A 143,013-nucleotide genomic window follows, 5' to 3' on the forward strand; every position below is an offset into this window, starting at 1 on the left:
TGGACAAAGACTCAAATTGATACCTCTTTTAGTACAGAGGGCTTCCCTGCTGGCTCAGACAGTAAAGAATTTGCCTGCATTGCAAAAGACCTGGGTTCAATCCCTGGGTCAGGAAGATTCCCCTGGAGAAGGAAATGGCAACCCACTCCAGTATTCTTGCCTGGAGAATTCCATGGACAGAGGAGACTGGTGGGCTACAGTCCATGGGTTCGCAAAGAGTTGGACATGACTGAGTGACAAACATCTTTAGTAGAGATCATTTGTGAATTCCTTAAAACAAATAATGAAAGTCCATCCAATGTGAATCCAGCTGCAGGTTCTCCCTCAGAGGGCAACTGCTTACCCTAATGAGGTAATAAAAGATCATTCATATTTTAACTTCTGTCTCCTTCTAATATGAATCAACCTAAAATTTTCCTCTTAAAATGTTCTCTGCAAGACCTAAGAAGCTGGTAATTATAACACTTTCTGGGGAAGAGAAGGAAAGAAGAGTTAATCTTCGATCTGTTTTGCATGTATTGCTTTTCACTTAATAACTAAAATTTGGGGGGCCATGCTTCAAAGCTTGCAGGATCTTTGTTTCCCAACCAGGGACTGAACCCCGGGCCCCACCAGTGACAGTAATGAATTCTAACCACTGGACCACCAGGGAATTCCCAATAAGTTATTTTCAATTTAAATGACCACACCAATAAAACAAATTTAAAAATGTGTTCTCTCTCTTAAGCACATCATCCCTATATTCCATTAGGGTGAGCATTTGGAAAATAAGGCACAAATCCTTTCCTCCTGCCAGTCTTGCCCAGCACCTACTGCTCAGACTAGACTTGAAAGCACATTTTAAATCTTGTGAACATTTTTCACGTCTAAAAAAAAAAAATCAGACTCAAACAAATTGTGTATTCTTCAGTCTGTGGGGTTGCAAAGAGTTGGACATGACTGAGCAACTTCACTTTCCATTGCTTTACTGTAAGAGCTGCTTACTTTGAGGCATCAGTGAAAATACATTTCACTTTCCTTGAAATTTGTTAAAGGGATGGCACAGAAGGAAACCAGTTGGTCTGCTTCAGTGACATCTGTTGGTCAACTGATCACAATGAATTGGAGGCTGACCTTGGGTTTTGACATTTCAGAGAGAAACTCTTTCCAGGTCAGCCCAGGATTCTTGGGTAATGGCAAGCAGATTCCATTGATCAAGAGAAGTCCATTTATTGCTCTTACTTAATCTTCAAATTTCACCTCCTCCAAGAGGCCCTCCTATCTGACCCACCAAGGAGGCAGACCTTCACAAATTTAGTAGCAAGACCAGGCTGTTATTCTTGTTCCATCCTTTATGAGCTGGGTGACCTTGAGCAAGCTAAATAACCTCTATGACAAAATCCATCATACTGATGTTTCCAATTGAAATCAAGACTAGAGGGCTTTTATTTAACTATATTGACTACACATATGTATTTTGTTTCTCCCACACCATACAGCTTGGTTCTCAATAACTTCAACATAATTTATTATTTGCTTTGTTCCAAAATACATTTAGCATAGTGCTAAGTCTAAGAATAACAATACCAATACTACCATCAAATACATCGTTATTTTTTTTAATTCTGATTTTTTTAGCTGCACACCTTCATCTAATACTTCTGTTTTTAGCGTGTTACCTCACCTCCATCGTTTTCTCTGACTGTGATCTCTGAACCTAGAGCTATCATGTTTCAAATTCTCCAAAGAATAATCTTTGCAGGGATAGGAACAAGGAGTCACAAGAGGGAATCTGGGGTTAACAGCTCCTATTACATATGTACAATTAATGACCTACTTTCAGGGGAATTGCCTGGTTGTCCAGTGGTTAGGACTCTGCACTTTCTCTGCCAAGGGCCTCATCTTACTTCTCGCTGGCTTTCTCCTCCATAAGATCTAGGGTTTCTCCACTCAGCTAAATCACCATCCACTTTCTATCTTCCAGAAAGGATTTGACATCTCTCATGAGCAATCATCTTCTCTCCTGTTGTCTGTGGGCTCACACTCTGGATTCCTTTCCTATCATTTTAGTAGTGTTTCAGGAGACAGCAGAGATATTTGCATGGGTTTCGTTTGCCACGCTTCTACATGTTTTCTATAAACATTTTCCATATCAGGCATAGAGAGGTAGTATAGTGAAATGATTAGACGCACGCATTCTGAAGCCACAATCTTTAGGTTCAAATCCTTAGTTTTGCCAGCTTCTGTGTAACTCAGTCATACTTTCTGTGCTTAGATTCCTCATGTATAAAATGGAGAGATAGTGGTGAAGTGAAAGTTGCTCAGTCGTGTCTGACTCTTTGCAACCGTGTGGGCTATACAGTCCATGGAATTCTCCAGGCCAGAATACTGGAGTGGGTAGCCTTTCCCTTCTCCAGGGGATCTTCCCAACCCAAGGATCGAACCCAGGTGTCCCACACTGTGGGCAGATTCTTTACCAGCTGAGCCACAAGGGAAGCCAAGAATACTGGAGTGGGTAGCCTATCCCTTCTCCAGGGGATCTTCCCAACTCAGGGATTGAATTGGGGTCTCCTGCAAGGAGGCGGAGTCGTTACCAACCGAGTTATCAGGGAAGCCCAGAGATAGTGGTACCTACGGCAAAACTGTGTGTGAGGGATGGCGCTGGGAACTTATTAAACACTCCAAAGGCTTTAAATGTTATTAAAGAAAGGCTACAGGGTTTCATAATCAGAAAGGGCAAAATGATATTGATTAATTCTGCCTTAAACTAAAGGAGAAAAAATTGATTCTCTCGTAATCCTGCCTGGAAGTTGACAGTATTTTCCTCAGGATTTAGCAGTTCTGAATCTTGCAGTTTCACTTTTTCCCTGCAGGTGGCAGCCTTCATCACCAAAACTTTGTTCCTCGCATAGAGCTGACCCTGAGGGGAAAACCAACCCTCTACCTTTAGTGTTTCATTGGATCTATCATTCAATCAACAAATATTTTATTGAGCACTTACCATGTGCCAGGAACCAGGGAAAAAGCAGTGGTCAGGTACACACTATTGTTGCCTTTTCAAAACTTGCTGTTTGCAACTGCTATAGAACTTAATTTCGAAGAAGCTGAGAGGACATCCTAAGAAAACTTTCCATATAAATGTACTTCTACTATAGATACAACCCTAACTCTGAGACAGAGTGCTTTGTTGAACAAAATGACGCTGTAAAGGACATTACTTAACACCAATTATTTTTCAGGCCTACTTGCCATAAAAAGGAGAATTTCAGGGACTTCCCTGGTGGTCCCATGGCTAAGACTCTGAGCTCCTAACGCAGGGGGCCCAGCTTTCATCCCTGGTTGTGGAACTAGATCCCACACACTGAAACTAAAAAGGTCCCACTGCGGCAACTAAGATCCAGTGCAGCCAAGTAAATAAATATTTTAAAAGGAGGTTTTCATAAACTCCACTATCAAAGAAATGAGTTGGGAGGCTAACGGGCATTAAGATCAGTCATCAGTGCACAAAGAGGATTATTGGGGTGTTCAAGTGGGTGGATGGAAAAACTTAGGAATTACAGGCCAGAGATGACAACTCTCCTATGTCCCTCAATTTTTAAGCCAAACATCTTTTCTTAAAGAAAAATTAGCCATAATTTGCAAATAAGACCAAGATAGGGCAGTGTAGTTCTTGCCATGTCATGGAGGATGTTGTTTAACAAGCTTGCCCCAGGATTAATTCTCTAGCAGGAGCTGGCAAACTTTTTCTGTAAAGGTCCAAGATAGTAAATATTCTAGGCTTTGGGGCTCTATGCTCTCTATCAACGACTCAGCTCTGTTATCGTAGTACTGCAAAAGCAGCCTTACATAGTCAGTTCAGTTCAGTCGCTCAGTTGTGTCTGACTCTTTGAGACCCCATGGACTGCAGCACGCCAGGCTTCCCTGTCCATCACCAACTCCCAGAGCTTACTCAAACTCATGTCCGTTGAACCAGTGATGCCGTCCAGCCATCTCATCCTCTGTTGTTCCCTTCTTGTCCTGCCTTCAATCTTTCCCAGCATCAGGGTCTTTTCAAATGAGTCAGTTCTTTGCATCAGGTGGCAAAAATATTGGAGTTTCAGCTTCAGCATCAGTCCTTCCAATGAATGCTCAGGATTGATCTCCTTTAGGGTGGACTGTTTGGATCTCCTTGCAGTCCAAGGGATCTTCAAGAGTCTTCTCCAACACCACAGTTCAAAAGCATCAGTTTTTCGGTGCTCAATTTTCTTTATAGTCCAACTCTCACATCCATACATGACTACTGGAAAAACCATAGCGTTGACTAGACAGACATTTGTTGGCAAAGTAATGTCTCTGCTTTTTAATATGAGGTCTAGGTTGGTCATAGCTTTTCTTCCAAGGAGCAAGCCTTACACAATAGGTAAGCAAATGAACGTGGTTGTGGTCCAATCAAACTTATTACAAATGCAAGCAACAGAGTCAGATTTGGCCCACTGGCCATATATGCAAACCAAGGAATGTATCGTTGTTTTCTTAGCTATTTACTTTTTATTAAAGACTCAGATTTTTGTCTGTTTTAAATTCCAAAGTATTTCTTTCCAGTATGAAAAAGAACCAAATGTTACCCTGCAGAGATGAATCAGTTTAGTATGTAACGCTCCTCCTTCCTCAAATATCTACTTCCTCAAAATGCTCTCTGAACCAGCTTTACCATCTTACTGTTTCCTCTTTAACAAGTTGAATACATTTTTGACATGTGATTGCCCTCTGTCTGAATGAGTCATGTTTCAACGTTGTTGTTTGTTGTACGTTTGTTGTTCCGTAGTAATTAGCAATAAAACTGTTACCTAAGAGCACTGTGTTACCACCGAGAGTAGCAAAGAAAGAAAGAATTTAGGAACTGCGTCTCATCTTGTTGACAAACTCAGAAGACAGAAAAGGGAAACCCCTTACAAATGGGAACAGAGTTTTTGAGCCTTTAATGCTTGTATGATCAGTCGCTCAGTCATGTCCGACTCTTCTCGACCTTATGGACGGTAACCTGCCAGGCTCCTCTGTCCATGGGATTATTTCAGGCAAAAACACTGGAGTGGGTTGCCATTTTCCTCCTCCAGGGAAATCTTCTCGACCCAGGGATTGAACCTGTGCCTCTATGAGTTTCTTGCATTGCAGGCGAATTCTTTACCTGAGGATCTAGCAGGGAAGCCCTTTTGAGCCTTTGGCAAAGAATAAAAAGCCAAGATAACTTCCTCCCAAATTCCTCTCCCCTCAGCCCAAATAAAGCTTAATTCTTCATACTTCCAAAAATGGACTATGGGAGGAATCCTTCTATCTTATCCACTCAGAGCTAATCTCTAGGATTTCACCTCCATATATCAGTACCAAAGTCCTGGCCTTCTCAAATCGACATTTTTATTTTCTGTTTTTGTCCCTGAACCTTGAGGGAATCTTAATTCCCTGACCAGTGATCAGTCCTATGTCCCCTGAAAAGGAAGCACACAGTCCTACCTTTTGGACTGCCAGGGAATTCCCTCAAATTGACTTTTTAAAACAAGCCCCACACTGAGGTGTTATGGACTGAATGCTTGTGTCCCTCCAAATGTGTGTGTTGCAGATGAACCTATTTGCCAAGCAGAAACAGAGACGCAGACATAGAGAACAAATGTATGGACACCAAGGTGGGAAAAGAGGGATAGGATGAGTTGTGAGCTTGGGACTGATGATCAAGATTGGGATTGATTGTTGTTTAGTCACCCAGTCGTGTCCGACTCTTTGCAACCCCATGGACTGTAGACCGCCAGGCTCCTCGGTCCATGGGATTTCCCAGGCAAGAATACTGGAGTGAGTTGCTGTTTCCTTCTCCAGGGGATCTTCCCGACTCAGCGATCGAACCCACACCTCCTGCATTTGCAGGAGGATTTTAAAAAATAGATAACTAATGAGAGCCTACCGTATAGCACAGGGAGCTCTACTAAATGCTCTGCGGTGACAAAGAGGGGATATATGTATACACATAGCTGATTCACTTTGCTGTAGAGCAGATCCTAACACAACATTGTAAAGCAACTAAACACCAATAAAATAAAAGAAATTCATATATTTAAGTCCTCACCCCCAGTGTGATTGTAATCAGTGGTAAGGCTTTGGGAATGTCATTGAAATTAAACGAAGTCATAATGATGTGGCTCTAATCCGACAGGGCTGTGTGCCTTATAAGAGGAGGGCTATGTGCCAGGTGAAGACACAGCAAGCGAGAAGGTAGCCAGCTGTCTGCAAGTCAGTGAGAGAGCTCTCATCAGAACCCAAGCATACTGGCACCCCGTTCTCAGACATTTTTCTTCCAGAATTGAGAAAATAATTTGTTGTTTAAGCCACACAGTCTATGGTATTTTGTTATGGCAGCCTGGGCTAAAGTGAAGTTGCTCAGTCGTGTCTGACTCTTTGCAACCCCATGGACTGTAGTCTACCAGGCTCCTCTCCATGGGATTTTCCAGGCAAGAATACTGGAGTGGGTTGCCATTTCCTTCTCCAGGAGATCTTCCCAACCCAGGGATTGAACCCCAGTCTCCCACACTGTAAGCAGATGCTTTACCGTCTGAGCCACCAGCCTGGGCTAAGACATCTCCAAACTTATTCCAGCCCAGGACATTTGCATTTGCTCTGCCCTCTGCCTGGAATGGCCTTCCTGATGGCTCAGATGGTAAAAAATCTGCCTGCCATACAGGAGACCCAGGTTCGATCCCTGGGTCAGGAAGATCCCCTGGAGAAGGCAACGGCAACCCACTCCAGTATTCTTGCCAGGAGAATCCCATGGACAGAGGAGCCTGGCTGGCTACAGTCCACAGGGTCGCATACAGTCCAAAGAGTCAGACACGACTGAGCAACTAACACACACACCTGCCTGAATGCCTTTCCTCCAGAACTTTACATGGCTTTCTGTTCTTCTCAAATTTTCACTTAGGTCTCTTTCCTGCATTGGAAAGCAAAGTCTTAACCACTGAATCACTAGTGAAGTCTCTTTAAGTATTTTTTTATAGTATCTTTTGCTATGCAGAAGCTCTAATCATTGCTTAAAAATGTTAATTGTGGTAAAATATGCATGACATAAAATTTAAGACAGCATTTTAAAAGTGTACGGTTCAGTGGCATTAAGTACTTTCATACTGTTGTGCAACCATTACAATCATCCATCTCCAGAACTGTTTTCATCTTGCAAAACTGAAACTCTGTACACATTAAACAAGTACTCTCTATTACCTCTGCCCTCCAGCTTCAGGTAAGCACCATTCTACTTTCTGTCTCTATAATTCTGACTCCTCTAGTTAGCTGCCTCATAAAAGCACAATCATATAGCATTTGTCTTTTTTTGGTTCTGGCTTATTTCACTTACCATAATGCCCTCAAAATTCATCCATGTTATAACATGGGTCAGGATTTCCTTCCTTCTTAAAAAAAATAATATTCCACCATACGGATTATCAAATTTTGTTTATCAGTTCATCCATCAGGGGAAGCTTGGGTTGCTTCCACCTTTTGAATATTGTGAATTATGTTGTTACAAATATAGGTATATAAATATCTGCTTGAATCCCAGCTTTCTTTCAGGTATATATATATACAAAAGTGGAGTTGCTATATCACATGGTAATTCTGCTTCAACTGAGGAACTGGCATACTGATTTCCACAGTCTGAACCATTTTACATTCCCACCAACAGTACACAGGAGTTCCAGTTTTCCCACAGCCTTGATAACATTTGTTGTTTTCTGGGGTTTCTCTGTTTGCTCATTTGTTTTTTAAAATAGTAGCCATGATAATGGAGAAGACTCTTGAGAGTCCCTTGTACTGCAAGGTTATCAAACCAGTCCATCCTAAAGGAAATCAATCCTGAACATTCATTGGAAGGACTGATGCTGAAGCTGAAGCTCTAATACTTTGACCACCTGATGCGAAGAGTTAACTCATTAGAAAAGACCCTGATGTTGGGAAAGATTGAAGGCAGGATGAGAAGAGGACGAAAGAGGATGAGACGGTTGGATGGCATCACTGACTCAGTGAACATGAAGGGAGACGGTGAAGGACAGGGAAGCCTGGTGTGCACAGCACATGGGGTCGAAAAGAATCGGACACCACTGAGCAACTGAACCACAACAATCCATCTTAATGGGTGAGAGGTGATATCTCTTTGTGATTTTGATTTGCATTTCCCTGACAGTGATGTCAAGCATCTTTTTCCTATGTTTGTTGGCCATTTGTATATATTCTTTGAAGAAATGTCTATTCAAGTCCTTTCTCTGTTTTTAAATCTTTTTTATTGTTCTTGAGTTATCGAAACAGCAAGAGATTTCCAGAAAAACATCTACTTCTGCTTTATTGACTGTGCTAAAGCCTTTGACTGTGTGGACCACAACAAACTCTGGAAAATTCTTAAAGAGACAGGAATACCAGACCACCTGACCTGCCTCCTGAGAAATCTGTATGCAGGGTCAGGAAGCAACAGTTAGTACTGGACATGGACCAACAGACTGGTTCCAAACAGGGAAAGGAGCATGTCAAGGCTGTATATTATCACTCTGCTTATTTAACTTACATGCAGAGTACATCATGAGAAACGCTGGGCTGGAGGAAGCACAAGCTGGAATCAAGGTTGCTGGGAGAAATATCAATAACCTCAGATATGCAGATGACACCACCCTTATGGCAGAAAGCAAGGAAGAACTAAAGAGCCTCTTGATGAGAGTGAAAGAGGAGAGTGAAAAAGTTGGCTTAAAACTCAACATTCAGAAAAACTAAGATCATGGCATCTGGTCCCAGCACTTCATGGCAAATAGATAGGGAAACAGTGGAAACACTGAGAGACTTTACTTTTCTGGGCTCCAAAATCACTGCAGATGGTGACAGTGGCCATGAAATTAAAAGACGCTTACTCCTTGGAAGAAAAGTTATGACCAACCTAGACAGCATATTAACAGCAGAGACATTACTTTGCCAACAAAGGTCCATCTAGTCAAAGCTATGGTTTTTCCAGTAGTCATGTATGGATGTGAGAGTTGGACTATAAAGAAAATTGAGCACTGAAGAATTGATGCCTTTGAACTGTGGTGTTGGAGAAGACTCTTGAGAGTCCCTTGTACTGCAAGGAGATCCAAAAAGTCCATCCTACAGGAAATCACTTCTGAATATTCATTGGAAGGACTGATGCTGAAGCTGAAACTCCAATATTTTGGCCACCTGATGCAAAGAACTGACTCGTTTGAAAAGACCCTGATGCTGGGAAAGATTGAAGGTGGGAGGAGAAGGGGACAACAGAGGATGAGATGGTTGGACGGCATCACTGGTTCAACGGACATGAGTTTGAGTAAGCTCTGGGAGTTGGCGATGGACAGGGAAGCCTGGCGTGCTGCAGTCCATGGGGTCACAAAGAGTCAGACGACACTAAGCAACTGAACTGAACTGAACTGAGTTGTAGGAATTCTTTATATATTCTGGATGCATGTGTGCTGAGTCATAGCCAACTGTTTGCGACCCCATAGAATTTACCAGGCAAGAATACTGGAGCAGGTTACCATTTCCTCCTTCAGGGGATCTTCCTGACCCAGGGATCAAACTCTTGTCTCCTGCCTCTCTTGCATTGGCCGGCAGATTCTTTTACCACTAGCGCCAACAGGAAAGCCTATAAATCCTGGATGTATGCCCCTTATCAGATATATCATTTATGTATATTTCTTCCCATTCCATGGGCTGCCTTTTCAGCCTGTTGATAGCGTTCTTTGATGAACAGAAGTTTTAAATGTTGATGTAGTCTAGTATATCTATGTTTTTCTTTTGTTGCCTGTCCTTTTAGTATTCTATATAGGAAGTCAAATCCAATAAAATGAAGCTTTCACCTATGTTTTCTTCTAGGAGTCTTAAAGTTCTAACTCTCACGTTTAGGTCTTAGATCCATTGTGAGAGAGTTTCAACTTTTAATGTAGTCAAATCCATTAAAATTTTCCCTAATAGCTTGTGCCATCATTTCTTACAAAAATATTCTATATTTTCTTCTAAAAGTTTTAAATACGTGCTCTTGCTTTTGGCTTCTAGAATTTACTCTTGTATATCGTGTGAGAAGGAGCCAATTTAATTTTTTTCCCAGAGGGATTATCAATGTCCTTCCACCATTTAAAAATAATTTCTTCCCACAAATCTGTAATATTACCTCCATTCTGTCTCAAGATGGCACATAGGCATGAATCTATTCACCCTCTCAATTTCTAATTAGATGAGCCTTCAAAATATCATTTCCTATGAATACCCTGGTGATCTAATGGTTAGGACTCCACGGTTCCACTGCTGGGGACCCAAGTTCGGTCCTTGGTCAGGGAGTTGAGGAAATAAGATCCTGAAAGCTGCAAGGCACAGCCAAAGTAGAGCGGGGAGAGTGAAAATTCTTTTAAAACTCATTTCCCTTTCATATCTGTCTGGTCTGTCTACTAAGATCATAGTCTTAGCTTTTATAAATCTCTTCTCTTTGGGGAGAGTAATCAGGGTGAAGATGGGAGCAAGGTGGAAGGGAAGACAGCTGAGCCCACAGAGAAAAGATCCCACGGGGCACAGGAAACCTGGGTGAAGTCAATTATTCCAGCATTGAAAGAAAATTCCCAGCAAAACAAGCAGTTTAAGGAGGGCAAACATTCCCCCCCCCCGCCCAATTCTTCTTCTGGGACCAAGGATTTCATGGTCTAGAGTGAGCAGCAGACGGGAGAAGACACAACCTGCCATTACTTCTGCCTGTCTCACTTCCACATCTATGTGTCTGTTTCTCTTTAGTGTGATTAAAAATCCTGTTTTTTTTTTTTTTTTTAAATCCCTGCCTTCCTCAATTTAGTCAGCCGGTCTTCCTTTACTCGTCTTCTACTCTTCTGCTAGTTCTGTTCTGGTAACACAACCTAAGGTTTTTTTTATTTTTTAATTTATTTTAATTTATTTTTTTAGAAGTTTTTTATAAAAAGTGATATATTGGGGATTTCCCTGGTGGTCCAGTGGCTAGGACTCCATGCTCCCAAAGCAAGGAGCCCGGGTTCAAACTGGTCGGGGAACTGGATCCTGAGTATTACAACTAAGACCTGGTGCAGTCAAATAAATAAATTTTTAAAAATTGGTATATTGGAGGTATATCTGACATATTAATTTCAAAATAATTTGCTATTTGTATATATTGCAAAATGATCACTACAATAAGTCTAGTTAACACCCAGCATCACACATGCTTACCGAAAAAAAGCTTCTTGTGATGAGGGGTTTTAAGGTCCACTGTCAGCAACTGTCAAATATGTATGATGGAATCATATTTTTGAAAACGACTTCATTCTTCCTTGATTCCCTGAGCAAACCTGTTTCCCAGAGACAAAGTCTTCTAGGCACGAGCTTCTTGAGCTGCCTTCTTAGCTTTTGAATTTTCATTCGTTTTCTCTACCTCAACCCACAAAGAAGCATATCTCCTGTATAAGGGTGCTGTTCTATTCATTTGTTTTCTCTAATAACATGCACCCCCATTCTGCAGGGCAACTCAGCCTGGGCTCCCCAATCCAAAGCCATGATCAAGGCTTATGCAATAGACAAATCAGAACAAACGTGGGCTCCCAGGAGTGAGGTGAACCTTACCAGCATGTACCAAATGGAGTCAAGAGATGAGTCCCTTCACCCCTTCACAGGTTCTGCTCATGACCCTGAATGAAGTTCAAAATGACCTACAGAAGAACCGATTCACAGATTCCACCTACTCCCTGGGGTCATGCTGTAAAAAGGCTACAGTCTCACCAACAAGAACTCCCTTGACTCTGTAGAATTTCATCGCATTTGCTATTTAAAATCCAGCCCGAAGCTTTGCCGCAAGACATAACGCAAGACGCAAAAGTCATCTACCCAACAGAGCAAAGCTAAAGCTCTGGCCTCTTTAAAGTAAGCCTTCGCTGGAACAGACAGGCTTTTTTCCCAATAACGTAATCCCTGTCCCCGCCACCCACTGAGGTCAAAGCTATACTCACAGGGTTAGGTCAAGGCCTGCCCCAGAGGCTCTAGTATTCAGGTCCCCACTACAACCGTAACTGCCCAGGTCGAGAATCCACTTGACCTACAATTACCTTTCAGCCTAAAGCCCTGACTACACCAGAAACCTGATCTTCGTGTGCTATTTTAGCCCCCACACGTCAGCTTTCCTGCCCGCCTCTGAAGTTTTCTGATGAGAAAATAACATGTTGGGGGGTTGTGAGGTGAAAATTAATTGCCCCCTTCTTGGCCCTTCCAAATTCTAAACCCACTGAGACGTCATTGCATGAATCAGGCAGCCAGAGGTACAAGGTATCAGCTTTATTGAGGAGACTGATTGGAGTACACCGTTTCATTGTGCCCACAATTCCCATCTAAATTACACTGGTTTACTTGGTCACAGACTGCAGGCCTCCTTCAGAGGAACAAGCACCCCATGGCAGAGAAGGAAACATGAGGAGGAACACCAAAGAAAAAGCGGGATGAAACCGGGCAGGACTCTGGGGGGCCTTTCTGGGTACAAGTCCCTCAGTGTTCCCCACTTCCTGTTTGATCTTCCCCAAGTTCCAAAGAGCAAACTCTGGCAGTTAATGATTAGAACAGTAGGGTCTCAGGATTCTGAGTTCTTCCTGAAGGGATATAGACAATAATCTGACATATATCTGACTGTTCTGCAGAAATTAAGACTCCCCACTGCACCCCCCACCACCCACCACCCTGCCTTGCACCCAGGTGGAGAAAGTGACAACATTCTGACCAAAAACACATAGACCCCAGACTGGCTGGAACCAGAAGGCTAATGAAGATTTACGAAACATCACCCTGTTACCTCATCCCCAACCAATCAGAAAAATGTTCACGACCTGATCATGCACCCTGCAACTCTCACCCTCAATGTTGCCTTTAAAAACCTTGGCCTGAAAGCCATCAGGAAATTTTTTATTCTTTTGAGTACTAGCTGTCTGTTCTCCTTGCTTGGTGCCCTGTACTTTTCTTTACCACAACCTGGTGTCAGTAGACTGACTTTGCTGAGCATCAGGCAAGGGGAGTTGAGTTCAGTAACATCAGTATCTTATTCTCAACCCACTAGTCAGACCCAATTCTCCTGTCATGGAAGTAGTAAAGAAAGAAATCAGATGTTTTATTTCAGTAATTTTTCTACTGAGGCATGGCAGTTCCCTCTCCTCTATGTATGTAAACTGGCAGAGGAGAAGTTCCCTTCTAAAAACTGCCTTTGGTTGGGTAACTTATTCCTGATTCAATAACAGTAGCCATGGTATCAGGATCACATGATCTGTCAGGATTCACTTCATTGCAAGTCAAACTCAAAGTGGCTTAAGCAAAAGAGGGAATTAATATGACTTCAGGGACTGATGACTGATGACTTCAGGCAAAGCTGGATTCAGGGATTTAATCGATATCACAAATTCTCTTGTTGCTCACCATCTCTAGGCTCTGCTTCTCTCTAAATTCCCTCCATTCTCAGGCTGGCTCTTCCTAAGCAGTGGCAAAAATGGCCATCAGCAGTTCTAAGCTTGCATCTTTATGGGTTTAGAAAATGCTACTGAGAATATCTCCTTAATGCTTTCAGCAAAATCCCATAGTGGAGTTTCATTGGCCTAGCTTGGGTCATGTGCCTTCCTACTGGACCAATCACTGTGACCAAGAGAATGCAATGCACTGATTAGTCAAACCTGGATCATGTGCCCTCCTGAAATTTAGTTCCTCCCAAACCACATAAAGGAATCAAAGTACTGTTATCAGAGACTGGAAGGCAATGGATTCTAGATGGGAGAAAATATGACCATAACACACAATGCAAAGTTCAGTGGAAAGAGCAGCTGTGGCTAGTGCCTTCAAAAAGGCTTTGCAGGGCGGACCAAGACTCTCCTGGAGAGCTCACCAGTTAACCTAGCTCCACCCATTAAATTCCTATGGGAGGAACCTGTTACTTACCCTTCCCTTTTCTCAATTGTAAAACAAGTTGCTTGCTCTGTATGACCTCTAAGTTTCTCTTAATCAACAGCATTCGCTTCTTAGGTATTTATTTGTTACCTATTGTATGCTAGGGAGTGTTCCAGACACGTGAGATAAAGGATAAAATACACAAAATCCCCTACTCTTATGGAACTTACATTTTAGCCAGGGCGGAGACAAAGAGTAAACAGAATAAATGAGTCCCACGTGAAACATAGACAGGACTGTTGGGTGTTTTCAAGCTTAAATAGGTGGTCAGTCCTGGTCATGCAGGTAAATGCACATGGGAAGTTCTTAATCCATGGTATCTGTTGCTCTCATTCTTGCTTTATTATCTTATTATAATTATAATATTATTTATTGTTATTTTATTATTATTGGCATATTTAGAGCATTTAGTGACCCCCCCTTGTTGTCTCCAGCATTAAGCACCCTCAGCTTAGCATACAAAACCCTCTGCTGTAAGTCCTAAACTATATTTTTTTAATGGAGATACTCACATACCATAACATTCACTCTTTTAAAGTGTACAGTTAATTGTTTTTTAGTACATATAAAAGGTGATGCAACCATTACTACTAATTCCAGAACATTTTCATTACCCCAAAAAGGAACCCCAAACCCATTAGCAATCATTCCCTTTCCCGTTCCTCCCAGTCTCTGCCAACTACTAATCTGGGTTCTGTCTCTATGGGTTTTTCTGTTCTGGACATTTCCTAGAAATAGCATCATACAATGTGTGATCTTTGGGGACTGGTGTCTTTAACTTAGTATAATGTTTTCAAGTTTCCTCTATGTTGAAGCGTATGTCAGTACTTCATTCCTTTTTATTTTTTTCATTCCTTTTTATGCAAAATAGTTTCTAAACTCTTTTCCTAGCTCCATTTCTCATTATTCCTCATGCAAACCCTAAGGTTGAGCTGTACTGGACTACTTGCTCTTCTTCATTCACACTCTGAGTTTGCTGATTTCCCATTTCTTTCTCTTGGAATGATTATATCTCCTCCTCAGACCTCTGTCCATGCTCTTGCTCTTGCTTGTGCTCAGTTGCTAAGTCATGTCTGACTCTTTGCAACCCCATGGATTGAAACCCACCAGGCTCCTCTGTTCATGGGATTTTCCAAGCAAGAATACTGGAGTGGATTGCCATTTCCTCCTCCAGGGGATCTTCCTGACCCAGGAATTGAACCTGTGTCTCCTGCGTCTCCTGCATTGGCAGGCAGATTCTTTATCACTGAGCCACCAGGGAAGTCCCTGGCCATGCTGGCCTCTCACAAATGTTACTTCTCCATAAAGTGCCCTGACTATTCTTCCATCTTAATGGCTCCTCTTTCTCCTCCTTACATGCTTTATTTCAACTGATGGTGCTTATTTTCTCTATAATTTACTTAATTTTAACCCTCTTTGTCAATACTATAACTGCTATGAAGGCATCAGTCTTTTTTAATTCTTAACACAGAGCCTCAGACTTAACAAGTGCTTCCCAAATATTTGTTCACTTGTAAGGCATTGGTATAACTCAGTGGTTCTGAACTAGAGGCAATTTTGCCCCCTAGGGGCATTTGCCAATGTCTGGAGACATTTTTGGTTGCCCCAGCTAGGGGTGAGTGTGCTATTAGCATCTAGTAGTTTCAGATCAGGGATGCTGCTAAACACCCTGCATTGTGTAAGACAGCCCCCTCCCACAAAGAATTATGTGGCCCCCAAATGTCAATAGTACCAAGGTTGAGAAACCTTGCCATAAACTAATTAATTCTCTTTTTGAATAGGTTAGCAAAAAGAAATCAGAGATCAGTGTACCAGTCTGGCAAAAAATCTCATTAGGGAATTCATGCCTTTTTTTTTTTCCCCTTTCTATTTTTAGGAGCTGGGGGTGACTCTAGTGCAAAGCTCTTTCCTAATGTCATAGAGGTGCCCTGGGAACACAGATGGTATTTTCACCACTTGCTCGCTTCTGAGAGTGACAACTGACCTCCCAGGAATCCTTGAAGTGCTAGGAATGTAACTCTGTTAAGGAAGAAAACTCTTAGGGCTTTTAAAGTCTAGCAAAATGTCACAAGTGAATTGTGCTCCCAGGGAGGGCAGGGGAAAGTGTGGTGTTTTTTTTTTTTTTCAAAGTACCCTTTCCTGGCTTCCCCACTATAGTGAGACTTTTCAGAACTGGCTCTGGAATAAATGATTCAAGGGAACCTGAGGCCCTGTCTCTTCTTCTTTCCAAAAAGAGCAAAGGAGCTTTGAGAAAGGATTCTGTTCACATTGGGCTCCAAAGAGCAACTCATTTGCAGAAAACTCATTTGCAGGAAACTCAAGGCACTGGTATCATTTAACTGTGAAAACAGTAGCCCCAACAGAGCAGAGGTTACCTGGCATCAGAGTTACATCTTATGCTCCTGCTTATCTCATCCAACTGGTTCCTGTGAGTGTCATGGAAATGAGGTAATATATGTCCTGAAAATGAAAAGGTAGTAGTAGCCTGAGGGAGTTTGACAAGGCAAGGAATAAGGGTTGACATGCTATTTTAAAAAGTTTGTCCTTGGGGTAGAATTACCTGACATCCTGGCTGGGATTTGGTAGTGGTATGTGCTTAAAAGAACAACCTTTAGTATGGCTGGCACAGACATAAATGCCAAGCTGAGGATCCGCAAGTTTCCACCCCCTTCTTCTGGGCACTCTTTAATTCTTGTGGGCCATAAAAAAATAGCAAGGTGTGACTGCATGCCTATCTTTTATCCGGTAAATGAATCTTTTTTTTGTCTACACATTTGACAAAAGACCACTCATTGTGTGAAGTGGTTTGTTCAGTCCAGTTTTGATGAAAACCCTTAAGGACAGAAACATATAGAGTACTTAGCACACCGTGAACCACAGAAGTATTTAATGATGACAGTAATTGGGATAACGGAATGTGCTTTGAGTGGATGGTTGGCAGGTCTTTAGATATACTTAAAAAGGTGTAAAAGAGATTCATTCATAGAATGAGACAGGAATCCCCAGAGGAACCATAGTTCTGTCAAAAAGCTGGAAAAGGACCAATGCTTCTGGGTGATAGCAAAACTATTTCAGATTAGATCATTTGCATCAAATCTATTTTCTTTTATTTCTGAATCCATTCATTTAATCATTCCCTTATTTGACAAATGCTATATTTTATTATTAATATTTATGGTTCCTATTCAATTATCACTTCTTTTATTCACTATTTATATAAATTGTATCAGTTGTAATAATATACTGGCAAATGATCCTTGCCTTTAGGGTGCTTAGGATCTAGCGAAATATGTATTCATTCATATATTTAAGTGTTTATCATGTGCCCATATGTTCTGGGAATACACTAAGAAAGAGCACAGGACACTCAAGAAATGGAATTAGATTCAAGTGGATGGAAGGGGACTTCCCATGGTGGTCCAGTGGTTAAGACTCCATGCTTCCACTGCAGGGGGGTATGGGTTCAATCCCCGGTGGAGGAGCTAAGGTCCTATTCACTGTTAAGTGCAGCCAAAAAATATATATATATAATAAAAATAAACACATGGTGGGTGGAAGGAAGAGCAAAAGCAAAGGCCTTGAGGCACCTGTGAACATGGCTACAGTCCAGTTAGTGAAGGGGGCACAGCACCAAGTACAGTGGAAAGGTATGCAAGGACTAAATTATGTACAATCCCACCAATATGGTATGTAATTTGAATCTACATTCACATACACATACAAACCTATTACACATATTTGGTGAGCTAATCTTTCCATTAGATTACAAATTCCCCATGAAATGTACTTTTCAACCTAAATTTCAGAAGGTTACTTAGTCAAAATCTGGAGAAGGCTACTGTGATGTTTGTTAGGGGTAGGCTGAAAGCTTAAAAAGAAGTAGGGGAGCTGCCTGTCTGGCCAAGGGTTGTCCTTTCCATGAGAAGAGGTGGCAGCTGTGGGAGGAGAGAGGCAGGGCCGTCATTTTTGCAAGTCTTTGGCGCCTAAGTCAGAGGTGGGGAGAAGACCTGCTTACCCGGGTAGATCTTCAAGAAAATTCAGATTTGAGGCAAAGAAATTTGGGGCCTAGAATTTTTTTGTTCCTCACTTGGCAGGATCATCTGAAAGTCTGAAACACTTCTGTATGACTTCTGTATGTCTGCAGTGGTTGTGCCTGAATCTCCATCATTATTCTCGAATTTTTCTAAACATTATGCAAAACGGTTCTTCTTTCCAAACAGATTACGGTCCCTAAACCCTTCCAATATACAAATGTTGGAGGTGTCACTAGATTTGTGTACTTCCGTTTAATATATGTGTTATAGAAAAATCATACGTGACCCGATTAATTTTTTCCAGGTTTTTTTTTTTTTTTAAGGAATAGTGGCGTTTTCTCTTCACTGAAAGCAGGGGAGAAAACTTTCAAACAACCCACTCGTAATTCTCCGTGTTTTAACTTCGGTCTCGCGTCTGGGAACTCCTTCTCGGTCCTTGAAGCTAGGCAGTGAATTAAAAGAAGCGACTACAACCTTCGGACTACAATTCCTAGGAGACATTGTGACCACATCCTCTGCGCAAGCTCGACCTCTGCGACTGCATAGGGCACCGAGCCGAGGAGGCGGGGCTTGGGCCTAAGCCGCGGGCCATGGGCGGGGCTAGAGGCGTGGTCATAAGGGGGCGGTGCTGCCGGCGAGGCCCGGAACACGCTAGTGGAGCGGAAGATGGCGGCGGCAGCGGTGGCTGCAGCCGGGACCCTAGTCGGGCTGAGGCGGAGGAGCCGCCGGTTCTGACCTCGCTCTGGCTCCAGTGCGCGCGGCGGAGCGTGTGCGAGGCCCCGCGCGTCGGGCAAGGGCGGCGGCGGTAACTGCGCGCCGCCTTGAGGAGCGTCCCGGCGGCGGCTCGGCTGCGGCTGAGGAGAGAGCCGGCTCCGGGCCTCCGCGTCCTCCTGTTCCCCGGGCCCCCCGCCTCCTCGGGGGGGCGGCGGCGGCGATGTTCTCGGTCCTCTCGTACGGGCGACTGGTGGCCCGCGCCGTGCTCGGCGGCCTCTCGCAGACCGACCCCAGGGCCGGAGGCGGCGGCGGCGGCGGCGGCGGTGACTACGGGCTGGTGACGGCCGGCTGCGGCTTCGGCAAGGACTTCCGTAAGGGCCTCCTCAAGAAGGGCGCTTGCTATGGGGACGACGCGTGCTTCGTAGCCCGGCACCGCTCGGCAGACGTGCTCGGTGAGTGCCCGGTCGGGTCCCCCCTCCCAAGCCCCGGATCCGCCTCCTGGGGACTCCCCTGCTCGGGGCTTTTCCAGCTCCTGCAGGCGGTAAGAGGAGCCAGTGAGCCAGTAGTAGTAGCTCATTTGTACGGAGCGCTTACTAGGTGCCAGGCGCCGTGCCAAGCGCTTGAAGGTGCGTTTTTCCACTTGATCAACCCCCATTTTAGAGTTGAGGAAACTGAGGCGCTGAGCGGTGGAGCCACATGCTCAAGGTCACACACCCTGAGAATGTGACCAGTTTGTCCGAGTCCGGAACCGCACTGTTAGTCACTTGGCAGGGCCAGCCCCGGACGACCTCGTCCCCTCCCCCGGCGACACCTGCAGGCTCCGAACCTCGCTCTCATTCTCTCGCTCCCTTCCTCCTCCCTCTGCGTGCCCTGCGGATCCCTGCTTCTTCGAGCTCCTGACGCCTCGGCCCGGCTGTGGGTTGCGGGCTCCCGAGCAGACTGGCTGTCGTAAGCCCCACACAGCTCAGCCGCATTCTTTCGTCGTCTCGATCCAAGACCAGATCTCCATCCTTGTCTGAGTCTCGCAGCAGAGGCCGCTGGCCTGGTAAAAAAATCACTCGCAGTGCAATCTTCCAAACTGATCTTGACCACTTGAGGTCACTTAGGGTGGAAGAGAGTCTCCTTGACCCAAAATAGAATGGTCAAACCCTCTTCTTCACTGCGGCCAAGAAAGCCTTGAGAATTGGTTAAAGCCATTTCAGGCCACAGGTGCTTTGGAGGGCCTAGTCCAGTTACATCTTAGGGTTGGGAGTCTAGAGTTAGAGCTTGCAGAAATGGCTAAATAGAATTCAGAAGCAATCAGAAACTTTACCATCGTGCATGTCTTTGGAGACAGTGCATATGCCATAGACTCCTATGCCATTTAAATCTCTCTTAATAAGTAGAGCACTTCCTGTGAAATTGAAGGACACGTTGTCATTGAACTCAAGTTCAAATGTCTCTTTGTTTTCACTTCTCAGGTGAGATTGAGTATTTTGACTAGTTTAAATTGCATATACTGAGCCAAAGCTTGGCATTGGAACACAGGGTCCTGTAATTTTATGATAAGAATTACTTTTTAATTTAGTCTCAGAATAAAGTCTATTATCTTTGCTTTTACTCATGTACTGTGTATGAAGATAGCACTAGAAAAGTTGCTTTCAGTTTAATTTATGAAAGACTAAGGTAGGTTGAAAAAATCGTTTAGTGTTTAGGCAAAGACTCCTTAGAAGGGAACTTGCAAGTTAAAAAAAATTTTTTATTGGATTTTATAGTTGATTTACAATGTTGTGTTAGCTTCTGCTGTACAAAAGTGAATCAGATATACATATACATATATCCACTTGTTTTTAGATTCTTTTCCCATATAGGTCATTACAGAGTACTGAGTAGAGTTCCCTGGGGGAACTTGAAAATTGAAGTTGTACAAATGCACTCTAAAGTCAGCTCGACCCTGACTAAAGGTTTATTTGTTTATTTAATTTATTTTGGACTGTGCTGGGTCTTCTTGCTGCACGCAGGCTTTCTCTAGTTGCCGCAGGCAGGGGTTTCTCTTGTTGAGCATGTACTCTAGGCATACTGGCTTCAGTAGTTGAGGTGCATGGGCTCAGTAGTTGTGATGCAGAGGCTTACTTAGTTGCTCGGTGGCATGTGGGATCTTCCTGAACGAAGGACTGAACCCATGTCTTCTGCATTGGCAGGCAGATTCTTAACCACTGGACCACCAAGGAAGCCCCTGATATCTTTTTTTTTCCTTAAAGGTCTGTCAGTGGTTCTTTTTTCATTACAATTGAGGCACTTTGCAGTTAAAGGCTTGTGACCTATACTGCTTTTTCAAGTTGCTGTTATAGTGCAATAGGATAGAGGATATTGAGCCACTAAGGTTCCCCCTTAAAAACCTGCTATGTGCTGGCTTATGTGAAAGATCTGTGATTTGATTAATTATTCAGGGGATAGTTTAATATGTCGGATGCCTATGCTGAAATTTGGAGTTTTTTGAAGGCTACCTTCTTAATGGAGTGGGGTATTTATAAGGATATGTGAAACTTTGGTCAAACCCATTTTGAAAAATGTATAACCATACCATCCTGACCGAAACCCAGCCTGGTTAGGTGCTCAGCTTTACCACTCTGTGATCTGTGGTTTTGGGCAAGAACCTCTCAGCTCATTTTCCTCCTCTAGACTAGAGGATGAGGGAAGTGGACTACCTGATCCTCAAAAACTTCTGACCAGCATATATTTTCTTTTTGTTTTGAAAAGATAGCACTCTTTGTTATTTTTCGTCTCAAATAGTGGACATTACTTCCCTTTCTATTCACATGGCCACCTTCAGTAGATAAGTTGTTTTATATCTGGCGCTGAAACCAGTGGTTCTTAACTTTGCTTGATTCACAGCCTCTTGGTTCACTGTCCACAGGCTGTCTCCCTCCAGAAATGTGCATAGAGACAAAATTTTGCATAGGCCTTTGGAGACTTCGGGTTTCCCTTGTAGCTCAGTTGGTAAAGAATCTGCCTGCTGTGCAGGAGACCCAGGTTCGATCTCTGAGTTGGGAAGATCCCCTGGAGAAGGAAATGGCAACCCACTGCAGTATTCTTGCCTGGAAAATCTCATGGACAGAGGAGCCTGGTGGGCTGCAGTCCATGGGGTCGCAAAGAGTCGGGCACGACTGAGCGACTAACACTAACATTTGGAGACTTCAGAGACCCCATGAAGTACATGGAATCCACTTATGGGCCACCTAGAGGTCCATCTAGAGGTCCTTGGGTGGTACCAGATTAAGAACTTTTGTACCCCTCTTGAAAGGAATGTTCCTAGACATAACCAGACAGATGATGGCTTATGTGAACTAGGGATGGTCTTTGGCCATATTTGACAAAGAGCTGTTTTGAGAGAGAATTGTATGCAAATCCAGGAATACAGGTTCTCTAGGACTGTCTTGTGTTGGAGGAGTTCTTCCAGAAAGCCATCTTGAGAGCCACCTAATACAACTTGTGAGTTGGCCTCATTTGATCTTTGGTTTCCACAAACCAATTCATATGATGGTGACTTCTTTTAGTGAGTGGCACCATCCCATTATAGGCAGATCTGGTTATCTCTTGCTGTGGAAGAGGTAATGTGTCTCAGTGAGTTTTTAATACTGCTTTTTACTCTGGAAGTTGGAGTTGTAAACTGAATTGCATTAAAGACTATGTTGAGGGAGTTCCCTGGTGGCCTCGTGGTTCGGACTCAGTGCTTTCACTGCCGAGGCCCAGGTTTGATGGTGGCTTAGTCAGTAAAGAATCTGGCTGCAGTGTGGGAGACATGGGTTTGATCCCTGGATTGGGAAGATCCCCTGGAGAAGAACATGGCAACCCACTCCAGTATTCTTGTCTGGAGAATCCCATGGACAGAGGAGCCTGGAGGGCTACAGTCTGTGGGGTCCCAAAGAGTCGGACACGACTGAGCGACCAAGCACCGGGAAGGGAATTGAGATCCCACACGCCGCATGGAGCAGCCAAAAAAAAGAGGCTGTGTTGAATAATGTCATGTTGAACCTCAGTGCTTTGAACTTTCTAGTTCTATAGATAATTAGTTTTCTTTGGGTTGACGCTATTTGTTGCTAAGTTATCTGTGCAACTCACTGTGGTCATCTAGGACTCTTTGGAATGAAAGCTGTTTATTTCTTTTTGTATTAGAGAAAGCTGTTTTATTTCTTTAATTTAGAATTGATCTGTCCTGTTAGTCATGCAGTGACTAAAAGTACTTGCTGCTTTACAACATTTTTGTAGAGTCCCACTGGATTTCTTTTAGGAAAAACCAACTGTGGTGGGTGTGGTGAGACATAGGAACCACTCCTATCCCCTGGAAAATTGGCAAAGGTACTTTCTCTTTATTAGGTCCAACAGGAGTAAACCAGTACCAGCAGGAGCTGTGTGCACTTTTCTTTTTCCTCCTTCCCTGTGACTAATACTGGGTTCTCTTGTTACTCTATACGGCGTGGTTGCCTAAGTACATAAAAATATGGTAGCTGCCTAGTGTATAATTGCTGGGCCTCTTACAGCCCTAAGCTACTTAACAATAGAATCAAAAACTGTTGAGGATTGTAATATTCAGAAACCTTGGAATCCAGTTCTTTCATTTTAGTGAAGAGAAGACAAGTCTGCAGAGGGTCAAATGACTTTACCAAGGTTACTCCACTAGGAGTAACCCCACAAGGTTCTTTGCCAATGTTAGTGGTAGAATTAGGACTAGCACCAAGATTCCCTGTTCCATCCAGTCCTCTTTCTTTTACACCACTGGTTAAGTGTTCTTGACAAGATAAGTGAGTTCAGAACTGGTCTGTCTTCTGGCACCGTTAAATCATTCTGGTAATGCTTTTTCACTTAAGGGTGTGTATGTGTATATGTACTTATTTATTCATTCTATGACTCATAATTAAAATGCAGCAAAAACTCCTCTGCATACTAAACCACAGTTTATTGAAGAAAAGATAGCATGGTGTATGCCATCTAAGTTCTGGCTTTGAGTTGTATTGAGTTGTAAAGTAATTCTTGTAAAACTGGACGATGTTTATTTAAGCTTGATTAACTTGAAACCTTAAACAGAAATAAAAGTCTATTCTCTACATAAAATTTTGATTGTGGCCAGGAATTTGAAATATTTCTGTGAGTTATGCCAGTCTTAAAAAGTAGTTTGTCTTGGAACTTCCTGGCAGTCCAGTGGTTAGGACTCCACACTTCCATTGCACAGGGCACAGAGTTTGATACCTGGTCAGGGAACTAGGATCCCGTAAATTACTCAGCATGACCAAAAAAAAAAAAAAAATTTTTTTTTTTTTTAATATAAGAAGTAGTTATCTCAAAGTATGAGGATTACATGAACAATATAAAGATCAAAATTTTATTTAGGAAGTGAATTGGTTAGGTACAATTTGATGTTTTCCAACAGTCATAGTAATTTTTATATACTTGATCAAAAAGCTCTATATCTGAAAGTGAGTTGCCCTTTTAACAAAGTACTAGTCACTTTGGAGGACTGTGTATGTGTGCTAATTTCAGCCTTTCAAGAAGCCCTCTTTTGAATTTCCCTTATCTAGATTTCAAGCTGTGTCAGGAAACCTGTCTCATCATTTATGTAGTTGTAATTTTCTGAAAATCAGAATTCAACCTGATCTACCTGTCAGCATTCAGCCGACATGACCCTGACTGAAATTTTTTTTTTTAAATATACAATTCACCTGCCATGACATTTACCATTTAAAGTGAAAAGTTCAGTAACACAACATTCATAAGGTTGTGCAACCACTGCCACTAACTAGTTCCAGAACATATTCATCACTCTGCAAGAAAACCCCTAACGGTTAGTCACTTCCCATCTCCCCTCCCTCAGCCCCCGGCAGCCGAAAGTAGATTCTGACACTACAGATGTGTCTATTTTGGGCATTTCAGGTAAATGAAATCATGTAGTATGTGGTCTTTGGTGTCTGACTTTTTTCACTCAGCATAAGATTTTTAAGATTTACCCATATTAGAACTTCCTGGCAGTCCAGTGCTTAGGACTTCGCCTTCCAATGCAGAAGATGCCAGTTTAGGCCCTGGTCGGGGAGCCAAGATCCCACATGCCTTACGGCCCCAAAAAACCAAAATATAAAACAGAAGCGGTACTATAAGATTTATTTACACTGTAGTGTATATTCCTTTTTATGGCTGAATACTATTCTGATATGGGTATGCCACATTTTAAAAAATCTGTTAATGGACACTGTTGTTTCCACTTTGGGGCTGTTGTGAATAGAGCTGCTATGACACATTTATGTATAGGTTTTTTGTAAACATATTTTCTATTCTCTTGGGTATATACCAAGAAATGAAATTGCTAGTCATATTATAACTCTAACTGTGAGCAATATAGTTGTCTTTATTTTATATCATTCTAATATAATTATTACTAGAGGGGGAATATTTTTTAAATGTCAGCAATCAGATATTTAAGTTCTGAGATCAGTCAGTACTTTAAATATGCTGGATTTCATAGTAATCTATTTGCTTTCGAGAGAAAATTGTGGAATGTTTAAGGAAGTATGAGAGTTGTTGGCTCAGTAAAAGAGCCTTCCAGGACTCGTAGAAACAGCAGGGTTTAAGAAGCTGCTGACGAAAAAATAGCCACTGACTAGTTGCTCTTCAACTCTTGATGGTATTCTCTCATTCTCTAATAGATAGATTACAGGGTTAACGGATAGAGGAGTTTTGCTGTTTCTTAAATCCTGTTCACTGATATTTTTCTTATTTTGCTACATAGGTGTATTGTACTTTTCATAAGGTATAAGGCATATTATTTTTAAAGTCATTTTCTCATTTGTTATACTGTCAGAGAGAGCTACTTTTCTTTTAGTCAGTCTTTAATCTAGGAATTCTCGAGCTTAGGTTTTAAATTTTCCTAACTTCCAGCTTCTCTCTCAGTTTGTTAATAATCTCCTTAAAGGAATCTGGATGAATTTTTTTTTTAATAGAGCAAGTAATTGCATTTTAGATGCATGACTGTTAATGCTTTTTAGAAAATATACTTTTGTTAAAAGGTTTTAAATTGTAGCAGAAGGTAAGAGGTAGATATTAGCTGGTTGTGCTGTGAGTGTTTTCTGGGGGGAGAGGAGTTGAGGGAACTTGGATTAGAGGAGGCCTTTCCTGAACTTCAGCCCTGCTTTCTGAAACTGGCCAATACATGACCTGAATGGTTGCAACAGTGTCCAAACGGAGTTTGTACTCCTGTGACTCAAGAACCACTACACCAGGTCAGAGTATTTAAGCTACAACCACGTCCTTTGAATAAACGCTTATGTCAAGTTCAAACTAAATGTCAAATTCATTTTATAAAGGTCCCTGTGCCTTTTAGAGAGGCCTTAACTGGGACTTTTAAGTCAGAATTTTCAGGAAAATGCTTTGGAAAAGTAAGTTGACAGTTTGTTCTGTCTAAAGAAGTTTTACTTTTCTTTCAGTTGAAGAATGGTGTGCTTTCTAAGTTTGCCTTTCAAAGCTAGTGTTAACTTTTGGTCTCATTTTAATAACTGGTTACCTATATCCTAATTTTTTGTCATTTGTATTAAATTCAGTGATCTGTCTTGTTTGAGAGTTGTCAAATATTTTAAAAATCTGATAGTTTTCTATCTCTCTGAGATCTAAAAGCTTTTGTTTCCTGTTATTAAACAGTTCACACAGTTCACAGAATTGCATCATAAATCAAAACATTTTTTTGCAAAAACTGACACACTGCAGAAGGCATTGGGCTGATAACACACACTTACTGATTTAAATTTGAGTTGACAAGTGGCACCGATCTTCTAGTTTAAAATTTTAAAGAAGATGCTAAATACTTTTGAATGGGATCCCAAACTGGATTTTAGGGGAATGCTGTGGTGGGGCAGGGGTGGGGTGGAGGGGTGGTGGAGGAGCAGAAACTTTTCTTTAAAGAGTAAAGATTCTTCATTCTGTTTTCTCCTAAGCCTTTGTTCAATATCTGACACAAAATATGGTTCAACTTACCAGTGCTTTATTCAGTGCTTTAGATTTTACAGTGTATTTTTATGTTTTACCTTATTTAATCTTTTTACTATGAGATAGTTGCTCTTAGCTCTGCTTAATCTGTATCTGTTTCCTCGTCTATAAAGTTGACTCATCAGTAAGGTTAGTACAGCTAGTATCAGAGCTGGGACTTGAACCTAAGTTTTCTCTTTCGAATCTAGTGATTTTAAATAAATGATTTTGTTTTGTGCTTATAAAAAGTAACACATGTTCACAAAAGCACAGTATGAAATACTTGTAACTTATAACTCAGTTACAGTCAGTGTGGTTTCCTCTAACTTTTGTGTATATACAATTGTATGTGTACAAATTAACAAGTAAGATCAGGTTACTATATATTCTGCTCAGTAATGTTATTAATAAGTAATGTAATGAGCATATTTCCATGCTAATAATCGTAGGTATCATATTTTACTGCATATATAGCCCATGAAGTCCTCTTTTTAGTTATTTAGATTATTTCCAATTTTCTGTTACAAGTAACACTAGAGTGTATATCTCTACATTTGAATATTTCCTTAGGATAAATTCCTTGAAGAGGAGTTCCTGAGTCTAAGGCTGTGAACTTTTGAAAGGCTTCTGATTTAAATAGTAGTGTAGGTCACTCCAAAAAAGTTATACAAATTCATACCTTTCCATTTGTTGTGAAATTACTCTCATCAGTAAGCTTATTGTTGGAAGCTCCCTGGTGGTACAGTGGATGGGAATTTGTCTGCCAGTACAAGTGACACAGGTTCGATCCCTGGTCCAGGAAGATACCATGTGGTGCGGAGCAGCTAAGTCTCGGTGCCACAGCCACCGAGCTCGAGAGCCCTCAAACTACAGTTACTGAGCCCCCGTGTCAAAACTACTGAAGCCCGAATGCCTAGAGCCGGTGCTCTGCAACATGAGAAGTCTGCGCACGGCAACTAGAGAAAACCCGTGCAAAGCAACACAGACCCAGAGCAACACAAATGAATAAGTAAAAATTTTAAAATATATATATATATAAGCTTATTGTTGATCTTGAGTCTGTCACATTTAACAATTTATGAATTTACTAGGTTCTTAAACAGTTGTTTTTGAGGTGAATAAGTTTGTAGCCGGTGAATAGTTCTAGAATTGATTGAATTGTTGGTATGAATCCCACGGACTACAAAATGACTGCAAAAACTTTGCCAGAGACTACAAAAGTGACTTACTACAAAGAGTGCTTTCTATTTAGCGACTGAGTACTATTTTGACTCAAGCCAGTTCCAACACATTTTTGCACTGATTTTTCTTTTTACTCATTTCTTTTTGCTCATTCCCTCATGATGAGGTAACTTCTCTCTTTTTGTACGACTGTGACTGTACATTTTGAGCTTTCAAGGATGCTGTCTCCAGTAGGTTTTTGACTTATCAGAGTAGTCTGTGCTGTCATTTGAGGTAGATGCAAAAGGTTAGCTATGCTGAATGAAGCAAACAAAGAGTGCTTCTGTTTTTACATCAGTGTTTGGGCAGCAGTTTTGGATTAGAAAATAGATTTGAGCTATTTACACAAGAAAACTGTTCATGGCCTCTAGGTTGAATGCTAATTGGCAATATGGTCATCAGTGTTGCTATGAACTGAGAAAGTATAAACAGAGATGTTTTATGCATGTATTGTTTTTAAAAATCCACTTAATTCTTGAGAAGCCACATTCATCTTAGTTTTCTTGTTCATGTACACTGAATTCACTGAACAATTAATGGTCTTTGGTGTGTTTCATGAATGAATTCTACACATATATATTAAATCATTTATAGATCATCTGAATTCAGTGAAGCCAGTTAATCTATAGCTATCTTTTATCAGAATTTCAAATTGAAAAATGGTTGGCCTTCCTTTTTGTCAGTGTAGGAGAAAAAAACTTCCCCAAGATTCTAGTCAGGTGGTTAAAACTGAAGTAAAAGGACATGGGACATTGTTTTTACTCTCTAAATCATTATTGAAATTCTTTGAAAACATACATGAGGTCTTAGACTAATGGGAAAGGATAAATTGAGAAGCGTGCAATGGAATGTTTGCTTCTAAACTAGTTCATACAGTAAATGTAATATTCTTTCCAGATGGCGCTAGTGGTAAAGAACCTACCTGCCATTTCAGGAGACATAAGAGATATGAGTTCGATCCCTGGGTTGGGAAGATCCCCTGGAGGACATGGCAACCCACTCCGGTATTCTTGCCTGGAGAATCCTGTGGACAGAGGAGCCTGGCGGGCTACCATCCATAGGGTTGCAAAGAGTTGGACATGGCTAAAGTGATTTAGTATGTGCCTGTTAACTTTTATTTTATAGAGTTTGTAAAACAGGCTCCCTTGTCTTGCATTGTGACTTAGAATCTTAGAAAAAGGAACTCTGCAGAGAATTTGTCCTCCTGCTCTTTATTTCACAGATGAGAAAACTAAAGTTTAGAGAAGTTATTTGGTCAGTGTCCTACAGCCAGTTAGTGGCAAAGAATGCTGGGAGCTGTGTCATTTCCAAGACTCCTTTTCAAGTGTCTTTCCATTCAGGCTTAGTTTAACATTCTGTGAGAGGAGGGCACAACGCCTTGTGCAACTCTAGGATGAGGTAGGTAATGGGCTCATTTCCTCTCTCTCTCTCTCTCTCTCTTTTTTGTAATTTTCCTTGGAATAAAGTTGATTTACAATGTCCTTTTAGGTGTACAGCAAAGTGTATCAGTTATATATATATATATCCACTCTTTCTTTAGATTCTTTTCTCATGTAGGCCATTACAGAGTATTGAGTAGAGTTCCCTGTGCTTTACAGTAAGTTCTTACTAGTTCTCTATTTTAGTAGTGTATATGTCAATCCCAGTCTCCCAATCTATCCCTCTCCCCCACCCCCAAAGGATTAATTCTCTTTTTGAAGTGCTCAGGTGAAAGTTGGTGTACTAGAATGTTGGTATTCTAACTTACCAGTACAGTCAACTGAATTCATTGTTTATGGTTGTTTCCTGTTAGTCCCTGGTAGATGCAGTGGAGAAGACCCAAGAACAAAACAGATTTCAGCTCTGAAGTTTCATAGTCCCATGGAGAAGTTCACATATGCACAGGAACAGTATAAAAGAATGCATACACGTTAGGAGATGTGGAAACATGGAGTTGGGCTTCCAGAGATCGATTTTTCAATAAACTGAGCGAAGTGAGGGGATTGGTAAGGCTCTCCAGATTGAGTGATCAGCAGAGGCACAGACGACTTCCCAAATACAGCTGTTCTGAGGCTAGAGAGTAGTCTGGGCCGGCAAGGTGGAGATGGAAGGATGACTGAGAATTGATGTTAAGAAGCAGATTAAGACCAAGTTGTCAAAGGTCACAGTTGCCATGCTGGGTGTCATTTTGTTTTTCGGTTTTGGAAGAAAGCGATAGAAGATGTTTTTGCTTTTGTTGTTTTGGGTTTAGTTTGATTGTTTTTGAAGAAACAGCATATTTGGATGGTACAAAATGCAGAAGGTATTGAAAATTCGGAAGTATGCAATACAGTAAAGTTTCCCTCTCACCCTTCCTTGTCTCCTAGCTGCAGGAGTTTCTCTCCCAGAAGAAACCAGTGATATCAGTTTCTTATATATTCTTCTAGAGAATGTCTAAATAAGTGTATATACATGGAAGGTATTTGACATGAAATATAATATGGACATAGCAATCTTGTTTAAAAAGAAAAAGGTGTAGAGGATATAATGAGAGATTAGAAGGCAAAAGACCAATTAGGAAGCTCCTGAAATGGTCTGAGCTAGAATGGGGTTTAACTAGGGACACTGGGAAGTAGCTGGGCTTCAGGCACAATGCAGACATAGAATCAACAGGACTTAATGATAATTGGACAAAGAGGGTGAAGGAGAAAGAGAAATTGGAGTTGATTTTGAGGTTTTACTTTTAGAAGCTTCTTTAAGGTTTCAAGCCTGGAAGTGTGACTGGGTTTGGCTGCCTGTAATTGGGTTAGGAAATGCAAGAGAAAAGTCAGCTTTGGAAATTGAAAACGGAATTGATTGGTAGAAGAGGCATTTCAGAGGCACAGTCATTTGGCTTGGGCATGCATGTGTCCGTCTGGTCTTTATGGAGTCCTTAGTGTGCTAGTGTGCGGAAGAAGCTAAGTCTTGTTAGAATCTTCTGTGTAGTTTGGATTTTTATACTTTGTTACAAGGCCCAGGCTTACCATGGGTCTTCTGGCTCCATAGGTGGGGTTTGGGTTCCACAGGTCATCTCAGGGTGCAGCAGGAATTCAGAACTGTTATGCCAGGAACCCCGCTAGCACTCGGGGATGAAGATGTTATCAGTATGAGAAAGTCTCAGCCCTGAAGGGGGTCACAATAAGGACAAGAAAATTATGATATAGGTGTTGCTGTTACCATAGTAAGCTCAGCAGATCATTAGGTCCACTAACATCTATGTGTTAGTAGTTGTTATTAGATTCCCCATTTAAAATGATAAATTTCAAAGTGTGAACCTTGGCACATTGTAGGCAGCAGGCGCTTAAGAGATATTTGTTAAATAAGGTTACTTCAGAGTCATTTCTGGAAAAAGAAAGCTAGTTTATTTCCTCAAGATGCAGGTGAATCTTTTTTTCTTTGTGTATTTTTTGGAGACAAATATAGATTTGTTCCTTGGTGCTTGAAAATGTTGCTGTTAAATGTTTAATGTAATATTGAATGGTGGTGGATGTGTGAGTGGGAAAGCTGAGTGGACCACTCATCTTTTAGATATTATTCATGAATGGGAATTGTCTTTTGATTGAAACCATAGTCCAGTGTTTGTCAAGCTTGCAGCCAACACTGACCAAATAACTTTTTTTTTTCTGATCGTTGCCGAGTCTATATACACAGTCTCTAACTTGGCCTTTTTAAGAGAGGCATAACACTTATTGCGTGTTGACCATGAGTTGAGCATTGTAATGAGGCAATCTTTACACCATTATCCCTGTTCCCTCACACCAGGACTTGATGTTCATGAGTTGATTCCCATTTACTGGTGACGATAATGAGGCTCAAAGTGCTACCCAGGGTGCCCTTAGTACACCTCATCCGAGTCCTGGAGCTGGAGTTTGAACCCAGATCTGACTCCAAAGCCTGCGCCCTTGCCCAGTATGTTTATAATGACTTTGAAGCCAAAAATGATCACTTAAAACTGTTTAAGGGATTCCCTGGTGGCTCAGGTGGTAAAGCATCTGCCTGCAATGTGGGAGACCCAGGTTCAATCCCTGGATCGGGGAGGATCCCCTGTAGAAGGAAATGGCAACCCACTCCAGCTCTTGCCTGGAAGATTCCATGGACAGAGGAGCCTGGTAGGCTACAGTCCATGGGGTTGCAGAGTTGGACCCATGTTTTACTGAGATAATCTTTGCTGGGTCTAAGTACTATTTTTTTTTTTGAAAGTCCCTCAGTCGTGTCTGACTCCCTGTGATCCCATGAACTGTACAGTCCGTGGAATTCTCCAGGCCAGAATACCCAGTGGGTAGCCTTTCCCTTCTGCAGGGGCTCTTCCCAACCCAGGGATCAAACCCAGGTCTCCCACATTGCAGGCAGATTCTTTACCAGCTGAGCCACAAGGGAAGCCCTTTATTGTTAAGTTGCTCAGTCATGTACAACTCTCTGTGACCCCATGGACTGCAGCACGCCAGGCTTCCCTGACTTTCACCATCTCCCAGAGTTTGCTTAAACTCAAATCCATTGAGTGGATGATGCCATCCATCCATCTCATCTCCTGTCACCCCCTTCTCCTGCTCTCAATCTTTCCCAGCATCTGAGTCTTTTCCAGTGAGTTGGCTCTTCGTATCAGGTGGCCAAAGTATTGGAGCTTCAGCTTCAGTCTCCAGTGAATGTTCAAGTTTGATTTCCTTTAAAATTGACTTGTTTGATCTTCCTGCTGTCCAAGGGACTCTCAAAAGTCTTCTCCAGCACCACAGTTCGAAATCATCAGTTAGTTATAACTATTCCTAGGCTAATAATTGAGCAAAGCCCCCTGATTAAAACAGAGAAAGACCTCAGTGAGCCTTGATGAACTGTCTGTAGGCCTCTGCAACTTTGGTGGCCTCAGGCCAGCCCTTTGCTTCTGAGGGACCTCCCAGAAGCCTTAACTCCTACAGTGCATTGTTTGGTTAATTGCTGGTTCGAGTTTTGTGGTAGGGGGATGATAGGTGTTTACCTGAAGGTGAGATTTCTCTGCTCTTAGAGCTGTAACCTCACCTTTATTCCTTGTACTTTATCCATATTAGTAAAAATCACAGGGAACTGTCTGAAATGCCTCTCTCCTCAGCCTCCTCTTGTACAACTTGTATTTTCATCTTTCTAGGCTCAAATCAGACACCTCTCCATGAATACTTTTCTGATTTCTTCAGCCAGATGTAATCTAATCTTTCTTAGTTTTGGTTTTAGTGGTGCATATTTTGTTTTATTACAGCCGTTTATCTTAAGCCTCTCAACCCTACTCCCCCCATCACAGCACTTGATGTTAAGTTCCTCTGGGCAGGAAATCTTCTACTATATGTAAATCCCTTTGGCTCCCTTTCACCACAATTTTTTACACATAGGAAATAATCAATAAAATGTTGAATAGCTTTAATATTTAATGTAAGTGTAAAATGCAGTTCTCATTGAATTTGCATAGTTTATCATTTCTCCCTTGAAGGTAACGTGTACTCAATTACTGAAAAAAATGGGAAAGTATGGAAAATAAAAAGAAGAAAAAAATTACTTGTTTTGCCACCTGAAGGTCATTACTTAATTGAACAATATATTGTTTTAACAATATATTGAAAACATAACTAGTATTCAGAAATTAAGGGTCAGTTCCTCATTTGGCAGCCATAATCAAAAGAATTGTTTTCACTTGTTAATTAAAAAAAAAATCATTTGTTGCCAGGGTTGCATCTGACTTGATCTCTCCCAGAGGGTGGTATTTTGGTAAAAAACAGCTGTTATTTGTATAGAGGGGTGAAGAAAGTAGGGGGTAAAATAGTATCCTCTTTGGGTGTTGTTGTTTAGTTCCTAAGTCATTCTGATTCTTTGCAACCCCGTGGACTGTAGCCCACAGGCTTCTCTGTCCATGGGATTATCCAGGCAAAAGCAGTGGAGTGGGTTGCCACTTCCTTCTCCAGGGAATCTTCCTAACCCAGGGATTGAACCCCGTCTCCTGCATTGGCAGACACATTCTTTACCACTGAGCCACCGGAGAAGCCCTATGGCTTAATTGTTATGAATATTAGGTTAACCTTTAAGACCAAAATTCTAGATCTAATCTTATAAATAGAAGGAAAGTTTTTCTGTTAACTTAAAGGGCCAGTACAGGCACACATCAGATGGCTGGACTTTCATCGCTGTTACTTTCTTATTTAAACGTTAAATTATTAGGCATTGTGTAACATTTCCTAATATCTAGAAATGGAAAATCCTCAGCTTTAATAGAAGCCGCTGATTCTATGACACACTAAGGGCCCTGTGTCTCCTGTTCAAAACTGAAAATCAGTGTGGACCCCCCCCCCCACCCAGATGGTTCGTCTGTGGCTTCCTCCTGTGACCCCCCCCACACATACCCAGATGGTTCGTCTGTGGCTTCCTCCTGTCCAAAAAGCATTGCCGACAGCATTTAGCGTTTGATTAAGATACTACTGCGGCTCAGAAAAGAGTGAAGTGACCTTTATCTGTGACTTCACCCTCAGCCACAATTAAGTCCAAACACATCATTCCACATTAAATATTTGGTATTTAAACAGAAGAGGTAAAGGAAGTTAGAGGAAAGAACATTTTTTTTCTTTTAAAAAGGTGGATTTTGAGTTTCTTTGCCTTCACACTGTCATTTCCTAATCATCATCTGGAGTTTACAATCTCTAACTAATGAATTATTCTGGACAACAGGTGTAAATGTATATATGTATGTGTGTGCATTTTAATTTGATTAATTATTGAGTAATTTCATGTTTACTGAGCTAGAAAGGAATAGCTATTTTCTTTAGAATTCTAAAACATAAAATAGATCATTTATTCCTCCTTTGAGTCAATTTTTGAACTTTGTTAACTCTTCTAGACTGTACTATTTCTTTAGCACAATTTGAGTTTTGCTGACAGGTTCCCTTTTCACACATTTTATCACAGGGTTTGAACCATTCTTTCTTCCATCCTTTCAGCTTTATTGCCTCAGCTTTGAGTTAGCTGTTTTACTTAGAGATCTTGAGTTCTTGACGTAGACTTGGTATCTGGAGAATTTGAAGATGCATGTTTCATCGTGACTAATGCATAGTGGTTACTTTGGGAAAACCTTGCAAAGGGAATATATCACTTGCTTGTTAAAGCAGGAAGGAGGTCATAATCTATATAATTTCACCTCTAGAGAACTGAAAGGAGTTTTAGTAAAAGCAAATTGTACTTTATGAATAAATCAACTCTTAAATACATTTTTCCAGTAATCCTTCTTTTTGTTCCCTTCGGGATAATTATTTGTAGATACATTTCACAGTCCTGAATCACAGGGGAGTGTTTTTAATGCCCAAATAGTTGAGGCTTCAGGATTGTTGATACAAGTGTGATCTGTTCCATTTGCTAGAAAGTGAGTTTATACTCTGTTCTCATTTTTTTCTAGTTACACTGCTTCAGGTTGTGGTGTCTTTCCACAAATAATGTTGGCTCTGAGAACACTAGATTTCGTATTTGAAGAAGACGCTCAGCATCTGAAAAGAAGCCAGCTGTAGCCCTGCAATAGATACTGCCTAACCAGTTCCTCATTAGATGAGCGCTCACTGCAGAAAGAGTAAAAGCAGATATCCTTATCCGTTGGGTACAGAGGGTCTCCTGCTGCTTTTATTATTCAACTCTTGTGATCCAGCCAGATGCTTACTCAGTTTCTCCTCTTGAGTTTCAGTTCACTATCAAGTACCCATTCTAGTAGATAGGAGGTGTGTTTCACTGATGGAGAAACAATCCCTGTAGAAGGAAACCATCCCTGTAGAAGCGTCTTGCTTCACTAGAGAGTATGAGGTTCAATGTAAAAGGCCTCAAGATCATCAAAGATGCAAGGAATAAAACTCTATTACCTTTGGGTACTACCTAGTATTTGAAATTCTGTCAGAGCTATTGTTGGATAAAAACAAATGACCAATTTTTCTTCACTGATTTTTATATTAAAATTGAAACTTAGTATTTATTTTGGGGGCATTACTTTTCTTCTAGAAAGTGTCTTATAACTAATCGCATGTCGATCTGAAGATGAACATAGTAGGAAGAGTTTAAGAAGAATGGCAGCCTTGTGCTGATTGCTGATAATGGATAATGATGGAGAAACTTGGGCTGGTGGTGGTCACTTAGTTCAAAATCTTGTTCAAGGTGAGCCTTTTACAACTACACAGTTAGGTGGCTGTATGCAGTTGGAAAGAGGATTTTTAAGCTTCCACAGTTTTAGCTTACTTACCAAATATTTTTTTCCCTTGAACTTGTGGCTGGCTTAGAATAAAGGTAAAATTTTGAGTTAATGAAAAGCTAAGTGATTTTTTTTCAAGTACAGCAAAGTTTTGTTTTTATGTGGTTATAACCATAGGCAAAGACAAAAATGTGTTCAGTTTAAAAAGCGAAAATTGTCTGTTACTTTAAGAGTTTTCTTCCTGTAAAAAGATGCATTTAAATAATGGGAGGTATACCAGGGAGGTATATCTCCTTTCTCTTAAGCCTACTATAGAAAAGCAGTCTATGGAAAACTTAGCAAATATTTTATAAAAATCATAAATATAAATATTCTCTAGTTGCCTATTTACCACTTTATAAAACTTGACATTTCCCATTGTAAGTGGTGCAGCTAAAGGAATGTTCTGTGCCCTGTCATTGTTTCCTCTCAGCCTTTTGCTCAGCTCTTTCAAATACGTAACCATTATCTTAATCTAATCATGGTTTTAATTGGCTCTTAGGTTAAAGCAAACACTTCAACTAGACATGGGCTGACAGAATGTTATTAATGGAGACATAAGATGATTACAGTGAGTTAAAGGAAATAGCTTCTGTATTCTGTTCACATTCTTTATCTTGGCATTCAAAGCCTTTCCGTCCACCTTTTCAGCTTCACTAAAGAAATTATTGGTATATCATTCTGACAAATTGGGTTACTTAGCTGTTCCTTAAACTTAATCAGTTATATCTGATTTTGTAATTTGATGCCTAGAATAAGAATGCAATTTACAAATAAGCTATTTGGAGAGGAATTCTTATTCCTAGGGCTTCCCTGGAGGCTCAGATGGTAAAAAAAAAAAAATCTGCTTGCAATGTGGGAGACCTGGATTCGATCCTTGGGTTTGGAAAGATGCCCTGGAGAAGGGAATGGCTATCCACTCCAGTATTCTTGCCTGGAGAAATCCATGACAGTGGGCAAAGAGTCTGACATGACTGAGTGACTAACATTTCATTTCATTTCTTATTACTAAGATAAAATTCCCCTTAACTCCTTAAACTTTTTGCTCTGTTCTCCCTGAGCATCCATGGGGTCAGTCCTAGACCTTTGTCAAAGATCTGGCCCTGATTGCCTTCCTAGTTGCAGAATCTAAGGTCCCAACTTCATACAGAACATGTCCACAAAAATACCCCACTGGTGCCTGAAAATCAGCATTCTTGAGACAGAAGTCAGTATCTTCTAAAGACATTTTTACCCCCTCCTAACTGGGGAATCGTCTCATCAATGCTCATCCCTGAAATCCAGAAATCAACACTCATACCAATTGATACAAAACATACAATTGATACAAAAATTGATGCAGAGCCCTGTTGTCTTTATGTTCTTTGTATTTCCAGTGATTGTCTGTTCTACGTTTCCCATAACCTTTAACCTAAAACCTCACGGCTGATGCCTGACTTCTTACCTCTCTTAACCTGTTCTCTGCACTGCTCTCAAGATTACTTTTCTAAAATATAGGTTGGATTTTACACTTCTGCCCCAAAACTTTTGATATTTTCTATTATCGAGAGCAGCGTTCTTCAGTAGAAATACACTGTAAACTATATATGTAATCTTAAAATTTCTAGTAGCCACATTTTAAAAAGTAAAATGAAATGGATGATGTTAATTTCAGTTACTATGTTTTATTTAACCCAGCATATCTGAAATATATGTTCAGCATGAAACTAAGACATTTTACAGTGTTGGGGGTACTAGGTTTTTGGAATCCAGAATGTATTTTACATTTAACAGCTCGTCTCAATCCAAACTAGCTACATTTCAAACTAAATGACCACATATGGATGGTGGCACCCATATTGGACAGCACAGGTCTATAGCATAAAGCTTAAAGTTCTTGGACTGCAATTTTGGGCCCACCACAACTTTAGCTCCTGTCCTGCATACTTCAACTTCTCTGCCACTCACCCAGGCCCCAGTAGCACCTAATTTGCTGTTGTTTTCCTTTAATTACCCTTCCCTGCCTATGGGAATCTGACTTACCTTCCAGGGCCAGATCTGAATGCCACTTCCTAGTAAAAGCTTGCTCCACTGTCAGTGCCCCATAAGCATCAACCACTTGCTTTTGATTCTTCAGTAGCAGCATTTGTGGGAGCCGTTTGTCTAGTTCTGTGAGTGAGTGGTCTAGCTGCCCACTAGAAGGTGAGCTTCCCAGAGGCAGGGTGCACCTCCCTCAACCTCTGTTTCCTACCGTTCACTGTAGCTGTTTGCTCCTAGGGATATTCTTCTCCTTTGTTGCTTGGTATCTTCGAGATTAAAGCAGTCTCTCTTTTAACAGTTGTTTGCTTCAATGAAATTTCCTTTTATATATGGATCAGTTCCACTATTTAGTTGGAAGTGTTCTCTCTGTGGATTGAAGCTTTTGCTTATGCAAGAGAGGAAATACTCGTTTTCTTGTAGAAATAACTGCCTAATATGAATAAACTAGGTTTCAAATGTAGGTTACTCTGTTTTTAGCCTGGTTGTAATCCCAAATGCAACTCTTTCTGTTATATAAGTTGTTCTGTGTAAGTAAACTTTGTATGTGTACTAAGACTTTTCCCCCAAAGATTTATTGAAAAGTTTACATGCTTTTTGAATCCCCTTTTCCCCTAACAAGATTTGCAAATTGAGTTTTGCCTGGGTTCTTTTTCCCATATAAAAGCAAACAGGTGCCTGAAAGGTTATGCTCTATTCTGGGAGAAATCTGATTAATGTTGAGGGGCTGTGCCAGGTCAGACTCTGTAACCTGTTGACAGATTGTTTAGTGAGTGCCAGGATCAACTCTCAACATTATCTCAGGTTTTAATGGTTTTCTTCTGAAGGGCATTTGTAGATGAAACCAGTTTGTATTTAAAGTTAATTGTGGCTCTCAGATCAGAGACTGGTTAGAAAGAAATTCTTCCTCGAGCAAACAGTGGTTTGAAAAGAATGAATGATTCATCAGATGGAATTGCAAGGATTATAATTGCATTCTATGTTTTAACACAAATTATTGCATTTAAATTGTGGTAAAAATCTTACCCTTGGTGAAGTAAGAATTCCTCAAAAGAAGCTCCCACTAAACTTTTGTAAGAATTTCTAGATAGCCTTACAACTGCCTGAAAAAAATAGCGATACTTCTCACTGGGAGGGTAGACGTCGCCCATCCCTGAAGCTTCTCTTTCCGCCTTCCGCACCCCGTAAGTCTACCTGTGAGTCCTTTTGTTTCACTGGATCCCAAATCCCTGCACTCTGACCGCACTGCCACTGTTTCCTAACTGAGCCACTGAGACTGTCTCCGGACTCATCCCTTTACTGCTTTTGCTCTCCATGTGGCAGGCAGAAGGATCTTTTTTCTTATCATTATTACTGTTTAAATTTTATATAATGGAAAATTTCAAGTATATATCAAAGTAAAAATTTCAAGTATATATCAAAGTAGAAGGATGCGTGTATCTCTCATTCAACTTCAGTTATCGGTTCATGGCCAGCCTTATTTCATCTACTCTACACGTGTGCACGCACGCACGCTAACACACACACACACCCACACACACACCCACACCCCACACACACACACCCCAATAATTTGAAACAAATCACAGACATATCTAATCAACTAATTTGTATTTGCCCTAATTCCCTGGCAGCTAGTGGTTAAGGCTTCGTGCTTCCACTGCAGGGGGCATGCGTTCAATCCCTGGTTGGGATTGAAATTTACCACAAAGCATGGCCAAAGGGGGAGGAAAAAAACATGAAATTTGCCTGTTGGTTGGTCGTAAGAGATGGGAAGGTTTCTGCCGCAAAGTGATAAGTTATTTGTCAACCTCTTTACTGTCTTCCAGCTCTTCTTCCTCTTATTTTTTCAGGATGTGTTCCACTTATGTTTATTAAGTGCCATTACCAGAGAAACAGTTTAATGTGTTCATTTTATGTTAAGTCAGTTTTTCAGAGATGCATATATAAGCACCTTGCTACTTTTGTACCAGATATGTTCTTTGAAGTGTGTAAGTTGAACGTACAAAAAATATGCATATAGGCCATTTACGCTTCAGAAACAAGCTCATAGAAAAAGAAATCAGGTTTGTGGTTACCAGAGGCAGAAATGGGTGAGGGGTAATTGAATGAGGGCAATCAGAAGGTACAAACTTCCAGTTATATTAAATAGTAGGAATGTAGTGTACAATTTAAATTATATGATAAATGTAATTAACACTGCTGTATGTTATATATGAAAGGTGTTAAAAGAGCAAATCTTAAGAGTTTTCATCACAAGGGAAAAAACATTTTTTTCAATTTTGTATATATATGAGATAATGGGCTTCCCAGATGGCTCAGTGGGTAAGAAATCTGCCTGCAGTTCAGGAGACACAGGAGATGTGGGTTCAGTCCCTGGGTCGGGAAGATCCCCTGGAGAAGGGAATAACTACCCACTCCAGTATTCTTGCCTGGAGAGTCCCATGGACCTAGGAGCCTTGCTGGTTACAGTCTGTGGGGTTGCAAAGAGTCGGACATGACTGAGCACAAGGCACCCTGGCACATGAGCTGATGGATGCTCACTAAACTTACTGTGAAGTCACTTCATGTTGTATGAAAGTCAGATCATTGTGCTGTACACCTTAAACTTTTATAGTACTATAGGACAATAATATCCCAATAAAACTGGAAGAAAAAATTAAATGTGTATATAAGGAGGGTGTTTCATGCTCAGAAAGCCTTAACAATTATAAATTCCCTAATATTTTTTGTTAATAAAATCAATACATGCTCATTATAAAAATAAAATTTAAATAATACAGAATAGTGTGAGGTAAAAAGCTTAACTTTCCCATTTGTTCACAGTTCACTTTCAGTCTTTTTTATTTCAAAAACAACTATAGATCATTATAATGATATAGAATGATCATTATAGATCATTCCAGAAAAGTTCATTTATTTATGTTCACTTAAAACCTTAATAATATATATATATATCTGACTTTCAGTTTGAATAGCAAACAATTTCAGTTTGTTTGAAATTAGATAGAAATTGATTTTAATGTTGAACAACTAGCTTGATGTTGCAAGGGACTGAGTAGGAGATGGTATGTTGACTTTTATATCTGATTTTTCTTGAGCACTAGTTTCCTCATGATAAAGGAGTCTTAGGCAGACTGAAATCATCAAGAGCTCTGTGGACCCATGAAAACCTCTATACCAGTGCTGTCCAATAGAAATATAATGTGAGCCACATGTGTCATTTAAAATTTCCTAGTGTTTACATTAATTAAAAATTTTAAAAAAGCTTTAAATTTGACATTAATTTTCATAATGTATTGTTTAGCACATTATATCCAAAATATTATTTCAACATTAATAATATAAAAATTAATGAGGTATTTTACTCCTCTTTTCATGCTAATACGTTTTCAAAAAGTCCAGTGTGTGTTTTATACTTAGAGCATTTCTCAGTTTGCATCAATCAATCCCATTTCTAGTGCTTACTAGCCACGCACGGTAGTGGCAGTTATTGCTGGGCAGTGTGGCCATGTACAGGATAGTGGTTGTCTCTGAGGGAGGAGCAAAGAGGGTAGGATATATTCTTAATTTTGTTCTCTCTTTCATAATTATTGACCAATATTTGAAGTTAAAAGTTTGCTGCCTTTGGTATTTTTCATGATGGCCAACTGTGGCTCAGTTGTATTCTCACTAGCATCAGCACTTTTTAAGAAAATTGGTTTTCATTCTTATAAAATAAAACAAAGGTTAATAACACAACTACTTATGTACAAAGATGAAAATCCAGCTGAAAACAACCTTTTGGCTGGGAGGCAATGCCACCCTGTGGTGGCTCACATGTTTATTCATCAATGTGTGAAAGATCAGATTCTAAGTAGAGAATGTGTCTTAGGAGTATTAGTGCATAATACATTAAACCTGACTGCTTTTTATTCCGAATTTCACGGTAAATTTATGTGCTGCTGCTGCTGCTAAGTCGCTTCAGTCGTGTCTGAGGCTGTGCAACCCCATAGACGGCAGCCCACCAGGCTCCCCCGTCCGTGGGATTCTCCAGGCAAGAACACTGGAGTGGGTGCCATTGCCTTCTCCAAAATTTATGTACTAGTATGTAATAAAATTAGTAATAGGAAGATGGGGTAAGAATTCCTGAGACGCTGATTAGGACTATTTTTTGAATGTAAAACAAATTTTTTTTTTTTTAAGGGGTTGCAGATGGTGTAGGAGGATGGAGAGACTATGGTGTTGATCCTTCTCAGTTCTCAGGGACTTTAATGCGAACATGTGAACGGTTAGTAAAAGAAGGACGGTTTGTCCCAAGTAATCCCATTGGAATCCTCACCACAAGCTACTGTGAGTTGCTGCAAAATAAAGTACCTTTACTTGGTAAGTACATATCCCGTGTGTTTTCCTCTCTAAAGAACGCCCCCCCCCTCCCCCCCTGGGTGGTTCAGACAGTAAAGAAATCTGCCTGCAATGCTGGAGACCCAGATTTGATCCCTGGGTTGGGAAGATCCTCTGGAGAAGGCAATGGCTGTCCACTCCAGTATTCTTGACAGAGAATCCCATGGACACAGGAGCCTGGTGGGCTTGCAAAGAGTCAGACACAACCGAGCAACTAACATTTAAAGAAACCCAGGAGATGGTTAACAACAAAACCAAGAAAATCACTTACCGGCCCAGCTGTTTGTCCGAGGCTCTTCCTGTTAAACAGTTTGATGGAGAAGCTGTAGGCTACATCAGAATACTTAATACTTCTTGAGATAAATACAGCCACTTTGGAAAACAGTTTAGAATTAAAGAATAAAGTTAAACATGAATAAATAATATGCCCCAAAAGTTCAACTTCTGGGTCTTTACCTTGAACTAGAGAAGCTCTTGCACATCAAGAGATGGGTACAAGAATGTTCATAGTAACCTCATTTATAATAGCAGAAAACTGGGAACAACTTGAAAGTCATTTATTGGAGTAAAATGCATTTTGAAACAGAATGAGTTAAGGTTGCATGCAGTAGTTAGGAACTTGTTGAGAAAGACGACTTTACAGAATACCACCCACCAGTCTGAGTCCATAAATTTCAAATTCAGAAACATAAAACCGTATCGTTTAGGGGTTCTAAAATATAAAAGAAGAAAGAAAAGCAAGTGATTGTATAATTGGGTTAGTGATTCTCTCCCAGGGAGGAAGAAAGGGGATTGAGGTCCCACATGTAAAGCTCAGTTGATTACTTGTGGGGAGTTCAGGTTGCAGATAGACTGCCCAGTTGCTCACAGTTAGCAGTTACATTTGTCTGTATAGACCCCCGTTACTCTTGTATTGGAAAATACACAAATACGTAGTGTTTGTTTATATGGCATGCCAATGAAGCATCCTTTGGCCAAGCTTCTCCATTTGTTTGTTAAATGGTTTCTTGAGCACTTACCCAGCCTTCTAAGCAGGCTTTCAGAAAGGGTTTTATTAAGTTTCTGCTAATTGCCAGCATCTTTCTGGTTACTAGAAGGCCCCCTCCCAGTCACCAGATACATTTAAAATCAGCCTTCTCTTTTCAGTGTTAATGGAGATCTCCATTTTTGTAGAATTTTACCTTCAATTTGAAACATTTGTAAGAAGGGGTTGTTTCCATCATGCTTCTGTCTTCTCTGTGCTGTGATTAACCTGCTTGTTCTCCTTCTAACTGAAGAGAAATCTTGTCTTGAGGTTTCAATATACTACTTTATCTTAATCTGCTATTTTGGACTTGCAATCTTGAACTTCCCTGATATCTTGAAACATCCTAGATTCTATTTCTAGCACCTCTCTGTCAACTTGCCGTATGACTTCAGGCAAACCCCCTAACCTCTGACCCCCTTATTTCATGTTAACTAGATAAATCTTTTTTTTGTGAAAAGCAGTGATTTAAAGCTTCTTACAGTACTCAGAAACGTCTTAAAGGAAAATAAGACACATTGCAGGGTACCACCTAACAGAGAGTCTGTAGACACAATACCAGGGGCCTGACTCCTATACATTCCTGTCAGTCTTCTGCCAGTACCACTCCAGCCCCAACCCTGCAGTGCATGTACTAAATTATTGTGACTTGGAATAAACTGTTACAACCTGTAACAATTATCCTCATTTTGTGCTTTGAAAGCTTTGTTTTTTGCTGAGTTTCTTCCTTATAATTGCTTTTTCCCCTATTCACCTTCATGTAACTGGAGATCTTAGTAGAATAAGTTTAAGGATATAAAAGAGGTTTTTTTTACATTGAATGTTATAATTAGCCACTTTCTCCTAAAAGACACTTTGAAATATTCCTTTGTTACTATGTTTGACAACATACATAATTCTCTCTTACCTTATCTACATATCTCTAAGCTGTTTGTAACTAAAACCAAAGCATATTTTGGCAAAGGCGGGCTGCTGAGTTTTACTGAACCTCAGCTGTAATTATAAATAATAACTTTATAAGATTAGGTAATCTTTTAAAAAAAATCTTACAACTTTGAAAAAGCATAATTCCGGTATAAAGGGCGAGCTGATAGCTGTAACCACTAATTTCTTGAGAATTTCTAGCTGCTTTCAGATCTGGATTGGCATCACAGGCTTATTGTTGACATATATTATTTCCTCAGAAACCCTTAAGTGGATTTAGGTCTTATGAAACCAAGAAATCTTTATCTTAAGAAATTGAGGGGTTAATCCTTGTAAGGTTATCCCTGTCTTCCTTTGCTGCCCCAAATGCTTAACTGTAGTTTACAGAGTAAGGGCCATTTTATCATGAGGGATATGCTTGGGGACCTGTCTGGATTGCTCATCTGAATATTCAGCATGGTTCTTAGCACTCTTTTTTCTTCTTTGCCTGTTTGTTCTTCATCAAACATGTAAGGATGAACTCTTCCCCATGTTAGACTGTCAGGGTCTGAGCCGCTGTAGTCTTCAGTAATTTGAAGAGGCCCAGATGATTGTGTAAGGCTGTGCTTTGGCACTGCTTTGCATGTTAAAGCTCTGTCTGTCACTCATTTTGATTCTAACCATTTTGATTCTCACACAGCAGGTGACTGCCACAAGGGTAGCAAAATGATAGCCTAGGTTTGTCAGTGAGTAATAATGAGTCAACATGAGTCCTTCCTGCAGCATCATCTTCAGGACTGCTTCTCATCTGTCATTTTTTGGTTCTCAGTTGAATTAATCCCATCAGCTTTCAGAAGATCTTTTGTGTGGTGGTTCTGTTAATGATGTAAATGATTGGATTTTTTGTGCATTGGGTTAGGAAGGAAGAGTAATTGGTGACTTTAGCACTAATGTAAGCTATAGAACAGGTTCTCAGACAGCATGACCAGTTAGTTACAATACTTCTGTTTTTCTTTTCTTTGACATTTGTAGGGATTGGATAATTTAGCATGATTGTGTCAGATTTACACCCGTGCATATACTGTAGATAACAAGGAAGCAGAATTTCTGAACATTACAGTGACACAAATGCTTATATTAAGTGTTTTAAGTTGTTACACTTAATTTTCATTAAGGAAACAGTAACAATTTAAATTACTTATAATCCATTAAGAAACTGTTAATTTTTTTACTGATTATGCTTTCTGACCTTTTTTCTTTTAATTGAATCTACTGTGTGCTCATAGTAGCCCCAATGAGGTAGATTTGTAGGTACTTTTATTCCCCATTTTGTTAGGAAGAAACTGAGGGCTAGAGAGAATAAGTGGTTTGCCCATGGCCACATCACATGGCTAGAAAATGATAGAGCACTGGGATTTAACACAGCTGGTTCCACAGCCTGTTTATTTTCTTCTTTTTGCCCTTTGTCATTTTAGCAGGTTAGCTTTTGCCTACATATTGTGCTTTTTAAAAAAAGATTACAGTAAATATCAGTTTCTGATGTACATTTTGTTACATTTGGTATCACTTTTTAAAGGTATCTTTAATACGAGCTTATAATCTACTTGTTTCACTTATCTTTCATTTTCAAATATATTTCTCTCACACAATGTTAGTTGCTGTCAAATAGCCAGCTAACACTTATTATTTGTTGTAAGTCTTTGACATGATTTAACTCATTTTATCTTACAACTCTCTGAGGTAGTTACTGTTATCCCTGTTTTTATAGATGAGGAAACTAAGGCACAGACAGGTTACATAATTTGTCCCAAGTCACACAGCTAGTAAGTGGCAGGGCTAGCGTTAAGATGTAGGCAGGCTGTCTCTAGAGTCTGTATTCCTAAGTATTATGTGATAGTGCATAGCCTTCCATTGTATGGATGAGCTGTAATTTATATAACCAACCCCTTAATTTTAGATGTTGAGGTTGTTTCCAGTTCTTTGTGATCTTATACAGTGTTTTGTACTTAAGTCTCGTTTGCATCTCTATTTTCTTATCATAAATCTTCACAAATGGAATTGCTAGGTCAAAGGATATGTACATTTTTCAGGGCAGTATTGCCCTTTAGAAAGATTTATTTAAGTTTTACTCTCATCACCACGGAATGAGAGTGACCATGTTCCCTATACTAGTGAAGTGATCATTAAAAAAAATATATATTTACAGACCATTTACATGGTTGTTGAACTTCTTATTTTTTCAGTTTTGCCATTTTCTGTAGGTATAGGTTGAAATTTTAGCATTTGAAAGCAACCTCACTAACTGTATTACCAACTTCAGGCTGAGAAAGGTCCTATGAGCTTTGTGCTACAAAGGTACACAGAAGCTTTTGCTTGGAATGTTCCCTCTAAGTGTTAGTAGTTTCTGTAAAGTGAACAGGTTGATTCCCCACCCATGAAACTTGGTCTTGTTACTCCATAGTGAGTCTGCAATAAAAGTTTTTCATAACCTAAACAGATGGAAATCCCGTTAAAAATTGAAGTTATGTGCCCTGTCTTAAATGTTAGTGAATTTCACAGGGAAGGCTTTCTGCCAGTGACTAATGAAAAATGTCATGGAAACGTGACATTCTCATTTTGGCATTTAAGTATTAAAACTTAATATCTCGACAACATCCTTTTGAAAACTTGGCATAGATTATATGGCACTACTGAAATGAAATAATGTGGTTAAATACCAGCCATTTTTATTATTTCTTATCTCCACAAGTGGAAGAAACCAGATCATCCGCGGCCCACTTTGTATGTCTAGTATAAATCCCCTTTTCTCTCCCCATCGTGTTGATCATGATCAGGTTACTACTGACATGGGTATGGAGCTGTAACTAAGAAAGGACCTGTTTAGGCAAAGGAGGTTCACATTATGGTATGTTGCTCCTCAGGATGATACGATAAAAATGTGTATGCAGAGATAGTCTGGGAAGAGAAAATAAATGGACATTGTTTTTGTTTCTAGGTAGCAGTACTGCCTGCATTGTGGTGCTGGACAGAACTAGCCACCGCTTACACACAGCAAACCTGGGTGACTCAGGCTTTCTGGTTGTCAGGGGTGGGGAAGTTGTGCACCGATCAGATGAGCAGCAGCATTACTTCAACACTCCATTCCAGCTATCAATCGCGCCCCCCGAAGCCGAGGGAGTTGTCTTGAGTGACAGGTAATCTCTCCTCTCTCACCAACAGGTTCCCTCCCATTCCCCTTAACTAAGCTGTTGAAGATGGGCATTTTTCATTCTCACATGAGAAGAGAAGACACATTGGAGACCTTTTAGTCTGACATTGAAAGATATTCTGCTTGAACTTGATTTCCAGCCAAGTTGAACTCTGATAAACACCTAGTATTTTGACCTGACTGTGAAAATATATTTCAAGCTTATAGAATATCAGTTTCATACCAAGACCACATGGCACATACAGTTGTATTTGTTAAGCAGTGCTGGAGAAGTGAGTCATTGTTCATGTGTGCCGTCCCATATGCAAGATTTTGCATATGTTATTAGGGAAGAATGCAAATAGACATCTGCTTTATTTATCAGAATAACTTCCTGATTCTCAGAGCTGCCTATAATGTGCATCAAATGGAACTTGCAGTGCTTACAGAACTTGTCAGGCAAAGTTAACTTGCAGGAAATGGACTTAAAGGTGGTCTTAGGAATGTTCTGTGATGGTGCTCTTGAGATGTGTGCTTTTTTTTCTTCCAACACCTTCTCAGTTCATTTTAAACTGTCAAGACCTTTCTAGGACAATCAGTACTTTTTTGAATCAACTTTTTAGTTTATCTTTTCTCAGCTCAGAGTACAGAGTAATACTAACACAGTCTCAGATTTCACTGCCTTTAACAACCTTATAGGGTTTGACACAAACATTGTTGGCAATTCATAAACGTGGTAAAATGGGTAATGAACCTGTTTTAAAAGTAGAAGCATCCTAGCAAGTACAGATTATCTCTACTTAATAGTTCTTATTAAGCCAAATCTTAGGTCCAAACTAAGGTAAAAGGATGATTACTGCCATCTTTTAACTAGAATGAGCATATTATATAAGTGCTCCATATTACCCATCTAAAGTCTATTGCTGACTCCTACAGAGAGGGAAGCATTTTTTTTTACTTTCAGAGTAAGGCAGATTACCATAATTGGAAGAAAATTTGCTTATAGGCCCTTCTTCAGTTGGCTGTAATAGCACATCGATATTAGTCACATTGGAGTGAGGCAAACTTAGAACCCCAAGACCTTGGTAAATGTCAAGTTCAGCTAACAGTTTTTGGAGAAACAGTGTTTTTAATTTTCCTTTATTTGATCCTTGTTGTTTTGGCTTCCCAGTGCTAGAGCGGCCCTGAGGTACCTCAGACACTATCTTTGGGGCAGTTTGGTCAGGGCAGGACTTGGCCTGTCCTGCCAGTGAGGTGGAGGTTGCTTCCCCTGGAGCCCAGAGACAGTTTGCTAGCATGTGATTGCAGCTCGTGTTTCAGTGCAGTCAAAAGTTTCCAGCAGCACAGTATGTTCAATCAAAATGGGCAAAACTGCAGCTGGCGGAACACCAAGCTCATGGGTGGGAGTGTTGGGAGAAGAGGACGAACTGTCCAATGGCAGCGAGTCTCTCACAGGCAGCATAGCAAAAGACACTCCTGGGGAAAGAAAAACCTCAGCATAAAATAGAGCTTCAGTGCCAACCTGGTCATTAATCTAAACTTCTAGAGCCTGATTCGTTTCCAAAGACTGAGCAAATGTGAAATGTCTTGTATTGTTTCTCTTTATTCCATGGAAGAAATCGACCTGGTTTCTACCAATTTACAATCTGTTTTAGTGTGTCTTTTTTTTTTTCTCTTGGCTGCTTGTTATCTCCTTTGTTATCAGTCTCTCTTATCTATAAAATACTATTTTAACCTTAACTTACAAATTTCCTTTAATAGCTGTTTTGACAACAGCTATTGTTGTTGTCAAAACAGCTATGTTATTGTATAAATGTATAAGTGAAAGCTAGTTTGTTCCTTTTCAGAAGCCCCTTACAGAACTTTTAGGTGTGGTACTGCTTTCCTCAGTCAACATTAGACAAACTAGAAATTTTCTTAGTGTAAATCCCCAGCAGGCATGGGTAGGCTGTTGGTTTTTATGTTTTCCCTTTACAAATTTTATAACATGTCACTTAAACAGTTTAGGTGGTTTTTTTTTTTGGTTCTGGCCCCTCTGTTCTGGGTCAGTGTATGACTTTGTTCCTGGCTCTTGTTCCCTAATTACACGCGAAGGCAGATTATCAGATAGCTCACCTTTCCCTCACCTTGGAGGCCTGGAAGTGGTAGAGCTGGCCTTTCAAAATGGCTGAGAACCAGTCTCTAGGGGGGCCATGAACTCTTTGATTTCATATTATCTTCTCTTTTCCTCCCCACCGGGGCTTCTGTTTTCTTCAGGTAAGTCTCCCCTCTGTCTTTTTAAAAAAGTTTTACACAGATGTAATGAAAAATCTACCACCTGTCCTCAGAGGCAGCCAGTTATGTTTCTTTGAATCCTTCCAGATTTATTCTCTGCATGTAGAAGCACCTATATATATATAGATCTTTCTTTCTCACACACACAGTACCTTGTTCTTTTCATTAACAATATTGAGTCTTTACCCAAATTGGAGAGCTAGTTACTGTGATTCTTCATTCATTAACTATTTCTTGAAGATGTATTATGTGCCAGGAACCCTTATAAATAAGTAACCTGTGCATGATGAGAACTTTGTAAGCCCTGAGAGACACAGTCTTTACTCTGCCAGAGTAAGGGTGATTTATTAATACTGATTTGGTGTTACTAGTAATATACCAGTAATTACTAGTATTATAGTAAGAAATACCATTGTAGATATTTCACATGAATTAATTCTTATGGGACTTGCATGTGCTCCTCCATAGTGCTCAGTTATTCCACTAGAACACAGCCTCCAAATTCAAGCCTGCAGGGAAACTGATGAGTGGAAAGTGAATAAGAGAGGATGGAATTTGGCACTAATGAATTAGGAAACAAAGACTCATTTCCACTAGGATTCTAGAGGCATTTTAGTGTCTGACTCAGAAAAGAACCCTTCTGCCTTTTAAAGCACATGTGACTAATCATCAAACTCAGTTTTACTGATAGTTTTTGTTCAGCTTTTGAAAGATTTATATCAGAGTTTTCAGTTAATTTTTTTCAAGGTTAGGAATTTCAGAATAGTGGTTTTTATTATAGACTGCTGCTATAAATTAGTTTTCCTTAAAGCCTCATTATATTGTAGCATCGTCCCCATTGGAAACTTATAACAGTATCTCTAAAGGGCTCTGCTAACTTTGCCCCTACCTGTCCTTGTCACAGCCCAGACGCCGCTGATAGCACATCTTTTGATGTCCAGTTAGGGGACATTATCCTGACAGCGACAGATGGACTCTTTGACAACATGCCTGACTATATGATACTTCAGGAGCTAAAGAAGTTAAAGGTAATTAACTCCAAGGTGGGCCTTTAGAAAACAGCGACCCTCCCTGGGCAGCCAAGCTTTTTATTAATACAATTGCATAAGCTCTTTTTGTAGTTTTGGAAAGGACTATTTTGTGAATTTAGGAAAATGAAAATGGTTCTGATCTTGTTCTAAACAATTGCAGACAGAAATATTCACAATTGGAAAACTTGAGGAAAAAAGAGGCTTCTCATCCAAGCCTCTCTTTAGTAGGGTGGTAAAGGTAGGAAAAACCCCGATGGGAGATTTCTTGTTTGTGTTTTTAATTGTGTTTTAATGGTATTTAATGGTGTTGGTTGGTGGTTATCTTTTTCATTTTTTAGTCTCATAACAAACCCAGCAGGTGTTGAGGCTGGGAAAGATAGGAAATCATCATACCAGAGCCAGCCAAGGCAGCAGCCGAGGGTAGCAGGCAGCTAGGGGCCTTGATGTGATCTGAGCTGTCACCAGTAACGAAACAGTTCAGACTTGGCCCATACAGTGAGTGGAAGGAAGTGAAAGCCAGTCTGCATATTCTCCTGGCTTTGTAAAGTACTGACTTGGGGGGGGGGACACTGATCTTTTCTCATGTGACCAGTATGACCTTAAGTTTGCTAAACTTTCTTAGCAGTGTTTTTCTCACCTGTAAAATAGGGGTGGGATGGTTCAAAGACCCTGTTTTTAGGGCTGTGGTGAGAATGAACCAAGACCATGCACTAGAAATCTTTAACAGCATGCTTTGTCTGTGGAGCTTAGGAAAGGTCGGGTGCCAACACCTGCGGGCACTGTGCCACGTATGTAACAGAGTGAGAGGCAGACATGACACATTCCCTGACCTGGGGCTTACATTCTAGTGGAGGAAGACAGAGAATACAGAGAAAGAAAGAATAGAAATAGTGTTGTTGCTAAATAAAAAGAAGAAAAATAAAGCATGGAGAAGAAATAGAGAATAAAGAGGGCTTTTCAGTGGGGCAACTGGCAGCATTTACTTGGAGAGCAAGCACTCTGCGCTTGGCCAGGGGTGCGTTCCCAAGCAGGGAGACTTGAGGTCATCCTAAAATGCTATCAAAATCTGCCCCTTCAGTCTCATCCCATTTTAGCAAGAATGCCTTAAGAATTTCAAATGGCAGAGGGGGAGAGATAACGAAAATTCAGACTTCAGGACGCAAGGCCATCCTCACAAAGAACTTTCTCATTGACGTCCTATGCAGGCAGCACTGGTGATCTCGTTCCTTTTAGTCGAGGTATTATGTTCCAGTGTCTTCTCTTAACTGGAATAAAAACATAAATGGTGGAAACTATGATTAGATAAATATTACTGTCTTACAAAATGATGTTTTAAAAAAAAGTGTTTAGAAATCATGGAGGCATTTTGGTAAAAATATCTCCCTCATTATTTTCGTATTAGAATTCAAATTATGAGAGTATACAACAGACAGCAAGAAGCATTGCTGAGCAAGCTCATGAGCTGGCCTATGACCCAAATTATATGTCACCTTTTGCACAGTTTGCATGTGACAACGGATTGAATGTGAGAGGTAAGCATTCTTTGGGAAGTTCATAAGGACTAATAGGGGAATAGGGGATGGGAGCATTGTGGGCTGTGTGTGAGGCCAGCTGCTGCACTGGGGTGAGACTGCTGAGGGGTCCTCTCCCAGCTGTGAGCCTGTGGCTTTGAACAAGGTCAGCAGGCACGGACACTAGAGAACAGCAAGTGCATGTTCCCTACAGAGGTGCCCTTCAGAATTGCACTTCATTGGCTGCAGAGGCAGGTGGAACCTGAAGCCCTTTATCGCCGCCAATGCTCTGCTTGGACCCAAGCCCAGAAAACCTCCGAGCTCTGCCTGGAGGGCCTGGACATTCCTAATGGTTTAAACATTCTGCCCTTCCCAGGTCTGACATTTCACTTCTCCCTTCCTCTGGCTTTGTGGGACTCATTCACAGTATTTGCCTATTAAATTGCTACAGCAAGTTTTTTAAATTAATTTTTATTAATTCTAATTAATTGCTTTAATTGTGTTAGTTTCTGTCGTACAGCAAAGTGAATCAGCCATATGTCCCCTTTTTTGGATTTCCTTCCTATTTAGGTCACCACAGCGCTGAGTAGAGTTCCCCAGTGCTGTGCAGTAGGTTCTCATTAGTTATCTGTTTTATGCATAGCAGTGTGTATACGTCAATCCCAGTCTCCCAGTTCATCCCACCTGCCTCTGTAGGATGTTTTGAAAAGGGAAGACTCTCCTTGCCTAGAGTCTTCCTATCTACTGAGCAATGTGTAATTTTGGGAGCAGGCCAGTAGCTCAGCTTTGAGCTTGGATAACATGTTGGTGCTGGCATATCAGCACTTATAGAGTTGGTCAGTTTCTTGCAGGTATATTATTATGACACGTAAAACATTTCTTCGCTGTCCGGGAAATACTAAATAGAAAAAAAGCACATGCCATAGCAGTTTGCCAGATTAGACTACAAGACTATCAGCTAGTTTCAAAACATTGGGTATGTTTGTCCAAATTAGGATTATGGGGGTGGAACATAGAATTTTCTTGTCAGGCAGAATAAATCTTAGCAACATTTTGTCTTTATTGTGATTGCTATACACAGAGGATGTGGTGGTGGCCATTTTAACAAAGCTCCTATTATAAAGGAGCAGAGAGGATTTTTTTTTTAAGCTTCAATTAAATTAGATGTAATTTCTTGGTGTTTTTAAACTATTTATTGATTTTTTCCCCCCTTTTTTTCTACTGGAGTATATTGACAAACCTGTTTGTCTCCTAGTACTTACTTATTTAGGCTTACATTTTTTTCTTTTTTCCTTTTAAAATGTATGAATACATTTTCATTTTCATTGTAGGTGGAAAGCCAGATGACATCACCGTCCTTCTCTCCATAGTGGCTGAGTATACAGACTGACTCGCCTAGGTGTCGACTCCTGCCTCCCCTTTCATCATCCCAAATTCTCCCTTGCCGTGTGTGCTGATCCTGCTGGCAGGACCACGTTTCTTTGCCACTGATCTCAATGGCCAGTGATGTAAACCTTTTGCCTGTCTTTTTGAGATCCTTGTTGAGAACCACTACTGTCATTCTACTGCTCGTATCTGCCAGCAACATTTGAAGAAAATCAGATCTGAAGATTGGCCTTCACATTGTCCTTTCCATGATGGGATGGATGTTTTCAAAGCCAAAATGACTATTACTTTTTGAAAACGGTTGAAGTATTGAAAATGAGTAATATTGGTAAAGTGAATTCAAAATTACAGTGTGTAAAAGGGATTTTAAAAGTCTGACACAAATTGTATGTTATGATACATCTACTAGAAACATACTCATCAAATGATGCATTACACGTGTACTATACAGTCTGTTATGATCGAGTGTGGCTTTATGTTTTCATTATAAACTCCTGTTTTTCAGGGGGTTATAATTTTGCTCTAAAACATTGCTCTGGATTATAAAATCTTGATCCTGGGAGCTTTTTTTTTTTTTTTGCAGGTTGAAAGAAAAATTCAGTTTAGTTCTATGGATGCAAATGTTTCATGGTTTTTTAAAAGATGCTTAATTGTGCTCCTGTGATGGAAGTTTCAGCATTTTATTGCATATCACAGGCTGGTGGCTTATTTGCAGGAGGGGTTGGGGAGACTCCTTACCAGAATTTTTTAATGGAATATTATTCAAGGTTATAAAATTCCTCAAGGCCTATGTATGTAATGTTGCAGCTGAAATTCCTCCCAGCTGTCTGGTATGATGCCCCCATGTGAGAGCTCTAGGCCCACAGGCCTGAAGGGTTGAGAATGGACAGCTCTAGCTTTGAATTTTGTTGGCCTATCAGGTCATGCTACCCCTCATGTCTTAGACCTGTCGTTAGTAGCCCTGCTTTGTGTAGAGCGTGTACCAGATTCAGGGAGTCCACGTGAAGGAGCACCATGGGCAGTGGCACAGGAGTCCCCGAGGAAGAGGTCTAGTGATGATCTGACATTTGCATCTGCCCTCCACAGAAATTTAGGGGTTTCCAAATCAAGCTTAATGTTTACAGTTTCCAAATAGCCATCTTGCAGTGTATAGTTTCCCTATAAAATTATCCCGTATTCAGTTTTTCCATTATCTGCAAGCTCAAAGTTATTTTTAAGGTTTGTGTACAAGTCAACTGCTGTAAAGATATATATTTTGGGGTCAGTTTTTTTCCTTCATTAACTTGGTGGTAGAAAAATATATATACTTAGAAATCCTTAAATTAAAGCCATGTTTTATATATAAGTCAGGTAACATTGGTGTATAGATAAGAATGCAATTAAACCTGATGAGAATCTACTTGAGGAGAACATAGAAAGTCTCTTTCTCTAAAGGAGATACTTACTCCCTGGTTTATTGCATTAAAACTTATGTTTGAGGTTACCTCAACTTGTTTTAAAAAGATTTTGTTTTGTGAATTTGTACTGTATATTTGAGTAACTGTCAAGCTTGTTTTATTTAAAATTGTTTAACATGTACCATGTACATGTCATTACTATATTCAATGCATCATGCTTGTAACAGGCATTTCATTTATAATAAGAATGAGTTATTCATTTGTAAGCCGTTCAGTAATTTATCTACTATTCCTAAATTGGCATAATGTTTAGATACCTATTTTGAATCACCTTTAATTACTTGTCAGAATGCCTTAACTACCCTAACTTGACAAAACAGAATTCTTTGGTAAAGGAGATCGGGGGGTGGGGTAGGGAGTGGAGAGAGACTGTTCAAATAATGAGAACCCATCATGCTGTGATAATACACAGACAGGTGAGTGGCAAGTGGCAGGGTATTTATTTTGCACAAACTATTTGCAGTCTTTCTGTATTTAAAAAGTAAAGAAAGTTGCATCCAGAAAGGTTTTGTTGGAAGGAATACATTTACACTTGGACTGACAACTTCAGTTCTTTTGTTGGGTTTTTATTTCTGGTCAGAAGCATGGAGCCTTATGATCCAGGTATATGTTGTATTAATTTTCCATTGCATACATTTAATTCCTGGTAAGAGCATTGCTGGTCAAGTCACTGGCTTTTCTCTGCACTCATCTAAACTCATCAAACACCGTCTTCATAAAGGTAGATTGATGGCATTTTACACAACTCATTTAATCAACTTAGTATTTTTTGAGAAATGATTGTTAGAAATTGACGATGTGTTTCAGTGATGTTGAAAACAGTGGGGCAAGAATTGAGTTTCACAGGGGAACTGACTTTGGACCTGGCCTGTAGATTAGGGACGCAAAATCTTTTGTTTTTCCCCCCTGCCGTTTTTGTGTTATGCACTTAATTTTATGACTTTGGGGGTCTGTTGGAGTGCTGTTTAACAACTCCCCTACTCTCAATGGTCAGAGGCTGTGTAGGTACCCATACTGGAATTTTCCAGGCCACAGGACCAAAGTCTTTGTGGGGTGTGCCTGACATATACCACTTGGTGGGTCTGATTCTAAACTTGATGTGTTAATTGTACTTTAAATCAAACAGTATAAACACACACATTTGCCTCGTGTAGTGGACTTTTATAACAAAAGAGAATTTGGATTTCTAATTTACAAATGGCAAATTATTTATCCCTCTCTGGATGCACCAAAGACCAGTAAAGTTTATAGCTTTTCCATCTATATTTATAAAGCAATACTGTATTATAAAAATCAATATTTTTATCACATGCTTGAAATTTTTATTTTGTTCTGTTTTAAAGTGTGCACTCTAAACATATCAGAACCTTGTTTCTTCCTGTGAACTTAGGCTGCCTGCGCACAAAAAAAAAAAAAAAAAATTACCGAATGGATATGCAGTAGAGTCCATAGGCTCTTAAAACTGAAAGAAGAAATGAGGTTGAGAGAACAAGTTCTTTGTCCTGAATTACTGTACTGGCTTGACATGGTTGATGGGTACTAAATCACAAAAGAATCCATTCCAGTTGTGCATGTCTGGGGGTTGGACTGTGACTAGATTTAGAAAATAGACTTCCAGCTTTGCATGGTGGGCAGGTATCTTATATGCCATCAGTTGCATTTGTTCTGGGTAGAACGGTAGCCTTCAGTACCACCTTCAGTACCACCAGTGTACCACATCAAGTAACAAGGCAGGAATTGTGGGAATTCACTGAGGCAGTTTTGAGCATTTTGGAGATCGTAGACGAGACTGGCTAGAGCTGTAAATGTTTGTACTTTTGATTAAGTCCATGGTTCCTTGTCACCTTATACCAGCTATCTTTGGTAGAAGCTACAGCATCCAGTGTTCCCGGAAACTATCACATTTGTGCATTTAACAAATTTTGCAATAGCAAAAAAACCAAAATCTGCTTATAAAACATTTGGAACACAAAACATCTGGATTCTACTTGTTTAAAAAAAAATTTGCAAAATTGGGCTTCTTAGTTAAAAAGCAGCAGTTGTCCATGTCAAAATTTTAACTGTAAGCAGGTAGTTTGTGGCAAAGATGGCTAAACAATGAAGCAAGTCTGAATTTGTGTATACTAATGAGCTGCTCTTTTCTGTTGAGACTATCATTATTTGTCTTATTACCCAAGAGGCAATGACCTGAATTGGATGTCTGAAGTATAACTTATGCAGGAATAGTTCTGTAAATACATTTAAATAAACTGTAAAGATATTTAATAAATAATAGTATTTATACTAATCTGTGTACTCCATTTAATTTGAGTAGTAACAAGACACTGGCCCTTGACATTGAGTTTGTTGGTCTCTATCAGGTCCTCATTTCCAAGCCTCTCAGTGTAGCAGTGACTCCATAACTTTGTGGCTATCGTTTCTGTCTTTCCCTAGTTTATCCCTAAGGCTCTTTTTCACCAGCTGATTTACTATATCACTTTAGCTTCCTCAAAAATGAATCAAATTGGATTTAATCATTGAATGTGACATATAGCTGTTCTCTCAGCTGGGAAAACTTTTGCATCTTTCTTTTAAATGGTATGTGAAGTCACACACAAATCTGGTGTCATTTAAATTTAGCATTCTGTATCCAGTTCTAAAATCCAAATTATATACAACTTGACAGCGTATCTATCTTTTATAGATCAGTGCTGAATCTAGGTGATCACTGATGATGGTGGCTTCACAGACTCAACCACCTTGACCCATTTCAGTGAGCCAGAAACTTCATCCTCAGCGAGGAGACCTACACTTAATCTTGGATATAATATCCTCTGGGTAGTCATCCGCATTTGTTAGGAATATCTGTAATTCATTATTAATCATCAGTGTAAACAAAAGATACATAAATATTTAGCCTACAATGTGGAATTATGTGGGCATTGCCAGTTTCCACAAAAAGCTTGGTGAAAACCCATTTTCATTCACTGAGGAACATTTCGGGATAAACGAGTTTTTAGTAGGTTATTGTGGGTAGTTCTGACTCATCACCAAGCTATATGAGCCAGACTCATTCTGGTTTTAGTTAGAACTCTGTTCACAGTTCTAAAGTTTACTAATCCACTTAGCCACCTTTGTTTTGTTAATCCTCACAAAATCTAAAGCACAATTGCTTGCCAGTTAATATTTCCTTGTGATTTGACGGTTTCACAGACTTAACAATAAGGTGTTACAGAAGTCTAGTTTGTCAGGTTATAACTGACTATAAACAGGTTTAGGGGAGGGAGAGGCATACATCATAAGATGTTACATAACAATGTTATTGTGTCAGATTGTTTAGCTTGTACTGGTAAGAAGCTAATTCTTAAAGAGGCAAAGAACAGACATTAATCTTCCCCCTCATTCCACTCCAGACCCAGGCTTTCTGGCAGTGGAGGCTGCTGTTCTATGTCAGCTAATAAGAAATAATTTTTTGCATCTTTTCTGCATCACATTGCAATTTTTTTTAATCACATTATTTAAATTCTTAACAAAATATAAGCAATGGAGAAAAAGTTGGGTTTTTTGCCTTTTTTTTTTTTTTGCAATGTTGGGTTGGTTTCTGCCATATGACAATGTGAATCAGCCATAATCATACATCCCCTCCTTCTGGGCCTCCCCTCACCCCATCCCTCCAGGCCATCACAGAGCACAAGACTGGGCTCCCTGTGCTATACGGCAACGTCTCATCAGCTATCCATCTTAAACCTGACGGTGCATATATGTTGATGCTGCTTTCTCCATTCATCTCACTCTCTTCTTCCCCTGCTGTGTAAAAGTTACGATCTTACATAAGAAAAGATTGCAGAACGTTTTAATCTGTCAGCATTAAAGCTCAAACACTTGAAATCAAAATACAAAAGATACCTGAACTTTACAAGCCATTCTGATGCACTTGAAATGGCTGCTACTGAAAGTTTAATAACTATAAAACTGGCAAAATGCTAAAAACTCTTGTAAAGAAACACTACACTGAAGAATTCTTTTTTTTTTGGCCACACCATGCAGCTTGTTGAACCTTAGGTCCCAGAGATCAAATCCTTGCCCCCTGAACGGAACCTCAGAGTCCTAACCACTGGACTGCCAGGGAATTCCCTGAACTGAAGAAAATTCCAATGAGCTTTTTCCCGACACAAAAAACTTTTCTGCCTCCCACGTAGTATAATCGATTTAAAGCAAGTTACATTTATTGACAATATACTGCTAGATATGGTGGTTGTACAAGATGATGATTAGATAACCAGTAGCCCATTTCTCCAGGAAGCCCAAGACAGTATCTTCATAGATTTAAATGTGAAAATGTGTTTTCAGTACAAGTGAACTAGTAAATGGGCAGGGGGGTGAGCTCAGCCATCGCTGTTAGAATGTGGAGGAGAAACTGCCATTATTCATGTCCTTTCCACTGTCACTTGCTGTTGCCAGACTCTGAAAAGGGAGGCTGAAGGGTTCCTGTTGGTCAGAAGAAACTGCTCCAAAGAACAAGCAAGAGAACTGGAGGAGAGGGGAGGGAAGTAACTGTTGTTCATTCAAAGAAAGTTAGTGCTTATCAAATGCTCCTCTTCAGAAACTCAGCCACTGTGGCCTCACATTAGCTGATGGTTCATGAGACACTCAGAACCTTCATGAGTGGCCCAAAACATCCTAAAGTAAAACCCTTCCCTGGACTCCAGGGGCACACAGTTAGGGATCAGTGATCTGTTTCTGACTACCCTGCCCGAGCCATTGAAACCAACACCAGGGCTGTGGGAGACAGATGAACTGAGACTGCTGGCTATCTTCCTCCACTTGATCCCTCCTGCTGTGACAAAAGCTACTCCTGACCAGAGTCAGTCCTTCCCTCCCTGTCTGACTCCCAGCCCCTCCCATGCCTCTCCTCTACTGGATAGGAATACCCGCATTTAAAAATAATCAGATGTCTCATTAAAATATATAGCCTCATCCACATCCTCCCTCCAACTTAATCTCTGCTGTAGAACTGTCTACACTGGCTTTCTCTATTTTTTCATTCTCCTACTCTTAGGTCCTATCTAAAAAAGCTCCTGACCCGCATATAGGAACTGTCCTTATAATGGTCACCAAAAATTGCCAGACGCCCTAAACTAATGGCCATTCTCAGTCCCCAGCCCACTAGATCCTCACGCTGACACTTCCTTCTCAGACCTTCCTCATGCTATGTTCTTCTGGTTGCTCTTTTCAGTTGGCTTGCCTTCTTATTATTATTAAATTTATTTATCTTTAAGTGAAACAAATGAATGTTTGCCCTCTTCTACCCACACTTTGAATCAGGCTTTCTCAACCTTAGCACTGCTGACGTTGGAGGATTACGTTTCTTTGCTGTGGGGGCTGTCCTGCTCCTGGGAGGATGCTGAGCAGCGCCCCGGCCTCTACCCGCCAGATGCCAGGAGCAGCCCCCTTTCCTGAACTGTGACATCCGTAAGTGTCTGCAGACACTGATGGCTTTGTCCCCTGGCTGTGGTTAAGAGCCATGCCTCTAAATGGTGACAGTCTTCTCTGCCACACCCTCTCTCGAGGAACTCGCATTCACACTGCTGGCAGAAATTACTGTGTACATGCCAGGGAGTCTCACGGTTAGAATCTGAGCTTCCTATATCCTACTACCTACTTGATTTCTGCAACTTATATCCAAAATAGAATTCATGATCTTAGCACTGAACCTGTTTCTCCAACCTTGATACCTCCCCTTCCCTTAAGCTCCATGACTGATCCATCACAAAGTCCTGCTGTTTTATTTCCTCAATTAGCTGTTTACTTTGGCCACTTCTCTCCATTTTCTACTGAATCACCATCAGACACCACAACTGAGTTTCCAGTCTTGCTTCACTGCACTGTGGGCAGCCTTCCCTGTTAAAACCCTTCAAATACTTTCACTGCCACAGTACCTGATATGGCCATTTACATCCGACATGAGTTGGAACTCACTCACTGCTCCAGTTTCATTCACCCTGTGCCACTGTTTCCCCTGTCTATCTGCCCTCTGGCCACACTGGTCTTCCTCCAGGTCCTTAAAACTACCACACTCCCTCTATGACAGGGGCCTTTGCACATGCCACATCCACTCAGCTTCCCCCTACTATCTTATTCTTTCCAGCTCAGCTCCAAACACCAGTTTCAAAGACTTTCTGACCTGGATTAGGTCAGCTCACACTTTAAATCTCAAGGCACCTTGAACTCTTCCTTTATTAAAGTTACCACAGGTTAGTTTTTTTTTTTAAATTATCATACATTTAGTCATATGATTATTTGTTTAATGTCTACCTCCCCCACCCCCATACCCAGTCTATAATTAAGTGTAGGAAACTTTCTTATTTATTTTGCACACCATTGTATACCCCACGTCTAAGACGCAAGGCCCTCAACAAATACTGGTGGGAGTTGCATAGTAGGTATCAAGCATGAATAAACAAACGATCCCTATTCTTGGTTCATCCTTACAAATCAGAAACTGAAGATGCCCTCTGCATGGGGCACTTCAGACAGCAGTTGTTGAACCTTGGCTCCAGATGAAACACCCCAAATTAGCTGTGATTTTGGCAGAATGATGGTCTACCTTCACCCCCCAAAGATGTTCACATCTTAATCCCAGGACCCTGTGAATATATCACAAGGCAAAAGGGAATTAAAAGAGCAAGTGAAATAAGGTTGCTATCCAGGTAGGCCCAGTGGGAAATCACAATGATCCTTAAATGTGGAAATCAGCATCAGAGTGAGGAAATGCGAAATGGGCTCCACCAGCCATTGCTGGTTTAAAGCTGAAGGGTAACCATGATTAAAGAATGCAGATGATCTCAAGAAGAAAGGAAAAGAAAGAAAGCAGATTCTTCCCTAGTCTTCACAAAGGAACACGGCCTTGCCAATGCTTTGCTTTTAGCTCAGTGAGACCCATTTTGGACTTCTGAACTGAAAGATAATTTGTGTTGTCTTAAGCCACTAAGCTTGTGGTAATTTGCTATAGCAGCAATAAGAAACTAATACACTGGTAAGCTGAAAATCTTAGTTTACTATGGCCTTTGAGCACTGCCCTGAATTTGCCATTCACTTAAGGTCAAATGTCATTTGCTACCCCCTCTTGTCCCCACCTACTCTTCAGTCTCTAAATTGTTCATGGCTGGATGATCAAGCCCTTCCCTAGTGTCTAACAGTCTTCTAATGCAGAAAGTCTGAATAGCTATGTAACTTGGAATGACTCCAAGTTCTACACGAACTGAGTAAGAAGGTGCATTGTTATAAAAAATTTTTTAACAGTATACATGTTTTCTTAAAAATAGAACTGCCATACAATCCAGCAATTCCACTCCTGCTATTTTTCTGAAAAAAATAAAAATAAAAACACGAATGCAAAAAAGTATCTGCACCCCTATATTCTTTGCAGCATTATTTATAATAGCCAAGATATAGAAGCGACCTGTGTCCATCAATAGATGAATGGGTAAAGAAGATGCAGTGCATATATACAAAAGAATATTACTCAGCCACAAAAAAGAATAAAGCCTTGCCATTTATAACAAAACCAATGAACCTACAAGGTATTATACTAAGGGAAATAAGTCATAGAAAGACAAACACTATAAGATTTCACTTATGTATGGAATCTAAAAAGCAAAAACAAATGAACAAAAATAATGAAACAGAAACAGACTCATAGATACAGAGAACAAACAGGTGGTTGCCAGAGTGGACAGGTGTGGGGGGGTGAGTGAACTAGGTGAGGGAGATTAAGAGGTACAAATTCCAGTTACAGCATAAATGAGTCATGTGGATGAAATGTACAGCATGAAGAAACAGTCAACAATATTATCATAACTTTTATGGGGCTTTGGTCTTTAAAAACCGCTCTAAATTTCTATCATTGTGATCATTTTGTAATGTGTGGAAATACTGAATCATTATGTTATGCATATAGAACTTACAAAGTGTTGTAGGTCAATCATACTTCAGTAAAAAAAGATAACAATACTAGATATTTTTCCTCATTTTGGTGTCCCTGAGAGCTGTGTATAACTTCTTGATTAAACTTATTGAACATCCACAACAGAAAAAATGTTGGTCATTATTGAGAATATAGCAATATTTCTCTGTGCTGTGCTTAGTCACTCAGTCATGTTTGACTCTTTGCAACCCCATGGACTGTAGCCCGCCAGGCTCCGCTGTCCATGGAATTCTCCAGGCAAGAATACTGGAATTGGTTGCCATGCCCTCCTCCAAAGGATCTTCCCAACCCAGGGATCAAACCAGGGTCTCCTGCATTGCAGGCAGATTCTTTACCAGCTGAGCTACCAGGGAAGCCCAATACTTCTCTACAGTAGTTTAATTCTTAAAACCCCCTTCCCCAAAGTAGAATACTACCATATATTTATTTTTTTTAATAAAGTGAATTAAAAAATTGGTTTCATCTTTCATTTTGGAATGTTGTGATACTATTGGAGGGATTTTAAAATTTTTCTCAGGCTATCCCAAACCAGGGCTGAAGGTCTGCCAACTACTGGCTTATGCACTAGGAATACAGAGATGAGTAAGACTCAGGTCTGCCCTTGATGAACTCACAATCTACCTAGTGGAATAACAAGTGTATCTATCAAGTTATGTGACAGTAAAAATGAGTTGAATGAGAAGACTTCAGAAGGAGATGTATCACTTGAGTTGGGCTTTGAAGGTGGGTAGGAGTTTAAACAGTGAAAAGAGGAATACTACTACCCTGAAATGTAGGCGCAATAATATGAGCAAAAGTAGAACACAAAAGTATATGCAGAATGTTTCCATTAAGATCAGGAACTAAGCAAGCAGGTCCATTCTCTCCACTCTAAATGTTGTACTAGAGGTTATGTGCTAATGCAACTGTACAAAAGAGTCAGTTGGAGGCATTAAAGAAGAAATGAAACTACTGGTATACAAAAAAGAGACATATAGTAACTATGTCTAAAAACCCTGAGAGAATCAGTGATAAAACTAATGGAAATAATAACATGAGTCAGGAGGGTAGTACAATATAAAATTAACACGAAAAAACAGTAGCCTTCATATACACAAAAGGCAGTGAGAAAACAGAAAACATAACATCCATTCACAAAAGCAATATAAAAGGTTAATTATTTATGAATAACCTTAATAATAAATGTGTAAATGTATGAGAAACATTTTAAAACATTCCTGAAAGACACAAAAGAAGACCTGAATAAATGTAAATACATTGCCGGTGTTCATAGACAGAATGACTCAACAACATAAAGATGTCACTTAACATCCTCAAGTTAACAGAAATTTAAGGAAATCCTAATAAAAAAAATAGATTTTTTTTTATGGAGTTGGATACATTGATATTAAAGTTCAAACAAAAAATATACACTCAGGAATAACCAGGAAAAAACCTGACAAAATCTACAAAGGGATACTAAATCTACCAGACATTAAAACATAATCTGAAGGACTAGAACTGGATCTCAGAGGAGGAAATGAGAAAATTATATTAAATACTCTAGGGAAAGTCCCCTAATGCCATTTCAAGGAGTTTAGGTGAAATTCTATGGAAAAAGTGGACGATTCAAGAGATTTAAAAGCAGGAGAGTGATGCTGAGCACTGACCATCTGCCAGCTCCATCTATTAGCTCAATTAATTTTCACAACAATTCAATCTCACAACAATTCATCAGTATTATCCTCATTTTACTAACAGAAAGAAAACTGAAGCAAAGATACGTAACTTGCCCAAGTCACACAAGTGGCAAGACAGAGATTCCAACCCAGGAGCCCTATACCTCACTGTAAGGTCCAAACAGAATCTTTTAGTACAGTGTGGAGGAAAACCAGAGTGGAGAAGAATGGGGGTATGGAGGCCAGTCAGAAGGCTCATCGGAGTTCAGATAGATGATAAGGGTCTCAATCATTTACCCATAATGTAATCTCATTTTTGCAGGAGTTAAGGCAAAAACTTCCCTTCCAAAATTGAGTTTTCTTTTTAGAATTTAGGATTTAAGTGACATGATAGAAAAGAAAAGAGTGCTGTAATGTAACTTGTGGAGCTTACAGCTCTAAATGTCACTTTCCCTAGTGAGGAAATTGGCAATCTTAGTGAATTTCAGGGAGATGAAGCAGCAGGGAAATGTGTTCCTGTTGTTGTCTGTAAAAAAAATAAAAGTAAGCACAATATGTGTAACCAAAAAACAGGATGGGGAAAATGTTTCTGCATAATGAAAAGACAGAGCTCAGTTTTCTTTTATGACCAAGTTAGTAATTCACAAGAAGAGAAAACTGCCATAAGTACTGGGCATATAACAACAGGTATTCAATAAACACTTATGGCATCAAACTGAATAATAAGTGGAGTTTACTGTCCAATTTTATGACACTAGAAGTCTTTATTACAGCATTGTTATTGTTTAGTTGCTCAGTAGTATTTGACTCTTTGCAACCCCGTGGATTGTAGCTGGCCAAGTTCCTCTGTCCATGGGATTTCCCAGGCAAGAATACTGGTGTAGGTTGCCATTTCCTTCTCCAAGGGATCTTCCCAACCCAGGAATCAAACCTGCATCTCCTGCACTGGCAGGCAGATTCTTTACCACTGAGCCACCAGGAAAGCCCAGTAGCAGTGGATATTGTGACTTAAAAATGAAATAAAGTCAAAAATGTAAAATTCATAGGGGTGTGTAACATGAAGTGTCAGCTCCCTGCTCTTTCTCTTAGTAAAAAACTGACTGCCATCCTAATGACACTTTGGAAATGCAACTTAAATTGGTCCATTTTGCTAATTACTATCAATTCTGAAAAGGACTAGTGAGAAGTAGTAACTTCTAGCAATATTATTTCTCCTTTCAAATTTCTAACTCTAACAAACTCATATTTCCAAACCAATAATAACAACAGCAAAACAAGCTTGAATAAAACACTAATGTAAATATGTAAAATGTGGACTATCATTATTTAAGATACTTCTAATAAATTATGCTTATCTTCAGTTCAATAGATTTCATAAGGTTTAATATCATAGCATTTTGTAAAGTTTATCATCCATCTATAATAGCAAAATATTGGTATTACAATAATGTTATAAACTGGGACTCTACTACGAAGAAATTTGTGATGTTTCTTGTGATGAAATTTGTATCTGTGCTACCATGAATAAGAGATTTCTTGACCAAACTTGAAAAAGAAAATTAGGACACTTATTTTAGAAAACAAAGTATATGACTTTAACATATTATCAATATTTGTACTCAAAGATAAATATGCTATAAACAATCATAATTTGTTCTTTAAAACAAGTGACTCAAATCTCTAAACATACTTTGTTAGAATTACTCAATGAGCAATTTGTTTTGTATTGACCTTGTATAAATCAACCTTTTCTCCATCTCAGACTGGCTTCAGCTCTCCCCATCAAAAAATAAGGAAATTAATTTCCAGGAGACTGGGGGTGGGCTGCGGCAGGGAGACTGGAAAGGCAGACGGACAACGAGAGTGAGCCCTTGGCCTCAGCTTAGCTGTGTCTCAGTGCTGCTGCTCCTTTACCTTCCTGAGACATGGAGACCCTGGCACTTCTTCTGTGTCGCTGACACTGCTTTCTGGGACTTCACTAATATCTCCACTGCTTTCGGGTACTTCAGTAAGGTCTTTGTTCGCTCTTTTCATTAAAGGGCTGCCACAATTTTCCAGTGTAGAGGTGTTCATGGGAGTCTCATCAGAATACAGCCTTTTCAGTTCTACTTTTCTTGAGATATACTCTGGGACCTTGCTGGCTGCATTTTTACCAGCCTTTGAATTTGAATGTATCGGCTCTGACCTGAGGTATTAATAGAGATTAAATGAATGTACTGTTTACTTTGAAATATATATTTGTATATAACTAAAGGAGCAACATGAAATGACAATGATAACACAGTTTAGGGAATATATTGAAAAAACATCAAACTAATTGTTTGAAAGTTAAGTTCAAATATATGATTATTTATAAATTCTCTTACAGATTCAAATTTTTCAGTAAAGCAACCCAAGTGTGCATGAGACAATCTTATAACACAGTAGAAGGGCATAGGTAGGAAAAAAAAAAGTCAAATAAATTACAATACATCTGTATGAGAAAATTGTATAGAACCATTAAAAAGCATCTTTCCAAGTCATTATCAGCAATATTAGAAAATGTTCACAATATAATATTTTGTGGGAAAAAAAACAGGATATAAAACTACATATGCTATATGAGCCAATCTTGTTTTAAAATGCAAATATATGCAAAATTAAAAGTCTGAAAGAAAATACAGTGTGCCAAACATTAACAGTGGCTATCGTTAGGTGGTAAAAGTGTGGGTGTTTTTCACTTTATTCTTTGTACTTTATTGCATTTTCCTAATTTCCCATAAAAATTTGTTATTTTTACTAGGAAGGAGCCTCCACCAAAAAAAAAAAAAAAAAAGTTAAGAGGCAAAAGGGGGAGTTCCCTGGATATCCAGTGGTTAGGATGTTACAGTTCACTGCTGTGGCCTAGGTTCAATCCCTGGACAGGGAACTGAGATCCTGCAAGCCATGCAGTGCAGCCAAAATTTAAAAAAAAGAAAAGAGAGAGACAAAAGGGAAAAAAAGAAAGAAAGAAAAACAACGCTGCCTGTCCATATGTCTAAGAAAGAGAGCTCTGGGCAATGAATATAAACCTTCATGTGAAACTTCACACTGTATCACTCCTGAAAAACAACCACTGAAAACAGAAATGAGTTTTAGGTAATGACAAAGATAAACCAGACAGTTCTGTTAAATTGTGATCATAAGAGAAAAAAGCAAGTATCTGTGAAAGATGGGTGTTATTTCTATGTTACAGTTAGGTCTTCCTGGAGTTCTTCCTGATTCAGTTAAAGTTTCAGATCTTCTAATGTTTTCCTTCTCAGTTGTTTCCTAAACGAATGCCATTGAATTATTGCAGAATAAGGTTGCAATGGCTTTATCCCAACCAATAAGACATTAAAAACACAGCCTTACCTTTTTTGTTTTTGTGAAAGACACAGTGTTTGTGGAGAAGATGCTCTACTTGGCTCGTCAGCTAATGTAGCCAAAATAAAGTTGGCTTCCAATAACATATCATCAATACTTAAAGCCATGGGTCTAAAAAAGGCAAAACCAGAGCAAAAACCACACTCATTTTCTGATGGACACTGGAAAAACATTAGAAAATGATACTTAATTTTGGAGTAAAAAGAAACAGTAAAAGTAGAAGTCTTATTTGTTTTTTCACAAATTGAGATAGTCCTTAGAGCTAAAAGAGCCCTTAAAAATCATCACATCCAATTTTATAAGACACATCTATCCTAACCCAATCTCTTTGACATTTTAGTTCTGAAATATAACATACCATAGTTTCATAGAGATTTAACGTGTTTAAGCCATATATAATTTTCTAATTAGGCAATTTATTCAGTATATCAAGTTTATAAATGTTTTCATTCTGCAGAATAATGTTTCTTTCTAAACCAAGTCACCAATCAAAAGAACACTAGCTTATAACATCTTTCAAAATTTTAGTTTGACAAGTGTTGCTAGTAAAGTTAAGGAATTCCTGAGGTGTGAATTAATTTCAACATGACCCAAGGGGTTTTATTTACTAGTATACAACAAAAGAAAAAGAAATAAACTAAAAAACTTTCCAAAGACCTACTTCCCAGGAAAGTCAAAATGAATGGCTATAGGAGCATGTATAGCTTCTGAAAATATCAGCACGCCCTGAAAGGAAAAGAAGGGAAAAATAATATGAAATCTTTATTAAAAACTGCCACTGATAATTCTAATTGGACACTACTTTTGGTTTTACCTTCAGTTCTTTGAAGCAAAATGTTATTTCAGTGTCAATTCCAACTTGAAAGAAGTCAAACTCATCTGGACCAACAAACATCTCACTGTATACAGAATTGGTCAGGTCTGTTCAAGAGGAAAACAAAGAATAACATCAATTCTGTAGGTATTTCTGAAATTTTAATAAGAAAATATAGTCAGGGACTTCCCGGGTGGTCCAGTGGCTAAGACTCCTTACTCCTAATGCAGGGGGCTGGGGTTCAATACCTGGTCAGGGAACTAGATCCCACATTTCGTAACTGAGAGTTCCCCTGCTGCAACTAAAGATACCACACAGTGCAACAAAAATGGAAGATCCTGCAATTAAGACCCAGTGCAGCCAAATAAATAAATATTTTCTTTAAAAGAAAAGTAAATATAACCATAAATTGTAGGTTAAAAATAGCCACAAGTTCTTTGACATTTCCTCATTGAGTGGTAGGGTCTCTATCTGTGTCCCTACCCCTTGGGGTGAGTGGGCTTTCTGTCTACTCTCACTAATAGTATGTGGGGGAGTGATCTAGTGCTAGTTTGTGGTGTGGGCCCAGGCATTAAGAGACTGCCACCTCCACTTCCTCTATCCCACAAGCTAGGAGGGGTGGCCAAAAAATTTTTAAATGGCAAGTAAAAAATCAACTTCACAGAATGGGAGAAAATACTTGAAATCATATATATGATAAGGGGGGCTTCCCAGGTGGTGCTAGTAGTAAAGAACCCGCCTAGCAATGCAGGAGACGTAAGAGACACGGATTTGATCCCTAGCTTGGGAAGATCCCCTGGAGAAGGGCGCAGCAATCCACTCTAGTATCCTTGCTGGGAGAAGCCCATGGACAGAGGAGCCTGGCAGGCGCTGGTCCACAGAGTCTCACAGAGTTGACTGAAGCAACTTAGCACAGCACAGCACATATGATAAGGGACTAGTATTCAGAACAATAAAGACAAATAACTCAAGTGAAAAATAAACAAGGGATATGAACAGACATTTCTCCAAAGAAAATATACAAATAAACAATAAGCACACAAAAAAAGATACTCAACATCATTAGTTACTAGGGGAATGAAAGTCAAAAGCACAATGAGACAACACTTCATACCTACTAGGATGGCTATAATCCAAAAGACAGACAATAACAGGTGAATTTTGTTCTCTAATATTTTATTAAAATGTCATGTGCATTTTTAAAATGAAAATATGATCATACTATGCATACCATTTTATAATCTATTCAATAATATATCCTGGCTATATTTCCACATCAATAACTGAAAGTTGCTCGGTCGTGTCCCACTCTTTGTGACCCCATAGACTGTACAGTCCATGGAATTCTCCAGGCCAGAATACTGGAGTGGGTAGCCTTTCCTTTCTTCAGGGGATCTTCCCAACCTAGGAATCAAACTGGAGTCTCCTGCATTGCAGGCAGATTCTTTGCCAACTGAGCTATGAGGGAAGCTCAGTCCCTTATGTCAATAAGTACATTTTCCAAATTATTTGTGTGTGTTGGTGTTTTGTGTTTTCCTCTACAATATTAACTTCAATAAACATCTTTGATATACATACCCAGAGAGAAAGAAATGTATGTATACACACAAACAAGACTATTTTTTTTTTTTTTTGCTGTGCAGCGGATCCTGTGGCTTGCAGGATCTTAGTTCCCCAACCAGGGACTGAACCCAGGCCCATGACAGTAAAGGCCTGGAATCCTGATAGGCCACCAGGGAACTTCCAAGACTACTTTTAATAATAGCTTCACTGTATTTCACCTATTAAACCAATCTCCTGTTCTCAGATCTAAGATATAGAAAAGTGTTTTTATACATTAAGTGTTTTTCTCCAGATAGGGGGATTCCAGGTGACTTTATTAGTGCTTTTTGTATGTTTTAAATTTTCTTCAATGAACATGAATTATTTAAGCATAAGAACAAAGGAGAAATAGTATTTATATTTTAAAAGGACCAAACAATACCTTACAAATACCTTCATCTCGATCAAGAAGGCTCATGTCATGACTTGTGGTTGCTATGGGGGAGGGGGAGGGCAAGGGAGGGTTGGATTGGGAGTTTGAGATTAGCAGATGCAAACTATTAGATGTAAAATGGATAACATGTCCTACTGTACAGCATAGGTAACTATATTCAATATCCTACAATAAACCATGATGGAAAAGAATACAAAAAAAGAATACTTAAAAAAATAAATTGAGAAAAGAAGGCTCATGTCACTCCCAGTGTGCTGGCATAGAGTAGGTTCAATAATAAAATTAAACAACTGGGTCCTGAGTCAATCATAACTATAACCACTCATTAGAAAGCTGCTCACAAGGGATAGCGTCTCCTGGTTACTAAATGGCCATCTTTATTCAGAGATGGCATTATGAATATAAAACAGACCCTCTCAGTAGCCACGCATATATTTTCCAGATCATGCACTTCTAAGTGCCAAAAAAGAATACTAGATGAGACTTGAGAGAAGCAATAAGAGCACGGTGGTAATAAGCCTAAGCCCTGGAACCTGACAGCCTCTATTCAGATCATAATCCACACATTAACCGTGTGATAGCAGCAAGTCACTTAGTTTCTCTGTGCTTCATATTGTTCATATGGAAAATGAGGATACTAACAGTAGCTACATCATAGAGTTGCTGCAAAGATCAAATGGATTCACATATGTAAACCATTTAGAACAGCATCTGGCACAAACTAAACACTACAAAGTCATGTGGCCCACCTTAAGCCCTAGTTATACTAGTTTTTTGCTTTCAAATAATGTATCTACCTTTATATTCTTTCTTTACTGCTATCACCCCCCAAATTATCCAACATCAAAGAATCTCAGCTTATTCCAAAAATACCTTAGTAAATTTCCTTAATAGCAAAACTCCAGATTTAATCATGCCATAGTGTCTCCATTACATCTGGATAGCTCTTAGAAGAGTGAACTAAAGAAATATTCACATTTTCTGCCCTATATATTTGCCATCTGGAATATCCTACATTTCTAACTTAAAGTTAATTTTCCTTTTTATGTGGTCAAAGATCATCTCCATTGGATGGCTGGCCTCTTCCTTTCCTTTATGCTAAATACAAAAGATAAGAAATAGACCTTAAAATTTCAACTGAAAAAATATTTTTCTCAGTAACCATTCTCCTAATTTGAAAACAATTTGAATTTCAAAGCCAGGTATTTTAATTACTGGTTGACAAATTTCTTTGGTCTCTTGAAAGTTTTGATGATCTTTCTATGTTTTACTTTTACTGCCTTTTAGTCAAGAATAAATATTATGCCAGTAATATTTACTGTATAACCATAGAGTAACCGGGAAAGCCAGGAAGTAATATTCCATCAAAGCACAGTGACAGATATAATCCTTACCCGTTGATTCCTCATTAGAACTCTTAATGCAAACCTTCAGCGGAGTAACAGCAAGAGTAACTTCCTCTTGACTCGATGTAAAAAGAACAACTGCCTCAGCAAGCACCCTACAAAATGCAATGAACAATATTACACTACTTGAAGAAGAAACAGAAAGAAATTCTCTTATGAAATGGAACTCAAATCTTTAATCTGGAAATAAACAGGTGAATCTACCCAAAAGACTTCTCTCTATCCTTCTACATGATCTGCTGTATTTTTTGTATATCTTAAAATCACACCGTTGGAAACTCCAAGGTGTTCCAGTGGTTAGGACTCACGCTTTGACTGCCGGGGCCTGGGTTCAGCCTCTGGTACAGGCTGTCCTGACATCCCAAATGCCCTCTCATCCTGGGTTCCCTTTTTAAAAACACCTTCACTGAGATACAATTCATATTCTACACAGTTCTCAGATTTAAAGCTGTATGGTTTGCACTACCCTAAGGACTAACGATGTTGATCATCTTTTCATATGCTTGTTGGCCATTTGCGTATATTCTTTGGAAAAATATCCATTCAAATCCTTTGCCCATTTTTTTTTAGTTAGGTTATTTATCTTTTTATTATTGAATTAAAATTTCTGGCTTATTTTTTTAGTCAAAGTGAGGTTATATAAAAATGAGATTCTTAGAATTTCTGTAATGTTCGTGTTAACCTGACGCTAGATTTTAGATTAGCAGTGTTTCTCAATGCCAAAATGTCAGGAACACCTACCAAATTAATCTGGGAACTTTTCCAGTGTTAAGGGAGAGGTGTTGTACAAGATATCAAACAAGCTGATACAAAAAATGACAACATGAATGTGCAATTCAAAAAAGAAAAATACAAACTTCTAATAAATGTAAAAAGATGCTCAAGCCCCCTAGTAATAAAACAGACATAGTAAAGAACATTTTAAAATGCCATTTTCTACCCAACAGGTTGGCAAAATTTTTGAAGATTAATCATAATCCTTAACTTGGAAGGATTCTCCTATACTTTCGGTAGGAATGTAAATTGGCACAAACTTTTCAGATAGCAATTGGCTAGTCCATATGTATGCAAATTTAAAATTTGTTTAAGCCTTTGACCCAGCAGTTTCACTTCCAGGACTCAGTATGTGTTGGGGGCTTCCCAGGTGGCTCAGTGGTAAAGAATCTGCTATTAATCCAAGAGATGTGGGTTCAACCCCTGGGTCAACAAGATCCACTGGAGAAGGAAATGGCACCCCACTGCAGTATTCTTGCCTGGAAAATCCCATGGACAGAGGAGCGTGGTGGGCTACAGTCCATGGGGTTGCAAAAGAATTGGACACAGCTTAGCAACTAAACAACAAAATATGTGATACAATTTTGAAAGACAGAAAGGTATCCATAGATATAGGGAGAGGGAAAGTTATAGACAAACTGACTATAAATAGAAGAGGTAAAAAGATATACACCAATCTGTTAATAGATGTTATGCCTGCCAAGTGCAATATATGGGGTAAGTAGAGGAGAAAGACTTTCATTTTTCATCTTTGCACTTCTCTATAAATTTTAGATGTATTACAAGGAGTATTTCTTTTGTAATTTAAAAAAACAGTAAGGGTAAAAATAAATAAATAAATAAAATAAAAAACAGTAAGGGTAAAACAATTTTTGGCTTACAAAATAATTAATGTTTAATGCTAAGGTTTAACTGAAAAATTGAGTTCTCCCTCACTGACAAATACCTCTCACTCATTCTCTAGGAAAAAACAAACAGGGATAAAATCAATCACATAAAAACTGTTAAGATTTCCTCGTGCTGTGTGTTTTAAGACACACAGTGTCTTATAAAAGCACCATACAAAGGCAAAGTGTTATCAGATAATATATTTTTCTCTTAATATCACTTGATGTAGAAAGCCACTGATGGGATATTTCTAGAACTTTCTTGGCCAATAAATTATTATTTCTACCATTAGGCAGTTATTATCTACTATTATTTTTCTTCAGGTTTACTCTTGATCCTGTAGGTGATTTCTCCAAGTCTAATGTTAGCTTTAAAAAATGTAATTGATTTAAAAGTTCTAGGGCATTAATTCTTTACTCTGTGACCATACTATATTAAGGAAAAAAACAACAGAGAGCTCATTACCTTGGCTGAATCACTAGTGTATTAGCACACATATTCTTTTGAAAAATAACTTGCAAAGGCTGACTTTCTTGAAAACACACATTATGAATCTTTTTAATACCTTAAAAATAGTAAAACAATCCATTAATAATTTTAAGCATAAAATTAAAAAAAATTAAAGACTTTTACACTTTAAGTTCAGATTAAATAATAAAATTAAAGTAATACTTAATATCTAGCAGGTGCACATAACTTACAAGAAACACTAACCCTAAATGAATGTGTTTATCGCTCCCTAGTGGACACTATGTAACATGTCACACCCTCCAAACAATTAGGCAGTAGAGTTCCCACGTTCTTTTGAAATATGGGTAATTTCTTAAATTGTGTGTAAAATAGTAATTGCCCACTACCAATCAGGTATCTATGACTTCTTTCAGAATTTTTCAACCATGGTTGATATTTCTGAATGGGACCTTTGAAAATAAAACAGGAGCATTGAATCGGTGTGTTCTTTCCCTCTGAGAGGATGAGAGGAGTGGGGAGCAGTAATGGCTATGGTCCAGTGTACCCACAACTACAGTATACATTGCACAGACATTATCTCTGATCCTCTCAATATCTCTATGGGGTAGGTACTTAATCTCAGAAGAGGAAACTATAGCTTGAGCTTGGTTAAATGACTTCAAAGCTAAGCTGTTTTAATAAGTATAGTCAGAATTTGAATTTAAGTTTCTTTCTTTTTTTTCCCTGAATCTAAGTTTGAACATAGAGCCCATGTAATAAAATCCAGGTAGGCTACAACTTTCTACAGCATAATAATGTTACAACGAGAATCAAAAGGATTCACTCTAAATAGCATTTTTCAACTCATTTTTTAAACTGAATTAATAACAGCAATATTTATTATTTCCACAAATATTTACTGAGCAGTTACTGTCTGTCAGGCTTATCAATTAGTTTTTAATGATCATCAAAAATACAGTGACTCAAAATAACAAGCGTTTGTTATTTTTCACAATTCAGTTAAGTGGCTCCTCTGGTTTGGGCTGGTTTCACAGTGGCTGGATCGTTTTGAATGGCCTCACTTTCATATCCGAGGCCTCACAGTTGGGACACTGGGGCAGTCTGGATGGCTGGGGCCTCACACCGCATGGTCTCCAATCTTTCAGGTGTCTACACAGGCTATGCTTATTCTCATGTTGATGGAAATGTTCTTAGTTTAACAATGAAAACTGACAGGCTTCTTGAGGCCTAGGCTTGGAACTCACACAACACCAATTCTAGTGCATTCTACTGATATCAAAGCAAGTCCAAGGTCAGCTGAGATTTGAAGTGGGGAAACAGACTTCAGCTTTTGAAGGGAAGGCCTTCAGATAATTTATGAGTTTGTTTTTTTTTCTGTAATCTACCACACTAGAGATGATTTGGGAGCTATGGACCAGTGAAGAACAACTTGGACAAAAATCTTCGACCTCACAAACCTTACGTTCTAGTAAAGACAGGCACACAATAAGAAAATAAGAATTAATGAAACAGTTGGTATATCACATAATGGGCTTCCCAGGTGGCGCTAGTGATAAAGAACCTGCCTGCCAATGCAGGAGAGAGACACAGGTTCGATCCCTGGGTTGGGAAGATTCCTTGGAGGAGGTCATGGCAACCCAATCCAATATTCTTCTCTGGAGAATTCCATGCACAGAGGAGCCTGGCGGGCTACAATCTACAGGGTCGCACAGAATCAGACACGACTGAAGCGACTTAGCACGCATGCACACATGTCACAAAGTGATAAGTACACAGGAATTTTTTAAAAAAATGGCAGAAAGGGAGCTGGGAATGCCAGTGGTGGGGGTAGCAATTTTAAACAGGGAGTTCAAGGAAGACCTCATTGAAAAGATGCCATTTGAGCAAAGACTGAAGGAGGTCTTTAAAAGATCAAACCATGCGCTGTCTGGAGAGGGAGATTGCAAGGCAGAGGGGACAGCAGCCCAGCCCTTGAGGAGAAAGCATGCCTGGGACTCCTGGATCATGTTGGACCTCACAGGCCACTTCAGCTTCTATCTTGGGTACAATAGTGAGCTTTTTGAGAGTTCTGAGCTGGAGTGACATAATCTGATCTATTTTAAAGGTATTACTGTGGCTGCTATTTCGGAAAGATATGAAGCTCAAAAGTTGGCATATCTTACTTATTTTAAAAAATATTTTTAAGTTACTTTTAGATGGATATATAATAGAAGACAATAGATGCGTAAGGCATAACATTTAAAAACTACCAAAAATAGACAATGAAAGTTAGTCACCCTCCACCTCTGACTCCTGCCACTCCAGTACCTTTTTCAGAGGTAACTACTGTCACCAGTTTCTTAGGTATTCTCCAGAAACAGTCCATGCATATACAAGCACAATCATACCTCTGTAACAAATATCTGACTCAGGTGAATACTGTATTGGTATTACCAAGGATGTCCAAGTTGAGAGATGCCTTATTTCTTTGTCACCCCTGAGGCTCTTTTTCTTGCTGCTTGCTTCCTTCCCCTTTTTCGTTAACACAAACAAGACACTTTCAGTTTAGACCTTTGATCACACTGCTTCCTCATAGCAGAATGCCCTCCCATTTCTGACCATTGGAAATGTACCCAGATGTGGGCCAGCACCTACAAAACCTTTCCTCTTCACCTTTTCTCTCTCAAGTACATCCATTTTACCCTTTCAAAAGCAACTTGGTGGAGAAGGAAATGGCAACCCACTCCAGTATTCTTGCCTGGAGAAGCCCATGGATGGAGGAGCCTGGTAGGCTACAGTCCATGGGGTTGCAAAGAGCCGGACACGACTAAGCGACTTCACTTTCACTTTAATGAAAGTATATTTAAAAATAATTAAAAATAAAAGCAACTTGGCTGGGGGCTTCCCTGGTGGTCCAGTGGCTAAGAACCTGCCTGCCAATGCAGGGGACACAGGTTCCACCCCTGGTCAGGAAGATCCCACATGCCGCGGGATAGCTGAGCCCGTGCTCCGCAGCTGCTGAGCCTGTGCTCTATCCAGAGCCCCTGAGCTGCAACTGAGCCCTCGCGCTGCGACTCCTGAGGCCCACACACCTAGAGCCTGTGCTCTGCAACGAGAAGCCATCACGATGAGAAGCCCGTGCACCACCACCAAAGAGTAGCTCCTGCTCGCTGCACTTGGAGAAAACCCATGCAGCAATGAAGACCCAGCGTGGCCAAAAATAAATAAATAAATCTTTTTAAAAAATTAAGTAACTTGGCTTGATGTACTTCTTCATTGCATTTTTTTCTAGCCTTCTAGTTTAATAATTTTCTGTGATAGAATGCAAATGGGATAAAAATTTTAAGTCCTGTTTACTCTGTGTCATTTACTGACTTTTTCTAGTGCTGCACAAAGTACTGGACTATAATGAGACAAGGAATTTTCACCAGAATTTCTTCCTTCATTAAGAAAGTCTTATTATTGAAACAACAATAAAACAAAACAGCTGAACTAAATAGAATGCTTAGTAGTGTTGACTTAAATTCTGGCCTAAGTTCCTCATCTTCTCACAGACCAGTAACAAACAGTCTGAGGTCCAGCCGCCAGTCCGTGGACCACTTGATAGCACTGGTCTGTACCATCTGCTCCCAGCAATGGGATACCTGATGCTATGATAGAATTTTGCTTGCTATTTCATAGCTCAATCTGCACCTTCCTTCAGTGGCTCCAGAGAACTCTCTCAGACCTGAAGAGGCACAGCTAAGGAGTAAGCGTTATTTTGGAGATGTTCCATTTGTGGAGTTTGGAATTTCAGAGGTTAGTGATAGTTCAAAAATCTTACAAGGGATGCTCCTAATCCCTTTACATTCACTGTTACCAAAGTTTAGTCATGAGTACATCTGTAAATGACCTTTCAAAAAATCTTAAAACCCTGAAGTGGGGATCCTGCCCTCTTGACACACGTCATTAATATACATGTACAAATCAGGGTTTTATTTTCACTCAAATAGCCAGTGCCCCCCTCTTAGGGAATCCCCTCTCTGTTGGAGACCTGTTTTCTTGATCAGAACAGAACTTAGTACCAGGTGCTTTGGATCAGCAGAGCAAGTTCTTCAAGGGACAACTCACTGACTCATTTTTAGCTACTCTGGGACTTCTGCAAATGAAAATACAGACAGTTCATAGAATTATTATTAGGCAGGTGAATATTTCACATGAATCTTGGTTCTTGATGACATAAATCATCTTTTTTCTATTAATAGATGCTAAATACTCTAAGAAATCACCATTCTGGGAACTACTTGTGCTTAGATTCAGAGAAATTAGTCTTTTTTAGTGGCTCATATTTTCACAGCTGTTTTCTATCAATGAAGACAGCCAAATTTACTTCACTGTCCTTAATTTCTTCCCAAATTCCAAATATGTATTTCTAGCAATTTATTGGACATCTCTGCCTAGGTGATTTTTCTCAACTAAATTTGAACAGTTTCCCTGCCAGATTATAGAAATAAAATTGCAAGCATAATTTCCTGAGTACAGAGAGTTTTGGAAAATATAAGTATTAATATTTACCCAATTACTATACTAGCATCTATTGCCTTTGTTCCCCTTCCTTCCTGAGCCATCCTTCCCTGTTGTGTAGCCGCCATGAGGTTTGGGAGGCACCAGCTTCACTTCAAGCATCACTTGTGGGCCCTCATTGGTATAAATCAATTGATGTAATCTTATCTCCATTGTGATTGAATTTGGTCCAGATATGGCAATAAGCCAAGGCAATTAGAGAATGGAATTCCCGTGGCCCCCCAGGATTAGTTTAGGTTGGTCCAATCAGAGCCAAGCCAAGCACTTTTGTTCAATGCACGTATGAGGTATGACTCTCACTCCTCTTGGATATAAAAGAGCAAGCATGTGGCCCCAACAGCTGCTGCTAGAAGTCACCTTATTATTAAAAGTTTCTAAGAGAAGTTGGACTTAGTATAAATCACATGGAGGAATGTAGAGCTGAGAGAATTTTAAAAGGAAGGAGAAGGAGAAGCAGCTGCTGCAGCCTGGGTCAAACCACTCCTCTGATCTAATTTTGAACTTTTAGCTTATATGAGCCAACATTCCTCTTTACTGTTTAAGTCAGTTTGAGTTGGATTTTCTGGGTGTTTTTCCTTTCTTTCTGTTACTTGTAACTTAGAGCATCCTAACTCGTATAATTTCCCAACAAAAGCTATTAAAAATCTACCAATCACAAATATGTATTGGACACTAATCAAGTCACTTGAGACATACTTAAGAAACTGAAAACTTAGTACTAGTGATACCTCTTAGAAACTATGCCAGGTATTTCTTTAAACATTGCAGAGCTATAACTTCCTATAACTCACTGAATCTTCACAAAAACCCTAGAAGGCTTGTATTACTATTGTCCCCATTTTACATAAGGGAAACTGAGGCACAAAGTAAAATAATTTGCCCGGTGTCTCAGCAAGGAAGCAGCAGTGCAGGGTTCCACCCAGGCCTTGGGGCCTCCAGACGCCATGCTCCTTATTATCATGCTATATATATTTAACCACGTAAAATCCTATATGACTACAACATTTGAATATCTACCTTGCAAGGCGGGAGGCAGGAAATCTCTTTGGTGTATCAGAGAGAATGAATGAAGGTCTTGGATCCTACAATTGAGGGGCTGGACTCAGAGCACTTCTAATACAAGTAGGCATTATTCTTTTTCTGTCTTTCCAAGGAACACTGTTAACAAGGCATGCTTACAGAATATCATCCAGCAGTTAGTTAATTTTAGAATAATCAATTGTGAGAGTTCAGATGAACATTTAAAAAATCGGTCTAGGGACTTCACTGGTAATCCAGTGGTTAAGACTCCATGCTCCCAATGCAGGGGGCATGGGCTTGATCCTTGGTTGGGGAAATAAGATCCTATATGGCAAAAAAACCCCACAACCCAACTGGTCTGTATGTAGGCATAGCCTGTGCCACTGACAAGCCAAAAAAAGAAAGAATTAATACCAGTCATCTCACAATACTTCTACAGAGAAAAGTACAATAATATTTACAACCTCCCTACCACAGACTACACAAATTCAAAGCAATATTGCAGTCTGAATATTCTAAACATGAACAATATTAACAAAAAATCCACATACTTTAAACTAGATTTAACTATACCTACCATGTCGGCAGAAGAACTGAATAACTACTTTGCACTTATCAGATCTGGTAAATATTTTGCACTTCTCCACATTTTTCTCTAGGGAATTCAGACATCTAAAGATGGGCAGAATTGACTGTAACGCAAACACATTAGAGAACAGCACATACTTAACATGGTTGCTTGATTACTTTAAAAAGATCTAACAAGAGTATTTATATTCTTAAATGAACAGACCTGTCTTGTATGCAATTTAAACCAAGTATTAAGAACAGGATAGGTCTTATACCCTATATATTGAGCATTTCTACAACACAAGAGGAAATCAGGCCCTCTTATACTTACCTTCATTCCCAATCTGCAATTTAAATTCAATATTATGTCAGTATCATTCATTTTCACTGAGGTTGACCATTGATAATGTTGAAAAAACACAGGAGAGAAGAGGACACATCCATATGCTGACCGACAAGAATTCACAGATCTTAAAGCAAGCTAGAAAAATAAAATAACAGTCATATAGGAAAACAAATCAGGTTTCTTTAATGATTAATTAAAAAAAAATCTAATATGTTCAGCATGTCATTGAAATGTATTCAAGTAAGCTATGGGATGTTAACTGCATTATATGGACCACATTATACATATGAATTATAATACTGCTATAATATGAACTGCATTATACAGTGTGTTTTTAAAAAATTATTTATCTTTTTTTGGTTGTGCTGGGTCTTCATTGCTGCATGGGCTTTTCTTTAGTTGCGGCAAGCGGGGGCTACTCTCTAGCTGCGGTGCACGGACTTCTTAACGTGGTGGCTTCTCTTGTTGCGAACCACGGGCTCTAGGGAGCATGGGCTTCAGCAGTTGTAGCACTTGGACTCAGCAGTTGTGGCTTCCGGGCCTCAATGCACAGGCTCAATAGTTATGACACAGGGGCTTAGTTGCTCCACAGCATTTGGGATCTTCTCGGGTCAGGGATCAAAACGGTGTCTCCCGCATTGGCAGGTGGATTGTTTACCACTGAGCCACCAGAGAAGCCCCTTTAGAGTGTGTTTGTAATTTGCATATGTATACACATATGTGTCCATATCTATACTAGACTCATAGGTTTTAAGACTAAAATCCTGCATGTTGAATTTGTATTTTTTGTTTGTTTTGGCAAAAAGAACATATTTTTAATTGCAAACATGTAAATGCTCACAGGCACCTTAACTTTAAAGTACAACGTGATCAAAGGCAATAATACGAAAGGAAGTAAAAAGACTGCAGCAAAATGGCAGTCTTACCTTGTCTAAGGTAAAAAATTGTTAGTCAGTCAACCATTAATACTTCCACTTGGGAATGCAGGCCCCAAACTAGCAGATCTTCTCAGTTTTCAAGAGAAGCAAGAAATTCAGATTTTTATGTGTACTCTCTCAACTACTGTTAGAAAATTATTTCAATTTTTTAAAATTGGAGGATAACTGCATTACAATATTGTATTAGTTTCTGCTGTATAACAATGTGAATCAGCTATAAGTATACATATTCCCTTCCTTCTTGAGCCTCCCTCCCACTCCCCCATCTCACTCCTCTAGGTCATCACAGAGCACCAAATCACACTCCCTGTGTTATATTTCAATTTTTAAAAAAACAGTACAGACCCCACAAAACATTTCTGCAAGTCATATCTAGCCTCTTGACCACCAGGTTGTGATTCTGGCTTAAATCAATTGTGTATGATTTTAAGTTTACCATGCTCTAAATGTATTCAGATATGTAAAATACATATCAACAGTGGAAGGGATAATTACATTTTCTGGATTTCCTAGTTAACATTCAATCTGGACTGGGATTTTTAAACATCATCTTTTGCCCTTACTTGATGGTCTATGAGCTAAATTTCTTACTTACACCTTTTTCAGAGGGGTCTAGCCACAGCTCATCACTAATTCGTGAGAGAGCTTGGATTGCTTTCCCAAATACTATGGAGAAAAAGAAAGATGCTGTTTACATTCTTTCAAACAATAAAAATAAACCATGGAACTACTTCAGCATTCGAAGGACTCAGGATAAATTCACAAAGAACAGTGTTTTATAGACCAATGCTACAAACTGCTTTAAGAAATACAGTATAATGGCCTTGGCAAAATTCCAGACACATAATAAGTGCTCAATAAATTCACAGATTGGGTGCATGAAATAATAAAATGCAACAAAATCCTTTCTTTCTAGATGTTAAAAATGTTGCACGCAACTATTGTGGTAGCTAATGTCCATACTAAAGCATTTTTAAACTTGGTTTAAATGTATATCCCTTACTGCAAAAAAAAAACTGTGGAAGCAGAGCATATAGAAAATGGTTCAAAGGGTTTTCATAACTTCACAGGTGGCAAAGTCAAAACAAATTATAGGAGAGAAATTAGAGGCATTCAAGATATATCTCTGATACTTGAGCATGGATCATGCCAGATCTCGCCAGAAAACAATTAGATGCCCTGTCATAAAGAGTAGCTAGGCCTGGATGAAATACTGGTCTGATTTGGTATGACACCATTAGTGTTCTTAAAAATTATGAATAAGTAAAAAAAAAAAATATGGCAAACAGATATGGGATACTATGCTTCAATAAAAAAGGATGGCCATATCAATTCATGGAAAAGTAGAAAAACAGGAAAAATATTTCTAGAATGTAAAATCATATTATGCTTAAGAATCAGAGTTGGGAGCATCATAGTATGATTGGTCCAGTGGTTAGGACTCTGCACTAAGATCCCACAAGCCACATGGCATGCTAAGAAAGGGATGGGGGCAAAAAAGAATCAGAACTGGAGGCGCGGGCCTCAAACTCAGAACACAGGATGACTAGGGGAAAAAAAAAAGTGGCCCTTTTTTAACACTTCAATTCACCACTCTTTCCTGGAGCTAGCTAATGAAGACTTTTTGTTCATTCAGTTAATATTCACTGAGCCCCTAGCAGGTTCCAAGGGTATAAGCCAAGGCAATGGGGGTATAGCAATGAACTAGACAGGTTTACAGTTCTCACCCTCACAGTGCTTAGGTTCTGGAGAAAAAAAAAAATTAAACAATCATACAAATTATCACTTACTGAGAACAAGGTACACACTGCAAAAGAGAACTTTCTAGAACTCTGAAAACATGCAACCATGGGGATCTTTTTCTTTCCTGCTCATTAATATTTTTCCATAGATGCCCTCAACATAGCGGGAGCCAGCTGCGACACAAATGCCTTTCAATGATCATTTTCAGATTATGATCTGTAGAAAACCATTACTTTTCTAAACAGAGACGTTAAAGTACCATTTATAATAAGGATTAGTTCTTGTACATTACCATTTGTTACTGAGCTCTTTACCCGCATTTCATTCCTACAACAAATACTAAGCTTTGCGCAGTGGCAGTATCGTAGCCAATGAGGTTTATCCGAGGTGCGGTTATTGCTAATTGAAACTACAACAAATACTATAATGAAGATGGTGTTATTATTCTCGTTTCACAGATGAGGAAACTGAGCCCTGAAGAGATTCAATGGCTTGTCCCAAGTCATACATTTAAAAATGTTAGAATTTGGAATAAAAACGGTTTATGCTTTTCTTATCGCGCTAAAATACTTTTAACTGTCCAAGCGTTATTTTTCCCAATTTCCCACACATTCCTTATCACCCCGAGTTTGAAGCCTACCCTTCCACTACCTGTCCCGGTGGCTCAACTTCATTTCATGGACATCTACGAATATAAATAATACGCATAAATAAAAGCCGATGAGCCTTCATTTTCTCCTCAGAAGTTAAGAAGACCCTGGGTGAGTGGATGCTGGCTATGGCCACGTCTTATGTCCCTTAGGCATAAAGACAAAGGTCAAGAAATGAGACACCGTTGGAAACGTCCCCACGCCCACAAACCCTAAGCTTTCCCTTTTTTACACAGGAAGGCAAAATGGGCCTCTGCACCTTTCACCTGACTGCCGCTCATCACACATTTCAGCATGGCTGCAATTCCTAAAAAGTCAAGTCACACAGGCCGCCTCAGACCGAGGGCCCCAGATGTTGCCCGGATGTTGCCCGCGCTTCGAAACTTCGCGATTTTGCCCCCACCCCATTTGCCAAAGAACAACTTCGCTTTACGGCGGATAAGGGCCCGCGCGGGCCTCCGTAGAACGGTCTCTTGCTGACCTCTCTTTTCATTGGTTTTGAGCGAGGTGGGTGGGTCGCCGAGAAGTGTGAGGAAGAGAAGGCGGCGGCGATTGTGGTGACTGAGCGGAGCCCAGTGACAGGATGGTGAGTACCGCAGTTGCGACCACCGAGGCCTGCCTCTCGGCTGAGGTTCTGCGTCGTTGGGAGCCGCTGGGAGTCACTGGGCGAGGGCTTGGGTGATCCTGGAGGCCGTGACGGGCGCGCCCGCGGCCTGGGCTGGTGCCTGGGGAAACGCAAAGGAGGAAAGAGAGCGGCCACCTCTGGGTGCGGCCAGCCCGGGCCTTGCATCCCAGCCCCAGGGGCCAGAGGACGTCCGAAGGCGAAAAGGGCCACTCTCAGCTGCTTCTTGTGTCACGAGACCCGCACGCCCGAGCCGGGAAAGGCTTTGGGCCTGTGTCTTGGGAGTCCCCGAGAAAGGAGCCACGGGATCTCCTCCGTTTCCAGACGTTTCCTAGTTCCTTTCCCGCAAAAAGCACCTCCCGCTGGTTGGTAACCCACTGGTTACCACCCCCATGTGGCGAAAACTGGCTTCTCGGATGCAAAACGGGAAGAAGCGAGTAGAATTCCCTACCCATTTTAATTTGCTATTTGGGGAAATGGGATAAGAAGTCTCCTTTCTTCCCTGAAATAACATGCAGATGCCATTGAAATGTGGCGGTGTACCCTCAAAGGACTGGATTTGGCTTTTTTTTGGGGGGGTGGTTAGAATTGCTGGTACTACTTGCTTCTTCAGGATACTGCGACCCTTTACAGTAGAATTCCTTAACGGTTTTCGAGCTGATTTTGTGAGTACGTATGTTCTTCTAGTTAAAGGGCCATCATTGGCGGCCAAGAGGAGTTTGGGAAGCTTTACCTCATTGTACATCGGATTGCCCCGGACCGGCCCATCACCCCCTCACCCCCAATAAGTCGGTACCCCTAAGACCTTCCTACGTGAAAACTTGGGAGCTGCTGCTGGAGATGCCTAATAGCTGTAATCAGATTTTCAAAGTGCCCTTGATTCTCTGAAAATTTAAGAACGGTTTGAAAAGGGGCTCTGATGATCTTGGTGTTTGTTGATGAAAAGGGACTTCTCTCTGTGATGAACATCCAGTGCATTTTTAAGATAATCGTGATTCTATAACAAACAACCTTTAAGGTGCCTTATAACCGTGACATTCGTGGTCTGTGGTCCTTTAGTTCTTTGTATATGCTAGAGACTCTAATCTCACTTAATGATTTTTGCTTCTAAACAGACTCCAGATTAGAGTAGTCCAGTTAACAGTAATTTTGAGACATCTTATCGCGGGGAGAAGATGAAATTACCTGACATTTAAGTATTCATGTTCCTGAGGTTTTTTTGAGAGGTAGTTTTTCAGGGTAGTTGTATTGAAGTATCACTTTTCATGTGAAATAGAACTGGGCAAGGTTTAGCATTGATGGATTCTTTTACAATTAAAAGCATTTTATTTGGTAAAGAGACTAAAAATGTTTAATATTCAGCAGTATCCAGAGTCTGTGGGCGACAAATTTAGGTGTGGGGAAAAGTCCAGTTTTAGCTGGAGGAGGTTGTCTGCTTCTATCATCCAGTATCTGGTGACTTGATGATGTATTCATAGTGCTGTGTTAGATCTTCTGTACAAAATAATGACCTAGCTGCAGCATAATTTTCCAACTACTAGAATTTTAAACATAAGAGAATTAAAATCAATGTATTTAAAGAATAATTAAGCCCAAAGAATCCAGAAAATGTTAGCTTCCATTTAAGCTACCGGTGATGAATTTTCCAAATTGTTTTGTAAAATTCTAAACAGAACAACAAACAAAAGGGATAGGCGTCAAAGTGGAGAGTGAGATTAAGAAAATTAGAAAAGATTGTAAATGTGTGTGTGTGTGTGAGATATTTAATAGTACAGCAAATGGTTCTTTTGGTATTGTTTTGAGCAAAGCTGATTTTTAACATTTTCTTTCATAACACTCAGAAATCATTAACAATTGTTTGCTTATTCATTTGATGAGTTTTTTGTTCTTTTTTTGGTTTGTTTCTTTTCGTTGCTTTCTTTTAACATTGGTCATGTTTCACCCTTTTTTTTTTTCATTCCCCTGTCTGCAATCAACTTCTTCATTCCACTAAGGCTGGGCACAGAGTAAGTTTCTTCTCTTAGCTCCTACTAACAGTGGTGGTGGGGTGGCTGATTACTGGGATTTCACCCTTTTACAGTCTATCAAATAGCAAGTAACCAAATTTTCTGTGCTTTGATTAGATTGGTTCTTTATTTGAATTTAACAAGACTGCCATTTCCAGAATCTTTTGCCATCTTAAAAGACTCTATGTAATCTATGTCTAACCTGCACTGTCAAAGTGTGGAATTTGGGCAAAGATGCTGCTCAAAGTATGACATTTGTTATGTGACACTGTTCCCCATATAACTTCATTAGCTGCAAGAAACCAGAGTCCTAGTAAGGATCCTTATTAATTTGGAATAATTTCTTTGTGGCCTTTCATTGTTAACATCTTTAAACTGCTAATAGTGTAGGTACACTTGGGCATAATCCATAGTACTTTATAGAATTCAGGTTATTGATCATTATAAAGTATCACGTTTTATGAATGTTTGTTCAGCCACACTCAGATTGAACAGCTCATTCATGATTAGTCCCAAACATTTTCAACCTGTTACAGTCATATACCCTTAATTTATGAGTTTGAGGTTCTTTTTTTTTTTTTAATATAGAAATATGTTTTTTTTACCTTTTTCTTAAATGCCAGCTTCCCACATTAACTATGCACTTCAATCCATATCTGAAGGGATCCCCCTCTAAAGATGAAGATTGTTCTATCTGCAGGTACTTTTGTATTAATTACCACTGAGGGTGGAAACTATGTGGTGGTTTTTAGTTTTATGGATGTTTTGTCCACTGAGATCTGGATTGAAACAATATAAGTCATAGAGCAAATACCAGCTGAAACTACTCTTTGTAAAGAAGCTTATTTAATAATTTCTTTTAAAGTGCACGGGTTTTGTTACCTTGTGTTACTTTGGTTACTGTATGTTCTGTTGACATTTCCTTTTGTTTGTGATCATTTTGATACTTGTTGCAAGATGAATCAAGCTTATTGTTGTGATAATTTTAATTTTACACCTTTTCATTAATTTTAATTTACAAAGTCTGTGGTGGCCCAACTTTTCTGTTTATCTTGTTTAAGACAGTCAATATTTTCTTTGGTAATATTAAGGAATAGTCATACCTTCTTTGAAACCAGTTAAAGGTCTTATGGATGGGACATCTGTGGGAAGACATCCTATTGTAGAAAGAAGGTGCCTATACTGTCTATCAGAGAAGGCAGTGGCACCCCACTCCAGTACTCTTGCCTGGAAAATCCCATGGACGGAGGAGCCTGGTAGGCTGCAGTCCATGGGGTCGCTAAGAGTAGGGCACGACTGAGCGACTTCACTTTCACTTTTTACTTTCATGCATTGGAGAAGGAAATGGCAACCCACTCCAGTATTCCTGCCTGGAGAATCCCAGGCACAGAGGAGCCTAGTGCGCTGCCGTCTATGGGGTCGCACAGAGTCGGACACGACTGAAGCGACTTAGCAGCAGTAGCAGGAGCAGCACACTGTCTATGGCCATACCACCATGATCTCATCTGAAGGTGCTAATACTAATCCACATGGAGAAATTGATTCTGTTGTCCTTTGGAGGGCAGATAACTATTTTTATATGACCTTTTTGACAATATTCTGTTAAATGATGTATACATGTCAAATCTTGAAATTTTAAAATTAAAAATTCACAGAATTGAGGTTTTTTAATTCTTTTGTATTTATGTGTAGAATTTGTTTTTATCATCTGAGATTATGTTCCAACTCTAAACCACCTCCTGCTGAATTTATCACTTATTTGGTTGATCTTCCTTTCTTTTTTTAATGCTCTAATGTACATGAAAATTGTGATTTGTTATTTTAAGTTTGGGAACTAAACTGAGGATATTTAAGCCAGACAAAAATATGACAGGACTTCTAATGATGAAAGAAAGAGAGGATAACAAAGATTATAATTCAAAAGCACGTTTGTCCTACTGAAACTCTTTGAGGTATAGGCAGTTTTTATTTTTCTGTAATGTATAGTTAATATTTTAAGTAACAAATATTGTAAATTTTGGCTACTCTTCCTCCAAATAGTTGTCAACATAGTAAATTATAGAATTAACTTTTTTCTCTATAATTTTAACCATTCTTTTTATTAATATCCCTGGAATCAATATGTTTTACATTTAAAACTGCAGAAATGTGAATTACCATATCAAATTCCATAGGACTCAGAATATTTTTCAGTTTTTTTATGGAGTTTAATTTTATAGGTCTCTAAATGAATTACTTTAGAAAGCTTGGTTTTATTCTCAATAAGAATGGTTACTTGTATTGTGTGCACACCTATTTATGACCAAAATAAACTAAGATTGATTTAGAATCACATGTATTGTTAAAATGTTCATGATAGGAACTGTGTGAATAAGTTCTGCTCTTTGGGGTTCTGGAGTCTCTGATTAATTTAAAAGAGTTATGGGAGAATATCTTATTTTGAAATCATGTTTAACATTATACCTTTTCTCACCTTGACACTTTAAAGTTGGTGTTGGTATTAGGAGACCTGCACATCCCACATCGGTGCAACAGTTTGCCAGCTAAGTTCAAAAAACTGCTGGTGCCAGGGAAGATTCAGCACATTCTCTGCACTGGAAACCTTTGCACCAAAGAGAGTTATGACTATCTCAAGACTCTGGCTGGCGATGTCCATATTGTGAGAGGAGACTTCGATGAGGTGGTATACTTCCCTTTGCCTTCCCAAATTCTTCCTTTTTCTTTCTTTTTTCCTGTTGCGTTGACTATATATTCATGAAATATTTCCTTTTCTTCTTATATTTGTATAAGCTTTATTTTTTAGACCAGAGTTTCTCAACTATTAAGGTCTTTTTTTTTTTCTTAGTGTTCCAGTGAAAAATTGCTATATGTACAGTTTGAAAATCCCTGATTTTAGACTGCTTATTAAATGTTCCATACTTGTTCTAACTGGATTGATACGGTTTTGTTACTATTTTTTGTAGTGTTATTATTTAGAATGCAAAGTTTTTGTTAGGAGTTTAACTGCCACCACCTCTGCTATCCCATTCTAAGCCACCATATCACTTTACTGTGTCCAACTTCCTGATTCTACCCTTGCTTCCTCCATAGTTTGTTCTCCAAGTAGTAGCCTGAATGACCTTTTATAGGTGAAGTAAGATCACATCACTTCTCTGCTAAAAATCCTGCCATGGCTCCGTATCTCAAGGGTTAACTATAAACAGGCATGAAGAAGTTTTGAGGAGGGGGTAGACTTTTGTATCTTGATTGTGGCAGCACGACTATATGTATTTGTCAAAACTTCTTGAATTGTATATCAAAAAGAGTAATTTTCCTGTATGGAAGTTATATCTCAATAAATCTTGCCTTAGAGAAAAAATAAGGAGTCCTAAAGTTCAAACTTTGCCTATTAATTAATACTGAGATTTTAGGCAAGCTGTATCTTCTTAGTTCCCTACTATGTAAATAAGATTGGAATAGATGATTTTTAAGACCCCTGCCAGTGTTAACACCATATGATCAAGCTTAGTAAACCTGACTCTAGTGTGAAATTTTTATTTTGTATTTCTGGAAATAGAAGATGTTTCATAAATTATTTAACTTCACTGGTGCTCCTTTTTTTTGCAGTTAAGTTTGAATAAACTAGAGTTGTTGGCATGAAGGTGGGATGAGGGTTGGGGGTGATGAAATGGGAAAGGGCAGACATCTTGTCAACAGAGTATAGGTTTGGATTATTAAAAATATATTAGGAGTTCTGTTTGTGATATGCTAGGTTCAGTAGCAAGAATCAAAATTTTTTTGCTTCTAATTTGCTCATAAATTCACCAACCCTGGAGCCATACTTCCAGGGTTTAGATCTTGGCTTAAACAGTTAATAAACTGTGACCTTAGGCAAGCTATTTTAACCTCTTTGTGCCTTATTTTCTTCATCCATAAAATGGGGGTCAAAATGAAACCTACCTCTTAGGGTTGTTTGTAAGTATTACATAGGTTGACATTTATGACCTCTTAGAAGAGTGCCTAGTTCATACTAAGTGCTACATAAGTGTTAACTATCATTATTATTCTAAGCCATCTATGTAACTATTAAAGCCTGGGATGTAATTTCAACACATCCTAGCTTTCAGGTCATAGTCCTTGGATTCTTAAAGGAAACACAAATTTGGGGGAATTACTCTGTAAAGAACTCACAGTCTATGAAAATAAACTTAATAAGGAGATTGCATAATAAATTCCAGTTCTCCTGAAGGAAGTTATGTTTTGAGCTGTTATACCCTTAGAAATTGAGAAGAAATCAGATATTTAACAGATTTGTTGGTTGTGGAACACTGTTTCAAAACACCCATATGAAACTGAATATTTATTTATTTTTTTGAGACTGAATATTTAAAAGAAAGTTATTTATGAACATCAGTATCTCTGAGCTATTTTTTTATGTCTATTTCGTATTTTAGAATCTGAATTATCCAGAGCAGAAAGTTGTGACTGTTGGGCAGTTCAAAATTGGTCTGATCCATGGACATCAAGTTATCCCATGGGGAGATATGGCCAGCCTAGCCCTATTGCAAAGGCAGTTTGATGTGGACATTCTTATTTCAGGACATACACATAAATTTGAAGCATTTGAGCATGAAAATAAATTCTACATTAATCCAGGTTCTGCCACTGGAGCATATAATGCCTTGGAAACGTGAGTAGTATGCAATTTGGGGGTTTTATAAAGTTAATAATTGCACATGTGACATTTTGTAAAAGATGTGATTATTTAAATAATTACAGCCTTTTTGGCAGTATTCTATTGGTGATTATCTTTAGTATGTCTAACAACCAGATTTCTCCTTGAAACCCAATTGTCATCCTAAGTTGAAATTAATAATGCTATGGCTTTTTAATACAAAACAATGACATTATTTATATTTTCTTCCAGAAACATTATTCCTTCATTTGTGTTGATGGATATCCAGGCTTCTACAGTTGTCACTTACGTTTATCAGCTAATTGGAGATGATGTGAAAGTAGAACGAATCGAATACAAAAAATCTTAAAGCCAGGCCTGTCCTGTTGATTTTTCTGCTGGGCTTTTTTTTTTTTTTCCATTCCCCTGTTCAACTCAAGTAATTAAACATTTAAGAGCCACAAAATTGTATCACTTTTATAATATTTTGCAGTAAAATATATTGTCTTCTGTTAATACAATGTTGGAGCTTCTTGTAAACTATAAGATTATATTTAGTTTAACTATATGATTTCTATGAAAAAATGTTCACCACACAGTAAATGGTCACACGTTAAGAAAAATTTATCCTTGTAAATATCTTCATAGTTGATATTTGGAACTTTACTACCAGTAGTGCATGAAGAGGAAGAATCTAGACTTTCTTGTATACATTTTTCTCTTCTCCAGTAATAAACAGTTACCTTTCATTTATACTTTCTTGATTAAACTGTGTTTTAATTTTTAAAAATCATGAAAATAAGAGGCCAAATGAAACTGCAGACAAGTGTTCCAGTGATAAGGTAGATGAGATATAAGATGACTTTTCAGAGCTCATTCCTTAACAACTGTTCTAGATCATAATGTTGGATTCAGGTTTTATTTTCTAAAGAGTATTGATATAGTAAATCCAGAGATTTTTTCAGACTGGGTTGCTTTTAAATGCCCTGTTCTTTTAAGTTTTAACAAAATTTTGCAAACATTAATGTTTAATTCAGGAAGATACATGCACCCCAGTGTTAATAGCAGTATTATTTACAATTGCCAAGATATGGAAAGAACCTAAGGATTCATCAACAGATGAATGGATAAAGAAGATGTGGTGAATATTACTCGCCATTAAAAAGAGTGAAATTTTGCCATTTGCAGCAACATGGGTAGACTTGGAGGGTATTATGCTAGATAAGGTCAGGGAAAGACAGATTACTATAGATATCACTTGCTTGTGGAATCTGAAAAATAAACTAGTGAATATAACAAAAAGGAAACATGGATATAGAGAACAAACTAGTGGTTACCAGGGGGTGAGGCAAGATAGGAATAAAGGGATCAAGAGGTACAAACTTAAAATATAAACAAATAAGCTACAAGGATATATTTATAACATAGGGAATATAGCTAATATTTTATAACTATAAATGGAGTATAACCTCTAAAAATTGTGAATCAGTATGTTGTATACCTGAAACTTACATAATATTGTATATCAACTATACCTCAAAAAATTAAAAAAAAAAATTTTTTTAAACACTGATGTTTAGAAGGCAAAGACAGTAGAGTGAAAATGTGACTAGTTCTTTTGTTAGTATAACTATTGTACTAATTATAGTACTGCTGTATTATTTTTTTTTTTAGTACTGTTGCATTAAAACTTAAATCTTTAGTTTGAGAGTCCAAGTGTTTGGCAGTTTTCATAAGATAGGGCAAATTGATATTTCTGTTTTTAAGTTCAAGAAGATAATACTTATTGAGCAACTTCTCTACAAGGCAGGGTATTATCTCTATCAAAGGCTGTTCTATATCAGGATATTCAGAGTTTTTCTCAGCCTGAGGAAAATACTTCCAGGTTTTTCTAATGTTGCTATTTTAGGATCTGTAAACAGAAAGAATTATACAATGCATTTGTCAGCTTTAAAGAAATAATTCATATTTTAGGTGACAATAAATTTTAATTGTATCTAGGAATACAAGCATGTATTACACATAAATTTTATTACATAAATATCAGTAGTACATGAAACTACATCAAACTTTTTATATTGTCGTAAAAGTTTCTGAACAAACTAAAATTACTTGAATAACAATACTGCTCTAAATGTAGAGAGAGGACACAATTCACAATCCCTTCCCCCACCTTTGGCACATCATCAATACTCAAGTTGTCAAGTTAACATCAGATGTTCTCCCTGTTCTTCAATTGACATTGATTGCATACACTTATTTAGTAAATCTTCTTCCTTTTTTTCTTCATTCATGTATGATTCAGAATCATTTGTAGAAACTAAAGGGAAAATAAGAGTCTATAATGTCTGTTTTGGAAATAAAGTATTTCATCCTGAAAATTGAGATTTGTATTTAAGAACAAGCTTCAAAATGACCTACCTTATTAATAAGCGTTTGCCATAAACTTCCTATAATTTTCAAAAATTTCATGACTTCCCCCTCCCCTTATATATCTCACTTTTTAAAAGTAAGTTGCCTAATACTGTATTCTATAATCAGGTTATATTATAGCAAATTCTTTGCTACTAAGTCGTGTTTTTCCATTGCTTTGCAAAAATCTTTTGACTGGGGGAAGTTATAGCTATAGTATTCTCCATTCCTTAAGTTTCTTCTTGTTTCTTTTCTCTTGGGGACCACAGGGACTTTTCCTCTGTCTGTGGTTTCCTTCAGGTGTTCTTTTTGGAACGATACTTCTGTTCTGCCCTGCCATTTCCCTCATTTCTTGGGTAGGCATAGTATGGTATTTACAGCAGAGCCGAGCGGTGCTGTCACACAGCCGTGGGATAGGGGTTCAGAAGGCCTAACTTCCCTACTTCCTACCCACTTCCCTGCTACTGTGGTAGTAACTAGGTAATTGTTTAACTTCCACTTAATCCTTTCCAGTTTATCAATTCTGAGAAATATCTCTGAGCATTCAGTGTTCCTTCCTCTTGCCTTTTTCATTTTGTCACACTTGGGGTAGAAGGATCCTTTAAGCCAATCCTTCCTAAATGTGGATTTATCTGAGTAGCTCTGCAAAATTTTGCTAATAATAATTGGTTTGCTTCCTCTGGTTTGTTGAATATTAAACAAAATGGTATAGGTGATATAGCCCTTTGTTAACTATTTGATTCATACAAAATTTGCTATTAGGGTATTTCCCTGGTGATTCAGTGGTTAAGACTCTGCTTCCACTGCAGGGGGCACGGGTTCAATCCCTGGTCAGGGAAATAAGATCTCTCATGCTGCACAAGTAGTCAAAAAAATGTTTTCAATGCTGTCAGTCAAAAAATTACACTTTCTCATAAAAGAAGTGCTATGGCATGGAAAGGTCATGTTTATGGCTCTGAGTTCTGACAAATTTCATTCTCTGTTAAGTCTCTGGCCTTGACTATAATATCTTAGAAATACATTGAATCTTAACTTCCCTGACCACGGTTCTTTTATGTGGAAACAGAAATCGACTTCATGTTTAGTTTTGTTTGGAGCAATGTAAGCAAATCACACTTCAAAATTTTTAATGTCTTCTCTAATAGAAATGGAGCTATATTGGGTTTAATATTTTTAAAGCATAACATCTTTAAAAACATATATTAAAAATTCCACATTTACCTGATTGCATGAACAGTCTGCCTGGTTTTCTAAAAATCTTCGATGACTTACATCTTGTTTTAGATGCATATCCAGTTTTTAAACTGTAAGAAAGAGAAGTATCTTAATTGGAACTAGCAAAGCGCACAGTTGTCTAATATATGTGGAAGACCATACAAATTTTTATTAAGTTGCCAGCATCACCAAAGAGACCCTTTTAGCCCCTGAATTCTCACATGACTTTACATCCTGAAGCATCCTGAGATGCAAAACTATCAGTTGTAGCACAGGTTGAATAATCAGGCATCTTGATCTCATTTTTTCTTTTTGGTTTATAGTATTCCCCTGTGCAGAAGCCACCGTATACTTCTCCTTTTGGAAGAGTTTGTATTATTTTGAATTTAAGTGGGAATCGTTTAAAAGGGCTCTAGCTGATTGAAATTTTTACAATTCTACAAAATTCTAAAAGCAGTAGCAGGACTTGTGGCATAGTGGATAAGAATCTGCCTGCCAATGCAGGCGACATGGATCTGATCCCTGGTCCAGGAAGATTCCACAAGCCACAACTACTGAGCCCACCTTCTTCAGCCCTTGAGCCACAACTACTGGAGCCTTCGTGCTGCATCTGCTGAAGCCCGTGCACCAAGGGCCTGTGCTCAACAAGAGAAACCACCTCAATGAGAAGCCAGTGCACTTTAATGAAGAGTTGCTCGCTGCCACTGGAGAGAAGTCCATGCAAAGCAACAGAGACCCAGTGCAGCCAAAAATAAATGAAATTACATATAAAAAATAAAAGCAGCATATCCCAGTCAGCTCAATAAAGAGGCCATAAGATAGCATTCTTCTGTGTCTTTGTCCAATCTATTCTGAACTTACAGGGAGCATGAGATATAACATCATTTAGCTACCCTTCAAGTAAAGTTGGAGGTACATTTTTTCTCTGAAACAAAAGGAAACAGACCCTTCTTTGTTTCTCACTGGTCGCCAAAGCGAATGTTGTATCATCTCAGGTGCAGATGCAGCTGCAATGTTAGAAGGCCCCAAGTCCTCTCTCTCCAGCTGGTGTCGCCATGTAGTACAGGGGTGATGCTGCTTCTGTGAGTAACGAGAACTGAGGTGGCCCCTGTGGTGAGTGAGGACACCTGTACACAAATCACCTCTGTTAGAATGCTCTCTTATTTCTTGTGAGAACTATTGAAAAACTACCTGAAGATACACCTGCCTGGCTTTTGGGAGCTGCGCTGGATCACATGCATGTAGTGCCTCTTCATTAAAGTCCTCAGATAGTTAGCATTATAGATCTTAGCAATGCTACACAGGTAGCGCTTCTGGACTAAGGTGAGGTCTGGATGCTAAAAGACAAAACAAGATTTGTAGGCTGCATTGTAGAACAGAGGTTGGCAATATTCCATATCTGAAAGGATGAAATGTTCAGGAGTGTTGTACCATCTGTACATTTTACTTATGCAAATTCAGCTGTATTAATCTGGCTCAAGAATTACCAATTTGCACACCTCTTTAATAACCCTAATTTACATTGCTCTAGAGAGGTTAATTCTGACAGCTATGATCTTTAATGGGTAATACAGATCAACAGTCATGAAATGCTTGTTGCCATTTTCTTGCTTGCTTTTAATTTTAGAGTCCTTGAGCAAAATCTACGGGGTTGGGTTTCTATCGCTAGAGTGGAACTTTCCTCAGGCATCTTTGTGCTTGGGGCACTAAGCTTCTAGAGTGAAGAAATGTACATTAAAGCCAAAGTATCATAAAGCATGAAAATATTCATATGAAAGGGAATCTATAATGATAAAATTCTTGCACTGATTTCATGAGTTTACCCAGCAGATATTTATGGACTCCCAGACAATGTGCTGGGTATACTTGTGTTCTACATGCTTTACCCTCTTAACTAGATTCAATAAAAATTTCAACTCTGAATACAAAGACTATTAGCATTTAAATAAAATATTGGTATTTAGTTAGCATACCTTTAGAGAGAAAGGCTCTGTCATTGACTTAGGGGTGTGAATTGTTTGAGGCATTTTCCATAACTCTTGCAGCTTGGCTCTAGATGAGTTCACTTTGTGTCCATCTTTGATTCTGTCTGTAGGCAAGGACATTATAATGTGAATCTCATAAGCAAAGATTGGTTTAACAATTATTAAGATCTATCTGTTTACATGTGTAAATGATTATTCTGGAGTACTAATTTTAGTCAAACTTAAATTTGAAGAGACTTTATGATTGCCATTTGGTTTTAGAGCACAGAAAAAATCGAAGATATTTATAAATATTTACTATATATAATCATTACATCTGGACAAAATTATTTTGAACTCAGCTGAGATGCAAACTGTTGATAGTATACTGCTTTAGTTCATTGTATGTCAGACCACACTAAACAGGAATATACATGCAGGACTTGTGCTTTTAAAAGATTTTCAAAAATACTTTATCATTCATTTGACTTCGGTATGTAGTTTCAAAATTTTATATTAGACACAACATAGAATAACACACATTTTGTCCCTTTAATAAGGCAGTGTTAAAATGAAGAGCTTTGCAGAAATTAATTAAAACTTATTTTTACATAATTTCAGTTATTTCATTGTTTTAAATACAGATGTGGGTAGATTAAAGTAATTGCTTTTAATAAAAATAAAAGTTGAGATGTTTTCCCAGAAGAATGGAAAGTAGTTTTTAGCCTCACATATGTTAAGATAACTCAGGATTACTAGCAGTTTGGGGAAAAACAGTGCCTGGCAAAATTTAATCAGAAAATAACTCTTTTTTTTTTTAATATTCCTATCCTCCCCATACACTTCCTCTCTCCAAGCAACCACTGATGTGTTTTCTATCACTATAGCTTAGTTTCTTGAGTTTGCTATAAATGGAAACATACAGTATATATTCTGGTTTTGTCTGACTTCTTTTGCTCAACATAATTATTTTGAGATCCACTTATGTAATGTGTAACAATAGATAGTGCCTTTTAATTCTTGGGTTTTATTCCATTGCATGTATATACCACAATTTGATTATCCATCCACTTCTTGATGCAAATCTGGGTTGTTTCCAGTTTGGGGCTATTACAAACAAAGCTGGCAGAACAAATTCCAAGTTAAAAATCTGTACTAGGTAAACTAAATAAGTACAGTTTTGTTTCAATTATTATTGATAACAAAGCCACTGTAATTTTACATATTAAACCTTAAATTTAGTTACTTCTTCAAGATTTTGGGGAATTGGATGGTTAGTGCAGATAACTAAGAATTACATTTGCATACTAAAGGACTAGCTGATTTACCAACAAATACAAAATCAAACAAATTATTATGATCCTTAAAACATAATTTGAAATCTGTAATAATAAAATGAACACCAATTCAACATACTAAAAGTTTATTTTTTAAGCCTTTTCAAGTCATAAGTGTGGAGTAATTATCTAAGAATATATTTTGTGTGTCCTTGTTAATAGTTCTGAGGTGCATATTAGAACTGGGACTAAAATTTAATTCCTCAGAAGCTTAGCAGCATTTCTTTAAAGAAAATGAAATCTTTAAAAACAATAGTTAAACACAACAAACAACCCAGCTGAAAATGGGCTATGGACTTGAATAGAACTTAGATGTCTTCAAAGAAGATATACAAGTGGTTAATGAACACATGAAAAGGTGTTCACTATCACTAATCATTAGGGAAATGCAATCAAAATCACAATGGGATATCACTTCATATCCATAAGTATGAAAGTGAGAGAAAGTGAGAGTGAAGTCGCTCAGTCATGTCCGACTCTTTTTGACTCCATGGACTGTAGCCTGCCAGGCTCCTCCATCCATGGGATTCTCGGTCGAGAATACTAGAGTGGGTTGCCATTTCCTTCTCACCAAAAAATGAAAACAAGTGTTAGCTAGGATGTGGAGAAACTGGACCTCTATGTGTTGCTGCTGGAAATACAAAACGGTGCAGCTGCTCAGGAAACAGTATGGCAGTTCCTCAAAAAATAAAACAGAATTGCCATGTGATTCAGCAATTCCATTTTAAAACACCCACATGTATATAAAATAATGTGAATATATACATACACACACAAATATGTGTGAGCGTTTTTCCTAGGTAACTGTAAGGACTATAAATTTTCCAAGAAAAAGCAAAGTGAATTCAAGTTTTATGTATCATTTGAATTGAAATTGCTCACCCACAAAAAGTGAGAGGTCTTTGGGGGCCTGTCTTAACCTCTTACCTCCAGCAGCTATATCCTTAATTTCAAGTGAGAGGAAAACAACAGCACTGAATAAAATTTTATGTTCTTTGAAGTTGTACAATTGAGAATTTTTCCTTCCATCTTTGTATTAGTATTAATATAAACCCCAGGTTATGTTCTGTCCTTTCAACCAACATCAGTTATAAACAGTTCTTTTCAGATTCACTGCAATTTTGAAGTACTCTTTTGATGTGCATTATTTTATTTGGGTGCTCCAGGTCTTAATTGCAGCATATGTGATCTAGTTCTTTGCCCAGAGATCAAACTTTGGCCCCCTGAACTGAGAGCACAGAGTCCTAGCCACTGAACCACCAGGGAAGTCCCTGATGTGAGATATCTTAGCAGGAGACAAAGAACCTGATGGATTGTTCTTTGAAAATCTTAAAAACTGAGTTTACCAAAGATGCTAATAAAGGCTTTTAAAAACTCCGTGTTAGTAGTTATAGCAAAATTTACTTCTGTTAGCCATATTATTGATACATATTATCTGCTTTATATACTCACCAGTACCTTTGGAATTCTGGTAATAAGAATGTCCAGCTGATCTGTTTTAAGAAAAAAAGGATGTATATAATATGTAACAATTGACAGTTGTATAAGCATTAAATAAAGTATTTTAAATGAAAAATAAGGACAGTATTACATATGCTTTTTACTTTCCATTTCCATCAGATATGTCTTGCAAAACCTTCTCCTATATCTATCTTCTGGTTATATCTTAATAACTCCAGGCTTTTTCAAAGTGAGTTATCAGAGATTTTTACCATATTACATATAAAGGATTTACTTTAAGCCAGATTTGACCTTACTTTTACAGCCTCAGAATCTAATTCCTACACTGAGCTCAATGAAGTAATTGGGCTTCTGTGCTATCCATGGTATTTTCTTCCTTTATTCTTTTTTTTCCCTTTATTCTTAATAAAATTATTATATGTAATTTAAGGTGTACTGGAACTAAGTTGGTCTAGAATGTTTGTACAGTTCATTTTTTCCGTTCTCAAATTAAGACAAAACACTCCCCTTTTCCTCTTCCTGCATTTTTTTCAATGACCATTCATTGATGCTCTGATATACTAGGATCCAGAATTTTGCTAAACACCCTGAGGAGCAGAAAAGAGGAACATGGCACCATTCCATCTTTAGAAGTCATCAATGCACCAAACACACATATATATTTTTAAAGATGGCCATGGGTGCAGAAGGAGCCATGACTGTAGGCTTGAGAGGAACATCCAGCAGTTCTCACTTTTAGGGAATAACTGATGCAAGGGATGAGGTACTGCCTCCAACAGTAATTTCACCAACTATCTTCAGCGTCCAGGAAATAATAGTAAAAACCCGTGACAGAAAACATTACAATATTGTAAAGTAATTATTCTTCAATTAAAAATTAAAATACAAAAAAGTCCCCACTAAGCAGTTTAAAAAAAAGTAAAAACCTGCTCAGAATGGATTTATGAAAAAGGAACTATTGAGTGAAGAAAATGCCAAAATCAAGATGCCTCTAAAACTTGTCTCATTACAGATTTTGAATCTCAATTTGACATAAAGGTGACTAATGTCACACAGGGAAATGATTTGTTGATTTGGAAGCGCTACTTTGAGCCTCTATTCCCTTGGTGCCTCCCTAACCCCCCACCCCCAGCCTGCCAACCCCTTTTTGTAGAAATACAGTGGCCAGACGGCAAACGTTCAAGCAGATTTCGCAGCGCCCCCTGGGGCACAAGAAGCACCCAGACGACTGTCGCAGTCGCTGCGTTTAGTCAGTCATTGCACCAACCCTTGTCCTCAGCTTTCCTCAGAAGCCCGTCCCCTAAACTGTGAGTCGGCCACAACAAAGGCTCCCCCTTACTCTCACTTCGGTACACTAGGGACCAGTCCACAGGAGCAGCCAGCTCCCACCCCCTCCTCTACCCGGGGATCACGACCCAGGGCTGACGGCCATCCTCCCAAATCCCTCAGGGCCCCGCAGCCTCACCCGCCACCGCCACCCTCGGCCCTGGCCACTGCGGGCGGCTCTGCGGAGGAAATGCACTCCGTCCAGTCGGACACTGGACCCTGGTTGTGCATCTCCTCCCGGGTACCCTGACCGCGAGCTCTGTGCGAGAGATTTCCCCTCTCCCCTCCCGTGTCAGCACGCTTGCGTCAGGCCGGGAGATATTGGGGGTGAAGAGGCAGACGCCGGATTCTAGCCCTCTCCGATGAAGTCCGGACACTGCCCGAATAGCTTCGGGAAAGCGGGGAGGGCAGATCCAAGATCCTGGAATTAAGTTGGGGGAGGGGCGGGAGTTCATTAGTTGATTGCGCGTTTGTTCACTTGCGTCTTTTTGTGGAAGGGATGCCTCGCAGAAAGGAAGTATACTTTCCCTCTAAAACGAAAGGGCCTTTCACCTCAGTATCCAGACCCTCTGCAAATTTGCAAATCTTGAGGGTCACCAAATAGGTCAAACAGCAGTACGCAAATCAAGGACCAAAGCACCTCGCTGAGGGGTGCGGAGCGTTGTCGGTTGTCCGTTATCACCAAGGTAACCAGACCTTGCCAGAATCCCAACGGTTAATTTCCGCCAACTACTTCTGCGCACGCGCAAAATATCCCGGGACTTTTGGCAAAACGCGTTTCTCCTGGGATTTGGCCTTCGGGACGCTCCGTAGTCGGAGGCGTGACAGAACAGAAGACGCCAAGGAATTTGGATTGCGATTGGTTTCTACGTCGTGTTCCCGGAACTTAGTGGGCGTCGCGCGAAGGCTGAAGGGAGCGTGGTGGTCAGATTCTAAGTCTGTGCGACTGGAGGCGTCAGGAACTGGGGGAGCTACGATGCCTCGGTACGCTCAGCTGGTTATGGGCCCCGCCGGCAGCGGGAAGGTGAGCATTTGGCGGGCGAAGGAGGGAAATGTCGGAGTTTGTGGGAGGTAGGGAGGTTCAGGTCCTGAGGGAAGGGCTGGCGGTTGTATTGGGGACGCTGAGACCTGGGCAACTTGGTTCTTCAGCCTGAGCTTCACTGTCCTTTTTGTTGTTCTTTTGAAAGGAAATTAGTGATAGTTGTTAGTTTTTATTGCATAATTAAGCGCCAGATACTGCGCTTAAACTTACTTGCACAACAACCCCGTGAGTTAAGTCCTGTTACTCCTACTTTGCCGGTAAGGAAAATGAGACTTAAGTTTTTGCTCAGGATCGCATAGCTAGTAAGTGACGGCTGGAATTTGAATCCAGTTTTGTGTAACTCCAGAATCTGCCCGTGTCTTTAACCCAGTAGACTAATTTAAGGTGGGTTCTCGTTAATCACTGTTTATCAAAGCTTGAGACGTGGACTTGCGGTGTACTTAGGAAATACATGGGCCTGACATGAATGAACATTGAATCATATATTGAGAAAGTGGCTCCCTTTTCAGTTTTCTTTCAGTTTGCGTTGAGATGAAATCATCAGTTTGGTGCTAGTGTGTCTTCAGTTCTGTTCAGTTCAGTTCAGTTCAGTTGCTCAGTCGTGTCCGACTCTTTGCGACCCCATTAACCGCAGCACGCCAGGCCTCCCTGTCCATCACCAACTCCTGGAGTCCACCCACACCCATGTCCATTGTGTCGGTGATGCCATCCAACCATCTCAGCCTCTGTCGTCCCCTTCTCCTCTGGCCGTCAATCTTTCCCAGCATCAGGGTCTTTTCAAATGAGTCAGTTCTCCGCATCAGGTGGCCGAAATATTGGAGTTACAGCTTCAACAGCAGTCCTTCCAGTGAACACCCAGGACTGATCTCCTTTAGGATGGACTGGTTGGATCTCCTTGCAGCCCAAGGGACTCTCAAGAGTCTTCTCCAACACCACAGTTCAAAAGCATCAATTCTTCGGCGCTCAGCTTTCTTCACAGTCCAACTCTCACATCCATACATGACTACTGGAAAAACCATAGACTTGACTAGATGGACCTTTGTTGGCAAAGTAATGTCTCTGCTTTTTAATATGCTGTCTAGGTTGGTCATAACTTTCCTTCCAAGGAGTAAGCGTCTTTTAATTTCATGGCTGCAATCACCATCCACAGTGATTTTGGGGCCCAGAAAAATAAAGTCAGCCACTGTTTCCACTGTTTCCCCACCTATTTGCCATGAACTGATGGGACTGGATGCCATGATCTTAGTTTTCTGAATGTTGAATTTTAAGCCAACTTTTTCGCTCTCCTCTTTCACTTTCATCAAGAGGCTCTTTAGTTCTTCTTCACTTTCTGCCATAAGGGTGGTGTCATCTGCATATCTGAGGTTATTGATATTTCTCCCGGCAATCTTGATTCCAGCTTGTGCTTCCTCCAGCCCAACGTTTCTCATGATGTACTCTGCATATAAGTTAAATAAGCAGGGTGACAATAAATAAGCAGCTTTGATGTACTCCTTTTCCTATTTGGAACCAGTCTGTTGTTCCATGTCCAGTTCTAACTGTTGCTTCCTGACCTGCATACAGGCTTCTCAAGAGGCAGGTCAGGTGGTCTGGTGTTCCCATCTCTTGAAGAATTTTCCACAGTTTATTGTGATCCACACAGTCAAAGGCTTTGGCATACTCAATAAAGCAGAAATAGATGTTTTTCTGGAACTCTTTTGCTTTTTCGATGACCCAGCGGATGTTGGCAATTTGATCTCTGGTTCCTCTGCCTTTTCTAAAACCAGCTTGAACACCTGGAAGTTCACGGTTCACGTATTGCTGAAGCCTGGCTTGGAGAATTTTGAACATTACTAGCATGTGAGATGAGTGCAATTGTGCGGTAGTTTGAGCATTCTTTGGCATTACCTTTTTTTGTGTCTTCAACACTTCTTTAATTCTACTTTTTGGAGAGCAGATCTTAGAGCTTTTGACAGGCAATTATATTTACCTAGAACTAAAAGAGTTTTAAAGTTGTGTTATCTTATATGGTTATCTTCACGTTATGATAAGCATAGCTGCTTTTCTGGTTAGAGATATAATTTTTTCTTGTAAGCAGCTATTAAGGAAATCCTATTAGAGGCTCTTAAATATGGTAGAAATTGTGACGATATTGATCAAATAACAGGAGTGTGGGAAACACTGGAGTCTGTGAAAGTGTTGTGTGACTTCAGTTTTAAGTTTACAAACTGGTTCCTCTGGTTCTTGGCCTATTCTGGCTGCAGGAGATACACATGTGACTATGGTATGACCCTTGCTTTTCTGGAGCCAGTAGTCTTATTTGAGATGTGTGTGTGTGTGTGTTAGTTGCTCAGTCGTGTCCGACTCTTTGCAACCCCATGGATGATAGCTCACCAGGCTTCTCTGTCCATGGGATTCTCCAGGCAAGAATACTGGAGTGAATAGTAGACTACTATCACACTTATAGGTGACTAGTCAATTAAAATGCAATGTGTTATATAGAAAGGGCTTCCTAGGCAGAGAGAACAGTGTGTGTCAAGTCACTGAGGAGAAAGATAAAAGCGTGATAGAGGTTATTTTTATATTCTAGGTTAACTTTCACACTGTGTTAAATAAGTATCTTTCTATAAACTTTTGATGCCTACTATCAGAAATACTCTGGGGGATTATGTAGTGACTAAAACACACACACAAAAATCCTCTGCCCTGATGAAGTTTATTCAAACATATTAATCAATTAGAAATAATTATCAAGCGCTTATTATGTACCAGGTACTGTTATATCTCCTGCGTGCATCTCAGTTGCTCGGTCATGTCCAGCTCTTTGAAACTCCATGGATTGTAGCCCCTCAGGCTCCTCTCTCCCTGGGACTTTTCAGGCAAGAATACTGGAGCGGGTTGCCGTTTCCTTCTCCAGGGGATCTTCCAGACCCATTGATCGAACCCACATCTCCTGCATTGGCAGGCAGATTCTTCACCACAGAGCCACCTGGGAAGTATGTTACGGCCCCTATGCTTATAAAACTGAATAAGACATATCCCTGCCTTTCTTTATTTATTGGCCGTGTCAGGCAGCTTGCAGGATCTTAGTTCCCAGACCAAGGATCAAACCCTGCCCCAGTGGTGAAAGCACTAGATTGCCAGGGAATTCCTGACACATCCCTGCCTTTTAATAGAGGGTGGGAGAGACGACAAGTAGCCTTAATGTAGCATATGAGGGATGAAGAATTCTCTAAACCAGAAGGTGTAAACTGATAGCGTATTGCCAGACTGTTTATTGGCCTAATGTTCTCTCATCTTGGGTTGTTATTCCACTGGCCTGGAAAGCACACTGCTGTCCCTCAGCTCAGATACTCTCTTCTCAGAGACATCATCCCTAACCAGCCTACCTAAAGCTTTGTTTGGACTGTACCAATCCTAGTGGAGACATCATGTGTTAGATGCTGCACAGTGTAATTAGAAATCTTCCCTTTAAATTCCACTTGTTGCAGATTAGAGCAGTAAGGAGCCTTAGTGATCATGGAAGCCATCACATTTAAAGACAAGAAAATTTAGGGAGAGAATGCAAAAGCGACTTCCCCATGAGTCCGAGCCAGGTCTGGATCCACAGCCCAGTCAGGTGTCCTGACTCCCAGCCTAACGCCTTTTAGCTTCTTGGTCAATGAAGGAATAGTTTTGGCCTTAGTAGACACTGCCCAGGGTGGGTGGAGAGTCCTTCTGGAGGTGTAGGGGTAAGCAGTATACCGAGTGTTGCTCTAACCCCTTGTGCCTTGTGACATTACAGAGCACTTACTGTGCCACCATGGTGCAGCACTGCGAAGCCCTCAATCGGTCTGTCCAAGTTGTGAACCTGGATCCTGCAGCAGAACATTTCAACTACTCCGTGATGGCTGGTAAGTCCTGAGCAGAGCCTTCCCCCTCCTTCAGGAAAAATAGGAGAGTGGGGAGGCAGTGAGTGCTGGCTGCTGCACACAAAAGCTGAAAGTTAATACAGTGTGGTTCCCTGGTTTCATGGTGAACAGCATGAGGCTGAATGTCATTTGGTGACATCAGCTCATGTTGATGTGTGTGACAGTATCCTTTCTTAGTCTCTGATGTAGGAATGAGAAGTGAGTAGACTCCTCCCTCACCACCCTTCCCTTCTGTTTCTTTCATGTTTGCTCCTGTTTGGTAAATCTCTTTTACTGCTGATCATACTATACTATAAGTGAGCAACCTTTAAGTATGTTGTTTTGTTTTTAATCTTTTAATTTATTCAGATGTCTACTGAGCACTTGCTTTATGCTGGACACCAGGGTCATAGCAGAGAACAACACAGATACTATCCCTGCCTTTGTGGGCCTTTTAGCAAGGGAAATAAGCAAAATGATAAAATCGGTTGCAGATTGTGGTAAGTGCTGCTATAAGTAAAGAAATAACTAGGGAAGAGTGCTTTAGGTAGCATAGTCAGGGACGACACCTCTGAGGAGGGGCTATTGGGGCCTAGACGAAGATGGTAACATGCTCACCAAGCTGGCGAAAGACTTTCCAAGATGAAGGAGCATCAAGGTCAGTATATAGCCAAGAGATGGGAAAGGGTTTGGTGTGTTCCAGAAAAAGCAAAGGTGTTGATGAGCTGGGGCATAAGAAGTGAAAGAAAGAGATGGGTAGCAGCTAGTAGGACAGAAGGAGTATGTTTTTATCCTGTTTTTTCACCCTGTTAGTCTGTGTGGGCTGCTGTAACAAAATACTACAGACTGGGTGGCTTCTAAACAACAGAAATGGGTTTCTCACAGTTCTGGAGGCTGGAAGCCCGAGATTAGGGTGCTGCCAGCATGGTCAGGTTCTGGTGAAGGCCCTCTTCCTACTTGTAGACTGATGACTTCTCACTGTGTCTTCATATGATGGAAGTGGGCAAGGGCTCTCTTGGGACCTCTTTTATGAGAGCATTGATCCCATTCACCTTCCCGAAGTCCCACCAATTAATATCATCACCCTGGGCATTAGGTTTTCAGCATGAGTTTTAGAGGGACACAAATACTCATAAGGGAATTCCCTGACAGTCCAGTGGGTAGGACTCCATATTGCCACTGCAAGGGGCATGGATTAGACCCCCTGCAGGCTGCACGCAGCAGAGCAAAAAAAAAAGCAAACCAAAAAAACCCCCTCAACTCATAGCACCTTTCAACTGTGAAATGCCATTAGAGGGTTTCCTGCAGGGGAGAGGACTGACATCTGATTTATGTTTTTAAAAATATCTCTGGCTCTCAGATGAAAAATGGACTCTAGAGAGTCAAGAGTAGAAGGGGGACTGGGGTGGTCATTTTGGAGATACAAAGGTGCAGACAGGTATATATTTTGCAAATAGAATTAGCAGTATTTTGTGGGAGGTTGAACTAAAAAGGTTGGAGGAAAGGGAGGGTTCAAGAATCACTGTTAGGTTTCTGACTTGAGCTGTTGAGTGCATGATCCTGTTTACTGGGGAGGAAGACAAGTCAGTGTAGGATCATCTTATATATATATATTTAACGATGTTTATTTTGGTTGCATTGGATCTCTGTTGCTTTGTGAGAGGTTTCTCTAGTTGCGGCGAGTTGGGGCTACTCTTCATTGTGGTGCTTGGGCTTCTCATTGTGGTGGTTTCTTTGTTGTGGAGCACAGGCTTTGGCTGTCTGGACTTAGTAGTTGCTCCATGTGGGATCTTCCTGGAGCAGGGAATAAAACTCGTGTCCACTACATTGGCAGGTGGATTCTTAGCTATTGCTTCACCAGGGAAACCCCAGGCCATCAAATTAAGAAATGGAATTGGTTTTCTTGGTTTGATTTTGTTTTACTTGTTTATCAGTTCAATTCAGTTCTGTCGCTCAGTCGTGTCCAACTCTTTGCAACCTCATGGACTGCAGCACGCCAGGCATCCCTGTCCATCACCAACTCCCAGAGCTTGTTCAGACTCATGTCCGTTGAGTTGGTGATGCCATCCAACCATCTCATCCTGTCATCCCCTTCTCCTCCTGCCTTCAAACTTTCCCAGCATCAGGATCTTTTCCAGTGAGTCAGTTCTTCCCCTGAGGTGGCCAAACAATTGGAGTTTCTGCTTCAGCATCAGTCCTTCCAGTGAATATTCAGGACTGATTTCCTTTAGGAATGACTGGTTTGATCTCCTTGCAGCCCAAGGGACTCTCTCAAGAGTCTTCTCCAACACCAGAGTTCAAAAGCATCAATTGTTCGGTGCTCAGCTTACTTTATGGTTCAGCTTTCACGTCCATACATGACTACTGGAAAAACCATAACCTTGACTAGACGGAAAAACCATAGCCTTGACTAGACGGACCTTTGTTAGTAAAGTAATGTCTCTGCTGTTTAATATGCTGTCTAGGTTGGTCATGGCTTTTCTTCCAAAGAGCAAGTGTTTTTTAATTTCATGGCTGCAGTCACCATCTTCAGTGATTTTGGAGCTCAAGAAAATAAAGTCTGTCACTGTTTCCATTGTTTCCCCATCTATTTGCCAAATGATGGGACCAGATGCCATGATCTTAGATGCCATGGTCTTCTTCTGAATGTTGAGTTTAAGCCAACTTTTTCACTCTCCTCTTTCACTTTCATCAAGAGGCTCTTCAATTCCTCTTCACTTTCTGCCATAAGGGTGGTGTCATCTGCATATCTGAGGTTACTGATATTTCTCCTGGCACTCTTGATTCCAGCTTTTGCTTCATCCAGCCTGACATTTTGCATGATGTACCTTGCATATACATTAATAAGCAGGGTGACAATATACAGCCTTGACGTACTTCTTTCCCAATTTGGAACCAGTCCCTTGTTCCATATACGGTTCTAAGTGTTGCTTCTTGACCTGCATACAGATTTGTCAGGAGGCAAGTAAGGTGGTCTGGTGTTCCCATCTCTTGAAGAATTTTCCACAGTTTGTTGTGATTCACACAAAGGTTTTGGCATAGTCAATAAAGCAAAAGTAGATGTTTTTCTGGAACTCTCTTACTTTTTCAATGATCCAGTGGATGTTGGCAATTTGATCTCTGGTTCCTCTGCCTTTTCTAAAACCAGCTTGAACATCTGGATGTTCACAGTTCATGTACTGTTGAAGCCTGGCTTGGAGAATTTTGAGCATTACTTTACTAGCATGTGAGATGAGTGCAATTGTGTGGTAGTTTGAGCATTCTTGGGCATTGCCTATCTTTGGTATTGGAATGAAAACTGACCTTTTCCAGTCCTGTGGCCACTGCTGAGTTTTCCAAATTTGCTGGCATATTGAGTGCAGCACTTTCACAGCATAATCTTTTAGGACTTCTTTTAGCTGGAATTCCATTACCTCTACTAGCTTTGTTTGTAGTGATGCTTCCTAAGGCCCACTTGACTTCGCACTCCAGGATATCTGGCTCTAGATGAGTGATCACACCATTGTGGTTATCTGTGTCATTAAGATCTTTTTTGTATAGTTCTTCTGTTTATTCTTGCCATCTTTTCTTAATATCTTCTGCTTCTGTTAGGTCCATACCATTTCTGTCCTTTATTGTGCCCATCTTTGCATGAAATGTTTCCTTGGTGTCTCTAATTTTCTTGAAGAGATCTCTAGTCTTTCCTATTCTATTGTTTTCCTCTATTTCTCTGTGTTGATCTCCTTGCTATTCTTTGCAACTTTGCATTCAGATGGGTATATCTTTCCTTTTCTTCATTGCCTTTTGCTTCTCTTCTTTGCTCAACTGTTTGCAAGGCCTCCTCAGACAACCATTTTGCCTTTTTGCATTTTTGGGGCGGGGGGTGGTCTTGATCACTGCCTCCTATACAATGTCACGAACCTCTGTCCATAAGTTTAAGAATAGATAGTGTATATTCACATTGTTCAAACTGCAAAAGGTACAAGGAGTAAGTATTCAGGAAAATATCTTCCTCCTAGCTCTGGGTTCTGGAAGGTGGCTTCCCTCCCTTGAGGCAGCCAGGGTTGCTAATTTCTGGGGTATCTTTCCAAAGTCTATGCATGTAAAATAAAATGTATATATATGTATATGTAGTAAATTTTTGTCTTTTTTTTTTTTTTAACACAAATGATGGCATTCTAACACAAAGTTTTGCACTTTTCACTTAACAGTATACCTGGGAGATTATATCACATCAGTACTTAAATAACTTCTTTTGTGGCTGCACAGGATTCTGTTGGCTATACAAAAATGTGTTTAATGTTTCCATGGACACTACTACAGTGAATAGCCATGGACAGAAATCATTTCATACATGTGAGTTGTTATATAATTGTTAATTATCACCAATGAGGATGATGCTTTTGTGTTCTGGGCCTGTCTGTTGTTTTCAGACATCCGGGAACTGATTGAGGTGGATGACGTGATGGAGGACAATACTCTGCAATTTGGCCCCAATGGAGGATTGGTATTTTGCATGGAGTACTTTGCCAATAATTTTGACTGGCTAGAGAACTGTCTTGGCCATGTAGAGGATGACTACATCCTTTTTGATTGTCCGGGTAAGTCAGCAATTTGAATGTATCATTTTCTTTGAGATCATGCTCTTTCAGTCCTCAGTGGAGACAGTGGAGTTAGCATTTGTAGCTCTAAACCCTGCTGCAGTAAGGTACCATTCGCTCATTGATGGTCTCTTGTTCATTCACCAAGTTTGCTGAGTGCTAATTTTGTTCACTGGAAATACCTAAAGAGCAAAGTAGCCATGCTCTCTGCCCTCATGGAGCTCATAGGAGAGTGGGAATGCTAGGCAGTACGAATCAGAAATCACCCAAATGATTATTTAATATTTGTGACAGGCTCCTCACAGGAGTAGTACCAACCATTATGCAGCAGGGAGGTGGGAGGTTTCTGACCAAGTAGCATGTGAGCCAGGCCATAGGGTGAGGCGGGGGAGACTGTGCTCCAGGCAGAAAGCATGGGCTGAAGGCCTTGAGGCAGAAAGGAGCCAGGTGGGTCTGAGGTGCCCAGTAAACAGAGGGAAGTGTCCTGAGGTGAGACTGGTAGGGGACAAATGATCACACCAACTTTTCAAGCCAAATGAATTTTAGACTTGAGCCTAACCTAGTTTTGATCATTTGTGACTCTCATATTTTTCCCTTTTTTTTTTTAGTTTATCTTTAATTGGGAAATTGCTTTACAATATTGTGTTGGTTTCCCCTTTGTTTTTAATTGAACACACACACCCACAGAAAAGTGCAGATGTCATAAGTGTACAACTTGATGAATATTCCCAAACCTAACACACCTTCATAGTACTTGCTTTTGATTAGCTAAAACAGAAGTGTGAAGAACCTCACTTTCTACATAAAACTGAATAGTTTCCTTGGGATTCTCTTGGTATTTGATTGCTTTAAGAGCCTGTAAGACCCCTTAAAAGTTGAACAAATTACCACCAGAGGTTGACTTCCTTTTTTTCCCCTCAGTTGTCTTATGGCAAAATTTTTTTCTGTAATTTGATAATTTATCTTGTGTCCTGATTGTAACAAACTCATAATGTTCTCCATGTAGGTCAGATCGAGTTGTACACTCACCTGCCTGTGATGAAACAGCTGGTCCAGCAGCTGGAACAGTGGGAGTTTCGAGTCTGTGGAGTTTTTCTTGTTGATTCTCAGTTCATGGTGGAGTCATTCAAGGTTTAAGAATATATCTGTTGTCAATTCTTTAGTCATGGGTACAGGCAGATGGCAATCTCCTTTAATTGTTTTTTGATTCTGAATATTTCCCAAACTATACTCCAGAGTTATTTAATATCCCTTACTATTAAATCATTATAATAAGTTTTTGTGGGTTTTTTTTGGCCATTCTTTGTGGCATGCAGGATCTTAGTTCCCTGACTGGGGATTGAACTGTGCCTCCTGAAGTGGAAGCACTGTCTTAACCATTGGACTGCCAAGGAGGTTGCTATAATCATGTATTTTTTAAATTTATATGGTAAATTATACTATACAGATTTGGGAGTACCACTTATGAAGAAAAATTAGGCAGATGTGTGCATATATACATCTGTTTTTCTGATAATGGTTTGTCTAGTTTATGAACTAACTAAAGCAACTTGACTTCTCATTAGTAGCCCGTAAGGAATATTCGATGGGAATGCTTAAAGATATCATCTAAATTGAGATTTGTGATCACTGTTGTTCTATCTGCGTTTCCCCATCTCATCCTCACCCTGGGAAACCAGGAGTCAGCCGTCTGACTCGTGAACTGCCCTTTCTTTAGGGTTAGCCCTGCTTGCACTTGGGCCAGTTTTGCTCAGAGAGGAGCAGGAACCTCTGCTTTGTACAGAGACCAGGGGACTTTGTTCATACAAAGTTAATTCATCGTCCCTTTTCTGTTTCCTCCTTCAGTTTATTTCTGGCATTTTGGCAGCGCTGAGTGCTATGATCTCTCTAGAAATTCCTCAAGTTAACATCATGACGAAAATGGATCTGCTGAGTAAGAAAGCTAAAAAGGAAATTGAGAAGTGAGTTCATTTCTGTTATCATCATATCTCCATTGTTGAGATGAACCCTCTAAGCTTCATTTAGATGTGAAACTTTAAAACTCGTTTCCTAATTTATTCTTACTTTTATTTATCTTCTTTCTCACTTTTAAAGGTTTCTAGATCCAGATATGTATTCTTTATTAGATGACTCTACAAGTGACTTAAGAAGCAAAAAATTCAAAAAATTGACTAACGCTATATGTGGACTGGTAAGCTTTTGAAGTTGTTGAGTTTTGTTTTTAATGGCCTTGTCAGCTGTTTATCAGCATCGTTTCAGTGGCCACCATTTTGGAAAGCACAGTCCAACCCTATTTCCTTGCAAAGGGGTGAGGGTGGGAGTCTGTGGACTGGCTGGTCAGCAGTTGAATTTAGAAGCAATCATTGGCAATAGCCAATAAATTAAAAGGTCAGTTTTCATTCCAATCCCAAAGAAAGACAATGCCCAAGAATGCTCAAACTACCGCACAATTGCACTCATCTCACACGCTAGTAAAGTAATGCTTAAAATTCTCCAAGCCAGGCTTCAGCAGTACGTGAACCATGAACTTCCAGATGTTCAAGCTGGTTTTAGAAAAGGCAGCGGAACCAGAGATCAAATTGCCAACATCCGCTGGATCATCGAAAAAGCAAAAGAGTTCCAGAAAAACATCTATTTCTGCTTTATTGAGTATGCCAAAGCCTTTGACTGTGTGGATCACAATAAACTGTGGAAAATTCTTCAAGAGATGGGAACACCAGACCACCTGACCTGCCTCTTGAGAAGCCTGTATACAGGTCAGGAAGCAACAGTTAGAACTGGACATGGAACAACAGACTGGTTCCAAATAGGAAAAGGAGTACATCAAAGCTGCTTATTTATTGTCACCCTGCTTATTTAACTTATATGCAGAGTACATCATGAGAAATGTTGGGCTGGAGGAAGCACAAGCTGGAATCAAGATTGCCGGGAGAAATATCAATAACCTCAGATATGCAGATGACACCACCCTTATGGCAGAAAGTGAAGAAGAACTAAAGAGCCTCTTGATGAAAGTGAAAGAGGAGAGCGAAAAAGTTGGCTTAAAACTCAACATTCAGAAAACTAAGATCATGGCATCCAGTCCCATCAGTTCATGGCAAATAGGTGGGGAAACAGTGGCTGACTTTATTTTTCTGGGCCCCAAAATCACTGTGGATGGTGATTGCAGCCATGAAATTAAAAGACGCTTACTCCTTGGAAGGAAAGTTATGACCAACCTAGACAGCATATTAAAAAGCAGAGACATTACTTTGCCAACAAAGGTCCATCTAGTCAAGTCTATGGTTTTTCCAGTAGTCATGTATGGATGTGAGAGTTGGACTGTGAAGAAAGCTGAGCGCCGAAGAATTGATGCTTTTGAACTGTGGTGTTGGAGAAGACTCTTGAGAGTCCCTTGGGCTGCAAGGAGATCCAACCAGTCCATCCTAAAGGAGATCAGTCCTGGGTGTTCACTGGAAGGACTGCTGTTGAAGCTGTAACTCCAATACTTCGGCCACCTGATGCGGAGAGCTGACTCATTTGAAAAGACCCTGATGCTGGGAAAGATTGACGGCCAGAGGAGAAGGGGACGACAGAGGCTGAGATGGTTGGATGGCATCACCGACACAATGGACATGGGTATGGGTGAACTCCGGGAGTTGGTGATGGACAGGGAGGCCTGGCATGCTGCAGTTCATGGGGTTGCAAAGAGTCGGACACGACTGAACTGAACTAACTGACCTACCTATTACTCCAAGCTGTTTTGGGAGTTCAGAACTGTCTTTGCCCTTAGGAAATTTCCAGTGGTTTTTTAATTCAGGTAAATGCCTATGAAACAATGTCTAGTTAAGTGTTGTAGTTGGTCAGAGGTCAGAAAAATCAGTATTGATTTGCTGTTGTTTTGTCTCTGTCTGTCCCTCCTCCCCACAGCACACACACAGCTGATTTTAATCAGAAGTTGTAAATGGTTATAAAACTCAAATATAATTTGAAAATTAAGTATTTTATACCTCAGAATGACCTTTTCTGAAATCCTCAACTTGTAGATTGATGACTACAGCATGGTTCGATTTTTGCCTTATGATCAGTCAGATGAAGAAAGCATGAACATTGTATTACAGCATATTGATTTTGCCATCCAGTATGGAGAAGACCTGGAATTTAAAGAACCAAAGGTAATTTCTGGTTTGGGGTGTTACTGCCTATTTGTAAAAGTGTTTACCAGCACTCTGGCCTCCTGCATAATCCCAGCAACTCTAAATTTTGTCTTCATGGTGGCAGTAAGCTAGACTGTTCCAGGTAATCTTTGAAATTGACACCTGTGCTAAACAAGCAATACCAGTTTTACTTTGCCTTTCATTGAGTTAGTACATATTACTGAGTTAAATTCTTTGTACTCAGAGCTTGGGCATATATGCAAAGAGGAGGTGAAATTCAACTGGCCTTGGGCTGCCTTCACAAATGTCAGTGGGGCCTTCTCCCAACGCATTAGCTAAGAATGACGTGAATGTAAATTCAAGTAAGAGTTTCTAATGGGACACAAACCTTTTGCTATGCTGTGCTTAATTGATTAGTCGGGTCCAACTCTATGCGACCCTGCCAGGTTCTTCTGTCCATGGGAGGCTCCAGGCAAGAATACTAGAGTGGGTTGCCATGCCCTCCTCCAAGGAATCTTCCCATCCCAGGGATTGAACCCAGGTCTCCTGCATTCCAGGAGGATTCTTTACCATCTGAGCCACCAGGGACTCCCCATAAGCCTTTTAATTTATCACATATCTGGAAACATTCTATCCGTCATTCTTTTTGTTATTATTGATTACTGTGAACAATACCTGGAGCTGGTGCTGGGCCTTAGCTCTTTATAGAGCATTGCCTAAAAATAGTAAGCACATATTAGGTATAACTGAGGGGACATGAGTGTATTTTCTTCTTTTTTCTTACATTTTATTTATTTGGCTGTGCTGCATGCGGGATTGTTTTTAGTTGTGGCATATGAACTCTTAGTTGCAGCATGTGGTATTTAGTTCCCTGACCAAGGATCGAACCTGGGCCCCCTGTATTTGGAGTGCAGATTCTTAGCCACTGGACCATCAGGGAAGTTCTGAAATAAATCTATTTTCTATCTTGTGTTTCCTTGGTGTCAGGAACATGAAGATGAGTCGTCTTCTATGTTCGATGAATATTTTCAAGAACACCAGAATGAATGAAGAGTTTATTGAAAAGTAACTATATGTGTGAGGAGCTTGTGGCTGAACTGGCAGAACCTTCTTCTCTTGAAAGGTGAAATGCTAGAGAAAGCTACTTACTTAATGAAAAAAAAAATACTAGACTCTTTATCAGCAATCATCAACGTGCCTGAATCAAGTTCTTAGGTATTCTGAAAGTACTTCTGTTTAAAGTGGCATTGTTTGGTATTATTTTAACAGCATCAATTTAGATTTTAAAAGTCGAAGTTGAATGAACATAGATTTGTATATATAATATAAATTAGGACCTGGGGTACAGTTAAGACCAGTCTACTTTTAGTTTCACTGTTGATCTTTGTTATTTTTGAAGTTTTTTTTGGAGGGATAGGAATTATTGTAACAAAATATACATTATGTGTCCAAAGAAATAAAATCTGGAAGGATAGAGATAAGACCATTGCTTATCAGTAGCTTCTAGTTTTCATACACTGAAAATGTATTATTTGTGTAATTAAAAAATGAAAAAAGTAACTGTGTCTTAAGATATATATATAAATAAAAGAAAAATAGCACTAACTTTTCATCACACTCTTGTTTTCCAATCAGAATTTGAAATACTCATCTAAGGCAAATTTTTGAATGAGTAAATTTCCCCAAGTGGCAAAATGTAGGCAAAGTGTAGGCAGTGACTTTGTTTTTCAAAATGTGGTTTATAGTCTCTGAGCACTTTAAAAATGTATACTTTCCTTTAATAACAAATGCACACAAAAATGCAAAAAACATAATTTTTTCTTTTTACCTTCTTGCCACATTGAGTTGTTTATTTTCAGTATTTCTAAGTTCATTTGTGATAGGTACTGGGGAATGGCTAATCAGTCAACAGATACTTCTCCAGCACCCACTAATAACCCAGAACCTGCTACGGAAAGCAGAATCTCATTTAATCTTCACAGCAGGTCCAGGTTCCATTGGTGTTGGATCTTCCTGTTGATGCAGATCAAGTCCTTGTAGAAAACCTGCAACTCAGGTTAAATTTTTAATCATTCTTGGGCCTAGATAGCAGAAGTACACCTACAGTGTCAAATTTGATCCATTTTCATTAAAGATGTAAAGCGTGAGGAGCCGTAGCTATCAGGGGCAACTGATAGCAATATGCCTAGGGGCCCAGGCTGGGGGCAAGAGTTGGGTATTTGCACCATGATCTGCTGGTGTGAGCTAATTCTCACAGGGCCACTTAGGAGAACATGAGTAGTAGACAACATGAGGACAGACTGGGCTTCCCAGGGGCTGTGGCCCAGTTCAGTTCATTCACTCAGTTGTATCCGACTCTTTGCAACCCCATGGACTGCAGCATGCCAGGCCTCCCGGAGTTTACTCCAACTCATGTCCCCTGAGTCGGTGATGCCATCCAACCATCTCATCCTCTGTCGTCCCCTTCTCCTCCTGCCTTCAGTCTTTCCCACCGTCAGAGTCTTTTCCAGCTCTTTGCATCAGGGTGACCAAAGTATTGGAGTTTCAGCTTCAACATCAGTCCTTCCAGTGAAGGACTCAGGACTGATCTCCTTTAGGATGGACTGGTTGGATCTCCTTGCAGCCCAAGGGACTCTCAAGAGTCTTCTCCAACACCACAGTTCAAAAGCATCAATTCTTTGGCGCTCAGCTTTCTTTATAGTCCAACTCTTACATCCATACATGACTACTGGAAAAACCATAGCCTCGACTAGACAGACCTTTGTTGGCAAAGTAATGTCTCTGCTTTTTAATACTCTGTCTAGGTTGATCATAACTTTCCTTCCAAGGAGCAAGCGTCTTTTAATTTCATGGCTACAGTCACCATCTGCAATGATTTTGGAATCCAAAAAAATTAAGTTGTCACTGTTTCCACTATTTTCCCATCTATTTGCCATGAAGTGATAGGACCAGATGCCGTGATCATAGTTTTCTGAATGTTGAGCTTTAAGCCAACTTTTTCGCTCTCCTCTTTCACTTTCATCAAGAGGTTCTTTAGTTCTTCTTCATTTTCTGCCATAAGGGTGGTGTCATCTGCATATCTGAGGTTATTGATATTTCTCCCGGCAGTCTTGATTCCAGCTTGTGCTTCCTCCAGCCCAACGTTTCTCATGATGTACTCTGCATATAAGTTAAATAAGCAGGGTGACAATAAATAAGCAGCCTGACGTACTCCTTTTCCTATTTGGAACCAGTCTGTTGTTTCATGTCCAATTCTAACTATTGCTTCCTGACCTGCATACAGGTTTCTCAGGAGGCAGGTCAGGTGGTCTGGTGTTCCCATCTCTTGAAGAATTTTCCACAGTTTGTTGTGATCCACACAGTCAAAGGCTTTGGCATACTCAATAAAGCAAAAGTAGATGTTTTCCTGGAACTTGCGTTTTCTTTTTTCTATGGCCCTTGAGTATGCAAAGGGCAAAAACACCCTGATCTGTCAGTGTTGCTAGATTTTAGAAATGCCACTGCCGTGTGAGAGGAGGAAAGATAAGACAGCTTTTCATTTGCCCTCATCCTGCTTGCGCGATAGCTCCCTCATTTAGCCTGCGGGGAGTTTGGCGTGTCCTGTGGGGAAAAGTGAACAGCCAGATTTCATTTCCTTCCCCTCTGGACACGGGGGTTTAAAAGATGAATATGACAATTCCAGTCCTGAAAGATTTCACTGCCTTGTAGGAAAGCCTGACATGATTCTTCGGACAAATTTATGAGTAGGTGCCAGGTACTGAAAGAAGAGGAATGCGGAGGCCAAAAAGGACCTTAGTCTCATCGAGCTGATCTGCTGGGCCCTTAAGACTTATTATAAACAAGGAAGTCTCTAATAAGGAATGTGAAGAAGAAAAAAAAGGAAAAGGAGAGTGATTGTGGGGCTACTTTGCTCCCATCAAAGAAGCCTCCTCTTGTGTGTTAGTCACTCAGTCGTGTCCAACTCTGTGACTCCATGAATTGTAGCCCACCAGGCTCCGCTGTCCATGGAATTCTCCAGGCAAGAATACTGGAGTGGGTTCCCATGACCAGGGGTTCTTCCCTGGAGAACCTTGAACCTGGGTCTCCTGCATTGCAGGCAGATTCTTTACCATCTGAGTCACCAGGGAAGACTATGTTTACCATCTTAGACCACCAAGGAAGTCTCCTCCTAAAAGGCGCAATTTGGCCAGAAATATAAATGAGAGATCAGTTGTGGGAACATGGGACAAAGTAATTCATTCTGTGGGACTGGCAAAAGAAATGGCCAGAAGCAGCAGTGAACTTGGCTTTTAACTTGACGTGCTTTCCAGTAAAGGTTAAGAATTCCTTAGCTTTTAGTATGTTCCAGGCATAAGTTCTAAGCGCATTCCATACAATTCATTTCATCCTCACAAAACTGAGGTAATCACTGTTATCTCCATTTTCAGATGAGGAAACTGAGGTATGGAGGTTAACTTGCCCAAAGTGACACAGCCAATAAATGTTGGAGCTGGATTCAAACCCAGAGTCTGTTTTTCAACCGTTACACAAAGAATCGCAGTATGTAATCACACAACAGTAATGCACAAATACACAAATCTCTTCTGTGATCGTTTTTTCCTTTTTAAAATCAGTGGATTGAGTTCATTCTTTCACTCAACACATATTATTGATGCTTACCATGTACCATCCTGTTACAGGCATAGGGATATAAGCAGTGAACAAAATAGACAATCCTTGCATTTTTGACGTTCATACGAATGTAGGGAGACAAAATCCAAAAGTAAAACATAAAAGAATCATAAGAACTGAGGGAAAGGGGAGTGAAGTTGGACTGAATTTAGGATTACCCAGGGAATGCTACACTGAAAAGGTGATCTTTGAGAAAAAACAAAAGAGGTGATTTATCTATGTCCTGTAACCCCGAAATCAACCTCATTCTCGCCCACACTTGACGCAGGCGCGATACTTAGAGCCCCTGCTTAGGGCTCGAGCGCCCCCTGGTGCCCTGTCGGATCCGCGCAGCTGCGGCGGCTAGCCACAAACTGCAAGGCCGGAAGCGCGGCGTCCTGCCCTCGCCCTCCCCTTCCGGCTCACTTCCGCCTACCCCGCCCCGGCTGCCAGACCGGAACCGCCGAGCGCTAACCAGATTCTCTTCGTTGGGGTAGAGACCCGGGCGCCTCCAAGATGCCGGTAAAGGGGCCAAGTTGGGGGTGTCGGGAGACGGCGGGGATTTGAGAGAGTCGCGAGAAGTCTTGCGTGCGCTGAGAAAAGTGGGCCGAGGAGGGCAGAGAGAAAGCAGGGGCCTGAGAAGAGGAAAGGCAAGAGGAGAGGGGCCGGCCTCTGTGGGATTAGGGCGGCCCGGGGGTGTCGGCCGGCCATGGAGGAACAGCGCATGGCAGAGTTGGCTAGAGACCCGGGGCCTGCTGAGGAGACCGCCTCAAGTCTTCCTCTCCAAGCTTGATCCTTTTTATCGCTTTTTGTGCCTCTCCCCTTCCCCCCGATTCCAGCGGGGTTCCCAAAGCCTCACTAGAGCCGCGAAGGCAAGGGCTGCCCTTCTAATTTCTCATATCTCAGCTAGGGCCCGGCTTTTTTTTTTTTTCCCCCTGTAGGCCCACTTCCTCTTTCGCCTCTGGAGGCGGGTCCCTTATGCTGCCTGTCGCCTGTCCGACCCCGCTTCCCGGACTCCTCCTCCCTTGTCGCCCCGGCAGTGGCTGCCACACCTGAGCCGCTGGGTTTAGGGCTCTCAGAGCAGGTGCAAGGTCCGCGCCTAGTTTCCAAATGTTTGTTTTCATGTGCATCAGAGTAGGAGTTAAAATTGATGGTGGTTTTGTTGTTCTTAATTTCTGACAGCCACAGGGGTAGATTTATCACCATCATGGTCTCCATTTTGCAGATGAGGAAAAAGCATGTTCAGTAACATGTGATGTTTAGCATCTGCTGCATGCCAAAGCACTATTATAGAAGTGAATAAGGCCAACAAATCCCTATTCTTAAGGAGTTTACATTCTAATGAGGAGACATAATAAATCTGTAAATGTAAATAAAATAAGGGGGATTGTTTCAGATAGTGACAAATGTCATGAAGGTAATAAGTGGGTAACAAGACAATATAGCTAGTGCAGGGGAGGATAGGGGCTGCGTTAGATAAAGCGTATCTGTAATAAAAAAGGAGCAAACCATAGTTATATATTTCGTAAATCCCACAGCTACCATTTGACTCCTGATGCATGTCAGGCCAGCTCTGAGCTACAGTTTGTATAAATTATTCCCTAATTAATCCTCAGAGTGATTATGAAGTAGATATGTTAGTGGTTTTTCATTTTGCAGAGGAGGAAGTTGATGCTCAGAGAAGTTAAGTAACTTGCCCAAAGTTGCACACTAGTGTGTGCGTGTGTTGTGTGTTTGTATTGGGGTGTAGTAGATTAACAATGTTGTGATAGTTTAAGGTGATCAGCAAAGGGACTCAGCCATACATATACATGTATCTGTTCTTCCCCACACTCCCCTCCCATCCAGGCTGCCACATACAATGGGTAGAGTTCCATGTGCTGTACAGTAGGTCCTTGTTGGTTATCCATTTTAAATCCATTTTCACATAAAGTGAAAGTTAGTCACTCAGTCGAGTCCAACTCTCTGGGATCCCATGGGTCCTACTAAGCTCCTCTGTCCTAGGCAAGAATCCTGGGCTCCTCCTCTAGCCAAGAATAATGGAGTGGGTTGCCATTTCCTCCTCCAGGGGATCTTCCTGACCCAGGGATTGAACCCAAGTCTCCTGCTTTGCAGGCAGATTCTTTACCATTTGAACCACTCGGAAGCCCTTAAATACATAAGCACACTAGTAAATCTTGATAAAGCCAGATTTTAAGCCAGAACCCTGACGCCTTGTGCTCATCATTCCAGGTGCACAAAGAGCACCCTTGACTTCCCCTGTGATGACTTCCTTATTATCTGTCTCCTCTATTCACCTGACAGAGCCAGGGCTGGTCTTGCATGCCAGTATATCCACATGCCTTGCACACAGAAGGTACTTAGTAATCTTTTGATGAATGAATGAATAAATGACTGGGGCCCATGTTGTCTTACAAAAAGCCAGACATCTTGTAAAATACCGAACTAGAAATTGGCTTATAAATTGTTCTCATAAATGTGATTTTTTTTCTCCCTCCTCTAACTCATATCCACCCACTGAAAACAAGTATATATGTTTTTATTTTACAAATGTGGAAATAGGCTAAGAGAAGAAAAGTGATGGCTTGGTCAAAAGGCATAAAGCCAGGAAGTGGCAGAGCTGAAGAGCCAGTGATTGGATTGTGGTTTTAACAACAGCTGGGTTACTGGGTACCTCTGATTTATATAGTGTTTGCCTATTTCTATAGTGTGAATACCCCACCAGTTACCAATGTGCTGTCACCAAATGTGAAATTGGTAGGGAAGCACAGTAGCATGTTATCATATAGTCTTTCCACTGTAGGTACAAAAGACATAACTAACCTTAAGATCACAGATATTGGTAAAATAATTTTAAAAAAGGAAATAATGAAAGTGTCAAATATTTATTACCTTTGTTTTTAATATAATTTATTTAATTGAAAATTTATATAATTTTATTTTTAATAATGGCTGTGTTCAACAATCAGCTTGCCTCAGATTTTCTCAGAATTCCTCAAACTTTGATAGTTTTCATGAGCCAGTTTATCTTGGATTAGTTATTCTTTTTTTTCCTTTAGGAAAAAGGACTTGTTTGCCCCAGTGACATTTGCTCTCTTTCTGCTTCTGTGTTCTTACCTGGCTTGTCCCTACAGGCTTACCACTCTTCCCTCATGGACCCTGACACCAAACTCATTGGAAACATGGCACTATTGCCTATCAGAAGTCAGTTCAAAGGACCTGCCCCTAGAGAGAGTAAGTCAAAACCCCTTTCCATTATTTTCACATTTTGGTATGAAACCCTCTGATGTTAGCACATCAGGGAAATACTTTCTCAGATTGCTCTTGTATTTTCTATTTGCTTGATGGATATTGTGCTTTCTACCTTCTCAAATCTTGCGTAGATGTTGCATTTAATAAGAAACTGTAAAAAAAAAAAGAAACTATTATTGCTGCCAGTTTCTCTGGGATATTTTGTTGAGAGGGAGGAGGCAATGTGCTTAATTCTCAACAGTCTCCCTATCATCACTGTCAGTTCTTAAAAATCTAATGCTGCTGCTTCTGTAGAACACCGTGTCCCCATCCTTTCTCTGTCATCAAGCTGGAAAAAACAAAGTGTTTTAACCTCTTTCTTTTTTTTTTTTTTTTTTCATTTATTTTTATTAGTTGGAGGCTAACTACTTTACAGTATTGTAGTGGTTTTTGCCATACATTGACATGAATCAGCCATGGATTTACATGTGTTCCCCATCCCGATCCCCCCTCCCGCCTCCCTCCCCATCCCATCCCTCTGGGTCTTCCCATTGCACCAGCCCTGAGCATTTGTCTCGTGCATCCAACCTGGGCTGGTGATCTGTTTCACCCTTGATAGTATACTGGTTTCAATGCTATTCTCTCAGAACATCCCACCCTCGCCTTCTCCCACAGAGTCCAAAAGTCTGTTCTGTACATCTGTGTCTCTTTTTCTCTTTTGCATATTGGTTAACCTCTTTCTTTATCTAAATCTACTTCCTTTGTCCATTCTTCAGGATCCCATTTTTTACCAATACCTCAGTCTTAAGTGTCCTGTATAACATTATTCATTTCTTCTCTTTTCTGAATTTTGTATCTTTTGCTTTCTTTCTTGTTACTCACCTTTTTTTTTTTTTTGGAGCTTTTTTTTTCTCTGTTCAGAATGCCTCATTCTTTTCAGATACTATCTGAGACTCTTCTGACGACATTCTGAGATGTTGATGTTCTGCCAACAGTGCAATTTATATTATGTTAGACGTGGTTTCTCTGCACCCAGGAAGGGTCTGCACTGAGTTCCATTTGTGGTTTCCAAGACCATAGTTTAGATTACTAATTTTGTACTGACCCTGTCTCCATTCTTCTGGCCAGTTTATTTGACTTGACTTCCTCTTAATTTAGTTTTATTTTCAATACCAGTTTAAAGCTCAGTAAACTTAATAAATTTAGTGAGTCACCACACTCTTGTTCTGAGATGGGAAAAAAAAAGCCACCAAAACAGGAAAAATAATGTAAAAGAATGACATTATTCTTTTGCAGAGGAAGAATAAGAATCAGTGTTTGATCAGATTACTTCCCAGATTGTGACAAAATACCATATAGTATATCAGAAGACATTATTGACCAAGGATGAAGTAAATTTAATTACCACCTTTGCAATTCTTGGGCCCTTGAGAGAGATTGGGACTGCAGGAAACTGGAACTTCATGATTTCTATAGTTAAGAGTGACTTGTTACTCTTCCCTAGGGGGCTGGAATAGGACTGAATTGGAATTATGGAGAAATCTAAGCCTGTGCTATGGACTAAGTAATTGTTAGCATTAATCTAGTTATTTACATTCAACAGATATCTTTTGAACACCTTATATATGCCAAATGCTCTTCTATGTTCTGAATCCTATCAGCTAGCCTGAATCCTATCAGCTAGCCTCTTTTCCCTTCCTCTGCAACATGACACTAGAGCTAGCCGGCTTTTGTAAGCACTGTGGGATCATAGAAGGAAGTTTCTTTTTTGCAAATAAGAGAATAGATCATAGGGAACATAAGTCTAGAGTTAGAATTCTGTTCGGGACTTCTGTGGTGGTCCACTGGTTAAGACGCACGCTTTCACTATAGGGGGTGTGGGTTCGACCCTTGGATGGGGAACTAAGATCCCACATGTCCAAAAAAATTTTTTTTAAAGGAGGGAAAAAAAAGTTCTGTTAAAATTCTCCAGCAAGGGAATGGGCAAATATAAAGACAACTGGATTAGAGTATGAAAGCTTCTGCATTTCTGCTGTGTGAGAGGGATAGCAGTTAGGGTTGCGAAATAAAAATAACTGTTTCTGCATTGCTAAAACCGGCTGCCGGATATCAAGACCCTGGGACTGTGACCTTTTTAAAATAAAAAAAGGAAAACCCAAAAAAAGCCAAAGAAATTTTGTAATGAGATCTGTCTTTGTTACAACAGTACTTCTGGTTTTTCTCAGTCTCTAGCCACCTTGAACAGATTGTACATATTTGAAGTCACAGTTTTTGTAAAAAGGAAGATGTATGTGTGAATCCCAGTATGTTCCTAAATGAACAGCTGAGAGTTTTTTCCCCTAAAGCTATAGTATGTAAGTTCAAATAAAATTGTATGGAATTCTTTGTATTGGGTTGGCCAAAAAGTTCGTTGGGGTTTTCTGTAACATCTTTTGGAAAAACCCGAAGGAACCTTTTCGCCATCCAAATATTTTTAAGAAAGCAATTTATTAAATTTAGTCTGTGTCTCAGTCTGTTTTTGTAAATGCACTGAGAAATGTCTGGAGTGATGTTCACCAAATGCTGAGACTAGTTATTTCTGGGTAGTGAGATTAGGGTGACAAATTACTTTTTTTTTCCTGTATTGATTCATTTGTTTCTATAATGAGCATGTATAATTTTTATAAAGACAATAAAGCTGTCTGAATAAACCATGTGCTTATTTTTCTAGAAATTTTTTCTAAAGACTTTGTTTCAGTAGCCTGATTCTATGTTATTCAATTCCAAAGCCCTTGACTGTTGAGCTTTTTTTTTTTTTATTGCTTTTTAAATGTTGTATTTTACATTTGGCTAACATCCTCTGCCTTTCTCCCATCCTGCCCTGCTTAGCAAAAGATACAGATATTGTGGATGAAGCTATCTATTACTTTAAGGCCAATGTCTTCTTCAAAAACTATGAAATTAAGGTAAAGTACAAAACTTTTGCTCTTTAGTTTTCTGATGGGGATAGTATCTACTTGGCAGTCAGAGTTAATGTGAGGAATAAGTAAAATGAAATTAGATTGTATGATTTTAAAAATCCAGAACAGTGCCTAATTCTATATTAATCTTAGTTCACCATGGTTTTGCAGACTACTGTCTAAGGGCCAAATCTGGCCTACCACATCTTTTTGTAAATAATTCTACTGGAACATAGCTATTTGTATTTGTTTACACATCACCTGTGGGTACTTTGATGCCACAGCAGCTGAGTTGAGTAGTTGTGACAGACTGTGGCTCCCAAAGCTTAAAATATTTTTTGGTCCTATACTGAGGAGATTTACCCTTGTCTAGACACTTCTTTACGTTTATTTACTCAGCAGTATTAAGCACCTACTTTGTACGAGTCCAAAACCAAAAAATTTTGCATGCTGATGTTTATATACTTCTGTGTCCTGGACCCTTCCCTCAACCTCCTAGTTCTTGTGATCTCAGGAGGAAGGGAGAAGTGGAAGTGGGTAGAAAAGGAGAGGGAGAAATGAAAAGAAGTTCTCTGAGATGCTGCTATGAACAAGTTACAAGGAGTGTCACTAAATCTTCTTGATAATGTTCTAGATTATGGAATTTCAGTTCAGTTCAGTCACTCAGTCGTGTCCAACTCTTTGTGACCCCATAGAGTGTAGCACGCCAGACCTCCCCCTTCATCACCACCTCCTGGAGTTTACCCAATCTCATGTCAACCATCTCATTCTCTGTCATCACCTTCTCCTGCCTTCAATCTTTCCCAGCATCAGGGTCTTTTCAAATGAGTCAGTTCTTTGCATCAGGTGGCCAAAGTATTGGAGTTTCAGCTTCAACATCAGTCCTTCCAATGAATACCCAGGACTGATCTCCTTTAGGATGGACTGGTTGGATCTCCTTGCAGTCCAAGGGACTGTCAAGAGTCTTCTCTAACACCATAGTTGAAAGCATCAATTCTTCTGCACTCAGCTTTCTTTATGGTCCAACTCTCACATCCATACATGACTGCTGGGAAAATGCATAGCTTTGACTAGACAGACCTTTGTTGGTAAAGTTATATCTCTGCTTTTTAATATGCTGTCTAGGGACTTCCCTGACGTCCAGTGGTTAGGAATCACCTTTGCAATGCAGAGGACATGGGTTCGATGCCTGGTCAGGGAACTAAGGTCCCACATACCACAGAGCAACTCAGCCTGTGTGCTGCAACTACTGAGCCCTTGCACCGCAAATAGAGAATCCATGTGCCGTAATGAAAGATCCCCCATGTCACGGGAAGATCCCACATGCCACAGCTCAGACCCAACACAGCCACATAATAAATAAATCTTAAAAAATATATATATATATGCTGTCTAAGTTGGTCATAACTTTACTTTCAAGGAGTAAGCATTTTTTAATTTCATAGCTTCAGTCACTATCTGCAGTGATTTTGGAGCCCAAGAAAATAAAGTCTGCCACTGTATGCACTGTTTCCCCATCTATTTGCCCTGAAGTGATGGGATTGGATGCCATGATCTTAGTTTTCTGAATGTTGAGCTTTACTTATTTATTTTTGAATGTTGACCTTTAAGCCAACTTTTTCACTCTCCTCTTTCACTTTCATCAAGAGGTTCTTTAGTTCTTTTTCACTTTCTGCCATAAGGGTGGTGTCATCTGCATATCTGAGGTTATTGATCTTTCTCCAGGCAATCTTGATTCCAGCTTGTGCTTCACCCAGTCCAGTGTTTCTCATGATGTATTCTGCACATCAGTTAAATAAGCAGGGTGACAATATACAGCCTTGATGTACTCTATTCCCAATTTGGAACCAGTCTGTTGTTCCATGTCCAGTTCTAACTGTTGCTTCCTGACCTGCATACAGATTTCTCAAGAGGCAGATCAGGTGGTCTGGTATTCCTATCTCTTTCAGAATTTTCCACAGTTTATTGTGATCCTCACAGTCAAAGACTTTGGCATACTCAATAAAGCAGAAATAGATGTTTTTCTGGAACTCTCTTGCTTTCTTGATGATCCAGCGAATGTTGGCAATTTGATCTCTGGTTCCTCTGCCTTTTCTAAAACCAGCTTGAACATCTGGAAGTTCTCGGTTCACTTATTGCTGAAGCCTGGCTTGGAGAATTTTAAGCATTACTTTACTAGCGTGTGAGATGAGTGCAATTGTGCGGTAGTTTGAGCATTCTTTGGCATTGCCTTTCTTTGAGATTGGAGTGAAAACTGACTTTTTCCAGTCCTGTGTCCACTGCTGAGTTTTCCAAATTTACTGGCATATCGAGTGCAGCACTTTCACAGCATCATCTTTTAAGACTTCTTTTAGCTGGAATTCCATCACCTCCACTAGCTTTGTTCATAGTGATGCTTCCTAAGGCCCTCTTGACTTCACATTCCAAGATATCTGACTCTAGGTGAGTGACCACACCATCGTGGTTATCTGGGTTGTGAAGATCTTTTTTGTACAGTTCTGTGTATTCTTGCCACCTCTTCTTAATATCTTCTGTTTCTGTTAGGTCCATACCATTTCTGTCCTTTATTGAGCGCATCTTTCCTTGAAATATTCCCTTGGTATCTCTAATTTTCTTGAAGAGCTCTCTAGTCTTTCTCATTCTGTTGTTTTCTTCTATTTCTTTGCACTGATCACTGAGGAAGGCTTTCTTATCTCTCCTTGCTATTCTTTGGAACTCTGTATTCAAATGGGTATATCTTTCCTTTTCTCCTTTACTTTTTGGTTCTTTCAACTCCTTGCCAAACTTTAATCTCTTGGAATCCAACAGGGTGTGAAATCTTTATTTGTAGACTCTTGGACAATAAACTGTGATCTATGATGTTATAGATGTTTCTAATCTAATGCATGGTCTTAAGTGTGGTGTTTGTAATTAAAATTCCACCACATTTCATTCTCTCTCAAATATCATAGACTCTTAAAAATAGGGAAAAGTGTAGTTTGTTTATTTAAAATTATGAATCTATATAAAATGTGGCCTGAAGTACATGCCACATTTGATTAGCGTCCATTTGTCTTCTCCACATTTTCCTTTGGGTCAGGTCAAGAGTTGGACTTTTGGAGCTCTTCAAGAATAGGTCAGTTGTGAAATAATTGCTTCCTCCTTTAGAGTCATACATGTTTGTAATCTCAGCAGAGATCCTGAAGTGAAAGAGCTTTTAAAGATTAACCAGCCATATGGTTCACCTCAGGTTTTCCACGCAGCTTTGTTAGCTCTCCTTCCAAGAAGGAGAAGTTATTGGTACAACTGCTCAGGAACCCAGGGCAAGGGGAGCTGAGGAAAACAGGGGCAGCCGCCCAGCTCAGGGAGGAAGCCTGTGGCTGTCCCCCCAGGAGCAGACAGAGGGCTTGAGAAGATTGCATTTGGAGAATGGGAATTTTTGATGCTGTCATGACTGTGTGCTCAGTTTTCAGTTAATAAATCAAAAGACAAAGATTGAATTCTTTTATTGCAAATAATTACTGCATTTTGATCAGCACTGTTTTTAAGTTTTGTTTTCTTCTCATAGAATGAAGCTGATAGGACCTTGATATACATAACTCTCTACATTTCTGAGTGTCTAAAGAAACTCCAAAAGGTAATTAAGCCTGGATGATCGTTTGTCAGGAACACAATAGGTATTTAGACTTGTTCAGACTTTAAGGAGAAATAGAAAATATTTCCTCTCACTTAGAGCATGGACTTGAGAGGAAAATCTGAATGTAGATGTCTAAACTTACAGTAGTTGACTAATGAGAAGATAAGGATGATGGTGTTTTAAGGCTTTGCATATATTTTTCCAAGACTGAAATCTTGACCAAAATATTCTTTTTTCAGCCCATGGCTCAAGCGTTCTTAACCTGGGGTCCAGGGATAGAATTCAGGGGTACATGAACTTGAGTGGATAAAAGATTACATCTTTTCACTAACCTCCAACTGAAGTCTAGCATTTACTTTAATTATTAACGTAGGCAGCAACCCACAATAGCATTAGCAATACCTGTGACTTTCTGCTGCATTTTCATACTACATTTAGAATTGAAGATATTTTGAAATTTTATTTACATTCATTACTGCTTCAAAATTCAGTTGTTAGGTCCACTGCTGAGTTTTGTTATTTAGTGCATTAAAGAGCACATGTGTGGCTATGTCATAAGTTTGATTTTTTAAATATTGTAATTATTGTATTTCATTACAATTGGATTCTTGTGTAGTCCTGTTTCATTTTATTCATTTAAAAGGTTAGTCTGAGGAGGAGCCTACAGGCTTCACCAGATTACAAAAGGGCACAAAATCATAACCCCAGACCTCGCCACTTAGACTAAAAAAACTGCAAATTGAAATGTTATATCCCTTTTCCAATTTGTGTATATAATTTTTTTTTTTTTAAGTGCAATTCTAAAAGCCAAGGCGAGAAAGAAATGTATACACTGGGAATCACTAATTTTCCCATTCCTGGAGAGCCTGGTTTTCCACTTAATGCCATTTACGCCAAACCTGCAAACAAACAGGAAGATGGTAAGAACATCTCTTCCCCCTTCCTATGTGGCACACAGTTTTCTCCACTGGACTTTTTACCCCCCTCCTTTTCTTAACTTGATTGTTGTACAGGTTGAGAGTGGAATCATTATCTCATGCACTATCCTACTTTGTGAGAGTCACTCTCACAAAAGATCCTTGGCAACAAGTATGACACGTAGAGAACCTTTTGGACCAAAATATGTATAATCTTAAAACCATTTGAACTGCTATTTCTATTTCTTACCCTGTTCATATGTTGAAGAATATTGCCAAGGTCGCTGTCTAAATCAACAGCTAGCACATTTGGGATGCTTTCTCAAATATAATTTTTTATTTTACCTGCTCTTGATTTTAGAAGTGATGAGGGCCTACTTACAACAGTTGAGGCAAGAGACTGGACTGAGACTTTGTGAGAAAGTTTTTGACCCTCAAAATGATAAACCCAGCAAGGTAAAAACTCTTTTCATTGCCTATTTAGTTGATAAATCACCTTTTACCCTGTAGCCACTGTTAATACACTAAGGTGTTTAGTTTTCACATTGTAGTATTGCTTAACTTTGGTACCTTATACATAGCAGGAGTTCCCTGAGTCACAGAGAATAATGAATTGCATGTAATAAGAAATGTTGGTTGTATGTTCTTAGGTTGGGGCATTGTAAACCAATAGAACGGGTATTGTGTGAGACCGTTTTAATGTAGTTATTTTGTTGTCGTAATTTTGAGTGACCTGTGAGTCACTGCAGGAAAAAAAAAAAGAGAGGAAGGAAGAAAAAAAAAAGAGAGAAAGGAAGGAAGAAAAAAAAAAGAGAATTTTACATGTACCTTCAAAGAGCTTATATAGTGTACGGGCTGCCAGACCACTGTTAAGTTTTCTTGTTAGGTAAATTCATATTCTGGCCTCACCTGGAACCTGCACTGTGATTTGACCACCGCTGTCCTTGTCTTGTCCCCCATTCTTAGTGGTGGACTTGCTTTGTGAAGAGACAGTTCATGAACAAGAGTCTTTCAGGACCTGGACAATAAAGCAACCTCGGGTGGACCCTGGCACCACGGCCGTGGGCAGCATTCACAGCAAGATGTACACAGTTCTTTGCCTTTATTTCATAAAGTTTTATACAGAGGAGAGAAGAGCGTGTGTCTTTACTTGAAGAGCTCTTTATCAAGAATTTGGGGTGGGATGGGTGGGGAAGAATGAGTTGTTGCCTGGTGATTTGAAATGTCTGTAGTATTAAGCTGGTGCTTAATAAATAATAATAAAGAAATTTCTAACATTTCATGTCAGAAGAAATCCATTGCTTATTTTTGACATTTACATAAAAATTTGGGGAACTGTATTCACCTTTTTCAAGTGTACAGTTCAGCAGTTGATAATACATTGTTGTTGCTGTTCAGTCACTAAGTTATGTCAATCTCTTTGCAACCCCATGGACTGCAGCACGCCAGGCTTCCCTGTCCTTCACTATCTCCCCGAGTTTGCTCATATTCATGTCCATTGAGTCAGTGATGCCAGCCAACTTTCTCATCCTCTGTCGCCCCCTTCTCTTCCTGCCCTCAATGTTTCCCAGCATCAGGGTCTTTTCCAATGAGTCGGCTCTTCAAATCAGGTGGCCAAAGTATCGGAGCTTCAGCTTCAGCATCAGTCCTTCCAATGAATATTCATGGTTTATTTCCTTTTGTACACTAAGTTTTTCTCATCACCACTAATTCCAGAAAATTTTCACCACCCTAAGAAGATGTACTCTTCAGCAAGCATTCTCCCCAAATTCCTTTCCAACCCCTTCCTCCCACTGTCTCTATGGATTTGCCTTTTCTGGACATTTCACATAAATGGAATTGTAAAACAGGGGTCTTTCCTGTCTTGTTTCTTTGACCCAGGGCAATGTTTTCAAGGTTTGTTCATGTTATAATGTATATCAGTACCTCATTCCTTTTTTTTTTAAAAAAATGGTAAAACACTGCAGAAAGGTGACTGCAGCCATGAAATTAAAAGATGCTTGCTCCTTGGAAGAAAAGCTATGACCAAACTAGACAGTATATTAAAAAGCCAGAGACATTACTTTGCTAACAAAGGTTCGTCTAGTCAAAGCTATGGTTTTTCCAGTAGTCATGTATGGATGTGAGAATTGGACTATAAAGAAAGCTGCAGAATTGGTGCTTTTGAACTGTGGTGTTGGAGAAGACTCGAGAATCCCTTGAACTGCAGGGAGATCAAACCAGGCAATCCTAAAGGAGATCAGTCCTAAATATTCATTGTAAGGACTGATGCTGAAACTCCAATCCTTTGGCCACCTGATTGGAAGAACTGACTTGTTGGAAAAGACCCTGATGCTGGGAAAGATTGAAGGCGGGAGGAGAAGGGGATGACAGAGGATGATGAATGGCATCACTGACTCAACGGACATGAGTTTGAACAAGCTCCGGGAGTTGGTGATGGACAGGGAAGCCTGGCGTGCTGGCAGTCCATGGGGCTGCAAAGAGTAGAACACAATTGAGTGACTGAACTGAATGTATAACATTTACTATGTTTTAACCACTTTTAAGTGTATAATTCACTGGTATTAATTACATACAGTGTTGTGCCACCATCACCACTATCTGCTTCCAAAACTTTTTTGTTACCGCAAACAGAAACACTAACCATTAAACCCCAGGTACCTATAACTCCCAATTCCTGGTCACCTCAGTGTCAGAATTTACCTTTTCCTAGCACCTCATAGATATGAAATCAAATAATGTGTATGCTTTTGTGTCTGGCCTCTTTTACTTAGCATAGGTGTTAAGGTTCATGCATGTTGTAGCCTGTGTCAGTACCTCATTCCCTTTAATGGCTCAGTAATATTCCATTATGTGACTAGACCCCCATCTTATTTGTCCATTCATCAGTGTACGGACATCTGAGTTGCTTCTATTTTTTTTTTTTTTTTTTTTGGCTATTATAAGCAATGCTGTCGAGAACATTCATGTACAAATTTTTGTGTGGACATGTTTCCATTTCTCTCAGTTATATACCTAGAAGTGGAATTACTGAGTCCTGTGATAGCTATATTTAGCTTCCTGAAGAACTTCGGGACTTTTTTCCACAGAGGCTGCACCAGCTGTACTGTCTTACACTCCTACCAGCAAAGCATGAAGGTTCTGATTTCCCCACATCCTCACCAATACTTGTTATTTGTTTATAGATATCCTAGTGGATGTGAAGTATCTCATTTTGTAATACTCATGTGAAGTATCTCATTTTGATTTGTATTTCCCTTATGTTAATGATACTGAACATATTTTCATGTGGATATTGACCACTTGTCTATCTTTTTTTGAAAAATGTTCAAATCCTTTGCTTGTTTTTTGTTTGATTTGTCTTTTTGTTGTTGAGTTGTAGGGTTTTTTTTAAATATATATACTAAATACTAGACCCTTATCAGATATGTGATTTGCAGATAATTTCTCCTATTCCATAGGGTTTTTTTTTCTTTTTTTTTATACCTTGAAGGAAATGTTTATTTTCTATGAAGAGCTGTTCCTTTTTAATTGAAGTATACTTAATAGCTCAGTTGGTAAAGAAGCTGCCTGCAATGCAGGAGATCCCGGTTTGATTCCTGGGTCAGGAAGATCAGCTGAAGAAGGGATAGGCTACCCACTCTATTATTCTTGGGCTTCCCTTGTAGCTCAGCTGGTAAAGAATTCACCTGCAATGTGGAAGGCCTGGGTTTGATCCCTGGGTTGGGAAGATCCCCTGGAGAAAGGAAAGGCTACCCTCTCCAGTATTCTGGCCTGGAGAATTCCATGGACTGTATAGTCCATGGGGTCACAAAGAGTCAGATGTGACTTTCACTTTCATAGTTAATTTACAGTGTTCTGTTATATTCTTTTTCATATTCTTTTCCATTATAGGTTTTTACAAGATACAGAGTTAAGTTCACTGTGCTATATAGTAGGTCTTTTTTTTTTTTTTCCCTTGGTTTTGTCTTTTGTAGCACAGATATATTTAATTTTAGTTAAAGCTCATTTGTCTATTTTTCCTTTGGTCATTTATGCTTTTGGTTCATACTTAAAAGACCGTTACCTGTCCCGAAGTATCAGTTTTCACCTATGTTTCCTAAGCATTTTGTACTTTTAGTTCTTACACTTAGGTCTTTTTTTTCCACATTGTAACAAATTTAGAGTAACAAGAAACTTTAGGTCTTTGATCCATTTTTTTAATCAACTTTTGTATATGAAGTGAGGTAGGGGTCTAACTTTTTTTCTTTTGCATGTGACTATCCATTGGTACCAGTGCCATTTATTGAAAAAGACTTGTACTGGCTTCCTCATAGATCAGCAGAACATAAATGTATAGATTTATTTTTACATGCTATTTTCTGTCCTTATGTGGCATTCATTTTTACATTTGGCCAGTTTTTAGCATTTAAGAGGTTTTCATTGTTAGGCTGACAATAAACATGATTTCTTCTAAAAACTTACGGGACCATGTATTTTCCAGGTATGTTAAGGTTATAAATTAGGTATTTTAGAAAGTGCCTCAAGACTTCTGGCCATAAAGTTACTGCACTGCCACTGGGTTAGGAAGATCCCCTGGAGAAGGGAAAGGCTACCCATTCCAGTATTCTGGCCTAGAGAATTCCATGGACTGTATAGTTCATGGGGTCACGAAGAGTTTTACACGACTGAGTGACTTTCACTCACCTTTGTTGTACCTTTATGTGTTTGATTTTTCTTTAGGAGGCAGTTATTTTTGTATCTATGTTGGAATTGTATTTGGCCACAAGCTCAGAAAACCCAATTTACAGTGCCTTGGGGGTTTTGTTGGTTTTGTTTTTAAATAATTATTCATTTGGCAGCACGGGGTCTTAGTTGCATGTGGGATAGTTGCAACATGTGGAATCTCTTGGTTGGAATGCGAACTCTTAGTTGCAGCATGTGGGATCTAGTTCCCTGACCAGGGATCGAACCCAGGGTCCCCCTGTATTGGGAGCTCGGAGTCTTAGCTACTAAAACACCGGGAAGTCCCTGTTTTTTTTAAATCTGGAAGTAGCCCCAGATGGGGTGGCCATTTAAAGATGTTGTGGAGGGCCCAAGCTCCTCCTATCTTCCCGCTCCACTCTCCTTTGCGTGTGGCTGTCATCCTCATGGTCTCTCGATGCTCCTGCATCTCAGCTCCGCTGAGGAAGAGAGGAGAGCATGAGGGCTGAAGGAGCGTAGCAGCTGAGTGCCACCTTACTTACCTTCCCAGAAATCCTGCCCAGACTTGCACTTGTGTCTTGGTCTCCAGCTACAAGGGAGCCTGGAAAGAGGGAAAGATTGTTTTGTTTTTTAATCTATGTTTGCCGGCACTGGGTCTTCGTTGCTGCATGGGCTTTCCCAAGTTGCAGCGAGTGGGGGCTACTCGTGCTGCATGGGCTTATTGCAGTGGCTTTTCTTGTTACAGAGCACAGGTTTAGTGCCCTGTGGTATGTGGCATCTTTCTGGACCAGGAATCACACTGCTGTCCCCTGCATTGACAGCCAGATTCTTAACCACTGGACCACCAGGGAAGCCCAAGAGGCAAGTTTTAACTGAGTATCTTGCCACCCAGATTGTATTGTGCTGCTAAGGGCAAAGGGAATGCATATAAAAGCAGAACTAAATTTCAAATGGTATTAAAACTGGAGCTTTGCAGTGAAACTTGATTGACTAGAGAATTTTCATTTTGGCTTTTATGGGTTAAAATGTAATTAAAATGTTTGAGTTAAATTATAAGTCTTGAGCATCTGTTCAATGGAGATCTAAATTATGGACAAAGTTAAGTACCATATTTCACATACCCAAGAAAATGTACTCCATAGATAGATAAAAGAATAGTCCTGAAGCCAAAAGACTGTTTCTGGGTTGTTTTTGTTTTTTAATTAAAACTCTTATCTCAAATCAGATTCTAGGTGTTTGGGTTGGAACTTCTCTTATAGACTCAGAGAGGTGTCAAAAATAAAGCAAGCCACGGTGATTGATGTCAAGATCAAAGGTTTGTTTCTAACAAATGTGTTTCATTTTTTTTTTAATTGTGGAAACATTGTGATAGAAACCAATTCACTGTGGTGCCTATTTCATTAATACCAGCAGGGGGAGCACAGACAGTAAGTTAAAAACCTGGCTTCTAAATTATTTCCCATTAGTGCTGTATGATGGTTACGTGTTCTGTTTTTTAACATGCCAGAGAGAACACTTTCCAAAGGATTTAGAAGTAAATTATACATGAAGTATAGCATAATGGGTTCAAAAAATACAGCTTTAATCAAAATGCAATGTTGACATTAAAAGAAGATGATTACAATGTACAACTTTTTAGAGAAGGCAGTTTAGTAGTTATTGAGGTTGTTTTGTCTTTTTAAAATTGTATTATGTTGTTAAGTGTTCATTCTTTTTGATTCAGCAGTTCAGCTTGAAGTATTGTTGAATATTGGAACACACACACACAAACCTGGAAATAATTCAGACATTTTCAATAGAGTATTGGATACAGAAGTAATCATGATACACCTATAAAATGAAATATGCAGCCATTAAAAATGATAAGGGGCTCTATCTGTTCTGTCATGTAAAGATGCCTTAGGATATACATCATTGAGTTGTTTTTTTTTTTTCATTGAGTTTAAAAAAAAGGTTGAGGGTAGCATTATAGTATTCCATCCTTGTTTATTTGATTGTACGTACTCCCAAAAAAACTGCAGAGATACATAACACCAAACTGTTAAGAGTGATTATTTTGCATCAAAGGCAGTTACAAAGACTTGTACATTCTAAGTCATATAAACTGTAATTCAGTAAGATGTGTATTACTTAATAACTGAGGGTGCGGGAATCTAGTCCTTAAAAAAACATTGATAGAAAATCAAATATTAGAAGAAATACATTAGCTATAAACAAGGTGAGGACAACAGTCACCTGGTACTTTTCTTAAGCATGCTGTTTACATTTACTATTTTAATATGTCACTGATTACTGTCATATGTGTAGTAATGGCACATGGAAATGCTTGAAAAAGATTTATGAGAATTGTTTTCTTCTACGTTTTCCTTTCCTCCAAAATTATTAGCACTGGAGACCTTAATAAAAAAAAAATCTGGAGCTGTGTCCAGAAAGGGATGTAATACCAAAAGCCATTTGGTTCATTTCTCCCTTCATTTTGTTTATAGCAGTTTGGAAGACCATTCCATTAGGAGAGTGTAATTTTAGGGCCACATCTGTTCTGTGTTGATTTTTAGATAAATCACCAATCACAATTTCCCACTTTGCCTTAACACTGCAGCTCCAATTTACAGGTGATCTGGCAGCTTGCTAAACACTTTGCATGTTTAAATCCTATTTAACCCTTTCAAGGGTCTTTGCGGCAGATACAAGTACTATCAAGAAGCTGATACCTACAGGAATTAAATAACTTGCCCAAACTCAAACACTTGGAAATTGGCAGAAATGGCAATGAAACCTAAGTCTTTCCAAACCTAGGGCTGGCCCTCGCAGCCATTATAAGATGGTCCGTTGGCTACATTGCAACTTCTAGTAAAACTTTGAGGCAATAAAATCAGGAGATTGCAGATGTTCAAGAAATGTAAACAGCAGCTATGCTTCCCAGGCTCTTAGCCTTCTGATGAGAAATATCTATAACAAGATAAAAGCCAAGAAATACTGAAAGACTGACATGACTGTTCAGTGATGTAGAAGCCCAGAGAAAGGGCAGGCTGGTATTACTGAGGTCAGTTGGGGAAGACTTAGTGAAGATGGCAGTTAAATTAACTGAGGTCAGAACAGGTGAGCCAAATCAGGTAGGCTAAATGAGAGAGAAGCATATTTTGACATAAGCAAGCGTGGCATGAAGGCAACGTTAGCTCAAAGAATATGGGGACAAAGCTGTCCTAGCAGGTAATAATGAAGGACCCATGTTTCTGAGAGCCATGGTCAGGGTTAGAACTTTAAACTGTATTCTGTTAGTGGGACAAAGGACATGACAGTACCTCCACACAAAGGCCCCATTTTGCTTTCACCGGCCATTATGGCATGGTGGCAAAGAATCTGCCTGCCAGTGTAGGAGATGCAGGTTCAATCCCTGGGTCAGGAAGATACTCTGGAGTAGGGAATGGCAACCCACTCCATTAGTCTTGCCTGGAAAATTCCGTGGACGGAGGAGCCTGGCAGACTACAGCCCATGGAGTCGCAAAGAGTCGGACACGGCTGAGCAGCTGAGCATGCACGCGTGAGAACAATTTGCCTGATTTTTAAAAAATATTTATTTGACTTTACCAGGTCTTAGTTGAGACACCAGGGATCTTTAGTTGCGGCTTACTCAGTGTGGCTTGTGGGATCTAGTTCCCTGATCAGGGATCAAACCTGGACCACGTAGTGGGAGCACGGAGTCTTAGTCACTGGCCTCAGGGAGTCCCCTATTTGCCTGATTCATCATCACTTTTCCTGCCCCACTTTCCCCCCAAACCATCCCATAGTTCTGTGCACTACTGTCAAGTGCTTTTAAAAAAAAAAAAAAACAACAAAAAACAATGGCCTTCTTGAGATAAAATTCACATATCATATAATTCACCAATTTACAGTATGCAATTCATTGGCTTGTAGCATATTATATTAATTTTCCATTGTAACCATTTTAAGTGTACAATTCAGTGACATTATATTCTAACATTTCTTAAAAGTTAACATGTACATAATAGGAAACCAAAAAACACAAGAAACAAAAAGCAGTCATCCATAACCACAAGCAGTTTACCGTTTGATGTGTCCTTCTAGGTTTCATTTGTGTGTTTACACAAGAAACCATCCATTTTTATGTAATTAACATCATAGTTATGTATCATGCTTTTTCACACATCATGAATATTTATTATTTCACAACCAAAGGCTATGAGTATTTTGATAACCAAGAATACACTACATCAACTCAGTCTAGAAGGAGAAAAATATAATCCTATATTTCTGAAACTTTTTTATCATCCCAAACCCACTAAAAAGTAACTCCCCATTCCTCTTACCCCCAGACCATGTTAACCTCTAATCTACTTTCTGTCTCTGGATTTGCTTCCTTATATGTCACATATAAGGGGAAATCGCACAGTATTTGTCCTTTTCTAACTGGCTTCTTTTACTTAGCATCATGTTTTGAGGGTTCATTTGTAGCATTCCCTTGTGTGACTGAATAATATCCCATTATCCATTCACCTGCTGATGGATTGTTTCTATATTTTGTCCATTGTGAATAATGCTGTAATGAACATCAGTGTACAAGTGTCGGTTCAAATTCTTTTTTCTCAACAATGCTTTAAAATAAAGATAACTCATTTGCCACTTTGTCACAAGTCCCCCCTGAAGACTTTTCCTTGAACTAGTCATTATCTGTCATATTGCTATTTAAGTTTTTCGTAGCCCCAGTGCCTAGAACAATGAGGTGCATACAAGAGGCACTTGAGAGACAGGAGGTCCTAACAGAATTAGGAGACTGGATTTGATCCCTGAGACAAGTCAGCAGCTAGAAATCAGGAAGAATGAAGGACTCAGCAAAGCATCAGCCTAAGATTCTTAATTAATTAAGAGTAAATCAGAATAAAAGGTGGATTAATAAAGTGTGGGAATCCTAGAGAGGAATTCCTTGGAAGGGGTTGTTGATAGTGTTAAAATCTCCAAAAACCTTTATGGCAGTTGAACTCACTTGGCAAACCTTGGTTTTGCATTTGTGTATGAATGAGTTAGTTGCTGTATCCTTACTTGTCTGACCATCTCATAAACAAAATGTCAATCTGGACAACTTAGAACCCTAGAATATATTGCCTTGCCAGCCACTGTTACTGAGAAGAGGGAAAATCATTTGGAAAGATGACTGTATTTATTTCCTCCAGTTGTCCAGGGAAATTCTTCATTCTGAAGTTACTTTTCCAATGAAAGGAAGGCTATCACTGCCAGGAGACACTTAAGGGATATTAAGTAATGTTTCCCTTAGAACAATTTACAAGTGTTATGTTTTCCTCTTGTACAAAAGACAGGTCTAAGAAAAATGTCTAATGCAGCTGGGAAAGATTTTCATTCTTAGGTGACTGTTGGACATTTAGAAATGAACTTAAGTGGAACAGAATATTTACATTTATAAATTGTTTCTCTATTCACTACTCCACAGAATTCATGTCATTCTGCATCTGTTAAGTGGCTTAGCTAAAGGTTCATAGCCAGCTGTGTGTCTAAAAAGACCCCTCCAGTTACAAAATTATTATTTTAGAAAATTCCATGAGAAAGATGAGGCCTTGTCCCCTTGTATGTCCCATGTTAGTTTAATATTACATGTGTCATTTGTATGTTATGAAAATCAGTATGATCTGACCTGCATGAGTTTAATGGAACTTAACCTTGGATGAATGGTTAACCATGGGTGAGTGATTAACTATGGATGAATCCATCCTATTTTGTAGTAATTTATTTTAAAGAGGATTGTAAAAAAATTTCCAGCGGAGGTGGACTCTCCTTTGCCTCTTTTTTTCTATAAATATTTTGCTTCGTGCATTCTTCTTGTGGTTTATCAATTACACAGATGTGTTTTACCACTATTTCTTTATTGAAATTATCAACATTTCTCCTGCCATTTACCTAGTGATACATTCTCTTTCATTCCCATCAGGATATAAACATGTTATTTCTTCCATCTTAAAAAAAAAAAAAAAAACCCTCTCTTTACTCTGCTTCCCCTACCTGCTATCACTCATTCCCCGTGCTCTTTCCACGTATCACAGGACTTCTCAACTTTGACACTTGGACATTTTGGATTTGATTTCCTCCTTCAATCTACTTAATGCATCAGACAGAACAACGATCAAAAAGCAAGTCAGATCACATTACTTTTCTGCTCAGGACTCTAGACATCCATGAGCCTGTTTCCAACTCCTCTCCCACCTCTCTCAGCTCCAGCCCACTTACCTCCTTACTCTTCTAACTTGCTAAGATTACTCCTGCCTCAGACCTTCAAGTTTGTTGTTTCTTTTGCTTGGGATCCTCTCCCTCCCCTCCCTCTAGATTTCTACGTGGCTCCCACTTCCCTTCCCTCAGGTCTTTACTCACATGTCACCCAATCAGTGTAGCCTTCTCTGGTTAAAAATGGCATTCCCTGCCCCAACGCCCCCTTTCTTTCTTCTCTACCTTTTAAGCACCTTTTAAAAAAAATGGAAATTTTATTTTTTAATTTTTTTAATTTTATTCATTTATTTCTTTTTGGCTGTGCTGGGTCTTTGCTTTGTGAGGGCTTTTCTCTAGTTGTGGCAAGTGGCTTCTCTCTAGTTGCAGTTTGTGAGCTTCTCCTTGCGGTGACTTCTCTTGCTGCTGAGCATGGGCTCTAATGCATGCAGGCTTCTGCTCTTGTTGCTGAGCATGGGCTCTAATGCATGCAGGCTTCAGTAGCGCTTGGGCTCAGTAGTTGTGGCGCACGGGCTTAGCTGCCCTGAAACATGTGGAATCTTCCCGGACCAGGGATTGAACCCCCGTCCCCTGCATTGGCAGGCAGATTTTTAACCACTGGCCCACCAAGGAAGTCCAGAAATTTTATTTTATTTTTTTTTTCATTTTCATTAAGAACTTTATTCAACAAAATATTCACCATTTTATTCCACTACATTCTGCCATTTCTTGGGCAAATTCATAACTCCATCTTCCCCAAATTTTGAATCTTTTTGAGCAAAGAACTGTTCCAGGTACATTTCACAGTCTTTCAGAGACACGGGTTGGATCCCTGGGTTGGGAAAATCCCCTGGAGGAGGAATTGGGAACCCGCTCCAGTATTCTTGCCTGGAAATTTCCATGAACAGAGGAGCCTGGTGGGCTACAGTCTCTGAAGTCACAAAGAGTTGGACACAACTGAACGACTGAGCACACACACAGGAAACTGAAATTCTTTTCATTAAGAGAATCTTGCAAAAACTGAAATAAATGGGAATCTGAAGGTGCAATAATGAATGAATTAGAACTTCCTAGCCACATTGTTAACAGTTTTTGCCTGGTCTTCAAGGAGATATTTGGTCTTGCATTACCCTGATGGAAGATTACACATTTTCTTTCTTTTTTTTTTTTAAACCATTTTTATTGTAGTATAGGTAAGTTACAATGTTATGTTGGCTTCAGGTATACAGTAAAGTGATTAAGTTATATATTATACATACATATATATATACACACACACATACGCACATATATATATTCTTTTTCAGATTCTTTTCCATTATACGTTATTGCAAGATGTTGAATATAGTTCCCTGTGGTATACAGTGAGTCCTTGTAGTTTATCTGTTTTATACATAGTAGTGCATTTTTTTTTCATTTATGTTTATTAGTTGGAGGCTAATTAGTTTACAATATTGTAGTGGTTTTTGTCATACATTGACATGAATCAGCCATGGATTTACATGTATTCCGCATCCCAATCCTCCCTCCCACCTCCCTCTCTACCCAATTTAAAAAAATGTTTTTTAAAGATTTTTTTTTTATGTGGACCATTTTTAAAGTCTTTATTGAATTTGTTACAATACTGCTTCTGTTTTATGTTTTGGTATTTTGCCCCTGAGGCGTGTGGGATC

General features: G+C 39.6%; 6 protein-coding genes and 1 pseudogene across 16 annotated transcripts; 5 read left to right on the forward strand and 2 right to left on the reverse strand.

Moving 5' to 3' along the window:
- Positions 1-18,615: 18,615 nt before the first annotated feature.
- On the forward strand, positions 18,616-57,573 carry PPTC7 (protein phosphatase targeting COQ7). Its single transcript, XM_020890017.2, has 6 exons — positions 18,616-19,150; positions 42,316-42,495; positions 47,436-47,634; positions 50,806-50,929; positions 52,335-52,464; positions 53,775-57,573. Exons 1-6 carry the CDS (start codon positions 18,919-18,921, stop codon positions 53,831-53,833), a joined length of 924 nt encoding a protein of 307 aa, XP_020745676.1. The 5' UTR covers positions 18,616-18,918; the 3' UTR covers positions 53,834-57,573.
- Positions 49,206-84,913, reverse strand: RAD9B (RAD9 checkpoint clamp component B). 5 transcript variants are annotated; one of them, XM_020890012.2, is made up of 11 exons: positions 84,719-84,913; positions 82,655-82,725; positions 81,107-81,256; positions 80,783-80,897; positions 74,638-74,737; positions 72,499-72,605; positions 69,109-69,215; positions 68,956-69,020; positions 68,283-68,405; positions 66,825-67,095; positions 49,206-52,197 (listed from the first exon to the last, which is right to left on the reverse strand). In XM_020890012.2, the coding sequence occupies exons 1-11, from the start codon at positions 84,738-84,740 to the stop codon at positions 52,174-52,176; spliced, it is 1,155 nt and encodes a 384-aa protein (XP_020745671.2). In that variant the 5' UTR covers positions 84,741-84,913; the 3' UTR covers positions 49,206-52,173. The 5 variants fall into 5 exon arrangements, with proteins under 5 accessions (XP_020745671.2, XP_020745669.2, XP_020745672.2 ...); XM_020890010.2 differs by having other exon boundaries at positions 84,712-84,913; XM_020890013.2 differs by lacking the exon at positions 82,655-82,725 and having other exon boundaries at positions 84,712-84,912.
- LOC139037924 (U4 spliceosomal RNA) lies at positions 84,145-84,265 on the forward strand (annotated as a pseudogene).
- A 17-nt stretch (positions 84,914-84,930) lies between the features above and the next one.
- VPS29 (VPS29 retromer complex component) lies at positions 84,931-92,489 on the forward strand. The gene is made up of 4 exons (XM_020890019.2): positions 84,931-85,038; positions 89,569-89,760; positions 91,514-91,749; positions 91,987-92,489. Exons 1-4 carry the CDS (start codon positions 85,036-85,038, stop codon positions 92,102-92,104), a joined length of 549 nt encoding a protein of 182 aa, XP_020745678.1. The 5' UTR covers positions 84,931-85,035; the 3' UTR covers positions 92,105-92,489.
- A 1,213-nt stretch (positions 92,490-93,702) lies between these two features.
- FAM216A (family with sequence similarity 216 member A) lies at positions 93,703-101,780 on the reverse strand. 2 transcript variants are annotated; one of them, XM_020890023.2, is made up of 7 exons: positions 101,589-101,780; positions 100,121-100,155; positions 97,335-97,450; positions 96,569-96,698; positions 96,308-96,488; positions 95,368-95,450; positions 93,703-94,054 (listed from the first exon to the last, which is right to left on the reverse strand). In XM_020890023.2, the coding sequence occupies exons 1-7, from the start codon at positions 101,678-101,680 to the stop codon at positions 93,936-93,938; spliced, it is 756 nt and encodes a 251-aa protein (XP_020745682.1). In that variant the 5' UTR covers positions 101,681-101,780; the 3' UTR covers positions 93,703-93,935. The 2 variants fall into 2 exon arrangements, with proteins under 2 accessions (XP_020745682.1, XP_020745681.1); XM_020890022.2 differs by having other exon boundaries at positions 100,115-100,155.
- Positions 101,348-116,681, forward strand: GPN3 (GPN-loop GTPase 3). Of its 5 annotated transcripts, XM_070475198.1 has the most exons (9): positions 101,963-102,473; positions 105,350-105,466; positions 106,255-106,363; positions 110,773-110,940; positions 111,947-112,071; positions 112,786-112,901; positions 113,035-113,131; positions 114,966-115,094; positions 116,064-116,681. In XM_070475198.1, the coding sequence occupies exons 1-9, from the start codon at positions 102,426-102,428 to the stop codon at positions 116,124-116,126; spliced, it is 972 nt and encodes a 323-aa protein (XP_070331299.1). In that variant the 5' UTR covers positions 101,963-102,425; the 3' UTR covers positions 116,127-116,681. The 5 variants fall into 5 exon arrangements, with proteins under 5 accessions (XP_070331302.1, XP_070331299.1, XP_020745679.2 ...); XM_070475201.1 differs by lacking the exons at positions 101,963-102,473; positions 105,350-105,466 and adding an exon at positions 101,348-101,430; XM_020890020.2 differs by lacking the exon at positions 105,350-105,466.
- Positions 116,682-120,100: 3,419 nt separating this feature from the next.
- On the forward strand, positions 120,101-131,711 carry ARPC3 (actin related protein 2/3 complex subunit 3). 2 transcript variants are annotated; one of them, XM_020882569.2, is made up of 8 exons: positions 120,101-120,248; positions 121,959-122,082; positions 122,861-122,960; positions 125,826-125,902; positions 129,444-129,512; positions 130,306-130,432; positions 130,791-130,885; positions 131,396-131,711. In XM_020882569.2, exons 2-8 carry the CDS (start codon positions 122,065-122,067, stop codon positions 131,456-131,458), a joined length of 549 nt encoding a protein of 182 aa, XP_020738228.1. In that variant the 5' UTR covers positions 120,101-120,248; positions 121,959-122,064; the 3' UTR covers positions 131,459-131,711. The 2 variants fall into 2 exon arrangements, with proteins under 2 accessions (XP_020738228.1, XP_020738229.1); XM_020882570.2 differs by lacking the exon at positions 121,959-122,082 and having other exon boundaries at positions 120,140-120,248.
- Positions 131,712-143,013: the final 11,302 nt, after the last annotated feature.

This window comes from Odocoileus virginianus, chromosome 12 (assembly GCF_023699985.2).
Source record: "Odocoileus virginianus isolate 20LAN1187 ecotype Illinois chromosome 12, Ovbor_1.2, whole genome shotgun sequence".
Taxonomy (NCBI): Eukaryota; Metazoa; Chordata; class Mammalia; order Artiodactyla; family Cervidae; genus Odocoileus; species Odocoileus virginianus.

Excerpts from the sequence above, each read along its gene's own strand:
- ARPC3 (XM_020882569.2), top strand. Across the intron at positions 122,961-125,825 it reads AGGACCTGCCCCTAGAGAGA|CAAAAGATACAGATATTGTG; the intron begins GTAAGTCAAAAC and ends TGCCCTGCTTAG. Across the intron at positions 129,513-130,305 it reads GTCTAAAGAAACTCCAAAAG|TGCAATTCTAAAAGCCAAGG; the intron begins GTAATTAAGCCT and ends TTTTTTTTTAAG.
- GPN3 (XM_070475198.1), top strand. The coding sequence starts at position 102,426 with ATGCCTCGGTACGCTCAGCTGGTTATGGGCCCCGCCGGCAGCGGGAAG. Across the intron at positions 105,467-106,254 it reads ACCACAGAGCCACCTGGGAA|AGCACTTACTGTGCCACCAT; the intron begins GTATGTTACGGC and ends GTGACATTACAG. Across the intron at positions 115,095-116,063 it reads TGGAATTTAAAGAACCAAAG|GAACATGAAGATGAGTCGTC; the intron begins GTAATTTCTGGT and ends CCTTGGTGTCAG.
- VPS29 (XM_020890019.2), top strand. Across the intron at positions 89,761-91,513 it reads TGAGAGGAGACTTCGATGAG|AATCTGAATTATCCAGAGCA; the intron begins GTGGTATACTTC and ends TTCGTATTTTAG. Across the intron at positions 91,750-91,986 it reads GCATATAATGCCTTGGAAAC|AAACATTATTCCTTCATTTG; the intron begins GTGAGTAGTATG and ends ATTTTCTTCCAG.
- FAM216A (XM_020890022.2), bottom strand. The coding sequence starts at position 101,680 with ATGCACAACCAGGGTCCAGTGTCCGACTGGACGGAGTGCATTTCCTCC. Across the intron at positions 95,451-96,307 it reads CCAGTGAGAAACAAAGAAGG|TTTAAAAACTGGATATGCAT; the intron begins GTCTGTTTCCTT and ends TCTTTCTTACAG. Across the intron at positions 94,055-95,367 it reads CAGACTGTTCATGCAATCAG|TTTCTACAAATGATTCTGAA; the intron begins GTAAATGTGGAA and ends TTTTCCCTTTAG.
- PPTC7 (XM_020890017.2), top strand. The coding sequence starts at position 18,919 with ATGTTCTCGGTCCTCTCGTACGGGCGACTGGTGGCCCGCGCCGTGCTC. Across the intron at positions 47,635-50,805 it reads GGAGTTGTCTTGAGTGACAG|CCCAGACGCCGCTGATAGCA; the intron begins GTAATCTCTCCT and ends TCCTTGTCACAG. Across the intron at positions 50,930-52,334 it reads AGGAGCTAAAGAAGTTAAAG|AATTCAAATTATGAGAGTAT; the intron begins GTAATTAACTCC and ends TTTTCGTATTAG.
- RAD9B (XM_020890010.2), bottom strand. The coding sequence starts at position 84,748 with ATGCTGAAATGTGTGATGAGCGGCAGTCAGGTGAAAG. Across the intron at positions 72,606-74,637 it reads ACACTAGTGATTCAGCCAAG|GGTGCTTGCTGAGGCAGTTG; the intron begins GTAATGAGCTCT and ends TGCATTTTGTAG. Across the intron at positions 69,021-69,108 it reads TTTGCTTCAAAGAACTGAAG|GGCGTGCTGATATTTTCAGA; the intron begins GTAAAACCAAAA and ends TTTTCCTTTCAG.